At 43.7% G+C, this 144,179-nt stretch overlaps 3 protein-coding genes across 6 annotated transcripts; 2 read left to right on the top strand and 1 right to left on the bottom strand.

The window, feature by feature from the left end:
• The first annotated feature begins 61,984 nt into the window (after positions 1-61,984).
• LOC120048548 (sodium/potassium-transporting ATPase subunit gamma-like) lies at positions 61,985-77,261 on the top strand. 4 transcript variants are annotated; one of them, XM_038994622.1, is made up of 10 exons: positions 61,985-62,263; positions 67,323-67,449; positions 70,974-71,030; positions 71,198-71,224; positions 73,621-73,641; positions 74,127-74,150; positions 74,758-74,832; positions 76,420-76,456; positions 76,747-76,787; positions 76,910-77,261. In XM_038994622.1, exons 3-10 carry the CDS (start codon positions 70,979-70,981, stop codon positions 76,918-76,920), a joined length of 288 nt encoding a protein of 95 aa, XP_038850550.1. In that variant the 5' UTR covers positions 61,985-62,263; positions 67,323-67,449; positions 70,974-70,978; the 3' UTR covers positions 76,921-77,261. The 4 variants fall into 4 exon arrangements, with proteins under 4 accessions (XP_038850550.1, XP_038850551.1, XP_038850552.1 ...); XM_038994623.1 differs by lacking the exon at positions 67,323-67,449; XM_038994624.1 differs by lacking the exon at positions 71,198-71,224.
• Positions 77,262-83,459: 6,198 nt separating this feature from the next.
• Positions 83,460-90,422, bottom strand: LOC120047218 (NF-kappa-B inhibitor delta-like). The gene is made up of 11 exons (XM_038992747.1): positions 90,309-90,422; positions 87,074-87,235; positions 86,703-86,944; positions 86,348-86,565; positions 86,062-86,167; positions 85,753-85,899; positions 85,588-85,639; positions 85,295-85,461; positions 84,881-84,997; positions 84,481-84,645; positions 83,460-84,379 (listed from the first exon to the last, which is right to left on the bottom strand). The coding sequence occupies exons 1-11, from the start codon at positions 90,322-90,324 to the stop codon at positions 84,308-84,310; spliced, it is 1,464 nt and encodes a 487-aa protein (XP_038848675.1). The 5' UTR covers positions 90,325-90,422; the 3' UTR covers positions 83,460-84,307.
• Positions 90,423-108,172: 17,750 nt separating this feature from the next.
• LOC120047694 (TYRO protein tyrosine kinase-binding protein-like) lies at positions 108,173-111,659 on the top strand. Its single transcript, XM_038993246.1, has 4 exons — positions 108,173-108,218; positions 110,928-111,095; positions 111,259-111,323; positions 111,468-111,659. Exons 1-4 carry the CDS (start codon positions 108,173-108,175, stop codon positions 111,522-111,524), a joined length of 336 nt encoding a protein of 111 aa, XP_038849174.1. The 3' UTR covers positions 111,525-111,659.
• The last annotated feature ends 32,520 nt before the right edge of the window (positions 111,660-144,179 follow it).

Below are 144,179 nucleotides of genomic sequence, written 5' to 3'. Positions count from 1 at the left end.
AATTAGCCTTATATGGTTCTCAATCAGGGACAGGTGTTTGACGTTTCCTCTGATTGAGAACCATGTAAAGGTAGGCTGTTCACACTGTTTGTTGGTGGGTGACTGTCTTCTGTGTCTGTGTATGTTGCACCACACGGGACTGTTTCGGTTTGTTCGTTCGTTTGATGTAGTCTGTTCCTGTTCGTGAGTTCTTCGTGTATTTATGTAAGTTCCATGTTCAGGTCTGTCTACGTCGTTTTGTTATTTTGTAGTTTGTTGAAGTGTTTTCGGTTTTTCGTCTTTACTTTAATAAACTTCGTTATGTTAAACTATCACGCTGCACTTTGGTCCAATCCCTACTCCTCCTCTTCTTCCGAAGAGGAGGAGGACACCCGTTACATATACAGTGTGTGCAAATGGCATGAGGAGGTAAGGCAATAAATAGGCTATAGTAGCGAAGTAATTACAATTTAGCAAATTAACACTGGAGTGATAGATGTGCAGATAGAAATACTGGTGTGAAAAAGAGCAGAAAAGTAAATAAAAACAATATGGGGATGAGGTAGGTAGATTGGGTGGGCTATTTACAGATAGGCTATGTACAGCTGCAGCGATCGGTTAGCTGCTCAGATAGCTGATGTTTAAAGTTAGTGAGGGAAATATAAGTCTCCAGCTTCAGTGATTTTTGCAATTCGTTCCAGTCATTGGCAGCAGAGAACTGGAAGGAAAGGCGGCCAAAGAGGTGTTGGCTTTGGGGATGACCGGTGAGATATACCTGCTGGAGCGCGTGCTACGGGTGGGTGTTGTTATCGTGACCAGTGAGTTGAGATAAGGCAGAGATTTACAAAGCATAGACTTATAGATGACCTGGAGCCAGTGGGTCTGGCGACGAATATGTAGCGAGGGCCAGCCGACTAGAGCATACAGGTCGCAGTGGTGGTTGGTATATGGGGCTTTGGTGACAAAATGGATGGCACTGTGATAGACTGCATCCATTTTGTTGAGTAGAGTGTTGGAGGCTATTTTGTAAATGGCATCGCCGAAGTCGAGGATCTGTAGAATAGTCAGTTTTACGAGGGTATATTTGGCGGCGTGAGTGAAGGAGGTTTTGTTGCGAAATAGGAAGCCGATTGTAGATTTTATTTTGCATTGGAGACGTTTAATATGAGTCTGGAAGGAGAGTTTACAGTCTAGCCAGACACCTAGGTATTTGTAGTTGTCCACATATTCTAAGTCAGAACCACCCAGAGTAGTGATGCTGGGCGGGCGGGCGGGCGGGTGCGGGCAGCGAACGGTTGAAAAGCATGCATTTAGTTTTACTAGCGTTTAAGAGCAGTTGGAGGTCATGGAAGGAGTGTTGTATGGCAGTTAAGCTCGCCTGGAGGTTTGTTAACACAGTGTCCAAAGAAGGGCCAGATGTATACAGAATGGTGCATACAGGTGGATCAGGGAATCACCCGCAGCAAGAGCGACATCGTTGATATATACAGAGAAAAGAGTCGGCCCGAGAATTGAACCCTGTCGTACCCCCATAGAGACTGCCAGAGGTCCGGACCACAGGCCCTCCGATTTGACACACTGAACTCTGTCTGAGAAGTAGTTGGTAAACCAGGCGAGGCAGTCATTTGAGAAACCAAGGCTGATGTGTCTGCCGATAAGAAAACGGTGATTGACAGAGTCGAAAGCCTTGGCCAGGTCGATGAAGACGGCTCTACAGTACTGTCTTTTATCGATGGCGGTTATGATGTCGTTTAGTACCTTGAGCGTGGCTGAGGTGCACCCGTGACCAGCTCGGAAACCGGATTGCACAGCAGAGAAGGTACGGTGGGATTCGAAAGGGTCAGTGATCTGTTTACTAACTTGGCTTTCGAAGACTTTAGAAAGGTAGGGCAGGATGGATATAGGTCTATAACAGTTTGGGTCTAGAGTGTCACCCCCATTGAAGAGGGGGATGACGCTTTCCAATCTTTAGGTATCGCGGATGATAGGAAAGAGAGGTTGAACAGACTGGTAATAGGAGTTGCAACAATGGCGGCGGATAATTTTCGAAAGAGAGGGTCCAGATTGTCTAGTCCAGCTGATTTGTAGGGGTCCAGGTTTTGCAGCTCTTTCAGAACATCTGCTATCTGGATTTGGGTGAAGGATAAGCTGGGGAGTCTTGGGCAAGTAGCTGCGGGGGGGTGTGGAGCTGTTGGCCGGGGTTGGGGTAGCCAGGAGGAAAGCATGGCTAGCCGTAGAGAAATGCTTATTGAAATTCTCGATTATCGTGGATTTCTCGGTGGTGACAGTATTACCTAGCCTCAGTGCAGTGGGCAGCTGGGAGGAGGTGCTCTTATTCTCCATGGACTTTACAGTGTCACAAAACTTTTTGGAGTTAGAGCTACAGGATGCAAATTTCTGTTTAAAAAAGTTAGCCTTTGCTTGCCTGACTGAATGCGTGTTTTGATTCCTGACTTCCCTGAAAAGTTGTAGGTCGATTAGAAAGGCCTGCTCGCAGAAGTGTTTTAGGGAGCGTTTGACAGTGATCAGGGGTGGTCGTTTGACCGCGGACACATGAGGCAATGAGGCAGTGATCGCTGAGATCCTGATTGAAAACAGCAGAGGTGTATTTGGAGGGCAAGTTGGTCAGGATAATATCTATGAGGGTGCCCGTGTTTACAGATTTAGGGTTGTACCTGGTGGGTTCCTTGATAATTTGTGTGAGATTGAGGGCATCTAGCTTAGATTGTAGGACTGCCGGGTTGTTAAGCATATCCCAGTTTACGTCACCTAACAGAACGAACTCTGAAGATAAATGGGGGGCAATCAATTCACATATGGAGTCCAGAGCACAGCTGGGAGCTGAGGGGGGTCTATAACAGGTGGCAACAGTGAGCGACTTATTTCTGGAGAGATTCATTTTTTAAATTAGAAGCTCGAACTGTTTGGGCATAGACCTGGAAAGTATGACAGAACTTTGCAGGCTATCGTAAGTATCAGCCTAGGTTCTTCTAATGAGTTTTCCACTTAATATTCTGCTATCTCTGGAAGCTATAGGACTCAGAGAGAGACGGTGTATATTTCTCGTGTGGAACACATACAGGCATAAAAACAATAAAAAGGTGATCTGTGTGATTAGATCTTTATCAGTGTCTCAGTGTCTGCTGCCAGAGCATTGTGGGAAGGTGAGAGCATGCAATACGTACCAGCAGCTCCTCGCAGAGTCACAATCAGACACAGAAACAGCAATCGCAACATCTTCCAATGCTGGAGGGGAGAGAAGAGAAGAAACCAAGTTATAAGTACTGGTCATTAATATTCTGCTATTGATGTGTGTGAAAAACGAAAATCTTCCCGTTTGAAAAAGCGAAAGTGAGATGGCGTGAAAGAGTCATCTATAGTCTGATGTTGAGGCTGTCTGTTGTTTACTCAATCATTTAGGTTTACCTCAGAACCACAGGTAGTCAATGGAAAATTACAGGTATCGGGAACACTATCTTCTGCAATAACGACACGGACTACCATGATGACACAACTCCATACAGGTGGCACAAGCACTGCACTGATGTTAAAGGACGATGTATATCTTGTCTCAGGGGTAGGGGTGGATGTAAACTGTGTTTCCCAGTGCTCAGCAGAAAGTAACCCTGTCCCTCTCTGAACACTCAGTCACAGCCAGCTGGCATGAATTGCCTTTTCAACACTTTCCCCTCCCGTCTGGGTAACGGTGTGGGACTGTGTGTGACTCGGTGTACTTTTACATTTTGTATTGTGTGATTGTGTGTACTGTGTGTGTGTAACGGTTTGAATGGTGCGTAAGGCCACAGTGCTTTATTCTAACCAGCCATTATTAATCATTAGGATGTATGTCGTGTTAGCCATTAAACTCTGTCACCCTCTGTTTAGACACTAAAAAGTTATTTGTAACTAAACAAATATTTAAGTTTCTGTCAGCTCCACTTTGGAAGATGGCCCAACAGTCACATTCGTTTTGTCTGGCTGCAAGTGGGAGTTTTTTTTCCTGCCGCCTTCTTGAGAAACCTCACACTACTTCCTGGTGGCAGCGGGCCCTGAACAGAGTCTGTTCTCTTCCTCTATTCGCTCATCTCTCCAACACACAGATGTGGAACACAGCTGTTCCTAGCTAAACAAAGCCTCGGCAACCAGCTGGCCAGCCGCAGTACAATTGGCTGTATTTTTAAAACGGGCCCAGGCTTGGGAATGACCTCTTCCCTAGTCAATGTCCGACTGGACGGATGACGCCTCGGTGTTCAAATATAACACGGCTCCCTGGCACGGGCCCAGAAGCCTTTGCTCTACCAGGGAACCAGGGTTAGAGTGGTGGGAGAATTCCCCCTTAGAGAACTGGAGCAAATACTGCTGCAACTGCCCTCCCCCTCATTGTCAGCGATGCCCATTGTGTACAGGGACCCTGCTTCCTTTAGCTAATGACTACACTACTATGTGAGGGCTCTGGGAAGTGAACGGAGGTGAACTGCATTGTTGGGACATTGGACAGGCTGTACACCAGGAGTTTCCACCAACCTCCTACCCCCTATCCTCACTGCCCTCTACACCATTAATATGTTACGGAAGTCCAGTTGAACTTCCAGTTGGGACAGTGTTCCCGTACATTTGTTTACCATGGCATTGTGAAGACATCAAGAGTCAAGGCAACAGGTATAAATGAGATTATGACCCATAGACTCCCGAACCATAATGGTGAGGGGAAGTCAGTAAAAAGAAAGAGGGAGAGGTGGACTATAGTGGTGGTGGGGGAGGGAGTGGAGAGTAACTGAGTCTCCTCCATCTCAGTTCACTAGTTCAGCAGGGGATTTGACGCTTGAGAAAGACCTGAGGATCGGGAGTCTATGGGCTATAATCTAATTTGTACGTGTTGCCTTGGCTCCAGATGTCTTCACACTGCCATGGTAAACAAATCACCATCCTGGAGGGTCGCAGAGGGAGACGGGGAGAGATGCGTGGACAGGGCTTCTAAATTACCAGGCTTGAACAAGCGGGTCATGGAGGGAGACATATGTTCGTTTAAGGTGTTAATCAGATGAGAGGAGGGAGACTGATTTCAGAGGGAGACCAGTGTGCTGCAGTGTACTGTGTTCTGCTCAGGCCTCACAGAGAGCTGCAGTAAATCTCTCAACAACCTAAGCAGCAGCCCCAAATAAAATCCTCCTCTGTATCCAATTTAGTTTTGTCAGAGATGCTTTGGGTGAAATAATAAGCTGATCCAATTTGGAAACATTTATCAACACAGTCTATTGCCTCAGAATCAAAACGCCTCCTGCGAGATGGTTTTATTTCTCTAAATTGGATAATATATTCTTGTATATTTGAATGGCGATTGAATTTGCATTGGTATCAATGCAGGATTTTACTAGGCCCGAATTTGCACCCTATCATAAGCGGTGGCCTCCCAATGAAGGAGAGAGAAGAGGCCTGCCCAGAAGCCACAGAGCTACAAAGATCATAGACTATCATAAATCTATGCATCCTAAATCAAGAGTGCAGCACTAAGCGGAAGCTTCTTCTGCAACCTACACTTAGTGTACAGAACATTAGGAACACCTTCCTGATATTGACTTGCCCTCAGAACTGTCTCAATTCGTCAGGGCATGGATTCTAGAAGGAGTCGAAAGCATTCCACAGGGATGCTGGCCCATGTGGACTCCAATGCTTCCCTTTGCGTAGTGGACCCTTCTTGATACACACAGGAAACTGTTGAGCATGAAAAACCCAGTAGCACTGCAGTTCTTGACACACAAACCGGTGCGCCTGGCACCTACTACCATACCCGTTCAAAAACACTTAAATCTTAAATCTTGCCCATTCACCCTAGGAATGGCACACATACACAATCCATGTTTCAATTGTCTCAAAGCTTAAAACTTCTTGCGACTACAGGGGGTGCTGTTCCGAATTAGCATTTTGTCGTCTCCAAATTAAACTGCCTAGTACTCAATTCTTGCTCGTACAATATGCATATTATTAATTATATTGGATAGAAAACACCTTCTAGTTTCATACAACGTTGAAATGATGTCTGTGGGTGACCCAGAACTCTTTCTACAGCGAAATCCATGACAGACAGTGAAAGGTCTGAGAGCGAAGCTCTGGTTTCAGATCAGTTTTTAAGGTCTCTGTCTATCCTATGGAACGACACGAACTGCACCCGCCTTCCCCTGGATGTCAGTAACCAATGAGAAGTGGAATGGGCCTTCTCCGTAGCTCTCAGAGGTTATAAAAGACCAAGGAGTGAGAGTAGCCCCCCTTTCGACGCTCGCCCTTACGCAGGAAGGGACCTCCGGACGCCATTTTCACAGGCTCGGTTATCAACTTGAAATGTATCCGTCTGTAATTTAATTCGATATAGGACTTAGAAACATCATAAGGTAGTTAATTTAAACCGTTTTATAGCAATTTATATCCGTTTAGTGCGATTTTGAGGAATTTCTTTGTTGTGCACTCTGAAACTTTGGACACGTTTTGGGGTCCCGTTCGATCGTTAGTGGATATTTCGAAGGACAGAGGACATCTATCGACCAAAAGACGTTTATAACATAGAAAGGATACATTGCCCAAGAATATGATGGAAGAACAGCTCAAAGTAAGCAATATTTAATATGATAAATTGTTGTTCTGTCGAAATATTTTAAACGCATATTTCGCCATTTTGTTTGGTATAGCTTCACTTGGCGAACCCTGTATTGAAAAGTAAGGATAATTTTACAAATGTAAATCAGCGGTTGCATTAAGAACTAATTTGTCTTTCGATTCCTGTCAACCCTGTATTTTTTAGTCAAGTATATGATTAGCTTTCAATTAAACTAGATCACTCTGATAGATGACGTCAGACATATTGAGGCTTGATTTCCTAGTATTTTTATTGTGTAACCACGGTTTTGTATGGCTAAATATGCACCTTTTCGAACAAACTGTATATGTATGTTGTAAAATGATGTTACAGGAGTGTCATCGGAAGAATTCTGAGAAGGTTAGTGAAAAAATTAATATCTTTTGGCGGTGATTACGTTATAGCGCTCTTTGGCTGGAATCGATGCTCTGGTAACGTTTGCACATGTAGTATGCTAACTTATCGATTTATTGTGTTTTCGCTGAAAAACGCTTAGAAAATCTGAAATATGGTCTGAAATCACAAGAACTGGGTCTTTCCATTGCTATGCTTTGTCTATTTTTATGAAATGTTTTATGATGAGTAAATTGGTCATACACGTTGCTCTATCTAGTAATTCTAGTCGATTTGTGATGGTCGGTGCAATTGTAAACTGTGATTTCTACCTGAAATATGCACTTTTTTCTAACAAAAACTATCCTATACCATGAATATGTTATCAGACTGTCATCTGATGGTTTTTTTTATAGGTTATTGGCTATCAATATCTTAGTTGAGCCGAATTGGTGATAGCACCTGAAGGAGTAAGAAACTGATGGAGTTAGAATAGTGGTGTATTTTGCTAACGTGTTTAGCTAATAGATTTACATATTTTGTCTTCCCTGTAAAACATTTTAAAAATCTGAAATGGTGGCTTTATTCACAAGATCTGTATCTTTCATCTGGTGTCTTGGACTTGTGATTTAATGATATTTAGATGCTACTATCTACTTGTGAAGCTATGCTAGCTATGCTAATCAGTGTGTGGGGGGTGGGGGGTGATCCCGGATACGGGGTTGAGGTTCGGTAAAGGTTAAAAATCCTTATGTAACCTGTCTCCTCCCCTTCATTTATACGGATTGATGTCGATTTAACAAGGTACATCAATAAGGGATCATAGCTTTCACCTGGATTAATCTGGTCAGTCTGTCATGGAAAGGTGTTTTGTAAACTGGCCTTGTTTTTCTGCCATTTGTTTCCCTTACACGCACGTTGAGCAGAGCAGCATACCTCACTGGCTAAGCCCGTCCCAGAGAACATCTTGATCTTGTTTACAGGGTTTAATTCTGAATGATAACACTCCCCACCAACATCACTACCACATAATCCAACAAACACACAAATAAAAAGAATGCACACAGACATATACATACATTATTCCCATACAGGCAGCTAGATGAATAAATGCCACTATCTCTGTCTCTCACGAACACACACTGCTGTCATGACTGACGTGATTGGGAAAAAAACACTGATGTGGCAAGATAGCTGAGAAATTAGGGGAGAGAGAGACAGAGAAGCTAGATTAAACTTTTATCATACAGCACAGTAAGAACAAACAGACATAAATATAAAAAGAGAGCAAAAGAATAACAGATAGAACAAACCAAGTGAGCAAGAGAGGGGGAAAGGGAGAAGGAGAGAAAGAGTGAATGCTACCTGATGATTTGTTATTCAATGCCATTCAATTGCAAAATGTGGTAGCTCTGCTTTCTATTGTTCAGTGAAGGGAGAAAATATTCATATTGAAATGTTTACTCAACTGTCCCCTACACAGAAAACGTTTATCTAGGTGAGTTGAATGCAAATAGATTATTTCTAGAACCCATAAACAACAAATGTCCCTTACACTATGGCAACAGGCCACAAATAGCAATTATGGAGCAGGTAAATACGCACATAAACACAAACAGTACAGTCAGAGCACATTACCTGCTATTGAGAGCATGCACACAGGTTGCCATGAAGCAATTCAGCATCAGGCAACATAAGAGTGTGGCATTGGGCTGGCTGCGTGTGTGAACCAAATGAAGAAATTAAACCCACAGTAGCAAAGTACACAGAGAGGATGTGACCATCCCTTTGCAGACATGCTATCATCATCATCATCACAGAACCAAATGGAACATTTTTAAGAAGGCTCCAGATTCTGCTGTCTGTCTGCCTGAGTGTCTGTCTGAGCATCTGTCTGTCTGTCTGTCTGACCAACAAAAGGAACTACAGACAACAGAGACAGTCACAAGACTAAGGAAGTGATTCTGACATGATGATGACCACTGTGCTGACTGCCACTACCACCATTACTGAAGTACAGCACAATGTACATGTGATGTGGTTGGCCTATGGCACGCTGACTTGCGTAGCAGTGTTATACAGGATTATACTGTGTCTCTTTCAGGGAAACTTTAATGTTATTCAATTAGACAAAACATCTTTAACAGCCATCTGATGGAGAGATGCTGCTGCTGTTTTTTGTTTTGTTAATGCAACAGCAGACCAGTGTTTTCCCTACACCTGTAAAGCTGTGGCAGGCTCCTCAGCCTAGCTCTGTTCCCTAAGAAGTCTTCAAGTGATTTCAATTGAAACTATTAGAAGACTTGTATATTGATTTATGGGCCTTTGCATCCTGCCTGGAAAATAATCTAGTGTAAACACTGCCCTAGACAGTGAGCTTGAAATCCTTCAGTGAGCTTGAAACCTGAGGTTTCAAGCACACTGAAGGATTTCAGTATTCCATGTTCATCTAAGCCTCTCCATAATCTAGACCTTCACAGCTGGGTGTCACATGCCTCTCAGAAATACACTTGATTAAAACAATTGTTCAAAATCCTCTGCCTTGGCTGCTATGTGTACAGACTCTCCCACCAAGTTTAAACCATTTGATGTCAGTGTGGGCTTCCACCACTCTTTGGGGGGAAACTTGAGTTAGTATAGTAGAACTAAAGGTCTCTAAAAACAGAATTGTTTGATCTGAGAAAAAAATTAGGTCAGGCATACACACGTGTGTACAAGACAGGAAGTGAGAAAATGACTGCCTTGTCTGTGTTTCATGCTAAGTCATAAAGCCTGACTGTGTGATCGCTCCTTATCTGTCTGATGCAACAGCCCTTATCAACACAACTGGTTAAAGTCAAAAGTTCAGACCATAAACCTGCTTCCTTATGGGACTAGTCTTTACATTTGAATTGCAAATGTAGCTTACTGTAACTATTTGGAGTGCATCATATAAAGGGCAGTGAGGTAGCTAGCAGCCTATAGGTCCAATGTTAATGACTGCTAATAAACAAACATCACAAAACACTAGTATCACTTCAACTATGTGGTTGAGAATAAATATGCAAAAATGTTATAACTGCTTCAGAGTTTCAATCCAGACACTTTTTGAATGAGAAAACTTTCTGTGATTCATTATCATTACACAGTTAGGACAGCTTACAAACAGAACGTTTAGGTTCAGTAGCCTGCCTGGTGGTTGGAAAAAATATTCCCAATCTTAGTCATAAGTTGGCTGAGAAGATATTTATAAAGGCAAACTCGTTCTGCTTGGCAGCTGTGCAGAAGACAAGACAGTACACAGCAGTGCACATGCAGGGTGAATGGTTTCTGTTCCAACTGAGAGCAATATTGCCAAGACAACAAAACACATACCAATAAGACTATTTAGCCTAGGTAGAAATCCATAATACCCTTTCCTCCAACTTTCGCCAATGTTTTTGATCTCATATGAAAATGATCATAAAAGATGCAAAAAGATGTTCACCTTGTTCAGGTAGCCAACACATTACAGAATCTGTGCAAAAGTTTCCTGGTCGCCTATGTAGGCAAGACTGAGGCTACTGTAGACTAATTGATCATGTTTGTATTAATATATCAGCCCCAGACAACCAACAACAGAACATGAGCTGACATTTACTCAACTTGTGTCGAGGCATTGCAAGACCATTTAAACTAAATATTCCAATAACACCAAAATATTTTAAATAAAGCATTTTCATGTAGTCAACTTCCATACTCTCTTCTAAAATGTCATAGTCTATAAATTATAGGGTTGTCTTAAAATTATACATTTGGGTCTGTCTGCCGCCCACTCAAAAGGTACTCACCTACACTGACTTTCTGCACCGTGCGACTGGCTGTGTTTCACAATAGGCTATTATGAGACTAAAATGAACCTGCAAGATGTTCACGTGCCAGTGGCAGGAAGCACTGTGATGCTGCAAGGGCCAAGTTCAGAGGAACTTGTTAGAAACAAAAAGGGAATTCACTAGCGATTTGTCACATCGCTTAGTAGAAAGAAATACCCCAAATACGTCATTGACATGTTTGCGCAGATGTTTTACAGGGAAGATATGAAAAAAATCCCTTGTGTTACAGTACGCCTAGGCCTATACAAGACACAAACACATATGCGGCGCGGCAGTTGTCTGAAAGTTGGAATTTTCCTTTGCAATGTTCTGAATTGAAAGCGCTATCATTTGGTTGGAACATTGAAGTCAATTTGACAGCCCTTCATTGACAGAGAGAGGTATTACAGTGTGACACGTGGTCATGTTGTTCCCTCCATGAGCTCACTCTCATCTGTAAATCTGAACTAATTAGGGCCAGCTTTCAACACCTTACCGGTGTTCGAGAGCATCAAATACGTGATACATTGTGGGCAAAGTGTCACTGTCTGACTGATCTATAAATAATAATGAATAGTTATTTATAATGCAAGGTGATTTGTAGATCAGTTACCAACTGCAATTCAGTCCATGACTGCGTTTAGACAGGCAGATTTTTTTCCTTCTCACTAATTGTTATTTTGAAAGTGAAAAGATCTGATGTGATTGGTCAAAATACCAATTAGTGAAAGAACTATCAGAATTGGGCTACCTGTGCAAATGCTTCAATTATCATTAATGATGCGCATGTGTGTGAATTTGGGGTTAGCAGCGTATTTCTTCAGCAAATACGACCATTTAAATACAGTTGTTTTTCTGTTAATTTGATCCAACTAAACAACTGTTTTTGTTCAGAACAGTTACGTTTATGTTGCTGTTCCAGGTGTAAGTACTGCACCTCTCTTATGGTTTAGCAAGCCTTGGCCTGTTGTATATTTCCATACAATGTGTATGTGACTTCTGTGTGCAAGGTTATTGGAAAACTCTTGAAATAATAGATTGATGGAGCCCTTCAGGGTATTTCTGTGTTCCCTCGTGGGCCGGCCCTGGACATGTGACACAGGCGGTCGCCAAGGGCCCAGGCTGAGTTGTTTTTTTAAAGAACTCAGTCGGGGTCTCAACTTACTGTTGAGCGTTAGAGTAGTAGAATACACAAGGTGCAATTTCAAAACTTGGTTGGGCATCAGTAGTTTCCTATTGTTTGGAGTCACTGAATTAGCCCATTTCAGGTATAATTTTTTTTATATACAAATTTGTAAATTCGTTTACCCAGCTATCTAAACTTGTAATAATAATGGCTGAATTACTGACTGGGCATGTCAAGAGGGCATGAGGTATGGACCCCCAAAAGGCTACGCCTGGTTCCCTCATGCTGCCTTTACCTGTTAGGTGTGCCATTCCATGTCATTCCCATCATTGTGACTCAAGTGAAATATCACCCTGTTTGATCATGCAAGACAAAAGTCGTAGGTCTTGGCCCAAGCCTTGGATTGACATGCAGGCCAATTACTGTATGCCAATACTGAGTTGTAAACCTTCTCTTAATAAGTTATACCATAGCTACTTGAGCTGTTTTTGTTAGATGGAGCCCCTATGCTACAAGACTAACAATCAATTATTTAATTTAAAAAATATATTTTTTATTTAACTAGGTTAAGAACAAATTATTATATCAATATGCCTTATTTAAAGGTATCACTTGACTGGACTTAAAATGGGACTGCACAGAATCGGTAAAGGGCAGGTATGTGTGGCGTGAATCATCACTCAGGGTAAACTAACATGAAATATCTCATGTAATTCACACATGCAACATACTGTTATGTTGCCTCTCCCTTAAACCACTCAAGACTCAACAGAGTTACTATTTGTATAGTTTTGTGTTCTTAGTGAGGTGGGGCTACCTGTGTCTCAGTTCTTGAGATAATGAAGACATTGACCTCCCTGGATATCGTGCCAGCCTGCCCTGGCTAGTGGATATCATTTACATTTACATTTAAGTCATTTAGCAGACGCTCTTATCCAGAGCGACTTACAAAATATCCCTTAGCATAGTGCCATTTAATGTCATGGTAATGCTGGGGGCAACCTCGTAGACTCCTAATTAGGCCCTTCTCGCCCATTTGTTAATCAGGTGGTCATGGGTTCTCCAATGGAAGCTTGCAGCCATCTGACAAGCAAAGCTAGATTAGTGCATTGTCTGGCAGCTTATAATGGCTTTGACATGCATAATGTAAAGTGTTGAAGCTACAGTTTAGACAGTCACCTCTCTTCCCTCTCTGTCTTATTCACGTTGGTGTTGATTAAAACTAAGCTATTTAGGATTGTTGGCAGCGCAGTAACTGAGGTTTGGGCTTACATTTAACATACTTGTTAACAGAGCACCTTTGTCCGTAGGCTATGCTTTAGGGGATGTCCATATTAAAACAAAGCTTTTCTGTAGTGGTTATCCCTCTTTAGGCATTATAACCCCCTTGTTGACTGTCAATCATTAACTAGTCTTGCTCCGGACCTGTGTTCTTACAAAGAAAGTATTGCAGAATTGTATTTAATTGCTCATGCAAAAAATACTAAAGCCATTTCTTCATAGCCCCACCGCCTAAATTATACAAGACAGTGCTGAAAGTGGATAGTTTTAATGTAGTTAGCCTTACAGCTGACATCTCTTTATCAAGGCTCTTGCTATGTTCTAAGTTTATACTGGAAAGCATCACTCACCTCAAGTCGTGTTGACACTTCTAGCTGTGCTGAGTTGATTCTAGACCACTGCTATGTTTTGTTCCACTGTTGTTGTGATCCCTGGCAACATGGGAGCTTCCTGAGAATGTGCGCACAGGTGCACATCAGACAGAGGTCAGGAACTAGGAACTGTGCTCTGAATTCTCTCATTGGCTGCTGAGCCAGGTGCAATCTGACACCTGCCCTGATAGTGTTATCTGTTTTCCAGTACTTGCACACTGCTCAGTGCTCTTAGCTTGATGTGAAACATATACAGTAGGTTTTACTTACAGGTGATCAGTGTGAGCTGTGACAGTAATAATTTTTCTGCAAATGCAATGATCCAACATTTAGTTTCACACATTTTTTTATTTGCTGTCCTCGACTAGTGTTTGTACAATTTATAGCTTTTTCATACTGAAGAAATCTCATTAGCCCCATTTTAGTTTTAACATGGGAATGTCCTATATCCTGATCCTCCACATAGGCGCTGGAGAGTGTTCAGCTCCAAATCCCTGTAGGGGATTTGCTCTCAGAAGTCTGTAGGTGTCGCAACAGGTTACACATGCTCTAAACAGGACATTGACAACTTCACTTACGACCTTGCTGACCTGAAGCCAGTTTCTAACTTGGAGTCTGACTTTGTTTTCCCTCCCCTGACTAACGTTAACATGAACCATCTAGCCATGTGTGAAAAACAAGGTACTGTATGTACTACAACTAGAGATGAGCTCATGGCTCTATAGGTCATTTTACTTTTCAACCTTTTTAAGAAAATACAATAAAAAAATGTGGTTTCTTCAGGCAACATAACCACTGACTACTTTGTTTTTGTATCTGCAGATCCCTGTGAGGAGATGCACTGTGGACCTCACAAGCTGTGTGTAAAGAAGGACGGAAAGCCTGTCTTCGCTTCAGAGTCTAACATCTGCTCTGTATAGGGGGATTCTTATAGCCGCACCTTTGTCAGTAGTAACACTTTGCCGTGATTGTGGCTAGTACGTGTCCATACCGTCTCGTTGCTTTTGCAGATCAATAGTCAGAAGAGGAACCTGCCCCTAGCCCTGGCTCTCTGCCTTTATACCCTAGCAGCTCCAGCGTTGTCTTGGAAACAGACTTTGGCCTGATGCTGCGGTATGACTGGCATCACAACCTTGAATTGGAAGTGGCACCGGAGCTGTCTGGTTCACTGTGTGTTCTCTGTGGAAACTACAACCACAATGCAACTAATGACTTTGCCACCCCTGATGGAACTGTAGCGGCTGTGGACTTTGCGCTTCGCTGGAAAGTGGACTGCGGCGCTTCATGTCCTGTGTGCAGTACAGGCCAAGTGAACTCTAAACCTGCACTGGGTTCGGTTTCAGGCTGCTGCAGAGCCACGGCCATGTTGATCCTGACCCAGACGTCCGCAGCTGCAAGGCTGACCAATGTGCTGCTGATGGAGCTCCTTCTGCTGTCTGTAGGTCGATGCAGGCCTACTTGACATATGTCAGAGGCTGGGGCTCAGTCTTTCAAGGCCGGCTACCTCCCAGTGCAAGGCCGGCTACCTCCCAGTGCAAGGACGGCTATCTGCTCAGTGGCAGCCATTGTGTCCCAGACAGCAGGTGTGGCTGCAGCCATCAAGGTCTCTACTACCTCCCCAAGGAGATGTTCTGGATGGACCGCCAGTGTCGGAAGCAGTGCACCTGCACCAGTGTCAGGAGGACAAGATGCGCAAGATTCTGGCTGGGCTACCATAAGGAAGGGCTTAGGGTGTTTACAGCTCAAGGGGATCGGCATTACACCATTTTTGACGGGAACAGGTGTGACTTCCAAGGCACCTGTGTGTACCAGCTGGTGAGGCACTTCCCTAGCTCGGGAGACCTCCCTGGTTTCAGTGTGGTGATGCAGAACGAGAGGAGGACAACACCAACACTTCTTATTCCAGAAGGGTCAATATTTTGGTCCATGGTTACTCTATTGAGATCTCTCATTACTGGGATGAAGTAATTGTGGTGAGTTGGCCAGCTTTGGATACATATTGAATAGAGTTCCCTGTCTGCACTATTGTCTAAACTATCAGTGTCAGAAGATTTGTAATATCATCTGGTCTTGCACATGCCCTTTTGACTACTTCTCAATCTTGTTTCAGGTGAATGGGATTATTTTGAGCCTTCCCTCAGTGTTGAGCCAAGGTAAAGTGAAGAGCTACATGACTGGGCTCTCCACGTGTATTGAGACTGACTTCGGTGTCCTGGTCACATACAACTGGAACCTCCTGACTGTCCAAGTGCCCAGGGTCTTCTCTGGCTCACTCTGTGGCCTGTGTGGGAACTTCAACGCGGACCCAGAGGACTATCTAACAGACGACGGGGACATCTATGGCTGTGAGGCGCTGGAAAACTAGAAGCGTTGTTGAATGTGTGGATGTGACGACTGTGATCAAACCCCAGTGCCCCATCAGGAGCAGGCTCTCTATTTAGGCAGAGACTACTGAGGGAGAGTTCCAGAACTGCCACGGGATGGTCAACCCCAAACGCTGCCTATAACTGTCTACGACCTCTGCTACAACAATGACAAGCAGACTGCCCTGTGTCAGATTCTCTCAACTTACACCGCTGCTTGCCAGGAGAAAGGGGCAAACATAGATGAATGGAGGGCTTCAGATTTATTGTGGTAAGTAGTTTGAGTTGATAAATCTTTTTGCTCTGTATTGATGACTATTTCAACTAATCAGTTGATGTGAAGCTCTGCATGATCTATACATGGACATGTTTTGCTAAATTTCCCTTCCTATGTCCTGTACAGGTCTGTACTGTCCAGCCAACATTGAATACAACCTGTACTCCATCCCTGTGCCCAACAATTGTGTGGCGTCTCGTGTAAACCTGGGTTCTTCCATAGTGGTGGGAAGTGTGTCCCCAACACTGAGTGCGGCTGCCTCTGACGGTTTGTGCCACAAGACCAAGGCGGTGTTTTACCCACATGATCACTGCCAGGTTGCTGCACCAGTCGGTCACGGCTAGCTACCATGCACTGACACCACCTGTTCCAGTGGAACAGAGTGTAGGATCCAAAATGGCCCCCGTGACTGCTATCCAGCGCCAGTTTCAGGGAAGTGCAAAGTGGTGGGAGGCAGGCACTTGCGGACCTATGATGGGCATAGCTTTGATCTCCATATGGGCATATCAAGAAGCCCCTATTTCCTAAACCAGACATATGCCAAGAATGGAGCAGATACATTTTCATATATCCAGCAAGGTCGGCTACACCTGAGGTACAAGGGACTGAATGACAGTGGAGTTGCAGCAGAGGGGGATAGTTGAGGTGTGTTTTACAGTAGCGGCCTTTATCCTAATGATAGTATTTGTCTTGAGCTATAATAAAACTGTTTAAACGTTGATGTGATGTTTCAGATCTGACCTTTGTCTCAAGGTGAAAAGGGTTTCCTGGAACCTTCCGGTCCACCAGGAGAGTTTCAGTGCTGTGCTTTCTGGTCTGACAACACAGTTGGAATTGGACAATGGGGCAGTGATCACATACGGTGGTCCTGACTTCATACAGCTGTTATCTCCTCCTGCCGACGCTGGCAAGGCATGTGGTTGGTGTTTAAACTTCAACAGCGCTGCTACAGATGACACTCAGATGGTCAGTGACATTTTCCTGTCTGGAGTCATCTGCCCAGAGAGTAACTGGACCTTGGTGGCTGAGTTCAAGTTGGAGCATTTTTGTGGAGTCCTCTCAGCTCCTGCTGGCCTATTCAAAGACTGCCACGCCACGGTAGACCCACAACCTTTCTTGGACAACTGTGTAAAGGCCCCTGTGTGTGTCTTGAAGGGATATGGCAAAGTACTGCGCAGCCTGAAGGCTTATACGTTTGTATTTTAAGAAGCCGCAGCCAAGGTCCAGACATGGAGGGGAGACAAATGCTGTAAGTGGATGATGCAAGATCCTTTCTGGCTTAAAACTGAATTCAACATGTATTATGTTTACAAAGACTAAATGTCTTTCCCCTCCATACAGCCATCTCATGCCCAGTGAACTCTCACTACAAGGTGTGTACCAATGCCTGCCCTGAAACCTGTGCCAATACTTCTGGTTTGGTCACCAGTCCTTCGACTTGTGTGGACGGGTGCCAGTGTGAGGCTGGGTAATGTGCTCAGTCATGATCACTGCGTCAAGCCTGAGCAGTGTGGCTGATTCCAGACTGGATGCTACTATGAGGTGTGTGTGTGTGGAACTGGCAGTAGCAAAGGTTTAATGGTTCAGTCAGACTGGCCTTTGTATTGTACTCCCAAATTACTCTATATGTAGCTGGTTTGCCTCCAATCCCAAACTATACTGAACAAAAATATAAACGTAACATACAAGAATTTCAAAGATTTTACTGAGTTACAGTTCAATTGAAATAAAATTAAATAGGCCCTAATCTATGAATTTCACATGACTGGGAATACAGATATGCATCGGTTGGTCAAAGATACCTTAACATTTTTATATGGCCCTCAGGATCTCATCATGGTTTTTCTGTGCATTCAAATCAACAATCAATAAAATGAAATTGTATTTGTTGTCCGTAGCTTATGCCTTAGCTTATACCATAACCCCAATATGGGGCACTCTATTCACAACATGGACATCAGCAAACCGCTCGCTCACACAACGTCATACACGTGGTCTGCGGTTGTGAGGCTGGTTGGACTGCCAAATTCTCTAAAACAACATTGGAGGTGGCTTATGATAGAGAACATTAAATTATCTGGCGACTGCTCGTGGACATTCCTGCAGTCAAAATTCCAATTGCACACTTCCTAAACTTGAGACATCTGTGGCATTGTGTTATGTGACGAAACTGCACATTTTAGAGAGGCCTTTTATTGTACCCAACACAATGTAATGATCATACTTTTTAATCAGCTTCTTGATAATCCATCCACCTGACAGGTATGGCATATCTTGGCAAAGGGGAAATGCTCACTAACAGGGATGTAAACAAATGTCAAAAAATGTGTGTATGGAACATTTCTGGGAACTTTTATTTCAGTATCAGGAAACATGGAACCAACACTTTACATTTTTCTTCAGTGGTACAACACCACAACTCAAAAAAAACTCAGAGAGGTGGTTTAGTTCAACTAAACAACCAAGCCCTCCAAGTTTGGTAACTTTGGAGCTTCTGGGTGTGTCAGTGAATCCACCTGACCCAGCGGGGCAGTGATTACCTTTCTTAACACAGCCCAAGGAACCGTCAAGAAGGGTGCAGCTCGACCCTTAGGGCATAGGCAGCCTCTCAGCGCAGGGAGCCAGGGGCGGAACATGTGCACCCATCCAACCAGGAAACCTCCCCCTTCTGCAGAAACACAATGAGTCAGTGTGTGTTTGTTACACAACCCTCCCTCTAACTGACACCCCACAAAGGTTTTGGAATTAGTCAAGCCCTGTACACAGGCGTAGTGACGAACATACAGTTAAGACATTAATCATTGGGCTGTTTGTGACAGCCTGGGTTAAATGAAGCATGGCACATTTTGCTCTGTGGTGTAGTTGTGGCAACATGTCAGGGATTACAGCTGCACAAATTCAGGTTTGGGAATTGGTGATAAATAATGTGTCACAATAAAATGTGACAATGTATCATTACTGACTACACCCTCAGAGTAGTCAAACCTCTAGTCTTGGAACATGATAAAACAGTCAAATGTTCTGGTCATTTTGGAAAGGTGTGCACCAATGACTACAACCCAGAAAATGCAAATTGGACAAAAATACAAACGCAACATGTAAAGTGTTGGTCCCATGTTTCATGAGCTGAAATAAAAGATCCCAGAAATGTTCTATATGCACAAAAAGCTTGTTTCTCTCTGACTATGAATACATTTGTTTACATCCCTGTTAGTGAGCAGTTCTTCTTTGCCAAGATAAGCCATCCACCTGACAGGTGTGGCATATCAAGAAGCTGATTAAACAGCATGATTATTGCACAGGTTCACCTTGTGCTGGGGACAATAAAAGGCCACTCTAAAACGTGCAGTTTTTTCACAACACAATGCTACAGATGTTTGTGGAGGGAGTATGGAATTAGCATGCTGACTGTAGGAATGTCCACCAGAGCTGTTGCCAGAGAATGTAGTGTTAATTTCTCTACCATACCTGCCTCCAACTTCGTTTTAGAAAATGTGTCAGTACGTCCAAACGGCCTCACAACCGCAGACCACATGTAACCATGCCAGCCCAGGACCTCCACATCCATCTGAGACCAGCCACCCGGACAGCTGACTAAACTGAGGAGAATTTATTTCTGTAGTAAAGCACTTTTGTGAGTAAAAACTCATTCTGATTGGCTGGGCCTGGCTCCCAAATGGGTGGGCCTATGGCCCACTCATGGCTGCGCCCCTGCCCAGTCATGTGAAATTCATAGATTAGGGCCTAATGAATTTACTTAAATTGACTGATTTCCTCATAAGCTTTGTTTCATGTTGCGTTTATATTTTTGTTCCGTATACATTGGATGTATTCAGCCTATTTATAATATATTTATACGTATTTATAATATACCTATGATTCATACTTCCTCAATGCTTTCATTCTCCGAGTTGGCAATGACCTTATTTATTTTGCACACACTTTACACCAAATCTTGAATAATAGCCTACAGGGGCTAGTGGAATTGTTATTGTCAATCAGAAGCTTGTTCAGAATTAATTAACCTGTTAATTGTTCCGAAGCTAATGGAATGCATGTCAATGTCTGTCACACTGCTGGTTGAATATACATCAACTTTAGAAAGATTCCAACAGTGCAGCTTTTTCCTCTGTGCAGATTAGAATGCCTGTTCAGAACGTTTGATGCCACCCAAAGTCGACGCATTTATAATTCATCTAGTACAAATGAACAGACTGTAATAATCATAACAATAATGGACAATTTTGATATGCTTTGAAATTTGATACATTCAATTAGGAACACTGTCAACTGCAGTAGTCGTCAAATCTGTGTGAATTCTCTCAAGAGCCTAATTCTTGTCGCCTAATCTTTCCAGTCCAAGCCCTTAATCTGTTGACCTGGCCCAGAAAGCTGATTGCTGGGTGCTCAGAGGCCACCACTACTACACCATTGATGGCCTGGAGTTGAACTACCATGGAAACTACACTCTGGTCCAGAAATGCACCCACGCCAGTACTGCAGAACCCTTCTCGGTCATGGTGCAAAACGACCATGCTCAGAACCACTTTCCATCTATTAAGGCCCTACAGCTCACTTTGTACAAGGACCACACTGTTATCCAGAGAGGCAAGATAGGCTGTTGTTGGATACCTTACAAATACACACATGTACTTTACATTCAAAATAATGTTACAATCAAGTCGGTCAGGCTATAGACCATGCAGTGATTTTCCTCTGGGCATGTGTATTTGTCAACCGTTCTGTAATTGTTTTCCACCGAGTGATTGTTTAACATCCCTTTTGTAATAAGAGTTCACTGGGTCATTCTCTGGATGGCTGATGGACTGTGTTTGAATAGTAATTCATGTCAAGTTCAAGTGCTTGTCTTTATGGCATTTTAGCCAGACTGGGTGAAAAATAGAGAATATAGAATTGTACAAAGCCTTGAAGGGAGGTCATTTATAATAAGATAAAAAATAAGTTATGTTTCAGTGGAATGACTGAAGTGGAATATTTACTCGGGTTGATTGCACATAATTTGAGAGCTGCCAATCACATGTTCCGATGCCATTTTAGTTAATCATTGCCTATTGACACATTTGATTATATGAATTATTCCTTTCTCTCTTAAGGTGAATGGCCAGAGAAGGCTCGGTGAAGGTCCATCAGAGCAGTCTGTTCTCGATCGTTGACACCAGCTTCGGCCTCCATGTCAAATACGACTGGTTCCACTACATCCTGGTAAGCCTGCCCAAGAGCCGCTCTGACGTGTGTTGTTACAACCATGGCAACAAGGACGATGATCTCCGCACACCAAAGGGTGCTACTGCTGTGGATGAGGCGGCCTTCGGCTGGAGCTGGAGGGAGGGTCCTGGACCAGGAGGGTCAGTTCTGCCATGCGTACTGTGGAGGCCCCTTCTCCGACATGGATCTACAGTACAACAAGGAAAGTTACAGGACGTCTGGGATCTGGTCGCATAGAAAAACCCTCTCAGTTGGTGCCATGATGTGGTGGATCCTAGGGTCTAATGTCATCAGTAAGGGCAAGAACCAGGAAGTCCTGTGCCAGGCTCTGCAGGCCTAAACCGCTGCCTGTCAGTTCTCCCAGGTCCCCATCAAGCCATGGAGTAGCAGCACCTTCTGCCGTAAGCATTCAGACTGGTGTTACATTCAGGCATGTAAATGTATTTTACATGGCTCTGCAGTGTTGTGTGAAATGCCTTTCTTGCAAGCTCCAAACCCAACAATGCAGTAATTAATGTAGCACAGAAAAAAACTTTAGGTCAGTGGTGGAAAAAGTACCCTATTGTCATACTTCAGTAATAGTAAAGATCATGTTCTATTCATTTACAGTATCAGAGTAAAAGTGAGTCATCCAGTAAAGGTCTAAAAGTATTTGGTTTAAAATATACCTAAGTATCAAAATTATAAATCATGTCACATTCCTTATTAAGCAAACCAGACTGCACAATTTACTATTTTATTTTATGTTTATGGCTAGCCAGGGGCACACTCCAACACTTAGGCAATCCTTTACAAACAAAACATTTGTGTTTAGTGAGTCTGCCAGATCAGAGGCAATATGAATGACCATGGCTGTTCTCTTGATAGGTGCATGAATCTGTCCATTTTCCTGTCTTGCTAAGCATTCAAAATGTATCGAGTACTTTTGGGTGTCAGGGAAAATGTATGGAGTATTATGTACATCATTTTATTAAGGAATGTAGTGAAGTAAAAGTTGTCATATAAATAGTAAAGTACAGATACCCCAAAATAGTACTTAAGTAAAACATATTTTACAGTACTACTTAAGTACCTTACACCACTGCGTAATGTAGAACAAAAACACACAATAAATAAGATCCAATACCGTATTTACAATGTGCAGGGATACTGGAGTGATAGAGGTTGATAATGTAGGTAAGGTGACTAGGCCTCAGGATGTATGATAAAGAGAGTAGCAGCAGCATAAATTAGTGTGTGTAGGTAGAGTCAGTATAAATGTGTGCCTGTTATGTTTTTGAGTGTGCATAGAGACAGTGCAGAAATAAAATACCAAGGTCAACTTATAGCCATTCTACAACGTAGCCATTGTAGCCATTCTGTTAACTATTTAGCAGTCTACTGGCTTGGGGATAGAAGCTGTTCAGGAGCCTGATGGTGTCAGACTTACCGCTTGCATTAGTACCGCTTGCCGTGACGAAGCAGAGAGAACAGTCTATGGCTTGGGTGGCTGGAGTCTTTTAAGATTTTTGTACCTTCCTTTCACACCGCCTGATATAGAGGTCCTGAATGGAAGGGAAGTCGGCCTCAGTGACGTACTGGGCTGTCCGCACCACCCTCTGTAGCGCCAAGCGATCGAAGGCAGTGCTGTTGCCATATCAAGCAGTGACGCAGCCAGTCAAGATGCTCTAATGGTGCAGCTGTAGAACTTTGAGGATTTGAGGGACCATGCCAAAACTGGTGCCTCTGGCAGTTTAAAAAAAAATATTTGTATGTATGTATACAGTGCATTAGGAAAGTATTCCTACCCCTTCCTTTTCCCACATTTTCTTACCTTACATGCTTGTTCTAAAATTAAAATAAATAAAAATGTCATCAGTATACACACAATACCCCATAATGACAAAGTGAAAAACGTTTTTTGAAATGTTTGCACATTTGTAAAAAACAGAAATACTGTCACGCCCTGACCTTAGAGATCCTTTTTATGTCTCTATTTGGTTTGGTCAGGGTGTGATTTGGGGTGGGTATTCTATGTTCTTTCGTTCTATTATTTTGTATTTCTATGTTTTGGCCGGGTAGGGTTCTCAATCAGGGACAGCTGTCTATCGTTGTCTCTGATTGAGTACCATACTTAGGTAGCCCTTTTTCCCACCTGTCTTTGTGGGAAGTTGTCTTTGTTTGTTGGCACTATAGCCTTTAGCTTCACATTTTTTTGTCGGCGTCATATAAATAAAGTAATATGTACGCTCACCACGCTGCACCTTGGTCCTCTTCATTCAACGGCCGTGACAGAACTTCCCGCCACCAAGGGACCAAGCAGCGTGGTAAGGGGGAGCAGCGCTATCTGAAGAAATGGATATGGGAGGAGATACTGGACGGTAAGGGACCCTGGAGGCAGGCTGGGGAGTATCGCCTTCCACGGGAGGAACTGGAGGCAGCGAAAGCAGAGCGGCAGCGTTACGAGGGAATACGGCTAGCAATGGAGCCCGAGAGGCAGCCCCCAAAATATGTTTGGGGGGGGGGGCACACGGGGAGTTTGGCTAAGTCAGGTTGGAGACCTGAGCCAACTCCCCATGCTTACCGTGGCGAGCGCCGTACTGGTCAGGCACCGTGTTATGCGGTGGAGCGCACGGTGTCTCCAGTACGCGTTCTTAGCCCGGTCCGCTACATTCCAGCTCCCCGCATCTGCCGGGCTAGGTTGAGCATCCAACCAGGACGGGTTGTGCCAGCCCTGTTCTCCAGACCTCTAGTGCGCCTCCTCGGCCCAGTATATCCTGCACCGGCTCTGCGCACTGTGTCTCCGGTACATCTGCACAGCCCAGTGCGTCCTGTGCCAGCGCCCCGCATTTGCAGGGTGAAGATAACCACCCAGCCAGGACGGGTTGTGCAGGCTCTAAGCTCGAGACCTCCAGTGCGCCTCCACGGCCCAGTGTATCCGGTGCCTGTGCCAAGGACAAGGCCTGCTGTATGTCTCTCCAGCCTGGTGAGTCCTGTGCCTGCGCCCAGAACTAATCCTCCTGTATGTCTCCCCAGCCTGGTGAGCCCTGTGGCAGCTCCACGTACCAGACTGCCCATACGTCTCCTCACTCCAGTGATGATCCATGGCACGAATCCTCCAGTGATGATCCATGGCAAGAAGCCTCCAGTGATGATCCATGGCACGAAGCCTCTCAGGAAACTAAAAAGATTTGGCATGGGTCCTGAGATCCTCAAAAGGTTCTACAGCTGCAACATCGAGAGCATCCTGACCGGTTGCATCACTGCCTGGTACGGCAATTGCTCGGCCTCCGACCGCAAGGCACTACAGAGGGTAGTGCGTACGGCCCATGGCCATCCAGGACCTCTACACCAGGCGGTGTCAGAGGAAGGCCCTAAAAATTGTCAAAGACCCCAGCCACCCCAGTCATAGACTGTTCTCTCTACTACCGCATGGCAAGCGGTACCGGAGTGCCAAGTCTAGGACAAAATGCTTCTCAACAGTTTTTACCCCCAAGCCATAAGACTCCTGAACAGGTAACCAAATGTTTACCTGGACTATTTGCATTGTGTGCCCCCCCCCAACCCCTCTTTTACGCTGCTGCTACTCTCTGTTTATCTTATATGCATAGTCACTTTAACTATTCATTCATGTACATACTACCTCAATTGACCCGACCAACCAGTGCTCCCGCACATTGGCTAAACGGGCTATCTGCATTGTGTCCCTCCACCTGCGAACCCCGCTTTTTACGCTACTGCTACTCTCTGTTCATCATATATGCATAGTCACTTTAACCATACCTACATGTACATACTACCTCAATAAGCCTGACTGACCGGTGTCTGTATATAGCCTTGCTACTCTTATTTTCAAATGTATTTTTACTGTTGTTTTATTTCTTTACTTACCTACACACACACACACACACACACCTTTTTTTTCGCACTATTGGTTAGAGCCTGTAAGTAAGCATTTCACTGTAAGGTCTACACCTGTTGTATTCCGCGCACGTGACAAATAAACTTTGATTTGATTTGAGGTGCATCCTGTTTCCATTGATCATCCTTGAGATGATTGGAGCCCAATTGTGGAACATTCAATTGATTGGACATTATTTAGAAAGGCACAGACCTGTCTGTTTAAGGTCCCACAGCTGACAGTGCATGCCAGAGCAAATACCAAGCCATGAGGTTGAAGGAATTGACAGGATTGTGTTGAGGCATAGATCTGGGGAAGGGTACCAAAAAATATCTACAGCATTGAAGGTCCCCAAGAACACAGTGGCCTCTATTCTTAAATGGAAGACGTTTGGAACTACCAAGACTCTTCCTAGAGCTGGCTGCCCAGCCAAACTGAGGAATCGGGGGAGAAGGGCCTTGGTCAGGGAGGTGACCAAGACCCCGATGGTCACTCTGACAGAGTTCCACTGTGGAGATGGGAGAACCTTCCAGAAGGACAACCATCTCTGCAGCTCTCCACCAATCAGGCTTTTATGGTAGAGTGGCCAGACAGAAGCCACTCCTCAGTAAAAGGCACATGACAGCACCCTTGGAGTTTGCCTAAAGGCACAAAAGGGACTCTCAGACCATGAGAAACAAGATTCTCTGGTCTGATGAAACCAATATTGAACTATTTGGCCTGAATGCCTAGCGTCACATCTGGAGGAAACCTGGCACCATCCCTACGGTGAAGCATGGTGGTGGCAGTATCATGCTGTGGGGATGTTTTTCAGTGGCAGGGACAGGGAGAATAGTCAGGATCGAAGGTAAGATGAACGGAGCAAAGTACAGAGATCCTTGATGAAAACCTGCTCTAGAGCGCTCAGGACCTCAGACTGGGGCAAAAATTCACCTTCCAACAAGATAAAGACCATAAGCACATAGCCACTCCTGCGTTGTCTTGGCTTCGGGACAAGTGTCTGAATGTCCTTGAGTTGCCCAGCCAGAGCCCGGACTTGAACCTGAACGAACATCTCCGGAGAGACCTGAAAATAGCTGTGCAGCGACGCTCCCCATCCAACCTGACAGAGCATGAGAGGATCTGCAGAGAAGCTTGTAGTGTCAAACCCAAGAAGACTTGAGGCTGTAATAGTTGCCAAAGGTGCTTCAACAAGTAAAGGTAGCGGTCATGCTGCTGGGTTGTTGCCCTCCTACGGCCTCCTCCACGTCTCCTGATGTACTGGCCTGTCTCCTGGTAGCGCCTCCATGCTCTGGACACTACGCTGACAGACACAGCAAACCTTCTTGCCACAGCTCGCATTGATGTGCCATCCTGGATGAGCTGCACTACCTGAGCCACTTGTGTGGGTTGTAGACTCCGTCTCATGCTACCACTAGAGTGAAAGCACCGCCAGCATTCAAAAGTGACCAAAACATCAGCCAGGAAGCATAGGAACTGAGAAGTGGTCTGTGGTCACCACCTGCAGAATCACTCCTTTATTGGGGGTGTCTTGCTAATTTCCTATAATTTCCACCTTTTGTCTATTCCATTTGCACAACAGCATGTGAAATTTATTGTCAATCAGTGTTGCTTCCTAAGTGGACAGTTTGATTTCACAGAAGTGTGATTGGAGTTACATTGTGTTGTTTAAGTGTTCCCTTTATTTTTTTGAGCAGTGTATATATATATATATACACACACAGTGCAATTTCAAAATTGGGTAGTGCATCAGTTCCTCTTGTCATGTTAGTCACTGCGTACCTAACATTTTTTTTTTTTTTTTTTTAGCCCATAGATATGGTTGTAAATTGTCACTCAAATATTACATGAATACACATTAGACATGGCAAGATGTAAAGAATTGCAAGACATTTTTCTTTAAAACACAACATTTTAAATTTTACCCCATTACAAAATGTTATAGAACTGCAGGAAACGAGCTTTAAATCTACTAAATTACAAGAGGCGAGTTCCCCAATGTTGGAAGGGGGGCCCCGAGTGAAAAACTTTGAGAACCTCTGGTCTAGATGGTGTCATGGCGGCAGTTTGTGCTCATGTAGTTCTCTCTCTCCCCTCCATCAGAATTGTCCAGTACACAGCCACTATGAGCTGTGTGGCTCAGCCTGCACTGCCACCTGTGAGGACCCCCTAAGCTCCAGCCCATGTTCCCTGGCTTGTGTGTGTAGACATGCCAGTGTGACCAGGTCTTTGTTCTAGAGGGGGACGCCTATGTTCCTGTGTCCCAGTGGGCTGCACACACAATGGCTTCCTTTACCATGCCAATGACCCCATCTGGTCCCATGACAACTGTGCTGAGCACTGTGTCTGTATGCCATACACCCACCGGGTCCTGTGCTATCCGGCCTCCTGTGGCAATGAGAACTGTGGTATAAGTGAGGATGGGGTCAGGGGCTGCGTGGCTTACCTCTGGCAGATGTGCTGGCAGAGCAGCAACCACCTGTCCAACTTTGACCAGGTTGTGTATGACTTCCAGGGGATCTGTAGGTACCAGCTGATGGGAATGTGTGGGGACAGGGATAGCCTGACTCCAATTGAAGTGCATGTCCAGACTGACGGGCATCAAGACTCTCCTATGAATTTACTGGTCAAGGTGAACAGCACCATCGTGGAGATTACCATAAGAAAATTATGAAACTGTACAGGCAGATTTTCACATTGCTAATAGTTAAATTAAACATTGCCTGTATAGCCTACATCTATTCAAAGCACGCTGACAACAGGCTGATTTATTTGTGGCGTCTTTGACCAAACAGTTTTTCAGTCATCGTGTGTTTATACACTGCTCAAAAAAATAAAGGGAACACTTAAACAACACAATGTAACTCCAAGTCAATCACACTTCTGTGAAATCAAACTGTACACTTAGGAAGCAACACTGATTGACAATAAATTTCACATGCTGTTGTGCAAATGGAATAGACAAAAGGTGGAAATTATAGGCAATTAGCAAGACACCCCCAAAAAAGGAGTGATTCTGCAGGTGGTGACCACAGACCACTTCTCAGTTCCTATGCTTCCTGGCTGATGTTTTGGTCACTTTTGAATGCTGGCGGTGCTCTCACTCTAGTGGTAGCATGAGACGGAGTCTACAACCCACACAAGTGGCTCAGGTAGTGCAGTTCATCCAGGATGGCACATCAATGCGAGCTGTGGCAAAAAGGTTTGCTGTGTCTGTCAGCGTAGTGTCCAGAGCATGGATGCGCTACCAGGAGACAGGCCAGTACATCAGGAGACGTGGAGGAGGCCGTAGGAGGGCAACAACCCAGCAGCAGGACCGCTACCTCCGCCTTTGTGCAAGGAGGTGCACTGCCAGAGCCCTGCAAAATGACCTCCAGCAGGCCACAAATGTGCACCTCTACTCCAGCTCAGGGATGTGTGGGAAGATTTTAAATGTCAGCGTAACTTTCCGAGACTGTCACGTCAAAGTGGACCCAACTGGATTCTTCAACTGCTGGATTGGACACTGCTCTGTGTCATCACAAAGACCACCAGCTTGCTCTATGTAGGTGGCTGGCTGAATATGCTGAAACCTGTAAGATGGACGGTGCTGAGGTTCAAGCCCGGAGGAGCCCCAATTTCTGCTGTTATTATGCACCTCTATCAGCTTGTTCCACGAGCAAAAACAAATAAAAATTCTCTGGAATTGCAACACTGTGCTGTTTGGCGTTGAGCATTGCTGTGTACCAAATGAAATATGGACGGCTTGTAGATTCTTCTGAAAGTGCGGTATTAACATTGCATTGTGTTTGGTTAGTTGATATTGATCACACATCATTGGGACACACATCGTAGGGAAATAACTGAGCAGTGGTATTATTTGCATTCACATTGATACTTACCTTGTAGTTTTGCACCATGGATTTTTTATATGCAGTTTATTCTCCAGCTAAGATGTTGATGGGTTTTATAAGGCTGAAAATGAATAGCAGGTGCTTGTTTAGTAAATGGTTACTATTATTCAGGCCGGTGCCTCTGCTGCCTCTTTACCACTAGATGGGAGTAACACAATTTGATTTTCCCAGTGGAGCCAAAATCACTCATGCCTATTCACTGTATAACAACTAAACAACGTCATTCTCCCTTCACAGACAGGTGTAGCTTGTGCCTTTTGGATAGGCTCTAACACTCCTCTGGTCCTACTCTCATCTGCGACGGTTTGCTCAACAAAACTGTGGTGCTGCCTGCAGACCACTTGGAGAACTGCTTCTGTGAACCAGGCCTGATGCTCAGTGGCTCCCTCGGTGTCCAACCCAAGGACTGCGGCCACTTCCACCATGGAGAGTACCTGATGTTGTCCTGTGAGAAGAGATGTATGACGTGCAGGTGGACACATGTCCTGCCATATAAGGCTGCTGCTACCCAAGGCCCAGAGAGGCACACTGTTTGATGGGCAGGCATTTGAGTTCCATGGGACATGTGACAACAAGCTGCTCAGTACCTGCCAGCTGCACTCTAAAACTGTGGAGGAGTTTGTGGTGGATGTAAGTCATGGCAGTGAGAATACATCCTGGGAAATACACATGGTCATCAATAAGAGGAAGATGGTTCTCTGACCATCTTAGAGATGTTCAGGTAAAGGATGGGTTTCACCATCAGTATTAATGTTTTATGTAGTTTGGTGCAGATACTGCCTTTTTTTATTGTATTATTTTACAATGAGCTTTACATAGCTAGGACTTACTGTACAATATGTAATCAATAGTGATCAACTTTCTCTTTTCCCCCAGGTCAATGGAGTCCTTGAGAACCTGCCCTTCTCCCACAGTGATGTGAGTCTGCATCAGAATGGTAATCTGGTAACCATCCAGGCCCTGGGGTCAGTCCAGATCATCTCCAATCTACACAACCTGCTCCTGGTAAAGATCTCTGACTCATCCTACAAGAGCATGACCTGTGGCCCGTGTGGGAACTACAACAATGTCCCCATGACCTACAGCTGCCCAACGGAACCCTGATCTTTGACCCCGATGGGTTTTGTGTCGTCGTTGAGATTGGTCATGCGCAGGCCTGCATCCCACTGCAGTGATGGGTTTGGGGCTAACTGCCCCCTCTGTCAGTGCCCCTGCATGACTGTGAGCTCTACTGTGGCCTACTCACACTGCCTGGCGGCCCCTTCTCCTCCTGTCACTTTGTAGTCCAGCCACAGACCCACTACTCCCACTGCATGGCTGACCTGTGTGTGGCAGGGAACCAGACCCAGCAGCCGCTGTGTGAGCAGCTGCAGGCTTATCATGTGGAGTGTCAGGAGGCAGAGGTCAAGGTGGGCCCATGGAGGAACCATGCTGGCTGTGGTAAGTTTCCCCTCTGACAGAAAATGGCATCATATTGCCCAAATGTGGCCCTCACAATGCATTCAATCTATAAAACTCTGTTGATTGCCCTTTAATAATTAGAATACGGAAATTTAAGCTAAATGCTAAATGTATATTCTCACTAATGAAGGCGAACAAGATGCCATAAATGTCTAATTAGTCATCTAGGTCTTCACTGGAGATCTGTTTAACATTAATCTCGTCCTATTTACAAATGCATGTATTAATCATGAATATTCTATTCCTCAGCTCATTGCCCCCAGTTCAGCCACTACAGCCTGTGTGCCAACGCCTGTTCCTCGCTGTGCCCTGGAGCGGCGGCGTCTGTGCCGTGCCCAGATGGCTGTGAGGAGGGGTGCCAATGTGACCAATGGTCAGGCCTGCATGCCAGCAGGGCAGTGTGGCTGCTGTCAGGACAGGAGGGAGTTTAGGTATGTTTATAGAAAAGCCAATTGATAGAATAAGCAGAGCTGATTTTTCAAATATTGAAATGTCAATCTCAATATACTTCCCTGTTTAAGTATAAAATAAAAACTCACTCAAACAGCACATCATGCATATCAAAGTCATAAGTATATGCTGTGGTTGAACTGGTAATGTTTAATTACTGGGTATAGTTTGTTTATTTAAACCTGTGTCTTTATTCCTGACCTCAGTGCAATTCTGGAGAAGATCTCTATGATCTGCACCTGTGGGGCTTCCCTGGTCTGTGAACCATTTGCTTGCCCTGACCAGCATGTCTGCACAGTCTCAAATGAAGTCCTCAGCTGCCACAGCCACAGGTACAGTAGGTAACATTATCTACATTATCTAACACTATCTATCTACTGTAGTCAGCAATATGGACTGTTAGGCTAAGTTAATATGGAGACGATTGGAAATATGGACAACCCTGTACTACATTCACTTCCTTTGTTGGAGTACATATACTAGGATGTCTTTCTTATTTACAGAATAAAACATCTCAAATTGATTTCTCTCCCCAGATGTGATCTGTCCAGTGATCAGCTACTATGATGACTGTGGCTCAGCCTATCCACACACCTTTGAGTCCAACTCCAAAATGTACATCCAGATCTGTGTGCAGGGCTGCTTTTGTAATGCCGGCTTCGTCCAGAGGGGTGTGGGCGTCCAGAGCGTTGTGGCTGTACTGATCCAAGATGCAGTGCAGACGTGGTTTGTCATCCTCTCGTCTTTTTTGTATATATTCCAATTTATCTTTCTATCTCTTTTTCCATTTTTAAATTAAATATACCTTCCGGTAACCCGCCTCACTCAATGTGACACGGATCTGCTATTTTTTAGACCTTATAGCCAAAACTTGCATCAGAGGCTAGCCAGCTACTTAGCTACTAGCTATTTAGTCATTGTTAGCCACTGCAAGTGACCTTTACCCTTTGCTCAGGCACCAGCCGTTTTTTAGCCTGGATTTTACCTGCCAGCCTCGGACTGTTTTTCTCCACTACAACGCCTGACTCCTGCCGTAAACCCTGGACCATTGATCATCACAGCTAGCTAGCTGCCACTGAGTGACCCAGACCCGAAGCTAGCCCTGAGCCAGGTGCATCTCCTGGCTAGCAAACGTAATTACCACAACTACAATACCTCTTTCGCCATCTGGCCCGGTCCCTTCGTCAACACGGCGCACCGCCGTACCACCACGACTGGTCCGCAGACGTAATTCCATAGGCTGTGCCTTCAACCGGCCTTTGCCGGACGTCGGAGCAGACGCTTCTACTTACCCCGGACAGCTAACTTTAAACGCCATGTCTCCCGCGTGCTAGCGTAGCACCAACTACCCCGCGGCATCCCTGTTCCATCTATTGCTGTACACTGGACCCTATGATCACTTGGCTACATAGCTGATGCCTGCTGGACTGTTCATTTATCACGGTACTCCACTTTGTTTACCTTTGTTTATCTGTCGGCCCTAGCCCCGAACTCAGGCCCTGTGTGTAGTTAATAAACCCTCTCTGCCCATTCATCGCCATTTTACCTGATGTTGTTGTCTTAGCTGATTAGCTGTTGTTGTCTTACCCGTTGTTGTCTTAGCTAGCTCTCCCAATCAACACCTGTGATTGCTTTATGCCTCGCTTTATGTCTCTCTCAAATTACAATATGCCTTGTACACTGTTGTTTAGGATAATTATCTTTGTTTTAGTTTACTGCGGAGTCCCTAGTCCCACAGTACATGCCTTAGATACCTCCTTTGTCCCACCTCCCACACATGCGGTGACCTCACCCAGTATAACCAGCGTGTCCAGAGATGCAACCTCTTTTATCATCAGTGCCTGGGCTTACCTCCACTGTACCCGCACCCCACCATACCCGTCTGCACATTATGCCCTGAATCTATTCTACCGCGCACAGAAATCTGCTCCTTTTATTCTCTGTCCCCAGCGCACTAGACGACCAGTTTTGCTAGCCTTTAGCCGTACCCTCATCCTACTCTTCCTCTGTTCCTCGGGTGATGCAGAGGTTAACCCAGGCCCTGCGTGTCCCCAGGCACTCTCATTTATTGACTTCTGTAGTCGGAAAAGCCTTGGTTTCATGCATGTTAACAGCAGAAGCCTCCTCCCTAAGTTTGTTTTACTCACTGCTTTAGCACACTCCACCAACCCTGATGTCCTTGCCGTGTCTGAATCCTGGCTTAGGAAGGCCACCAAAAATTCTGAGATTTCCATACCCAACTACAACATTTTCCGTCAAGATAGAACTGCCAAAGGAGGAGAAGCTGCAATCTACTGCAGAGATAGCTTGCAAAGTTCTGTCATACTTTCCAGGTCTATGCCCAAACATTTCGAGCTTCTAATTTAAAAAATAATCTCTCCAGAAATAAGTCTCTCACTGTTGCCGCTTGTTATACACCCCCCTCAGCTCCCAGCTGTGCCCTGGACACCATATGTGAATTGATTGCCCCCCATCTATCTTCAGAGTTCGTTCTGTTAGGTGACGTAAACTGGGATATGCTTACACCCCAGCAGTACTACAATCTAAGATAGATGCCCTCAATCTCACACAAATTATCAAGGAAACCACCAGGTACAACCCTAAATCCGTAAACATGGGCACCCTCATAGATATTGTCCTGACCAACTTGCCCTCCAAATACACCTCTGCTGTTTTCAATCAGGATCTCAGCGATCTCTGCCTCATTGCTTGCATCCGCCATGGGTCCGCGGTCAAACGACCAACCCTCATCACTGTCAAACGCTCCCTAAAACACTTCTGCGAGCAGGCCTTTCTAATCGACCTGGCCCGGGTATCCTGGAAGGATATTGACTTCATCCCGTCAGTCGAGGATGCCTAATCGTTCTTTAAAAGTAATTTCCTCACCATCATAAATAAGCATGCCCCTTTCAAAAAATGTAGAACTAAGAACAGATAAAGCCCTTGGTTCACTCCAGACTTGAATGCCCTTGACCAGCACAAAAACATCCTGTGGCGGACTGCAATAGCATCGAATAGTCCCTGCGATATGCAACTGTTCAGGGAAGTAGAGAACCAATACACAGAGTCAGTCAGGAAAGCAAAGGCTAGCTTTTTCAAACAGAAATTTGCATCCTGTAGTTCTAACTCCAAAAAGTTTTGGGACACTGTAAAGTCTATGGAGAACAAGAGCACCTCTTCCCAGCTGCCCACTGCACTGAGGCTAGGCAACCACGGTCACCACTGATAAATCCATGAAAAAATTTCAATAAGCATTTCTCTGAAGCTGGCCATGCTTTCCTCCTGGCTACCCCAACCCTGGCCAACAGCTCCGCACCCCCCGCAGCTACTTGCCCAAGACTCCCCAGCTTCTCCTTCACCCAAATCCAGATCGCAGGTTCTGAAAGAGCTGCAAAACCTGGACCCATACAAATCAGCTGGGCCAGACAATCTGGACCCTCTCTTTCTAAAATTATCCGCCGCCATTGTTGCAATCCCATTATCAGTCTGTTCAACCTCTCTTTCGTATCGTCCGAGATCCCTAAAGATTGGAAAGCTGCCGCGTCATCCCCCTCTTCAAAGGGGGTGACAATCTAGACCCAAACTGTTATAGACCGATATCCATCCTGCCCTGCTTTTTCTAAAGTCTTTGAAAGCCAAGTTAATAAACAGATCACTGACCATTTCGAATCCCACCGTACCTTCTCCGCTGTGCAATCCGGTTTCTGAGCTGGTCACGGGTGCACCTCAGCCACGCTCAAGGTACTAAACGATATCATAACCGCCATCGATAAAAGACAGTACTGTGCAGCTGTCTTCATCGACCTGGCCAAGGCTTTCGACTCTGTCAATCACCGTTTTCTTATCGGCAGACTCAATAGCCTTGGTTTCTCAAGTGACTGCCTCGCCTAGTTCACCAACTACTTCGCAGACAGAGTTCAGTGTGTCAAATCGGAGGGCCTGTTGTCTGGATCTCTGACAGTCTCTATGGCGGTACCACAGGGTTCAATTCTCGGGCCGACTTTTTTCTGTATATATCAACGATGTCGCTCTTGCTGCGGGTGATTCCCTGATCCACCTCTACGCAGACGACACCATTCTGTACACATCTGGCCCTTCTTTGGACACTGTGTTAACTCACCTCCAAATGAGCTTCAATGCCATACAACAATCCTTTCGTGTCCTCCAAAGCTGTGAAGCTGTCGCCGGTCTGCCAGGGAGCTGTGCTGTCTCTGTGGAAACCACAACACACTGCTCTCTGAGTAAGACCAGGCCACTGTCCACAGACTTCCCTGGCTGGTACGGTTTAAGTCCATCTAGTACTCATCCCTCCAATCCTTATTTGGCAGTACAGCAAGTCAGTTTTAAGTTATAACTCTATCCAAGATGGCGTAGCAGTCGGATGTGTGTTTTGTCTTGTCCCGTGTAAATAATCGATTTCCTCGTATATATTTTAAACTCACTTTCCGTCTACAGCCTGAATATACTCTCCTGCAACCCCCCTCACCCAATGTGGTACCGATCTGCTATTTTTATACTTCAGAACTGGAACCCCCATCAGAGGCTAGCCAGATAACTAGCTACTAGCTAGTAGTCAATTAGCCACTGCTAGCGGTCTTCACCGTTAACTCGGACACCAGCCAGCCTGAGCTCGGTCAATACCTGCCATTCTGCACAGCGCAATATCAACCCAGAGCATATCGGACTGCTTTTTATCTACCACATCTCCAGATTCCTACCGTAAGCTCTGGACCTTTAAAACCGGATCATCGGTTTAAATCCGAGCTAGCTGCAATCCGAGTGGCTACTCCTGGCTAACGTCTCTGTCCCGACGCATGCACCAGTTAGCCTTGAGCTAGCCTCGAGAGAGGCCCATCTCCCGGCTAGCCAAAGAGGTCCACCAGCTAATTCTTGGGCTACAATACATCTTTTGCCAATTGGCCTGGACCCTTTATTGCTGACACGGAGCCCTGACGATCCATCACGACTGGTCTGACGACGTAATCGTCCAAGGTGGTTTCAACAGGCTTTTGCATTGCGACATTGCCGAAGATCCATCTGCTGGCCATGGCCCGCTAGCTTTCTGAGTTGCCGTGTCTCCAGCTCGCCTAGCATAGTAGTGACTACCGAACGGCCCCGTGACTCACCTATTGCTGCTCATTGGACCCTATGATCACTCGGCTACTCATGCCTCTCCCTAATGTCAATATGCCTTGTTTACTGCTGTTTAGGTTAGTTATTATTGTTTCATTTCACTATAGAGCCCCCAGCCCCACCCTAAATGCCTTGGATAGCTCTTTTGTCGCACCCTCCACACATGCGGAGACCTCACCTGGCTTAACTGGTGCCTCCAGAGACGCAACAGCTCTCATCGTCACTCAATGCCTAGGTTTACCTCCACTGTACTCACATCCTACCATACCCTTGTCAAATCGGAGGGCCTGTTGTCTGGACCTTTGGCAATCTCTATGGGGGTGCCACAGGGTTCAATTCTCGGGCTGACTCTTCTCTATATATATCAATTATGTCGCTCTCTCTGCTGGTGACTCTCTGATCCACCTCTATGCAGACGACGCCATTCTGTATACATCTGGCCCTTCTTTGGACACTGTGTTAACAAACCTCCAAACGAGCTTCAATGCCGTACAACACTCCTTCCGTGGCCTCCAACTGCTTATAAAATGCTAGTAAAACTAAAAGCATGCTCATCAACCGATTGTTGCCTGCACCCGCCCGCCCGACAAGCATCACTACTCTGGACGGTTCTGACTTAGAATATGTGGACAACTTCAAATACCTAGGTGTCTGGTTAGACTGTAAACTCTCCTTCCAGATTCACACTAAGCATCTCCAATCCAAAATGTAATCTAGAATCGGCTTCCTATTTTGCAACAAAGCCTCCTTCACTCATGTTGCCAAACATACCCTCATAAAACTGACTATCCTACTGATCCTTGACTTCGGCGATGTCATTTACAAAAATAACCTCCAAAACTCTACTCAGCAAATTGGATCGCAGTGCCATCCTTTGTGCCATCCTTTGTCACCAAAGCCCTAAATACTACCCAACACTGCAACCTGTATGCTCTCGTTGGCTGGCCCTCGCTACATATTCGTTGCCAAATCCACTGGCTCCAGGTCATCCAAGTCTTTGCTAGGTAAAGCCTTGCATTATATCAGCTCACTGGTCACCATAGCAACACCCACCCATAGCATGCGCTCCAGCAGGTATATTTCACTGGTCATCCCCAAAGCCAACTCCTGCTTTGGCCGCCTTTCCTTCCAGTTCTCTGCTGCCAATGACTGGAACGATTTTCAAAAATCACTGAAGCTAGAGTCTTAGATCTCCCTCCCTAACATTAAGCATCAGCTGTCAGAGCAGCTTACCGATCACTTTACCTGTACACAGTCCGTCTGCTCTTTTGCACCCCAGTATCTCTACTTGTACATTCAGGTACAAACTGAATTGGTCCACCCACACAGACAGCGTTGTGAAGAAGGCGCAGCAGCACCTCTTCAACCTCAGGAGGCTGAAGAAATTCGGCTTGTCACCAAAAGCACTCACAAACCTCTACAGATGCACAATCGAGAGCATCCTGTCGGGCTGTATCACCGCCTGGTACGGCAACTGCTCCGCCCACAACCGTAAGGCTCTCCAGAGGGTAGTGAGGTCTGCACAACGCATCACCGGGGGCAAACTACCTGCCCTCCAGGACACCTACACCACCCGATGTCACAGGAAGGCCATAAAGATCATCAAGGACAACAACCACCTGAGCCACTGCCTGTTCACCCCGCTATCATCCAGAAGGCGAGGTCAGTACAGGTGTATCAAAGCAGGGACCGAGAGACTGAAAAACAGCTTCTATCTCAAGGCCATCAGACTGTTAAACAGCCACCACTAACATTTAGTGGCCACTGCCAACATACTGACTCAACTCCAGCCACTTTAATAATGGGAATTGATGGAAATTATGTAAAAATGTATCACTAGCCACTTTAAACAATGCCACTTAATATAATGTTTACATACCCTACATTACTCATATGTATATGTATATACTGTACTCTATATCATCTACTGCATCTTGCTATCTTTATGTAATACATGTATCACTAGCCACTTTAAACTATGCCACTTTATATTTACATACCCTACATTACTCATCTCATATGTATAGACTGTACACTATACCATCTACTGCATCTTGCCTATGCCGTTCTTTACCATCACTCATTCATATCTTTATGTACATATTCTTTATCCCTTTACACTTGTGTGTATAAGGTAGTAGTTGTGGAATTGTTAGGTTAGATTACGTGTTGGTTATTACTGCATTGTCGGAACTAGAAGCACAAGCATTTCGCTACACTCGCATTAACATCTGCTAACCATGTGTATGTGACAAATACAATTTGATTTGATTTGCACATTATCATCATCATCCATCATCATCTGCACATCTATCACTCCAGTGTTAATGCTAAATTGTAATTATTTCACCTCTATGGCCTATTTATTGCCTTACCTCCCTAATCATACTACATTTGCACACACTGTACATAGACTATCTATTGTGTTATTGACTGTAAGTTTGTTTATCCCATGTGTAACTGTTGTTTTGTCACACTGCTTTGTTTTATCTTGGCCAGGTCGCAGTTGTAAATGAGAACTTGTTCTCAACTGGCCTACCTGGTTAAATAAAGGTAAAATAAAAAATAACTAAATACCGTTCTTTATCTATTGAAGCCACTGTGAGGAGAGAGCGGATGACGACTGACTAACGTCTGCAAATCTGTTGTAAAAACTCTGAAAACATATTTGTGTGTGGTTGTTCACTCATGAATACATACATAGAGTTGTAGACAGAAGTTTACATACACTTGGGTTGGAGTCATTAAAACTAGTTTTTCAACCACTCCACAAATGTCTTGTTAACAAACTATAGTTTTGGCAAGTCGGTTAGGACATCTACTTTGTTCATGACACAAGTAATTTTTCCAACAATTGTTTACAGACAGATTTTTTCACTTAAAATTCACTGTATCACAATTCCAGTAGTTCAGAAGCTTACATACACTAAGTTGACTGTGCTTTTAAACAGCTTGGAAAATTCCAGAAAATTATGTCATGGTTTTAGAAGCTTCTGTTAGGCTAATGGAGGTGTACCTGTGGATGTATTTCAAGGCCTACCTTCAAACTCAGTGCTTCAGTGCTTGACATCATGGGGAAATCAAAAGAAATCAGCCAAGACTTCAGAAAAAAATGTGTAGAACTCCACAAGTCTGGATCATCCTTGGGAGCAATTTCCAAACGCCTGAAGATACCACGTTCATCTGAACAAACAATAGTACTCAGGTATTAACACCATCCCAACCGTGAAGCTCGGGGGTGGCAGCATCATGTTGTGGAGGTGTTTTGCCGCAGGAGGGACTGCTGCACTTCACAAAATAGATGGCATCATGAGGCAGGAAAATTATGTGGATATATTGAAGCAACATCTCAAGACATCAGTCAGGAAGTTAAAGCTTGGTCGCAAATGGGTCTTCCAAATGGACAATGACCCCAAGCATACTTCCATAGTTGTGGCTTAAGGACAACAAAGTCAAGGTATTGGAGTGGCCATCACAAAGCCCAGACCTAAATCCTATAGAACATTTGTGGGCAGAACTGAAAAAGCGTGTGTGAGCAAGGAGGCCTACAAACCTGACTCCGTTACACCAGCTCTGTCAGGAGGAATGGGCCAAATTCACCCAATTTATTGTGGGAAGCTTGTGGAAGGCTACATGAAACGTTTCACCCAAGTTAAACAATTTAATGGCAATGCTACCAAATACTAATTGAGTGTATGTAAACCGCCAACCCACTGGGAATGTGATGAAAGAAATAAAAGCTGAATAAATAATTCTCTTAATTTCATAAAGTGGTGATCCTAACTGACCTAAAACAGGGAATTTTTACTCTGATTAAATGTCAGGAATTGTGAAAAACGGAGTTTAAATCTATTTGGCTAAGGTGTATGTAAACTTCCGACTTCAACTGTACCTTCAATGGGCACCGGTTTGGCTACCAGGGGACTTGTGTGTACCAGCTGGTGGCGCTGTGCACCCAGAAGCCGGGCCTGTTGCTGTTCAAGGTGACGGTGCAGAATGACCACCGCGGGAGCAAGATCGTGGCCTACGCTAAGATTGTCATCTTCACCATCAGCAGGGTCTACCCCCTTCAAGGTACTGGTGAGTGTTGCTGTATAGCAGCCTTAAAGTATGGGTCGCGGACCTGTTAATGGTGGGAATCGTGTCAGAGTAAATGTATAATTATTTAATGACTTAATTTGGCCAAGTGCAACTGCGGTCTCTGTTCGGTGCGCTCTCTGCTTAGCAGCGGTGTCTGCTCAGTTTGGCAGCTGCGCGAGAGGGAGATGCCCATGTGCTTTGCGGTTTACCAGATATTTTTTCTGGAGTTTTCTTTTAGACACTCCGCGACATAGTCCAATAATTCCTATAATAACTACAACCTAAAACTTCTTACCTGGGCATATTGAAGACTCATGTTAAAAGGAACCACCAGCTTTCATATGTTCTCATGTTCTGAGCAAGGAACTTAAACGTTAGCTTTCTTACATGGCACATATTGCACTTTTATTTTCTTCTCCAACACTTTGTTTTTGTATTATTTAAACCAAATTGAACATGTTTCATTATTTATTTGAGGCTAAATTGATTTTATTGATGTATTATATGAAGTTAAAATAAGGGTTCATTCAGTATTGTTGTAATTGTCATTATTACAAATACATTTTAAAAATCGGCCGATTAATTGGTATCGGCTTTTTTTGGTCCTCCAATAATCGGTATCGGCGTTGAAAAATCATAATCGGTTGACCTCTAGTCAAGGGTGCCAATTGAAGTCAAGGGGTGTGTCTGCCTTTTGGATTACTCTCTCTCTCTACAGAGAACCCCTGTGGTTCAAGTCAAGAGCTACCCTTCCCCTTTCAGTCTGCTCTGCACATGTCTGAAAGTGACAGAGCCAGCGGCCAAGAGAGTTTTTCACAGTATGTCATAAAACATTATTACACTTATAAATGTATGTAAAATGCTAATATGTATTAGATCCAGTACAATGGAATAACTAAGACCTGAATTTAAATGCAGCGTGTTCCGATTCCCCCTTCTGTCCAGCAGGGTCAACCAAAAACACTTGGCCTGATGGTTCATGCAGATACTGGGGAAGCAATATAGAAATGTTTTGATCCCTTAAATGATTTTACTATTAAATGATCCATATCACAACCATCATACCTCTTCACAAAAATGTACCTAAATCAATTTTGGAAAAAGGATTTTACTCACAAAAGTCGTAGGAATTTTCTTTTCCAGTTAGAAATAGTAGGCCATGCATCAAATAACTATTTTCATTAGAAAAACGAACCCTCAAATGCAATATAGCATTTTGTAAGTTGTCTGCAGGTGGCTTGTTGTATCAAGTATCAAGTCATTATCAGGTTCTGTAAACTGCGTTCTAATACTCAACGTAGAAGGATTTGTCTTAATGTACAGTATATGAAAGTGATGCTATGAAAAGGATTCTTTCACGTTTTCAAGCTGACTGACAAATCACTGCCTATTACTGTGATTAAAAAGAGCATATGAAACATTGTTTTTCATGAGGCCTACCTGTGCACCTTCCTTTAAGCACCTCTGAACACCTCTCCTGTCCTTGATCCATACCACATACAGCCATTTGCGGATCTTTTCAGTGTCCATGTGAAAGATGGTTATTGCGAGGATGGAACATTTGTTAACTTTAAAAAAAAGTAAAATGAAGGTCTGCAAGCTTACACTTATATTTAGAAAAATTTATGTAATATCATGTGAGATGAAAATGGACAAACTCAAGGGTGTGCAGTATGTAGGCCCACTGAGTGGACATTCTGAACCTTGTTTGAAGTCACTAGGTCACATGACCAAGGAGCTATTGACAATCTAAATTTGGAAAAATTAATGTAAAATCATGTGAGATGAAAATGGACAAACTGAAGGGTGTGCAATATAGAAGGGTAGTCAGTGGACATTCTGAACCTTGTTTGAAGTCATTAAGTCACATGACCAAGGAGCTATTGAAATTCTAAATTTAGAAGAATTAATGTAAAATCATGTGAGATGAAAATGGACAAACTGAAGGGTGTGCAATGTGTAGGCCCACTGAGTGGACATTCTGAACCTTGTTTGAAGTCATTAGGTCACATGACCAAGGCGCGATTGAAATTCTAAATTTAGAAGAATTAATGTAAAATCATGTGAGATGAAAATGGACAAACTGAAGGGTGTGCAATGTGTAAGTCCACTGAGTGGACATTCTGAACCTTGTTTGTCATTAAGTCATTAGGTCACATGACCAAGGAGCTATTGTCATTTTACATTTTGACAAATTCATGTAAAATCTTGTGAGATGAAAATGGACAAACTAAAGGGTGTGCAATGTGTAGGCCCACTGAGTGGACATTCTGAACCTTGTTTGAAGTCATTAGGTCACATGACCAAGGAGCTATTGTCATTTTACATTTTGACAAATTCATGTAAAATCTTGTGAGATGAAAATGGACATCCTGAAGGGTGTGCAATATAGAAGGGTAGTCAGTGGACATTCTGAACCTTGTTTGAGTCAAGTAGGTCACATGACCAAGGAGCTATTGAAATTAGAATGTAAAAAAAGTGTGTACTTTGTTCACGTTCCCTAACTAATTCAACTAGGAATACAAAATGCTGCTCACATTTCCACATGTTTATTACCTTTGGAAAGCGAATTAATGTCCAAATCGTGAAAATAATACCTGTGCAATGTTGTGTGCAATTTTTCCAACATCATGACACTTATTTGGAGTCTGTGGCTCGAGTGGTTTGAAAGCTATTGAGGTTTGAAAGCGCGAATATCTGTCGAATATCCAACTTGAAACTGTCTTTACCTCGGTTCATTAGGACTGTGTTTTTGTTTTCTGGTCTACATCCGTGTGTTTAAAAAATATATTTTTTTATTTTTTTAATTGAACCTTTTTTTAACTAGGCAAGTCAGTTAAGAACAAATCATTATTTACAATGACGGCCTACCCCGGCCAAACCTGGACGACGCTGGGATAGTTGTGCGCCGCCCTATGGGACTCCCAATCACGGCCGGATGTGATACAGCCTGGATCAGTCAGTTTATTCCAGTTCAGAAAAAAAGATGACTTCTATTTTAACATCAACAGCTCCAACTTAGACTTTCTTTTGACAATAATTTCTACAGTAGGCCTGATCATTTTTCATCATCTATACTGTTACTTAGGGTTGCACTATCAAAAAGCCTGCGTGTCTGTTCTGTTATGCGTCTGTGTGATGTGATCAATCCGTTTGTTCCAGTTCAGAATGAAAAATGATTTATTGAATTAACAGCAACAGTTCCAACCTAGACAGATGTAAGAGTTAATGGGGGAAATAAACATGACTAGCTATTTCATTATATATTGTTATCTATATTGCATATGTTTTAGGCATAAGGGCAATAAAATGTACCAATATGTACGTATAGTTGCATATGTTCCTAAGCTTGGGTCACAGGAAAACACAGAATTTCTCATTTGGGTCCCAAGCTGAAAAAGTTGAAGAACCCCGGCTATATAGGGACAGAATGTATGGGGGGAATGTATATTTACAGGAATTTATAATTATGTTAGTTAGTATTTTAAGACTCTTGGTATTTAATACTAAGTGGTGGTTTATTTTCCCCCACGTGTTAAATTCTACCACACATGGTGCTGTTACAGCTATTTAAGCGTTCAAGTCCTTAATCCTTGCGGATTTAATGAAATTAACATTTAATTGGGAATTACTCTGGATTAGTGAACAATGGAAAAATATTAAATCTATAGGCTCCCATATAATTCTCCTTTCTCTTTTGTCTCAGTTGGATGGACAGCTTGTGTCCCTGCCCCTGGGCCTGAACAGTCAGCTGATGGTGTTCTGCAGTGGCCAAAGGGCGGTGGTGGAGACTGCTGCAGGCATCACGCTGACCTTTGACTGGCACAGCACGGTGTACGTCAAACTCCCCAGCCCCTACCAGGGGGCAGTCTGCGGCCTGTGTGGCATGCCCCAGGACGACCTCACTATGCGGGACAGTCATCCCGCGCCCGACGCCACCTGGCTGGGTGAGATCTGGCAGGTGGCCCTTGTGCCTGGCTGCTCCTCTGGATTCCAGGGGACACAATGCCAGTCCTGCTCTGACACAGAGAATAATGCGTACAGCTCCCCCTGTGGCATCATAGCAGACAAGGCCGGCCCCTTCAAAGAGTGCCATGGCAACGTGGACCCTGCTCCGTACCTGGAGGACTGTTTTCGATGCCTGTTACAATCATGGTTACCAAGCGTTGGTGTGCGACGCGGAAGCAGCCTACGTCGCTGTCTGTCAGAGCAAAGGGGTGACTGTCCATTCCTGAAGGAGCGAGTGCTTCTGTCGTGAGTCGGAGTTACTTTGTTACCTTACATCATATATGACGTTTAGCGTACATTTTTATCCAAAGCCATGTCCCCCTCGCTAAAGAAGTTTCTAACCTTGGGTCTTTTTCTGGTTAAATAAAAATGACTTCGTCATGCATGCATACATTTTTTGTATGGCTGGTCCCATGAATCAAACCCACAATCCTGTTACAAGCGCCATACTCCCAACTGAGCCATGATGTAATAAAATTAACTGTTAACATATAATATTTTTTTTGGTGGGGGGGGGTGGATCAGCTTTAATATTCCAGATTGTGGCTTCTACAAATGTTTGCTTAATTTCCAATCCTCAACGAAACAAATTGTGTATATACTTTTTTTCACTCCTAATCGGAGTAAACTACAATTCAACCCTCTTCCTTGTCCCACAGCTCTCTCCTGTCCAGCCAACAGCCACTATAGCCTCTGTGCCCCAGGCTGCCTTGCCACTTGTGCAAACCTCTCCACATTGCCAGTCCTGTTCTGAGGGGTGCCAGTGTGACAAAGGCTACCTGCTGAGTGGTGACGCCTGCGTACCCGTGGCCCAGTGCGGCTGCTCTTACGGGGGGCACTACTACAGGAAGGGGGAGACCTTCTACCCCCAGGGTCTGGAACAGTGTACCTGTGGGGAGAACGGAGCAGTCTCCTGCCAGAAGGCCAAGTGTGGTGCCGAGGAGGCCTGTAAGGTGGTAAACGCGGTGTTGGGGTGCCACCCAATTGGGCAGGCCACGTGTTTGGCGTCAGGCGACCTCCACTACATGTCATTCGGACGCAGGTTCGACTTCCAGGGCACCTGCGTCTACACGCTGGCCAAAGTGTGTGAAGACGACAAAGGCAGACTGACCGGCTTCACCGTGACTCAAGGGATTGAAAAGTACGGCAATGGGAAGATGGCTGTCACTAACATGATCGCTGTGTCTGTCACAGCTATGCCATCAGCATTGTGCAGGGGATGAGCTGGAGAGTGATTGTAAGTGAGCATCTTTTTGAACAACTTTTAGATTATTATTTTATTTTTCCTATACTTAAAATAACCTGTAGTCCACGCCAGGGGTGGTGGCCCTGGGAATTGTCCTTTCTGTGATCCTGTTTGGCCTTGTCCTATCCAACACAGGTGGATGTGGAGCTGGTGAACCTTCCTCTCTCTCTGTGCTGGCTGGGTTATGGTGACCCAGTAGGGTTGTAACATTATCCTCCAGACAGACTTCGGCCTGCGGGTGCTCTATGACACCGTGTACTACATCAAAGTCATCGTTCCCTCCACCTACCAGAGCAAGATCTGTGGCAACTACAACACCAAGCCAGACGACGACTTCCGCCTACCAAATGGGCAGCGTGGATGAGTTTGGGCAGGTGTGGGTGCTGGACCTCCCTCGGGCAGTGTGTGGAGGCTGCGGCGGGCAGTGCCCAGTATGTGATCATGCCAAGGCATCCCAGTACGGCAGGCTAGACTCCTGCGGCATCATGGCAGCAGACAACGGGCCCTTCCAGGCCTGCCACAATAAGGTGAACCCGGCAGCATACGTGGCCCACTGTGTGTTTGACGTGTGTGCCATGGACGGGGACAGAGGGACTCTGTGAGCGCATCCAGGCTTACGCCATCGCTTGTCAGTATGCTGGGGCCCAGATACAGGCCTGGAGGAGCAGATCCTTCTGTGAGTCTGAACCATCAGATGAGATTACTGTAACCTGTTTACATGTTTAATTACTACTGTTAGTTTCTTATTTTTCAGAGTAAATAACTCACGGACACTAGAGAAGCTTAACCAAGTTTAATTCTTCCCAAAGGGTCGTTACAGCTGTATTCAGACAACAAAACATTTCTCACCATCACAGGTAGCCCCACTTTGGACACTCCTCCTTCTCTCCAATCCTTACATCTTATGGTTCCACTTGAAGAGGGTAACAGGATACTAAACCCTTTTTACTCCCTTCAGGGGATCTGACCTCCTGACCTCAACCCCTCCTTTGCCTAATCCACATATGTCCATCTGCTTCCCCTATAGCAATCCTGGGATCTCCTCCCGTCCACCCAGCACATTCCACAGCCACTCTGTCTTTCTACAGATCTCTCCTTAATATACTATGTGTCTGATCTATTATGTCTTTAAATATCTCAAATTTTAGAATCCAACACTACTTTAACCACCCTGCAGAAAAGAGTGATGGAGAAGTGATATACTGTATTAGTCTTGCATATTTAAATCCGCTGTCAACTCTCTCTCTCATGGTATTCCCCTGCAGCTGTCTCCTGCCCAGCTAACAGCCACTACGAGCTATGTGCCGACACCTGTGGTACTAGCTGTGCCAGCCTGGTGGACTCCTTCACCTGCTCTTCTAGCTGCTTTGAGGGCTGCCAGTGTGACGTGGGCTTCGTCTCTGACGGCGACAAGTTTGTCTCCATGGATATGTGCGTATGCGTCTACGACGGCCTGTATCTGATGGTGAGGCGAAAGATCACCCAACTATGTCTATTGTACATGAATAGCACTGTTCTATATTTCCAGATTGGCCAACTGGTGGTAACCAAAGGCTTTGACACTGTGTGTGCCAGGCCTCGGCTGGTGAGGTGTGAGAAGCTGATCTGTGCCAGCGGAGAGGTCTGTGGGGTGAAGGACGGGGTCAGAGGATGCCAACTCAAACAGGGACACTGCATGGTCCACCCTGGTGCCCACTTCACCACCTTCGATTGCATGAAGGGGGTTATGAGGTAGCCTCTGACCAGACCTCTGCCCAGTGGTTCAGGGTGGTGGTGGATGTCTGCAGTAACGGAGCCTATACCAATGTGGCTACAGTCTATGTCTTCTTCAAGTATGTCACTGTCAACAGCCAGCACAACACCTGGGTGAGTAAGGCTGAGGAACGAGGGATGAGACCTCCTCCACAGAGCACATTTACTGTAGCAGTTTGCGCAAAGAAATGTAGATATTTTTGGTAACCTCATTTTGTAATGGACATGACTGACTGTCTTCGTCCTCTTCCTGTATCTCCCAGGTGAATGGTCAGAATGTGTCCCTTCCCAGCACTCCAGCCAAACAGCTGTCTGTCAGCATCGCCAACAGGACAGTGGTCATCGAGAGTGATTCTGGTGTGCGTGTCACTTACTCCATCTCCCAGAAGCTATTCGTTACTGTCGACAACCACCTGGCTGGCAAGGTGTGCGGCGCTGCGGCAACTACCATGGTATTGTCAAGGATGACATGACAACAGCCAACGGGAAATCCTACACAGATGCGACTGTGATTGTTGGCTACTGGTGGGTTGGGGACTTCTCTAGCTGGTGAGTGGTTGGCCTGTAGAGTATAATGATCTGTAACTCTTCTTATAGAGCAGTAGTATAACGAGGTAATGTACATAGAACATCACTACAGTATTCCCTCAGTGTCCAGTTATAATATTTGCTTTAATCCTATGCCTAGTAGAAGTGATTTCTCTTTCTCTACAATACTGTAAATTACTTGCTGAGCCTCTACTTATCCTCGTTAAATTATTAATCTTGAACATCTTGCCCTTTATTAAGCTAAGCGCAGTTTGTAATTTGACCGTTGCAATAAGCATGAAGATATGGGTATGCAGCAACGCTAAGACCATTCAACCGCTTAGTCTCTTAAACAAGTACCAAACAAGGAGCCTGCCGAATCCTTTTAAGGGAATGAAAGTGTGGTTTTTAATTGCATTTCTTCCTATTTAATTAAACAACATAATTACTAAACAGGTTACACTGACAGGCTGGGCCGTCAAAACGCTCCCAAGATTGTCATGCCATCACTGCTCGGCATCCCAAGGCCACTTAAAAAACATACTAATTTGAGCCTTCCATCTTCAATGTTGTGTCACTTGGGTTGGTGGTGGGTGGGGGGCTTCTTGTAGCTTGCTACGGCTTAATGTTAGCCATTCCTCGCTGCTTCAATGTGATGTTGTCACGATCGTCTTGACAAGAGAGAGAGGACCAAGGCGCAGCGTGTGCAAAATACATCTTCTTTTATTATAGAAGAGAGAAAAAACAAGAAACGAACAACTATACAAAAACTAACAAAATAACAAACTGACGACCGTGAAGCTATACATATAAATAGTGCTGACACAAACACTACACATAGACAATTACCCACAACCAGCTAAAGCCTATGGCTCCCAATCAGAGACAACAATAACCAGCTGTCTCTAATTGAGAACCAATTCAGGCAACCATAGACTTTCCTAGACACCTACACTGAACACTAAACCATCTACTCTACTTAACCCCCTAAACCAAACAACACCCTAGACCAGGGGTGTCAAACTCATTCCACGGAGGGCCTAGTGTCTGCAGGTTTTTGGTTTTTCCTTTCAATAAAGCCCTAGACAACCAGGTGTGGGGAGTTCCTAACTAATTAGTGATGTTAATTCATCAATCAAGTACAAGGGAGGAGCGAAAACCCGCAGACACTCGGCCCCCCGTGGAATGAGTTTGACACCTGTGCCCTAGACAATACAAAAACACATACTTCACCATGTCACACCCTGACCTAACTAAAATAATAATGAAAACAAAGATAACTAAGGCCAGGGTGTGACATAACCCCCCCCTTAAGGTGCGAACTCCGGGCGCACCAGCATAAAGTCTAGGGGAGGGTCTGGGTGGGCGTCTGTCCACGGTGGCGGCTCTGGCACTGGTCGTGGTCCCCACCCCACCATAGTCACTACCCGCTTTCGTAGCCTCCTCCAAATGACCACCCTCCAACTTAACCCCACTGGATTAAGGGGCAGCACCGGACTAAGTGGCAGCACCGGACTAAGGGGCAGCACCGGACTAAGGGGCAGTACCGGACTAATGGGCAGCACCGGACTAAGGGGCAGCACCGGACTGAGGGGCAGCACCGGACTAAAGGGCAGCACCGGACTAAGGGGCAGCACCAGGATAAGGGGCAGCACCAGGATAAGGGGCAGCACCAGGATAAGGGGCAGCACCAGGATAAGGGGCAGCACCAGGATAAGGGGCAGCTCCGGACTGAGGGACGGCAGCTCCGGACTGAGGGACGGATCCTGGCTGGATGGCGGATCCTGGCTGGCTGGCTCTGGTGGACCCTGGCTGGCTGGCGGATCCTGGCTGGCTGGCTCTGGCGGATCCTGGCTGGATGACGGCTCTGGCGGATCCTGGCTGGATGACGGCTCTGGCGGATCCTGGCTGGACGGCTCATGGCTGGCTGACGGATCTGGCTGCTCATGGCTGGCTGACGGATCTGGCTGCTCATGGCTGGCTGACGGATCTGGCTGCTCATGGCTGGCTGACGGATCTGGCTGCTCATGGCTGGCTGACGGATCTGGCTGCTCATGGCTGGCTGACGGATCTGGCTGCTCATGGCTGGCTGACGGCTCTGGCTGCTCATGGCTGGCGGAAGGCTCTGGCTGATCCTGTCTGGCGGAAGGCTCTGGCTGATCCTGTCTGGCGGAAGGCTCTGGCTGATCCTGTCTGGCGGAAGGCTCTGGCTGATCCTGTCTGGCGGAAGGCTCTGGCTGATCCTGTCTGGCGGAAGGCTCTGGCTGATCCTGTCTGGCGGAAGGCTTTGGCTGCTCCTGTCTGGCGGAAGGCTTTGGCTGCTCCTGTCTGGCGGAAGGCTCTAGCGGCTCCTGTCTGGCGGAAGGCTCTGGTGGCTCCTGTCTGGCGGACGGCTCTGAAGGCTCATGGCAGACGGGCGGCTTTGCAGGCTCAGTACAGACGGGCGGCTTTGAAGACTCAGTACAGACGGGCAGTTCATTCGGCGCTTGGCAGACGGACAGTTCAGACAGCGTTGGGCAGACGGGCAGTTCAGGCGCTGTTGGGCAGACGGGCAGTTCAGGCGCCGTTGGGCAGACGGGTAGTTCAGGCGCCGTTGGGCAGACGGGCAGTTCAGGCGCCGTTGGGCAGACGGCAGACTCTGGCCGGCTGAGACGCACTGTAGGCCTGGTGCGTGGTGCCGGAACTGGAGGTACCGGGCTAAAGACACGTACCTTCAGGCTAGTGCGGGGAGAAGGAACAGGGCATGCTGGACCCTGGGAGCGCACATTAGGCCTAGTGCGTGGTGCCGGAACTGGTAGTACCGGACTGGAGACACGCATCTCAGGGCTAGTGCGGGGAGCAGCAACAGGACGCACAGGACTCTGGGGACACACAGGAGGCTTGGTGCGTGGTGTAGGCACTGGTGGTAAAGGGCTGGAGACACGCACCATAGGGCTAGTGCGTGGAGGAGGCACTGGTGGTACTGGGTTGGGGCGGGGAGGTGGCGCCGGAAATACCGGACCGTGCAGGCGTACTGGCTCCCTTGAGCACTGAGCCTGCCCAACCTTACCTGGTTGTATGCTCCCCGTCGCCCGACCAGTGCGGGGAGGTGGAATAACCCGCACCGGGCTATGTAGGCGAATCGGGGACACCATGCGTAAGGCTGGTGCCATGTAAGCCGGCCCGAGGAGACGCACTGGTGACCAGATGCGTTGGGCCGGCTTCATGACATCCGGCTCAACGCTCAATCTAGCCCGGCCGATACGTGGAGCTGGAATGTACCGAACCGGGCTATGCACGTGTACAGGAGACACCATGCGCTCTACTGCGTAACACGGTGTCTGCCCGTACTCTCGCTCTCCACGGTAAGTACAGGGAGTAGGCGCAGGTCTCCTACCTGACTTCGCCACACTCCCTTTAAGGCCCCCCCCAAGAAATTTTTGGGTTGTACTCACGGGCTTCCAGCCTTGCTTCCGTGCTGCCTCCTCATATCGCCTCCTCTCGGCTTTAGCTGCCTCCAGCTCTTCACGAGGGAGGCGATATTCTCCCGGTTGTGCCCAAGGTCCCTTTCCATCCAATATCTCCTCCCATGTCCATGAATCCTGTGTAGGTGGGTCCTGTTGCCGCTTGACACGCCGCTTGGTCCTAGATTGGTGGGTAATTCTGTCACGATCGTCTTGACAAGAGAGAGAGGACCAAGGCGCAGCGTGTGCAAAATACATCTTCTTTTATTATAGAAGAGAGAAAAAACAAGAAACGAACAACTATACAAAAACTAACAAAATAACAAACTGACGACCGTGAAGCTATACATATAAATAGTGCTGACACAAACACTACACATAGACAATTACCCACAACCAGCTAAAGCCTATGGCTGCCTTAAATATGGCTCCCAATCAGAGACAACAATAACCAGCTGTCTCTAATTGAGAACCAATTCAGGCAACCATAGACTTTCCTAGACACCTACACTGAACACTAAACCATCTACTCTACTTAACCCCCTAAACCAAACAACACCCTAGACCAGGGGTGTCAAACTCATTCCACGGAGGGCCTAGTGTCTGCAAGTTTTTGGTTTTTCCTTTCAATAAAGCCCTAGACAACCAGGTGTGGGGAGTTCCTAACTAATTAGTGATGTTAATTCATCAATCAAGTACAAGGGAGGAGCGAAAACCCGCAGACACTCGGCCCCCCGTGGAATGAGTTTGACACCTGTGCCCTAGACAATACAAAAACACATACTTCACCATGTCACACCCTGACCTAACTAAAATAATAATGAAAACAAAGATAACTAAGGCCAGGGTGTGACAGATGTTGTCTTTGTTCCTCTGTTTTGCTACTTTGTGTGCTGGCCCTGATGATAAAATGGCGCCGGAAGAAATGGCAACAGTTTTACGGGCGCCCAACCAATTGTGCTATTATGTGGGGTTTTTTGCGTTATTTGTAACTTATTTTGTACATAATGTTTCTGCAACCGTATCTTACGGCAGAAAAGAGCTTCTGGATATCAGGACAGCGATCACTACCTCGTATTAGACAAAGATTTTTTGCTACAACAAGCAGGACACACAGAACATTCTCCAAACACCCGACAGGGCCAACATTCCCGTTATTTGGAAGAGGAAGCGATGCAAGTGCAGAGGACAAAGAGCCGGATGCCTCGTGAGGACCCAGAGAAGGCGAGTGGGAAAGCTGCCATTACCGTCAATACTACTCGCCAACGTGCAATCATTGGACAATCAATTAGACGAGGTACGATCACGAATATCCTACCAACAGGACATCAAAAACTGTAATATCCTATGTTTCACGGAATCGTGGCTGAATGACGACATGGATATTCAGCTAGCGGGATATACGCTGCACCTGCAAGATAGAACAGCACACTCCGGTAAGACGAGGGGGGCGGTCTGTGCATACTTGTGAACAACAGCTGTTGCACGAAATCTATGGAAGTCTCTAGATTTTGCTCGCCTGAGGTAGAGTATATTGTGATAAATTGCAGGCCACACTACTTGCCTAGAGAGTTTTCAGCTATACTTTTCGTGGCTGTTTATTTACCTCCACAGACAGATGCTGGCACTAAGACCGCACTCAGTCAGCTGTATAAGGAAATAAGCAAACAGGAAACCACTCAACCAGAGGCGGCGCTCCTAGTGGCCGGAGACTTTAATGAAGGGAAACTTAAATCAGTTCTACCAAATTTCCATCAACATTTTAAATGTGCAACCAGAGGGGTAAAAATTCAAGATCACCTGTACTCCACACACAGAGACGCGTACAAAGCTCTCCCTCGCCCTCCATTTGGTAAATCCAACCACAACTCTATCCTCCTGATTCCTGCTTACAAGTAAAAATTAAAGCAGGAAGCACCAGTGACTCGGTCTATTAAAAAGTGGTCAGATGAAGCAGATGCTAAACTACAGGACTGTTTTGCTATCACAGACTGGAACATGTTCTGTGATTCCGATGGCATTGAGGAGTACACCACATCAGTCACTGGCTTTATCAATAAGTGCATACGTACATACCCCAACCAAAAGACATGGATTACAGTTAACATTCGCAGTGAGCTAAAGGGTAGAGCTGCCGCTTTCAAGGTGCAGGACTCTAACCCGGAAGCTTACAAGAAATCCTGCTATGCCCTGCGATGAACCATCAAACAGGCAAAGCGTAATACAGGGATAAAATTGAATCCTACTACACCGGCTCCGACTCTCGTCTTATGTGGCAGGGTTTGCAAACTATTACAGACTACAAAGAGAAGCACAGCCGTGAGCTGCCCAGTGACACGAGCCTACCAGACTAGCTAAATAACTTCTATGCTCGCTTCGAGGCAAGCAACACTGAGGCATGCATGAGAGCATCAGCTGTTCCGGACGATTGTGTGATCACGCTCTCAGTAGCCGACGTGAGTAAGACCTTTAAACAGGTCAACATACACAAGGCTGCGGGGCCAGACGGATTACCAGGACGTGTGCTCAGGGCATGTGCTGACCAACTGGCAGGTGTCTTCACTGTCATTTTCAACATGTCCCTGATTGAGTCTGTAATACCAACATGTTTCAAGCAGACCACCATAGTCCCTGTGCCCAAGAACACAAAGGCAACCTGCCTAAATGACTACAGACCCGTAGCACTCACATCCGTTGCCATGAACTGCTTTGAAAGGCTAGTAATGGCTCACATCAACACCATTATCCCAGAAACCCTAGACCCACACCAATTTGCATAGCGCCCAAACAGATCCACTGATGATGCAATCTCTATTGCACTCCAACACCATCATTAAGTTTGTAGTAGACACAACAGTGGTAGGTCTGATCAACGACGAGACAGCTTATAGGGAGGAGGTCAGAGACCTGGCCGGGTGGTGCCAGAATAACAACCTATCCCTCAACGTAAGAAAGACTGAGATGATTGTGGACTACAGGAAAAGGAGGACCGAGCACGCCCCCATTCTTGTCGACGGGGCTGTAGTGGAGCAGGTTGAGAGCTTCAAGTTCCTTGGTGTCCATATCAACAACAAACTAGAATGGTCCAAACACACCAAGACAGTCGTGAAGAGGGCACAACAAAGCCTATTCCCCCTCAGGAAACTAAAACATTTGGCATGGGTCCTGAGATCCTCAAAAGGTTCAACAGCTGCGAACTTCGAGAGCATCCTAACCGGTTGCATCACTGCCTGGTACGGCAATTGCTCGGCCTCTGACCGCAAGGCACTACAGAGGGTAGTGCGTACGGCCCAGTACATCACTGGGGCCAAGCTGCCTACATCCAGGACCTCTACACCAGGCGGTGTCAGAGGAAAGCCCTAAAAATGTTCAACGACTCCAGCCACCCCAGTCATAGACTGTTATTTCTACTACCTCATGGCAAGCGGTACCGGAATGCCAAGTCTAGCACAAAAAGGCTTCTCAACAGTTTTTACCCCCAAGCCATAAGACTCCTGAACATGTAATCAAATGGCTACCCGGACTTTTTTCTTTGTGTGCCCCCCCAACCCCTCTTTTATACTGCTGCTACTCTCTGTTTATCATATATGCATAGTCACTTTAACCATATCTACATGTACATACTACCTCAATCAGCCTGACTAACCGGTGTCTGTATGTAGCCTCGCTACTTTTATAGCCTCGCTACTGTATATAGCCGGTCTTTTTACTGTTGTTTTATTTCTTTACCTACCTATTGTTCACCTAATACCTTTTTTGCACTATTGGTTAGAGCCTGTAAGTAAGCATTTCACTGTAAGGTCTACACCTGTTGTATTCGGCGCACCTGACAAATAAACTTTGATTTGATTGCCCACTGCGGATTGCATCTCCATTATAAAAGACATTCTGCTGCGTAGCCTTAGGCATATTGTCCTGCGTTGTTTCTCTTGAGTGCCTGCATTAGGCTGACTCCTCTCTAAACTTCAGTCCCCTGTGTGTTCTCCTTATTACGTGTTTGTATTCAACACGATCGGTGGATGTTTGTCTTCTGGCTCGCTTCCAGTGGCCTGGAACTTGGAGTTATGTCTAATTGCCTTCTCTTTAATTGCAGTGGCCTGTAAGAATGCTGTTTCTCCATCTGTACTCAACTCTACAATGAAGGACTGATATTTCCTCCTGAATATTTGAATATTGCACTTTGAAGAAATCCTGCATTTCCACTTGCTTCGAGCAATAGTAACAATTGAGGTCACTCAACTTTGGTTTATCGTTTCTATGTACAGTGATTTGCAAAAATGAATTTGACTATAACCATTTAGAATTTGTAAAATCTTACCATGAAGTTAAACACTTTCACCTACATATGATCATGCAAATGTTGAAGTCTATTGTACAACTCAAATTGCTTATGCACAAATAAAGTACTACTTTCAAATACTTTCTACTTCATCAAATCTTTTGTTCACGTCTCAAGTAAATGTCCATTTCAGCTAATAAACAATACAAAATGCAAATGTTTTACTACTTTAAAGGTTCACCCATTATGATTTTTTTTTGTTCATCTGAATTTTTAAATGTTTTTCCTCTTATGAAATTACCCAGGGAATCCATATGTATCTCTATTGCTGTTCGAGCAGGCAGATACTCGGCCAGTATATGTAGCTTTGTGATAACGCCACTCACTACACTGGCATACTGTGCTTTCTCTACTTTAACACCAATAAACCATCCGTTTTAAAAATGAATTCAGTAAATTTCAACCTAGCAAGCCAGGCAACTAAATGCAATTTTCTGAATGTTTTAGTTCGTTGCTAGCTGGTTAGCCAGTTCTAATGACCCAGAGTACAGCTGACAACATTACTGTAGCAAGGTAATGGCGAGCTTATAGAACAGCTTACTGCCACAATGTGACAAAATAAAAGTAGCTCATTCTATCTGAGAATTTTCGAACTCCTGCATCTTATCACAGGAGGATTTGGTCTGTTTGCTGCGGCAGTCTGGTAACCACGACAATGGACAGTTGCAGAGACTTGAACTTGTTTTCATGTCTGCGACAAGGAAACTGACAGTCGCAGCAACAGTCTACAGACAGTCCGCCGGAGCAGTGGCAATTTTAGCATGTCAATCTTGGTGGGGCTAATTCACCAATTTTGTTAGCCGCATGCCTGCAAAGCCACTATACAATACATTAATTGCACTAGAACAGTGACAAACGGTGCCTATATAAAGCTGTCCCGACAGCGGAGCTTTCTTTTCAGCACCATGGAGTGAATCCTTACCACCGCTACACCTAGATATCAGCGGAGCCTCGTCTGGCAGCGAGATAGTTAATTCAGCTTCATTTACTGCCTTTTTAAAAACCTTTGCTGACTTGCTTAATTAAATATGTTTTTTTCTGACTCCTTGTGGATTTGTGTAACTCGACAAGAACCGCATTCTCCTTATATAACGAATGCCGACATGAGTTCTGACTTCTAAACCATACACAAACATTTACATTTTATGTTCAGTAAATTAATGTTTGCTCTTATCAACACTTACAGCTAAGTATACAGTACCAGTCAGGTTTGGACACCTACTCATTCAAGGGTTTTTCTCTACATTGTGGAATAATAGTGAAGACAACTATGAAATAACACAAGTATTAAATAAATGTTATATTTATGATTCTTCAAAGTAGCCACCCTTTACCTTGACAGCTTTGCACTCTTATCATTCTCTCAACCAGCTAAGTATATGCTTTTCGAACAGTCTTGAAGGAGTGTCCACATATACTGAGCACCTGTTGGCTGCTTTTCCTTCACTTTGCAGACCAACTCATCCCAAACCATCTCAATTGGGTTAAGGTTGAGTGATTGTGGAGGCCAGGTCATTTGATGCAACACTCCACTCTCCTTCTTGGTCAAATAGCCCTTACACAGCCTAGAGGCTTGTTGGATCATTGTCCTGTTGAAAAACAAATGATAGTCCCACTAAGCACAAATCAGATGGGATGGCTTATCGCTGCAGAATGCTGTGGTAGCCCTGCTGGTTAAGTGTGCCTTGAATTCTAAATAAATCAGTGTCACCAGTAAAGCACCATCACACCTAATTCATGGTGGGAACCACACATGCAGAGATCATCTGTTCACCTAATCTGCGTCTCACAAAGACACAACGGTTGGAACAAAAAATCTCAGATTTGCACTCATCAGACCAAAGGACAGATTTCCATGTCCATTGCTTGTCTTTCTTGGCCAAAGCAAGTTTCTTCTTATTGGTGTCCATTAGTATTGGTTTCTTTGCAGCTATTCAACCAAGAAGGCCTGATTCACGCAGTCTCTGAACAGTTCCAAATCAAATGTTATGTCACATGCGCATGTGAAATGCTTACTTACAAGCCCTTAACCAAAAGTTAAGATAAAAAAAATAATTTAAGTAACAAATAATTAAACAGCAGCAGTAAAATAACAAGCGAGGCTATATACAGGGGGTACTGGTACAGAGTCAATGTGCGTGCGCACTGGGTAATTGAGGTAAAATGTGCATGTTGGTAAAGTTAAAGTTACTATGCATAGGTTATAAACAGAGTAGCAGCAGCGTAAAAGAGGGGTCTGGGTAGCCCTTTGATTAGCTGTTCAGGAGTCTTATGGCTTGGGGATAGAAGCTGTTAAGAAGCCTTTTGGACCTTCATTTGACACTCCAGTACCACTTGCCATGCGGTAGCAGAGAGAACAGTGATGTACTGGGCCGTACGCACTACCCTCTGTAGTGCCTTGCGGTCAGAGGCCGAGCAGTTGCCATACCAGGCAGTGATGCAACCAGTCAGAAAGCTCTATGGTGCAGCTGTAGAACCTTTTGAGGATCTGAGGACCCATGCCAAATCTTTTCATTCTCCTGAGGGGGAATAGGCTTTGTCGTGCCCTCTTCACGACTGTCTTGGTGTGTTTGGACCATGATAGTTTGTTGGTGGACACAAAGGACACCAAGGAACTTGAAGCTCTCAACCTGTTCCACTACAGCCCCGTCGATGAGAATGGGGGTGTGCCCGGCCCTCCTTTTCCTGTAGTCCACGATCATCTCCTTTGTCTTCATCACGTTGAGGGAGAGGTTGTTTTCCTGGCACCACAAGACCAGGTCTCTGATCTCCTCCCTTAAGGCTGTCTCATCATTGTAGGTAATCAGGCCTACCACTGTTGTGTCATCAGCAAATTTGATGATGGTGTTGGAGTCGTGCCTGGCCATGCAGTCATGAGTGAACAGGGAGTGCAGGAGGGGACTGAGCATGCACCCCTGTAGGGCCCGCATGTTGAGGATCAGCGTGGCGGATGTGCTGTTCCCTACCCTTACCACCTGGGGGCGGCCCGTCAGGAAGTCCAGGATCCAGTTGCAGAGGGAGGTGTTTAGTCCCAGGGTCCTTAGTTTAGTGATGAGCTTTGAGGGCACTATGCTGTTGAACGCTGAGCTGTAGTCAATGAATAGTATTCTGACATACAGTTGAAGTCAGAAGTTTACCTACACTTAGATTGGAGAAATTAAAACTCGTTTTTCAACCACTGGCAAGTCGCTTAGGACATCTACTTTGTGCATGTCACAAGTAATTTTTCCAACAATTGTTTACAGACAGATTATTTCACTTATAATTCACTGTATCACAATTTCAGTGTGTCAGAAGTTTACATACACTAAGTTGACTGTGCCTTTAAACAGCTTGGAAATTTCCAGAAAAGGATGTCACGGCTTTAGAAGCTTCTGATAGGCTAATTCACATAATTTGAGTCAGTTGGAGGCCTACCTTCAAACTTGAAGATGCTGGAAGAAACAGGTACAAAAGTATCTATATCCACAGTAAAACGAGTCCTATATCGACATAACCTGAAAGGCCGCTCAGCAAGGAGATACCACTGCTCCAAAACCGCCATAAAAAAGCCAAACTTCGGTTTGCAACTGCACATGGGGAAAAATATCGTACTTTTTGGAGAAATGTCCTCTGGTCTGATGAAACAAAAATAGAACTGTTTGGCCATAATGACCATTGTTATGTTTGGAGGAAAAAGGGGGAGGCTTGCATGCCGAAGAACATCATCCCAACCGTGAAGCACGGGGGTGGCAACATCATGTTGTGGGGGTGCTTTGCTGCAGGAAGGACTGGTGCACTTCACAAAATAGATGACATCATGAGGAATGAAAATTATGTGGATATATTGAAGCAACATCTCAAGACATCAGTCAGGAAGTTAAAACTTGGTCGCAAATTACAACTTCCAAATGGACAATGACCCCAAGCATACTTCCAAAGTTGTGGCAAAATGGCTTAAGGCCATCACAAAGTCAAGGTATTGGAGTGGCCATCACAAAGCCCTGACGTCAATCCTATAGAACATTTGTGGGCAGAACTGAAAAGGCGTGTGCGAGCAAGGAGGCCTACAAACCTGACTCAGTTACACCAGCTCTGTCAGGAGGAATGGGCCAAAATTCTCCCAACTTATTGTGGGAAGCTTGTGGAAGGCTACCCAAAATGTTTGACCCAAGCTAAACAATTTAAAGGCAATGCTACCAAATACTAATTGAGTATATGTAAACTTCTGACACACTGGGAATGTGATGAAAGAAATAAAAGCTGAAATAAATCATTCTCTCTACTTTTATTCTGGCATTTCACAATCTTAAAATAAAGTGGTGATCCTAACTGACCTAAGACAGGGAATTTTTACTTGGATTAAATTTCAAGAATTGTGAAAAACAGAGTTTAAATGTATTTGGCTAAGGTGTATGTAAACTTCCGACTTTAACTGTAGGTGTTCCTTTTGTACAGGTGGGAAAGGGCAGTATTGAGTGCAATAGAGATTGCATCATCTGTGGATCTATCGGGGCGGTATGCAAATTGGAGTGGGTCTAGGGTTTCTGTGATAATGGTGTTGATGTGAGCCATGACCAGCCTTTCAAAGCACTTCATGGCTACAGACGTGAGTGCTACAGGTCAGTAGTCATTTAGGCAGGTTGCCTTAGTTCCTGTGCCCAAGAACACTTTTTTATTTTTATTTTACATTTATTTATACAGGTTTTTTCTCATTGAGATAACATCTCTTTTCCAAGAGAGACCTAATGACACAAACAGATCCCACCATGTCAAACCAACAAATGATGTGTCGGCATTTGTAAAATTGTACCAAAACTTCCTGTTTCCATGACAGCTGTCATGATTTCTTTTAAAAAGGTATGACTTTACTCCCATAAAAACTGGATGGAAATGTGGTTAGTGTCACCAAACTGCATTACACTCAAAATAATTCGAATTCAGATGCTAATCTGGTTGACGACACTAGTTAGCTAGGTAACCAAACCCATTATGATTGATAGCTAGCATGCTAGCTAGCTTTACTGTTACATACAAAATAATTGTTTGCAACAATAACAGTCAAGTTAATTCTTATTGAATGTCTTTAAAACAGTCCAAAACAACATATAAGCCTGTTAGAAAAAAATTATATTATGAAATGTACAGGCAAAATGCAAACCACCACAGAATCTGTCGAGATCTGGTTACACTTCCGCATCCAGTTGAGCAGTGGCTCTCCCTGACGGAGACATCCTTGAATCCCGCTCAACATCCACTCGAGGGCTCCAAGATAGACTGTATAGTGCACCTGGACAGAAGGCAAGGGGGAGCCCTCGAGTGGATGTTGAACTTTATGCAGAAGTTGAATGTATAGCTCACCTGGACAGCCCCGCCATGGTGAGCCCTTGAGTGTATGTTGAACTGGATGCGGGACTACCGCCTCTAGTTCAACATCCACTTGAGGCTATTACTCAATGACTCGAGGGCTAGGCAGGCTTCTCACAGTAGTAGGCCTACATGGAAAAGTCTTGATGTGTGGGATAGCATGTAGCTAACTTTGTAGGGCCCAAGCCAAGTTGGCATAACCTATAACCAAGCGTAGCCTTTTGTTTTCTTTCCAAGGTTTGTAATTTTCTTGTTTTGTTCTAGCCTAATTCCCACTAACCTGGAACTGACTCTGTTCTGTTGCCTCCATTCAAAACTGCTGGGCCAAACTTACAGCTGCTGGGCCAACCTTACAACTACTGGGCCAGCCTTAGAGATAGAAAAGACTATACCCCACTTTCTGCATGCTTAGGAAATAATTTTACTCCCACTGAATGTTACCTCACTCAGACCTAACATACAGTGCTAAACTTGTTTTGAACTGTGAAATAATTATATGGAAAATAGTCTCAAAATGCCAAATAACTGCACACATGTTTTATTTTATTAAACAGACTAAAACCGATTCAGGGTAGCCTACACAGTCGATAGTGGGCGCTATATCTGCACTATTGTCTAGGCTTGACGTGCCTTCCCGGTAATACACTCGTGTCCACCATGGACCAGCTCGTAGTTGTATATAAAGCATCATCCATTCAGCTGCAAAGGCATAATCAAAGATTTGTATAACCAACCCAAGCTAGACCACAAACTGTCGTTTCCAATGGGACCAAATTAATCGTAGTGGGCAGAACAAGCAAGCGTTATAGCATGTATTTTCGTTTTAGGATGGTGCACACCCTAAACTGAACGCGGTGTACAACAAATTGTCCGAAAATGTGAAAATGGTAGTGAAAAACAAACATCAAAATAGAGTTGGTGGTAAGGTTGTTTACCCCTCAGTAGCAGGGTAATTTTGGAGGGCAGATTGCATTTCTTCTCAGACCAACCCCTAACCCCCTCCCCCCGCTTTCCCTCGCCAGACGCTCAAAAATATACCAGACTACGAAAACTTTGCTGGATGTTTCAAGAGAAACATTTCAGGACCAGATTTTCATTAATTTCTGTACATTAAGTACGCTCATTAAATCGTGTTTTATCAGTTTTGTAAAGCGGACTTTTTGTGTCGATAAATTAGAACACTATAAACATTGTTTCTGAAGGAGCGGAGGCAAGGCAGCGACCTAAGCCTTTTTATTATTCATCTAATCTCCACAGTCACCTATTTTCCATTAATTGGACTTCTGACAGGTAATTTGTTTTCATTTGCCATTTACCATTTGCATAAATCTTTTACCAAAAGGCAATTCCCCCATCAAAACATGTGAACAACTAGGCTACAACAACGTGACTGCTCTGACAGGCTGTTATACATGTGCTTTGGGGATGAAAACTGTTATTGACCTGTGCGCATAGCTTTAAAGTTTGTATAATTTGCTATATTTATGTAAATAGCCTTGCAAGTAAGCCATGTTTTCCGTTGGTTTAAGAACATTTAGTCTATAGAATGTTCCCCATATCATTACATTTAAACGATTTCTAAATATCTTTGAGAGCACGTAACCATACATTTTGTATTTATTTATTTCACCTTTATTTTATCAGGGAGTCCTACTGAAACCAAGGTATATTTTACAGATGAGTCCTGAATTACATAAATTACAGAAAATACACACGTCAAAATATAAATACAAAATGCACAAAAACATGGTCATAAAAACAAACACATTCATCAGCAATAAGGTCCTCAATCATCTTTCAGGATTGCCCGAGAGACACCAAAATATCAAGTTTAAGAGCTTTTAAGCTTGTTCCACAAATAAGGTGCAAGAAAAGTACATCAACTTTTAGTTAACTCATCAAAATGCTTTTTAAAAGACAGCTTTTCTTCTATCCAGAAGCCCAGATATTTGTAAACAGGGACATGATCAATATGGACACCATCCAAAGTAAATATCATCAGTTATATTTATGCTCTCTAGAGAACAACATATGCTTAGTTTTACCTGCATTCAATACTAATTTCAGGTCAATAAGGTTTTTCTGTAATACAATGAAGGTAGACTGTATGTCAGATAGTGCCTGGTCAACCGTGGGGGCAATAGCATACACAACAGTATAATCATCCTACAAATGCAGGATAACATTATTTTACAGACATGTTAATATAAAAAGTGCAGGACCCAGAATCGACGCCTGCGGGACACCTTTCGTAATTTACAGGTAACCTGATTTAACACCATCAGTAGATACACATTGAGTTATATCGGCCAAGTGATTTTTAAAACAGTTACAAGCAGCTTGGACTCGGGCCAATTGAAGAAAGACTGAATTAGCAGTGAGTGATCAACAATATCAAAAGCCTTTGACAGGTCAATGAAGAGGGCAGCACAATGTTGCCTTTTATCCATACAGTAAACCACATAACTAGGGATGCAGCAGAGGTAATGGTCTTTTATCCATACAGTAAACCACATAACTAGGGATGCAGCAGAGGTAATGGTCTTTTATCCAGACAGTAAACCACATAACTAGGGATGCAGCAGAGGTAATGCTATGACCTGGTCTAAAACCTAATTAATGTACATTTAGAATACATTTAAAAGGTAAGAAAGATCTTAGCTGAGAATTAATCAAGGGTTCAAATATTTTAGCGAGGCAAGACCGTTTAGAAATAGCATACATGACATAAGCCACTGTATGGCAGCGATCATCAACTAGATTCAGCTGCGGGACGTATTTTACTTGAGCGTATGGTCAGTGGGCCGGAACATAATTACAAATAATTTGTAGACTGCAAGAAGCTCAAACAGATACACTAGATATACAAAAGTATGTGGACACCCCTTCAAATTAGTGGATTTGGCTAGATCAGCCACACCCATTGCTGACAGGTGTATAAAATTGACCACACAGCCATGCAATCTCCATAGTCAAACATTGGCTCAGTGACTTTCAACGTAGCACCGTCATAGAATGCCACCTTTCCAACAAGTCAGATCATCAGATTTCTGCCCTGCTAGAGCTGCCCCGGCCAACTGTAAGTGCTGTTATTGTGAAGTGGAAATGTCTAGGAGCAACAACGGCTCAGCTGCGAAGGGGTAGGCTACACAAGCTCACAGAATGGGATCGCCGAATGCTGAAGCGCGTAAAAATCATCTGTCATTGGTTGCAACACTCACTACTGAGTTATAAACGGCCTCTGGAAGCAACGTCAGCACAATAACTGTTCGTCGGGAGCTTTACAAGCCTAAGCTCACCATGCGCAAAGCCAAGCGTTTTCTAGAATGGTGTAAAGTTCACTGCCATTGGACTTTGGAGCAGTGGAACACGTTCAAATCAAATCAAACGTTATTTGTCTCATGCGCCGAATACAACAGGTACCTTATGGTGAAATACTTACTTACAAGCCCTTAACCAGCAGTGCAGTTCAAGAAAGAGTTAAAGTATTTACCAAATAATGTAAAAAAATAATACAAAATGTGCAGGGGTACAGGTTAGTCGAGGTCATTTGTACATGTATGTAGGGGTGAAGTGACTATGCATAGATAATTACAGCGAGTAGCAGCAGTGTAAAAACAAATGGAGGGGGGTGGGGGTGTCAATGTAAATAGTCCGGGTGGCCATTTGATTAATTGTTCAGCAGTCTTATGGCTTGGGGGTAGAAGCTGTTCAGGAGCCTTTTGGTCCTAGACTTGGTGCTCCGGTACCGCTTGCTATGCGGTAGCAGAGAGAAAAGTTTATGAATTGGGTCACTGGAGTCTTTGACAATTTTTGGGGCTTTCCTCTCACACCGCCTGGTATATAGGTCCTGGATGGCAGGAAGCTTTGCCTCTGTAGCGCCTTACGTTCAGATGCCGGGCAGTTGCCATACCAGGCGGTGATGCAACCGGTCAGGATGCTCTCGATGGTGCAGCTGTAGAACTTTTTGAGGATCTGGGGACCCATGCCAAATCTTTTCAGTCTCCTGAGGGGGAAAAGGTGTTGTCGTGCCCTCTTCACAACTGTCTTGGTATGTTTGTGGACACCAAGGAACTTGAAGCTCTCCACCCGCTCCACTACAGCCCCGTCAATGTTAATGGGGGCCTGTTCGGCCAGCCTTTTTCTGTAGTCCACAATCAGCTCCATGGTCTTGTTCGCAGTGAGGGAGAGGTTGTTGTCCTGGCACCACACAGCCAGGTTTCTGACCTCCTCCCTATAGGCTGTCTCGTCGTTGTCGGCGATCAGACCTACTAATGTTGTGTCGTCAGCAAACTTAGTACTGCTACTACCAGCAGTACTACACCTGCACCTGTCGATGACACAAGTTGTTCTGCTTCCACGAGCACATCCAATGATAACACCAGTAATTCTACAGTTGTTGTGAACCCAGCTACCATGGACAATGACAGCTGTGAATCTGATGCAGCCTGGGAAAGCACCGAACAACAGACAGGGACGTTGGACCATCGAGAACCGCAAATATTAAATATGATGAGAACTACATTGATTTGGGGTTCACTTATATTGGGAGTAGTGCCTTTTCTCAGCCACAGTGTGTTAAATGTGCAAAAGTACTATCTCACAACTCGATGAAACAGGCATTTAGAAACAAAACATGCCAATTTGAAAAATAAGCCAAGGGAGTTTTTTGAGCGAGAATAAAGATGACTTTCGATTAGTAAGACATGTATAAAAGCAACAGATACCATTAATATGAAGGGGCTAGAAGCGGCGTATATGGTGAGCTACCGAGTGGCTAGGACAGGCAAGCCCCATACTATTGTGGAGGACTTAATTCTTCCTGCTGCCACGGATATGGCTGGGACAATGCTGGGGGGAAAGGCCCAAAAAACTATACAGACAATTCCTTCATCAAACAACACTGTTTCACGACACATCAGTGACATAGCAGGAGATTTTTAAAACAATTACTGCTTCGCATACAAGCCATATCCACGGCAGTGTCCACGTTACTGCTGTATGAGTCAACAGACGTGGTGGGCCTGGCACAGCTTTTGGTATTTGTCCATTACGTTTATGGGGGGTAAATTAAGGAAGACATCCTCTTCTGCAAATCACTGGAAACCAGGACAACAGGAGAGGATATTTTTAAAGTACTGGACAGATTTGTGATGTCAAATGGTCTTTGGTGGTCAAGATGTGTTGGTATCTGTACTGATGGCACAAAAGCCATGACAGGGAGACATAGTGGAGTGGTAACGCGCATGCAAGCAGTTGCTCTCAATGCCACTTGGGTACACTGCAGCATCCACCGAGAGGCTCTTGCTGCCAAAGGAATGCCTGACAGCTTGAAATACGTTTTGCATACCACAGTGAAAATGGTTAACTTTGTTAAAGCAAGGCCCCTGAACTCTTGTGCATTATCTGCACTATGCAATGATATGGGCAGCGACCATGTAACACTTTTACAACATACAGAAGTGCGCTGGTTATCAAGGGGCAAAGTATTGACACAAGCTTAAAGTTCTCTTTACTGACCATAATTATCTCTTGTCTGACCGCTTGCATGATGACGGAGTTTCTCACACGACTGGCCTATCTGGGTGATGTTTTTTCTCGTCTGTATGATCTGAATCTAGGATTACAGGGAATCTCCACAACTATATTCAATATGCGGTACAAAATTGAGGCTATGATTAAGAAGTTGGAGCTCTTCTCTGTCTGCATTAACAAGGACAACACACAGGTCTTTCCATTCTGTGCTTCCTGTGTAGCAACAGTTTGGCGAAGGCCCTTTCCTGTTTCAGCATCACAATGCCCCCGTGCACAAAGCGAAGTCCATACAGAAATTGTTTGTCGAGATCAGTGTGAAAGAACTTGACTGGCCTGCACAGAGCCTGACCTCAACCCCATCGAACACCTTTGGGATGAATTGAAACTCTGACTGCGAGCCAGGCCTAATTGCCCAACATCAATGCCCGACCTCACTAATTCTTTTGTGGCTGAATGGAAGCAAGTCCCCGCAGCAATGTTCCAACATTTAGTGGAAAGCCTTCCCAGAAGAGTGGAGGCTGTTATAGCAGCATAGGGGGAACCAACTCCATATTAATGCCCAAGATTTTGGACTGAGATGTTCAACGAGCAGGTGTCCACATACCTTTGATCATGTAGTGTATAATATTTGAGTAAAACATAATCATTTCAAACCTTGCTTAAATTTGTATATGGTCACATATCTCTTCATTATGCGTGGGAATACTTTGGACGAGATTTACAAAATTAAAATCACTTGGAGCTGATTTGCTTTAGTTTTTACAGTCTTTTATGTCCAATAAACTCATTTTAAATACTTTTTTTTTTTGCTCAGAAAACTTGGGTGGTCAAATAAAATCACCCGCGAGCCACATTCGGTCGCAGGCCAGCAGTTGGCGTAGGCCTGCTGTACCATAACTTTTCACAACTGACTGGCTTTACAGTTTCAGTGCTTGTAGTAGGTAAGTCTACTTTTCTTACTTTTTATTTGTCCTTTTCAGTTCAGGCAAAATGCAATAACCTCAGCTACTTCTCATGCCTAGAGAGTTGTATCTGTAGCCTAATGGGCTAGATAAAAACCATGACTGAGGTTAAAAATATTATCTAAGAATAACTTAGTTTAAACTTTGTTTACTTGAAGGTGAGCCTAGTCTTCTTTAAAGTAGAATGCTGTAACAAACACGATTATTGGCCTTTGCTATAACTGTTGCAGCATTTGGCAGATTAAGATATTGATTGGCAGTCCTTTGTTGTTAGTCCTGTTCTTAAGCCCTGGTTTGAGTGTTTAAAACCCTGTATCTCTCTAAACCATGCCACACTGCTCCAACTCAGAGACCATAAGTATGAATAGTTATCGTCGCCTTATGGAACAGCTTCTCTATGCCTTGGGCTAGGGATGGAACAGATAGGGTCTGTGCCAAAGGATGAGCTCTGATCAGAGTCATTGGGGCTAATCGTTTTAATGGCTATGTCAAATTATTATGTTAACTACAGTGACGGCTATCTGATGCCCATCACAGTATGGTATTTCTCATACTAATGTATAGTATGAGTTCTGCCACCTCATCTGCTGCCAGAGTAGTTCTTAATGATCATATTTAAGTTGTACAGAAGTTGTACAGAAGTCCTGAGGACAGTGACTTAATATGACAAGTGATGCAATGAATACATAATTAGATATATAATATGGCTAATTTGTATGTTCACCGTTCAATTCTCACAAAATCCCACAATCATGTTCTGCACATGAATCAAATGTGCTCACAGTTCCCTAGAGATTAGTGTCAGGTGAGTACATTTTTCTGCAGCACTCCAACAAACAAGATTTTGTTTAAAGAAACATTTAGGCTTATTATGCTGTCTGTAACAAAACTCAGGACACTTTCTGCCTAGGGTGCCAATGCCTCCACAAAGAAAACTCCAGTGTGGGAGTTTGGTTTAAGAGCCACGGCCAGTTAACACTTGATGTGAAAATCTAGAAGGGCTTGGACGAACATCTGTAGAAAGAATGGCCTATGTGTGAAAAACAAACTGTAGCGGTATGCGGCATACCGTCGTGAGCAGTGACTGCACATTCCAGCTGAGAACAAAAAAACTGCTGAGTTACAGTGCCTTCAAAAAGTATTCACACCCCTTGACATTTTCCAAATGTTGTTGTTACAGCCTGCATTTCAAATGGATGAAACTTAGATTTAATGATATCTAGATATAATGTCAAAGTTGAATTATGTTTTCTATTTATTTTTTTACAAATTAATAAAAAATGAAGAGCGGAAATGTCTTGAGTCAATAATTATTCAACTGCTTTGTTATGGCAAGCCTAAATAAGTTCAGGAGTAAAACATGTGCTTAACAAGTTGCATGGACTCACTCTGTGTGTAATAATAGTGTTTAACATGATTTTTTTAATGACAACCTCATCTCTCTAACCCACACATACAATTATCTGTAAGGTCCCTCAGTCAAAGAGTGGATTTCAAACACAGATTCAAACACAAAGACCAGGGAAGTTTTCCAATGACTCGCAAAGGAGGGCACCTACTGGTAGATGGGTCAAAACATTTATACAATTTTTAAAAAGCAGACAATGAATATCCCTTTGAGCATGGTGAAGTTATTTATTACACTTTGGATGGTGTATCAATACACCCAGTCACTACAAAGATCTACGAAGTTCCTAACTCAGGAAGGAAACCGCTCAGGGATTTCACCAAGAGGCCAGTAGTGACTTTAAAACAGTTACAGAGTTTAATGGCTGTGATACAGTAAGAGAGAACTGGGGATGGATCAACATCATTGTGGTTATTCCACAATATTAACCTAATTGACAGTGAAAAGAAGGAAGCCTGTACAGAATAAATATATTCCAAACATAATCCTGTTTGCAACAAGGCACTAAAGTAATACTGCAAAAAATGTGTTATGTTTGGGGCAAATCCTATACAGCACATTACTGAGTACCACTCTCCATATTTTCAAGCATAGTGGTGGCTGTATCATGTTATGGGTATGCTTGTAATCGTTTAGGACTAGGGAGCTTTTCAGGATAAAAAATAAATGGAATGGAGCTAAGCTCAGGCAAAATTCTAGAGGAAAACCTGGTTGTCTGCTTTACACCAGACACTGGGAGATGAATTCAGCTTTCAGCAAGAAAGTAACCTAAAACACAAGGCCAAATCTACACTGGAGTTGCTTAACTAGAAGAAAGTGAATGTTCCTGAGTGGCCAAGTTACAGTTTTGACTTAAATCTACTTGAAAATGTATGGCAAGACCTGAAAATGGTTGTCTAGCCATAATCAACAACCAATTGGACAGAGCTTGAAGAATTTTGAAAAGAGTATTGGGCAAATGTTGTACAATCCAGGTGTGGAAAACGCTTAGATATTTACCCAGAAAGACACTCAGCTGTAATTCCTGCGAAAGGTGATTCTAACATTTCTTGAGTTAGGGGGTTGAATACTTACCTAATCAAGATATATTAGTAATTTATTTCACTATATTTTTTAAATATATATTTTTTTACAAATGTTAGAATTTGTCTTCCACTTTGACATTACATAGTATTTTGTGTAGATCGTTGACAACAAATTACAATTAAATAAATGTTATCCCCACTTTGTAACTAAACAAAATGTAGAAAAAGTAAAGGGGTGTGAATACTTTCTGAAGGCACTGTATGTCTTTAACCCCCTGACCAAATATCAAGTGCAACTCAACCCGGGTCTCTCCTCCCTGCACCCCAATACTGCCAGGACAGGACACCCGTGTTCTACGGTGCAGAGACTGAAATAGCCCCCTCTTCCCTTACCCCGAGTCAGGAGCTAATAACATAAAGAGATCATGGGAGAACTGTTTAAGTCTAGCAGCAACAGACCATGGCCTCCATAACAGGTCAGCTATAAGATCACAAGATGTTGGGGTTATTTGAAAGCGTCACCTCAATGTTTAATTCCTCCCCACGGTCATGGGCACCAACAAGGAATGTGAAGTCAAGAATAATTCTATAGATGTACCTTTTCCCTGTAGTTTCATTTCTTGAGAGAGATTGGTGTGATTTCAAGAACAGTCCTTTCTTTGATAGTGAAGTGTTAAAGTTGCAGGGTGTTGTGACTAGCTCTGCTGGTCCCCTCAGATACAAAGCTGTATGTGTTCAGCAACAAGGCTGATGTTAAACCACTGGGATCTGCACCTATTCCCCCCACAACCAGACCTGTCAGACACTGGTGGTGGGAGAACTTCAACACTCCTCTGGTCAGGACAACTGTAAGCCTGTTATGTTTCCTCATTATGAGCCCAGAAGTCTTTCCATTACGTTATGCTTGAAATATGTAATTGTCATGTATCAACTTGAGTCCCCCCAGGGGATTGAACTTGGTTCTCCAATAAAGTATTTGCTTTCTGTTTTGCCATTTTTCTCCTACACTTTCAGTCGATGTCTTTGGGAGGTCCTTCATGTTTCTGGTGGTTGTTTCCCTTTGTCTCCAGGTGACATGGATCTCTCTCTGTTGGTGGCTTTCTGCGCCTGTGTTCCTCCTGCTTTGGGTGAGCTTTTTCCTTTCACTCTTTTTTTTGTTTTAGCTTCTCTCTCAAATACTTGACCCCAGCACTTGAATGGTGACTGAGGGGCGTTCAGTGTGGTTGAGGGAAGTGTAATGTTTTATTCAGAGTGCCAGTGATTAAAGAATGAGCTGGTCTGTCTGTACTAACAGGGTCAGGATTTGGCAGGGAGATGCCAGGTAAGTTTGCAGTGCATTGGATGCCTCAGTTGTGTCAAAGGAATGAGAAATGCAGTCTGTCTGCCTTGGAATGGACACAGAATGCATGGCCGTCTTTGTTGTTGGCTTATCAGTTGCCCTAGAGCAGTGTTTCCCAGCTCCAGTCCTCGAATAACCCCTTGTTTTTTACAGTACACATTTTTATTGTAGCCCTGGACTAACAAACCTGATTCAACTTGTCAACTAATTTCACACTTTTGTTTTAACCCTAAATGGGCACACCTGATTCAATTAGTCAAAGGCTTGATGATTAGTTGACTAATTGAACCAGGTGTGTCCATTTAGGGTTAAAACAAAAGTGTGAAATGTCTGGGGGGTGGGGGGTTGGGAAACCCTGTCCTAGAGTATGGCTGTCTGTAGAGAAACTGGAAAGGTCATTCACAGGGTGGTGTTGTTCAGCAGTGGTGGCTGAGTTAGTGGGGGGTTGTTCCTGGGGCATATATCATTTATTATTTTACAGTGTTGGCCAATGCATGTAGGGGAGACACTGCAGTGTGATATTTTAGCAAACTTGTAGTGTCTTAAGAGTGCCAGTGATTTAAAGAATGAGCTGGTCTGTCTGTCTATACTAACAGGGTCATCTATAGGCAGGGACATGCCAGGTAAGTTTGTTTTATTGGATGCCTCAGTGTTGTCATAAAGGAATGAGAAACACGGTGTCTTTGGAATGGGCACTGAGAATGCACAGCCATATTTGTTATTGGCTGGTCAGTTGCCCTAGAGCAGGGTTTCATCAAACTCAGTCCTGGGGTCTCCCCTGGGTGCACATTTTGTTTTTTTCCCCTAGCACTACACAGCTGATTGAAATAACTCCTCGTCGGGGTTGCAGGACCGAGTTTGGGAAACTCTGCCATAGAGCACATGTGTCGAACTCATTTCATGGAGTGTCTGTGGGTTTTCACTCTGCCCTAATTAGTAAAGAACTCCCCTCGCCTGGTTGTCTAGGTCTTAATTGAAAGGTTAAAGCAAAGACCAGCAGACACTAGGCCCTCCATAGAATGAGTTTGATATCCCTGCCCTAGAGTATGGCTCTCTGTAGAGTAACTAGCTTTGTTCTGTCTGTACTTACATATTGCGCAACTATATTTATTTAAATACTATTGTGTAAGGATTTCAAGTTATGATTAAATCCAGTTCATTTGAAATGGGCTCATCTAGACTGGTGTAAGAAAGAGCCTTTGCTTTCCTGGCCAGGATTAGCCTTTTTCTCATGTGAGGGATTTTAGTAATCGGTCATTTGGTGTGCAGCCAAGCCTCCCATATTGTAGTAGCATGTGGTGCTAGGCAGTCCTACACTGCACTTTGGGTTGTGTTGTGCTGACTTGTTCCTGAGCAGATTGCCCTACATTAGTAGTTTTTCTCCACAGTCAACAGGGTGATTTGGGCAGGATATGAGTTCCCCTGGTAATGGAGAGGAATGACACCAAACGGAAGTGTTTGTCGGACATTAGGCTTATCTACTGCACCATAAAAAGCCCTGCTGGCTCGGGTTGTCGTTCTGACATCCTTTAGAAGAAAACAAAATGAAAATGTCAGCAGATATAAGATGAGACAATCAGAGGAGCATTTCATTGTTAGAGCTGAGCAGTGATTAATTGTACTACACCTTGGAATCTTCCAAGAAGTGGTTCTATTACCTCCGTACTCAACGAAGCAGGAGCCATTTATTTGTTATTTGGTGATCCAGATAACGTGATATCCATGTGATTTAGATTCTTAATGGTATTGTGAGGAAAGATGTGACATTTGGTTGATTCTCAAATGGTTTCTCGCTCTGCACAAGCCAACGTGCGTGTGCGCGCACACACACACACACAGTGAAGTCTGCTTTATTACAGCACCTACCTGAGCTGACATGGGTTACTGGCCTTGGGAAATGACTGCAGAGTGGGTATGGTTATTAATGCATCAGGACTCTGTGGTGTCTTGCATCATTGTAGCATTAGCATTTCCACTGCTTTCAACAGAGCTGCTTATTGTACACTGCGTTTTGCTGCTTCCCCTTTACTCTTCTGAGGAGAGAGCCACCTGAGTGTTGCCATATTGTATTTAAAAGCATGCACTGTGTATCGCATCACCCAGTGGTGTAATCTGTAAGTGCATGCCCCATTCCTAAACTTTCTGTACAAGTGGACCATTTTATTATTTTTTTCAAGCACAGAACACTGGTTGTAGTCTTTACAATCATGTGTACAGTAGTCACTATTTACATTCAATGTAAACCTCTGGAACACTTGACTACAGTTCTGAAAGTAAACAGAGCCTAAAACCAGTTATGAAAGCTTTGTAGTTCACACCAATCACAGTCAGAGCTAATGTCTGTCAATCACTAATGCTTTCTGTCTTTTGTTTTCCAGCATTGACGATGGATGAAAAAGGTAAAGGTTTCTTGTTTCAAATGAACATTATTGTAGCAATTGTATTTCACTTTTAAAGAGCATGTTGGCAAAGAGTTAAATCACAAACTTTTTGGTCACTCGCCTTTTTCACACCAGTTGCACTCAACTCAGTTGACGTTTGAATTAGTTTAGCTCCGAACATGGTGTGTAAGTTTCTATTGAAAGGGACCACTATGAATGCGTGTGATTTAAGGAGATGTAATTCCCACTAGGGACACAATGTTTTAGAAGTCTCCCAGTGGATCCTTTACAATGCATTCCATCTGGCCTCATGCGCAGCTCTGTCTTCAATCTGCTTTGGCTGGCGAGGGGACAAGTGGCCGAGGGGACAAGTGGTCTAATGTCCCTTTTTTTAATACTATAGCTGCAATTTCAGTGTAGATTGACTAACTGTGAATAATAACATTCTACAAAATGCGGTCACTCACTAAATGGATCTGGTTTTCATGTATTCCCCCTCCCAGACTATGATGCTGCGTTTCACTATGGTGAGTGGGGGATGGATCAACATGGACTAACTCCACTGGGGGCAAACGTGACACTTCTCAGGAAATATCTGGGAGGTCAAGACGGGCTCGCGTTTTCCCTCCATTTTTCCAGGAGCGTCGGAAAACATTGACCCTTCGGGCCACGCTTCCGGAGTTCAACTGGCAAACAGTCCCTCCCACTCTGCTGTAGTAGTCTCATTTCTAAACACATCACAACCATAATAGAGATTCTGTCATCAAACCCGTTCATTGCTCTATCCTGTCTTCAGTAGGTCTATGCATTCACAGACACATTATAGGGTATATTACAGTGAATATCCTTCCATGTTTGAGGCAGTAATATCAGTCAGAATATAGATATCTATAGATGTGAACCTGATGGATTCATCAATTGTGACATATACAGTAGGAGCGTATGTTTGAATTGTCTCAGGAATGTGATTGATTGTTGTCATAATTGCATAGCTTTGCTATGCTGTATACATCCTAAGAGGGTACAGTGCATACGTATGTACTGAATAAGATGTTTTAAGTTACACTGTGCCTTGCATACGTTCTGTAGTATTGGGCCTTAGTGTGTAGGGATAAAAATGTATTTCTGTTTCAGACTATGAATCTCTGAGGATCGGTGGACTGATCTTCGCTGTGGTACTGTTTGTCATGGGCATTGTCCTCATCGTCAGTAAGTCTGTCGGCCCAACTACGGTTATATTTAAAATACCATTTGAAGTATTACACTTCTATTGAAATTACCCATTGAAATAAAATTTGATTAGTCCCATAAGTTTATTTCTACTGTACCAATCTCATTCCATAATTATTGTAGTTCTGCGCTGTTCAACATGCTGATCCATTGGACAGCCCCTCTTTACCAGTCCAGTCCTTATAAACAAGCCTGGGATCAGTTACTTGCTGGGGGCTGGGATGCAGGCCAACATGCCTTGCACAACACCCAGACCCCCAGGACACCCAACACCTCTCTACCCTGTAGACATCTTCACATCTAGGGCACTGACTAAAACTGGCCTGGACACTATGCAGTCTTGTCCCCTCCCTCCTCATCTCCTGCCCTTGCCCTCATCCACCCCATCCCAGGCATAGCTGGAGACCTCCACCCACCCTAACTCTTACTCCAGGCATCCATTACATTAATCAGCCCATACACTAGTCATAGATATCACAGGGGACAGAGGGAGTGCCCCCTCTCCTGCTACTGCACATGTGCAAAGAGAAGGCTTTGGGTCTTTTAGTGTTCTGTACAAATAATCATTTAGAATAATCAGCAGTTAGTTTGGATATGTTTTACTTGATAGCATAGGGTCTTGTAATATTCCAACTTCTATACACATCAGTTGCTGAAGTATCTTCATTCTAGTGTTAGTTTAGCAGGCGGTATCTTCATTCTAGTGTTAGTTTAGCAGGCAGTATCTTCATTCTAGTGTTAGTTTAGCAGGCTGTATCTTCATTCTAGTGTTAGTTTAGCAGGCGGTATCTTCATTCTAGTGTTAGTTTAGCAGGCGGTATCTTCATTCTAGTGTTAGTTTAGCAGGCGGTATCTTCATTCTAGTGTTAGTTTAGCAGGCGGTATCTTCATTCTAGTGTTAGTTTAGCAGGCGGTATCTTCATTCTAGTGTTAGTTTAGCAGGCGGTATCTTCATTCTAGTGTTAGTTTAGCAGGCGGTATCTTCATTCTAGTGTTAGTTTAGCAGGCGGTATCTTCATTCTAGTGTTAGTTTAGCAGGCGGTATCTTCATTCTAGTGTTAGTTTAGCAGGCGGTATCTTCATTCTAGTGTTAGTTTAGCAGGCGGTATCTTCATTCTAGTGTTAGTTTAGCAGGCTGTATCTTCATTCTAGTGTTAGTTTAGCAGGCGGTATCTTCATTCTAGTGTTAGTTTAGCAGGCGGTATCTTCATTCTAGTGTTAGTTTAGCAGGCGGTATCTTCATTCTAGTGTTAGTTTAGCAGGCGGTATCTTCATTCTAGTGTTAGTTTAGCAGGCGGTATCTTCATTCTAGTGTTAGTTTAGCAGGCGGTATCTTCATTCTAGTGTTAGTTTAGCAGGCGGTATCTTCATTCTAGTGTTAGTTTAGCAGGCGGTATCTTCATTCTAGTGTTAGTTTAGCATGCATGTGTCTTTGACATCTAGGATGGAGAGAGTTCTGTCAACTCAGGCTATCCTCAGAGTATATCAGCTTTCCATCATAGTATTTATTTTTCACACTAATCTCTCTCTCTCTCTCTCTCTCTCTCTCTCTCTCTCTCTCTGCAGGCCGGAAATGCCCATGCAAATCAAGTCCGAAGTCACGGTAAGTTGGGCAAAGAAGAGATAGTGTTGATTAAACATGGCAGAGAAGACATTAACTGAGTTTATTGTAAGGCTATTAAAGTGTCATCTCTAGACTCTAAAGAGGAGCTATTAGAATATTCTTAACAGTTAGAAGCTTCAGTACTCAGTTTGATTTTTAATACATTTCCCCTCTATGTGTTAGGGTTTAGATGGCTTGGTTAGGTACTGTATACTTTTTAATCACTGTCCAAGTAGTGATTTTGCTCTAGTGGTTTACCTGTTAGTTTGTTTTCAATTTTCCTCTCTTAGGCCTGCTGGAGTACCTGAGGCAGAGGCAGGGGCTGTGACAAGTAAAAATCATCTATATCTTTGTTTTCATTGCCATATTGGTCTTTATCAAATGTCTGATTTGTATGTATCATTTCTATTTATGAAACCAATACATCTCATCATGACACCTATCTGGTCTCAGGTCCCAAGTGATGTGAAGTCTCGCCACCAGGCGGCAGCATCGGACAGTAGAGTGCTACTATGGCCGTCTCCCAGAGCACAAGGCTCCTTTTTTAAATTCCATCCTGCTGATATGTTCTCTTGACATCTTTTTTTGCTTTTCTCTTTTTTTCTATATGAATGAATCTACAGCGACAGTATTTTGAGGATATAATTGGTTGATGCAGTAGGGTTGTTTAATTGTAGGCTATATATTACACCTGTCATACGTGATAGACACACATTAACAAGCGATTTTTGTAAGTTATAACTTGAGTATGACTATTTTAAATTGTAATTTTTCCACACTGAAATAAAGTGATGTACATGGGTAATTATGTATTGTGTTTCAACTTTTCCCACTGTCAGTCACTGGCATAGACAGTCCCTGTCAATCACTGGCACGGTCTTGTCCCAGTAGCGCAGTTCTAATGGGTATGCAGCACACCCGTTTTGCTGATGTTGCACCTTTCTGCAGGCAATAGTAGATGAATTCATTCAACCTCCTAACAAGTGCAGCAACATCAAACATGCTGTAGCCTATTGTTTAGAAACATTGTTGCATGCTAATCTGTGGCCTATCATTTTATAATGAAAGTAACTCTGCTCGTGATATATTCTTGGCCAAAGGAGGTCTAGCTGCAGGATGGATGAGGCAGGGGACCTTTCAAAGACAGTTTTTCAATAGTGTCAGATTTATTTCCTTTATCTCGGAAAGTGGCCACATTCAAAAGAAGAGGGGGGTTGACTGCATAAGAGACCGTTTTATCATGCCATTAGAAAAATACTTTCATTCCTTGTGAAATAATGTAGCTTAGAGTCAAAATTATTGCATAAAATATCGCATGCATTTTCTGCCTACACCATCAGGGACTTGCAGATGTTTTGTTCTTTACTATACATTTACTCTGTATTTTCATATAGATGAGATGGGAATTCCTTTGTGCACAGCCTCTCCCTTGTTGCTCTGTTGCTAGGGATATCTTCCCTCCTCGTGCCGCATTACAGGAGGAGAGACCTGTTAGCGCATTCCTCCCCTCGCAGTTTCCCACGCCTCCTCGGGGCATAATGATAGTAGGCTACTCGAGTGCGGTAGAATACCATCGGCATTGGCAGGCACATTTTTCTTCACAGTCTTTGGGGGATACCTCAATAGACTGAGGCTGCAGCATTGAATAGCCTATAACCAAATGCAATGTCTGTGCATCACCACCAGAGGACCCTCGTGCGTTCTAAGTGTTTGTGCAATTTACTTTATTGAGCCGCAGTTTTCTTTCTTTTCTTCCTATCCTACTCCACACCTCAAAAGTGCGCGTCTTCCCATTTTCTGTCCGCTGACCTGAAAACCTGCATCGAGGCGCAAGAGAGACTCAGCAGACAAAGACACAGTATATCCACACTGCAGTCATGTCAACTGAAGGAGGTTTGTCTTTTTCTGAATGTAGCCTATGCTAAGGGATCTTTAAATTTAAAAAGAACAAAACAATTGAAACTACTAGTGAGTTTCATAATGTTTTGTTTGTTCTTCAGTTCAGTGTTTTATGTACAGGTTCTTTGCTCAGGCTGTTCTTGCACATCAATTATTTAGGCTAAGCTTGCTCCTAGACTCATCCCATCAATTTCTATTTCATGGAATTGATGAACAATTGGTGCATTGCTGCTAGAGCGCCATTACAGTCTAGGCTACTTTTCCCATGTTTTGGATCCCTTTCCATTTAATCTATGAACCTATTGCTTATTATTTTTCAAATTACGTAATACTCACTGTATTTTTTGTAAATGTATGGTTTTCTTATAATTTGTGGATGGTTGTGTTGGCCTGCCCATCAGGGTGCAAGAGGGGAGGGGTAGAGCGCTGGGGAGAAGTTGAAAGCGCCAACTAAGCCATTACATAAAGTGGGAGTTCAGCAACATAAAGCCGCATTGTCGACGCTCCGATCTTATACTCGTTAAAGCCAAGATTTAGCATATTTACTTGGACTATGGCTGGGAGCTCTCATCTGAAGATGTTGGAGCACAGTTCAACACCAGGGGTGTGGACAGCACTTTAGTGTATAAAATATTGAATTAACAATTATTAGGATTGTTCTATTTTTGAACACATCCGATATGGATAATCGGTATATGCAACTTGATTGATTGTCTTGTAAATCGCGTTGTATTGAACGCCTCTCGTGCGCTTCTAACCCACTTTCTGTGGGCGGTCTTTTCTGCTGAGCAAAGACTGCATTGATCAGCGCTCCGCAGTCAAGCAGCACGGAGACAGCTGTTGTCGTCTTTAAGATAACGCTTAGCAAACTGGAAGATTTACGTTTAAGATATTCCTGTTGGTGTAGCGCTTTGATTTGATTTACAGTTGGTCTATTCGTGTGATCACATGAAGCAAAATAACGCACTAACTCAAATTGCAATTGCTTTCATCGCTATCATGAGTATGCCAATTTAGAATCAGTGATAAATACGAGAGCAAAATCTGTCCACATTAGGCTACTCATATCCCGACGTTTTCCCAAAACCGTTCGCGTTCTGCTGTCCATGGTGCTGAACCGACTCCCATCCCAAAAAGGGCGTGCCCATGAGTTTGGACTCGGTCTATTGGCTGTTTACTTCTCCAGCACTGCAAGATTCTGTCATTTTTTATAACTTACATTACATAATGTTAGAACCTTGTTATTAGGCCTAATGTTGATAATACATGGTTGTTTGTTCTGATTAATAATTTGTGTTTTCTGTACAGAATCGATTTTTCATGATCAAAGTGACTTCGAATATGGTGAGTGAATTCATCCGAATGGATTAATTTGTTATTTGAGTCACACCATACATGGCATATGAGTTGTACCATGTAACTACTACTAATGTTCATGATTATAGATTTTCTTTGTGGTTTCAGATTATGAGACACTTCGAACTACAGGGGTCATCATTGGTGTTATCTTGTTTGTGTCGGGTATCCTAATAGCTCTTAGTAAGTATGCTTGCACACACCCCGCCTACTCTGTCACATGCTCACCCGTAACTCTCTGAAGATTACTGTAACTTTTTATCTCTTCAACAGGTAAAAAACTCACATGCTCAAAATCATCTTCCAAGTAAGAGTTTGTACATGGCTTGGCAGTTGCTCCGCCTGTGCATGTGGAATGCATCAGACTTTGGAAGAGGAGTCCCCACCAAATACAGGATGGCTTTACTAATACTATTTTACTGTTACCATGTCTGTCCTTTCCCCCTCTCTCCCCTCCGACAGTGGATCCTATGTCTGAATGCTGCCTATTGGTTAAGATATTACAGTCCCGCCCTCCCTCTCTAAATCCAACAATATTGCCCACCCATTCAACTAATTAAGCAGCCACCCTTATACGGAGCATCATATTACAGTCAAATATCTCAAGATAGTCTAGTAGTCTAACTCTGTGCCATCTTTGACATTTTTGAACATCAAGTGTTCTTGTCAAACAAACAATATTAAGGAAATGTCCTGCATTAGGGCTTTTTTGGGGCCCCTGGTTGAAAATGGGGGCCGTTGTTGCATGGGTTGGCAGTGTGGGTGGATGGCCTCAAAGAGTGTATGTTTACAGCCAATGGCATGCCGACCCAGTCTCTCCTTCTCGCCTACCCTTTGTGAGAGGACACTGATAGGGAAGATCCTGACAGATCACTGCATTTTGCCCCAAATTGAATCCTACGATTGTCAAAGCTTTGTGGCCACAACCCCTGTGCATGGATACAGTTGACCTAATTCATCGAAAATACCTTCTCTCACCTTCTGGTCAGAACACACATGGTCTTGGTTACATTGTGGTTGTTTCCACAAAGCTTTGAGGAGAACTGAACTGTCGGAACTATCCAGGATTGCTTCCTTTAATTCCCTTTCTCTCCTTGTGTCAGAGTGAATAACTGTCTTCTCTTGTCTTCTCGTTTTCAGCTCTAATACAGCAGGCACCCAAATACCAAAGACAGATGGTGAGAGTGAGAGTGAGAGAGAGAGAGAGAGAGTGAGAGTGAGAGTGAGAGAGCGAGAGAGAGAGAAATAATAATAACACACTGTCCTCTATCTTGTGTTGCAGTGCCACCTCCAACAGTATAGACAAAGTGTGCATGGAAGCGAGGGAGAGTCATCATGGGAGGTGCCGCAGAGAGGCCAACACACACAATAACACACACTCACTTGTTTATGGCTGACACACACCAGCGCCCATTGGAACATCAAGTAATGGTGCACACCCAGCCTAAGCTGACCAGAAGAATGACGGAATTGTCATTCTTGATTTAAATAAAATGTATATCAAGCCAAAATGAAGATGTGACTCTTAACCGTCTTTGTTACTTGTGTATTAGGTGCTATCAATCTACCTTGCCTAGGAGAGAAAGTAAAGTAGCCTTCAGTGCTGATTTGGGGTTTATCCCAAATCTGCAACTAAAAGCAAAAAAACATACCTGGCCCAAGATCAGCTTTCAGGTGCACTGTAAATGTATATCATGATGTGGGTAGTGTTGAAACAGAACTGAATGCTGTGCTCTCTCTGTTCCTTGCTTTTGACTTCATGCACACCCAAGAAAGTTGATTGCATGTCTCATTTTACTTCATAGTACTCTCAATGCACTTTAGAAATCTACAACTTTATTATCCAGTCGTGTGAGAGAGGTCTTTTACATTTAGGATTTCACATTGGACCTGTATTAATAACCTCAAGCATGAATTAAGATATCAACCCAACCCCATTATCCCACTGTGTTTTACTGATGGTTGGCTCAGGATCTATCTGCTGTCATTTCTGATGACATTAAGTGGATTGTCGTGGGTGGTTGTGTTCTAGGTGGCAATGAGAAGAATGTCACCCCCATGTCAGATGTTCATTTTACAGCAATTTGAAACAGAAGCAGGAATGAAGTCTCCTATCATTCTCTGGGTTCTGTAAGAGGGTGCCACCAGTACAGTATGTCAATGGCCTTTTTCTTTCTCCTATTGCATTTTAAATTATATTGCACGAGTAGAATCATTCAAAGCACTAAAAAGGTATTACTTGGGTTGAAGGAATGGGCATTTTAAAAGTGTATGAGTTTAAGCTTAATGAAAAGGTCAATACATTAAGATAAGAAGGTACAGTAACTACCTGCAAATAAAATGTATGTATTATCATTATTTAGAGCAGTTTATTACTTGCTGAAAGTACAATGTCTGTTATCTTCAGCTATTTTTATTTACTGGTATGTAGCACTAGTAATCCCTGATACTGAGCCAATGGCGTAACAGTTAACCAAAAGCAAATGAGTGATTCTCACCAGTGCTAACCATTAAGGCAGCTGCTGCAATAAAAATCACCCTGTATACAATGGTCTTATTGATGTATTGTTTACAGTTATTTCCCATATTTTTTTATATGAACCTTTATCAATACATACATGTGATGTAAAATGGAGTATAAAATAGATGACAAATAGAGATATTTGAAGAACAGATTTAATGCCAGCGTTAAGTTCAGTAAATCAGGCAATTCAGTAAATCAGAAGGATACATTCAGTGAAAAGTAACAGCAGTATTACACTGTTACAAACTGTCCAAGTAGTATATAGTCCAGAAACGGTGAACAAAATGGAACCAAGCAGCCAAAATCAACAGATTCTCTAGTACCATCTTTAAATGATAACATTAGTTATTCTCCCTCATGTTAACTCACCTATGATTTAGACCTAGGAACATACAAAGAACATCTCTGTATGTGCCTAGACTAAGACTGCTCAAGTGCCAAAACTAGGGGAAATCACATTTGAAAATCATTTCTTCTATACGTTTGGGGAAATGTTGTGTCATATCTCCAATGAGATGTTTTTTTAATGAAATGTTTTATGCCACTGACAGTGATGAAGTGGTATATTCACTACAACAATATTTCAAAGGGCACATGCATGCTACCTCATTGGAGATTAAAAAGAAGAAAAAAACAGTCATAAAAGGTAGATGAGTAAGTGATGGATGTTTTCTTGTCACCACAAAACATGTGGTATTTTCAATCATGAGTCATGTTTGAAAATACCTGATTGGTTGAAGGTGAAACGAGTCATAACTGAAATACTCCACCTATAATGCCCTTTAAGAAATAAATACTACTGGTACTACATTGTATACACTGTTGATATGTTATATAATTTTATATAGCATGTGTTGTCAATATCAACATATTCCCTTTACACAGTAAATATAAAATGTTCTTTCCATAAGTCATAGTATGAATGAGACAATATACAGTGGTGTAAAGTAATTAAGTAAAAATACGTTAAAGTACTGCTTAAGTCGTTTTTGGGGTTATCTGTACTTTACTATTTATATTTTTGACTACTTTTACTTTTACTTCACTATATTCCTAAAGAAAATAATGTACTTTTTACTCCATACTTTTTTCTGACAACCAAACGAACTCGTTACATTTTGACAGGGAAATGGTCCAATTCGCGCACTTATCAAGAGAACATCCCTGGTCATCCCTACTGCCTCTGATCTGGCGGACTCACTAAACACAATAGCTTTGTTTGTAAATTACTGTCAGAGTGCTGTAGTGTGCCCCTGGCTATCGGTAAATTCAAAAAAAGTTAATTTTAGCAATTCAATTTACTTTTGATACTTAAGTATATTTACTTTTACTCAAGTAATATTTTACTGGGTGACTTTCACTTTTATTTGAGTCATTTTCTATTAAGGTATCTTTACTTTTATTCAAGTATGACTTTTGAGTACTTTTTCCACCACTGACAAAATATTAGCTATTCAATGAGCGCTGTGAGTATATCAAATATAAAAAGAAAAGACCTAGTTAAGTTATAAAAGACATTGAAAGCATGCGCACAATGGTACACTGTGTCACATGCTTAGTGAAACAACAACCACCTTTCAACAAACCAATATGATTTCTGACCATGGTGGGAAGTTTTGACAAGAGAATGAGTGGGGGTGGTAGCCCAGAAACCCTCCTCAGATATACCTCTAAAGAGGGCTTCCCGGCTGGGTGGTACTCACACAATGAGTCTTTGCAGCGTTGAATATAATGTAAACGATTTCATAGAAATCAAGGTTGTACTGAGTGACAGTAATATCAGGGCGGACTGGAATACCACCTGTTACCATTGCTCATTACTAGCTAGCCATTAAATTCAGAACTGAATTCAGATAGTGACCAAAATCATGTCAATCAAACATATAGTTTCAAAGTAAATGCCCTAGTATATATTAGAGATTTGCGGTGTTTGAAAATCCTCACATGAAGATACGCTAGAATCCCTCCCTGTTGGAAGTACAGATGTCTGGATTCAACCTACAGTACAGACCTTCAGTACTTCCTCTGAAAAGAGGTGGAGGGATACACAGGGACATAAAAACTAGTCCGGGTCACTCTTGGTCCTGTAAGGACATTACACGTCGACGAGAGGAAGCACTTCGCTTCTTCAGGATGAGCTTGAGCTGAAAACAGATGGGACAGGGATAGGTGAGCTGAGATTATATGAATGAAACAAAATGGCCATTTGCTGTCTGTCTGTCTGTCTGTCTGTCTGACTGCTCACCTGTTCCCCGTGGGGTCCACTCTGCAGCAGGTGTGCAGGCTGGTCGTTCTCCAGGTTGCGGATGCTGGGGTCGGCCCCTCGGCCCAGCAGCAGCCTCAGCATCTCCTCTTGGTGTGGGCTGCCATGGAGACCAGCAGCCATGTGCAGCGCAGTATGACCATGGGCCTGTCGGTGAGGAGTTAAAGGGAATCATGAAGCTGTGAGTGTAGACCAACACTATGGCAATAAGATATGCACACACTGTCGATGAGTCTCCCTTTCTTTTCACTCTTTTCCTTTCACCTTTTCACACACTGCTGAAGATGTTCTACCTCTCCTTTCTCTTTTCATGGAGTCTCTCAGGACACAGGTCAGTTTCTCTACACCTTTGAAGAGCGGACAATCTCACAGCAGCACTGACCTTCATGTTGACAAAGTCCCTCATGTTGTCTAGGGGGGTCTTCAGCAGATGGCGAACCAGCTGGATGTTCCCCTCCTTCACAGCCAGGTGAAGAACAGTCTTGTTACTTTTGATTTCCTGGAATTCAGAGGAAAACACTGTATGAAGCCTCCAAATGAAACCGCAACGTGCCGAAAGTGAGGAAAATATTCAAAACCCATTCAAGATTTTTGCAGGTGTGAGGTTGGGTAGACAAAAAGCTGACTAATAGCTCCAGATTTGATTTATTTTCTACCAAAATGAACCATGCCATTCCCTTGGGAGGACGGAGGTATAGATGGTGTTTTCTACTTATTGAGTACTGGCACCACTTGTAGAACACTGGCTCTAAAATACTAACACTTGTACGTTACATTTAAGTAGTGCATTCAGTACCTGGCTGGTCAGGGAGGCTCCGGTGTTGAGTAGCATCTGCAGCCAGGAGAGCTTCTCCTCTGCCAGGGCATGGAGGCTGGCATCACCCAGCCCGGTGGAGGAGAGGGAGGAGAGAGTCTTCATGGTGCCACTGTGGGAGATGGCTGCACAGTGCAGAGGAGTCAGACCTGAGACAGGAGTGGGAAAATAGTTTATTCTATTGTTATTACTTATTCTGTTGTCTTATTATATTGTTTGTCATGTCTTTTGAGTAATGGTTGTGTTGTTCTCATTTGACATAAGCTGGATGTTACCTTCAAAATTGCGAGCCTCCAGGTTCACTTCAGGCCCAATGGAGAGAATAACCTACAAATACAGATCCAAAGATTGAAATTGGTTATTTCTCATAATTCAGTTTTTTATCTAGATTGAGCCCTAACAGATGATAACTTTGGTTGAAGGCAGTGCTGCTGGTTTACCTGCATAACCCTGGGGAAGCCATAGGTGGCAGCAAGATGAAGTGCTGTTTGACCTTTGACATCACAGGCATTTATATCCGCTCCTAAAGACAACAGATCCTGGACGATTTCCGGATGGTTAGCAGTCACCGCCACCAGCAAAGCAGTCTGGGATACAGGAGAGAGGGCGGGAGGAGGGGGGGGGGTTAATGCTATTAAACTAAGTCTCAGTATGTGTGGCATCCACAAATTTATTTTGGAGGAAGCATCTCATTTGTGTTGAACTCAATCCTGTGTTCTCTAAAGGAGAAGTGTCTTCTTGGTGCATACCTTCCCCTTGTGTTCCTTGGAGTCTAGCCTTCCCAGCTCAGCAAGCCTCTCTGCTGCAGCGAATGCATACTCCCTCAGGCCCTTGGCTGTGTAGATATGCAGAATCCTGACAAGACAATACAACGTGACAAATTGGTTGCAGGTGACACCTACAGTCGAAAATGTAAAGTGTCATGAGACATAAGACATTTGCCAAGTTTCTCTTAACATTTTCTTAAACTTAGACATGTCTACTTTCTCAACATCAGGTCACAAGCTGATGTCACACACACACACACACACTTACGTGTCTCCGTCGTCATCCTGCCAGGTGGTTCTGCTGTAGTCCATCCCTCTGAGGAACATCCTGGCTTCCTCCAGCTTAATGACATCCATCTGGCCACTAAACACCTGCTGGACAGGCTCTGTGGGGCCCAGGGCCCCCGATGACCAGGAGAAGACAGCGGTCTGCAGGGGCCCTGAAGGAAGCAAACTAGACACAGCCTCGGTCACTGGACACTCCGTCTGTAAAGGTAAAATTGGTATCATCATAAATGCTATAGCACATACTGTTCATGTACTTAATAGCAAGTGAACATCAAGTAGTCAAAAGGATGATGTAATGTCAAATTGCTTCTGTTTGAGAAACCAGTCCTCCTTACATAATGCTGAGGCATCCTGGTGTCTGGGTAGTCCTGAATCTGCTGTGTGTTGTAGCTGGAGGCCATCTGAGTGCTGTAGGCCGGAGTTTGGCTGTAGTCCATTGAGGAGGATGGGCTGGAGAAGTAATTGTTCCCCATAGGGGAGAATGGACCTTCATGTATGGCCGAGAGGGCTTGGTGCTCATCCATAGGACCCCATCTCTCATACCCCACTGCCATGTCTGAGTAGCTGCTGGCTACACCTGGGAGGGTCATAAGTTAATCCATCTGTCAATGTCAATGGAAAAGTATTTGAATGATTTGACAATGTACTTGACCCAGGTCTGGTTGGGTTGCAAAGGGCTTACATGGGTGCTTAAAGCAGTACTCACCTGTTGAGGTAGACTTCTCTGGTGTTGACACCTGTTGGGAGAGGACAGTGGCAGTGGGGACACCGGTACTGGCTGTTGCCGTCGAGGAGGTCTCTCTCTTCCTCTTCTGCTCCAGGAGTTTCTTCACTGTGGGAAGAGTGTAACACGGCTTCTCCTTCGGTGCTGTGGAGACAAAGGTGATGTTGCAATGAAAGATCTTTGGTGGATAGTCATGAAGTCGACCATGACATTTGTTCTCTATTGGGGTGCATTTCTACAATGGTCTACTATTCTTATCAGACATGTATTACTACAGAGCGACACAGCTAAGGCTGTTGGTATAGTGTTATGACATAATATGAAGTAATGTGGTAATTTTGGATAACGCTTCATTCTTTAGTTTTTGGATTGAAAGGATTGGCAAAAAGAGGCCATTCTCCTCCAGCTCTGTGATTTCCCATGATTCATCAATGATATCATGTTTACTCTTTTTCCCCATCACTTTCTGTTCCATTCAGCAGCCAGAGGAAAGAGAGATAGTGGTGAAAAATATAGGTATCTGAGGTTTCCAGCTTGATATTGCTTGTGTGCGGCAAAGCAGGGTAGTTTTTCCTCGAAGTCATCACCCCGCACGTGAAAGACAAAGCGACATTTCCACCGAGGAGCATAAACAGGTAGAGAGAGAGCTCTGAGGAACCTATTCCATTAGGAAAACAGGCTGTGAGGTCAGAACTAACAGATAGATTCAATAGAACCACTACCATGTGGAGGCTTGCCACTGCACATTTTCTGTGACTCTTTCCTGTCTAGCTCCGTTACGCTGGCTGTGGTAAACCACAACACCTTCCTGTCGCTGCTGTGTGTGCCGAGAGCACGTTATACAGCCAGATGTGAAGAGTGAACATATAAACGTGGGCCATGTCTGCTCTGCTGTGTGACTGGGCTGGCAGCCATAACATAGTGTCTGACTATTAGCATGATGATTCACAAATGTGGTCATGGAGTAGATTGTTTCTCACAGATATCTCACATCACCTGTCCTTTTCTTAGAAGACAATAAGCCACAGAAAGGGGGCTTTTTGGGGTGTGAGCCTGAGTTTTTGGTCTAGTTGCAATAACACATTTGAATGCTACAGGAGTCTCGTCTATTCCCCAAGGGGGTTCGGTGAACATAGGAAGGAGTGATAAAAACACACCATCAACACCGTTTCAGTGGAACGTCAAAATCTCTGACTCGAGAGCGAGAGTAAAGTGAATGCCTGGGTGAGGGGTGTGTTGCGTTTTCACTTTAAGTATCCTTCTCACAACGAGCAAAATTTGGTATCACTTGAAGCCACTCAAATGGATACAAAGGAGGAACTGCCTTTCTATTCTGCAATTGTGGAAACTCCAGAAGTTATTAACGTTCTGTTCCTTGTCTCTCTCTTCTCTTGGACCTGAGTTTTACTTGTCTCTCAATTTTTTCTCTCATTTATTTTCTCTTTCCTCAGTTTACTGTCTTGCTGAGTAAGGAATAAAAAGACTACTGGCACTTGCAAAACTAAAAATATGACAGGAGATGCCAAGGAATTTTAGCTAAGCTAAAATTACACATTACATTAATTACATGTGCAATTTTCATACCTTATAACAATCATTAGAAACATTAGTCAGAGACTCCTATTGTATTATATTATTATTAAAAATGTATTGCTACTACTGTTATAGGCCAAATAAGAATCAATTTGCCAAACTATGACATATTGGTAAAATGAAACTGAAAATGGGTTGTGACCATCTCAAGACTTTATTCCAATGTATCTAATGAGTTCATCTTCATACAATACATCATCAGATACTGTAAAGTCATTAGTGAATCCCCCTACGTCATTTCTCAACTTTCCCCACAGTGTAGGAGGGATGAATACTAATAGAGGGGATGCCTCACAGGGGTGAGAGAGAAAGGGTGATCTACACACGGAAGGGCAGCTCTGGCCACTGGTGCATACTGTAGACAACAGGTGTGCCTACCCAAAAATAATCTCATGCAAATATTTGACTAGTAGTGCATGTTGGGGGATAGAATAACCCCCCTACAGATACAGGATAGGCTACAGTCGGGTATTAACCCTTAAAGGCAGTCTACTGTCCATGTCCAAAATCAGTATTTCTTTTAAAACACCCACAGAGAGGGAGAACTGTCCTCAATAGATGTTCTTTGTTACCAAGCAAGCAATAAAGGTCCTAGCTGTATTTTGTAATATCACCTACATAGTGATGTAGTGCTCTATAAAGCATATTGCTACTTGAGTTTGGGTGTAGAATAATGCACGTAGTACTCTACAAGTCCATTTGAACCTAGAGTTACAGTACATCATTAGGCAGACAAATAATTATATCAGTGCAGAAAGTTATTTACATCAGCCTATTGCACTAAACATGTTCAAAGGTCGATTTTTATAGTTGTCAAAGTTGGGACGTTAGTTAAACGATCCATGACAAGGAGACAGGGCTGCTGGGATACCCTGTCTGAACGTTGTTGCAATGTAATATTTAAATCGCGGAAACCCCTGGCCATTTAGTCATGCGCGTGGGCGGCGGGGATTCCGACGACCTTTCTGTTTGCTAGCTCGATATGCTGCGGTGCCGAGCAGAGAAAACGAAGTGAACTTCCTCAATGACTGTGGTACTATGTAGACTAACATATTGCATAGAGTTGACTGCTACACTATGCCCGTCGCCGGCAGTGGCAAATCACGTTCATTATTGCGTGTGTAAAATAGCCTATCCGGGTTCCCCCTTCACACCCAGCATTAAAAGGGGAACTGAGATGTAGCGAACATGGGCGAGGGTTGAGAGGATTTCCCCGCTGTCTGTTTTCAATACGCAAAAGTAGGCTATTGTTTTCATCATTGCCTGTAAATGTTGACTTAACTTCTTAGTATTAACGTTTTAATAATCTCACATTAGTTTGATGCACTCAATTGTATGATATGATATAGGCCTACCCACTTTATAACAACCCTCATTTATTTTTGAATGTTAGTCCTGACTTGTAGGCTATTGTCTAAGCCTACTTGCCACTTATTCATCAAAACAATGATGTAACTTAGACATTAGGAATGGATGTTCAAAACTGAGCAGCAAGAGAATGTAAAAAATAGCATTTGATTGTCAATGTCACAACATCCGCTATATGATCACAATATTCGTATCTAGGCTTATTAGTAGCCTGCGAGTCAATGTCATATTCATCATCAACATAATAAACACTCACATTTCTGCCAGTGCATGTCAGAATCCCTTTCTTTGTAACACCTTGTCAGCTCCTCTGGTCTCTTCTTCAGGGTTTGAATTCGCAGCGGTTCCTGGTCCTTTCTCTAAGTGTCAGACTTGTATGATCTGACTCGTGTGTCTCTTCTGTCAAAGGCTCGTTGTTGTCTTGCTACTATGTACACACAGAACACGTTGCCGGTGACGCCATCCCCATTGCCAACAGCACGCCCACTATAGTCTGTGAAAATTGGGGGCGCAAGAGCACCACGTCAATGCGCAGCGATGGAGGGTGAGGGAGGGAAGAGGAGGGTGTAGACAGAGATAATATTTGTTATGTTAGACAACTAACTTTCCTGAATTAACAATGCATGTTCTGATTCAAAGAGTGGAGATGATTTTGGCGACCAGGTTACATTCGTATTTGTTTGTATGTGTTTTGTGTGTGTCAGTGGCGATTTCAAGCATGGTGGGGCAAACACTAAAAAGTGGGATGCATGCCAGCAAAGCCACTACGCAACATAACACTAAACAATACATTAATTGCACTATAACGGTGACAAACTGTGATCACAAACGGCCTACATAAAGCTGTCCAACAGCAGTCCCATCTTACCACTGCTACACCTGGCTATCAACAGAGCCTTGTTTGGCAGCGAAACAGTCCGTTCAGCCTCTTTTACTGCCTTTAAAAAACACACAGCTGATATGGCTGACTTACTTAAACAATAAGAGCGGATAAGAGCCAATCCGTAATTTCGATTAGGATATTAAAGAGCGAGCTAGGACAGACGTAGTCAGTTCTATCTTGTATGGCTCCCTGTGCGACCTCCCCCCCCCCCCCCCCCCCAAAAGGCACCATTCTGCACTAACTGTAATTTTTATTCACCCCAAAAGACTCTATATATCTCACTAAAGATTAAAAGAAATATCAGCATAATATGGACTTCTTTTAATTTAGCCTACAGCATTGGAAATTCCCCTTACTGAGTTCAGGACCTAGTCAATACAATCACAGAAAACCTTTATGATGTCACCTGAAAGTTAACCAAATCAATAATGTTATGTAAGCTAGTTGGACAGAAAACGAAATATTGTCCCCCTATGTATAATAGCATAGCAAGTAACATAGCAACATACAGTATGCTAACAAACAGAACACTAGCCTATTTCATGACATGCATAATAGTATACTCATAAAGAGAGGACATAGCTGCATACATTTATCTTTTGTGTGTTTCTCCTCTTCTTCTTTCCTCTTTTTCCTAAACTGGGCATCTGAGCCTTAGACCTTTTCTTATCCATGTGTGTTGATTTGGCACTGGAGCATCAATACATTACCCATCCCCCAACACTGTCAACCAAGAGTCAAGACTAAACCAAATCCCCTTGGTGGTGTGCAGACTGGTTTTATATTATTCTGAACGATTTCGCACAAACCAGTAAAAAATGCAACAATATGTCTGTGAAACTAAAGTTGAAGTCGGAAGTTTACATACATCTTAGCCAAATACATTTAAACTCAGTTTTTCACAATTCCTGACATTTAATCCTAGTAACAATTCCCTGTTTTAGGTCAGTTACGATCACCACTTTATTTTAAGAATGTGAAATGTCAGAATAATACTAGAGAGAATGATTTATTTCAGCTTTTATTTCTTTCATCACAGTCCCAGTGGGTCAGAAGTTTACATACACTCAATTAGTATTTGGTAGCATTGCCTTTAAAATGTTTAACTTGGGTCAAATGTTTCGGGTAGCCTTCCACAAGCTTCCTACAATAAGTTGGGTGAATTTTGGCTCATTCCTCCGGACAGAGCCTGTGTAACTGAGTCAGGTTTGTAGGCCTCCTTGCTCGAAAAACACTTTTTCAGTTCTGCTCACAAATTTTCTATAGGATTGAGGTCAGGGCTTTGTGATGACCACTCCAATACCCAATACCTTGACGTTGTTGTCCTTAAGCCATTTTGCTACAACTTTGGAAGTATGCTTGGGGTCATTGTCCATTTGGAAGACCCATTTGCGACCAAGCTTTAACTTCCTGACTGATGTCTTGAGATGTTGCTTCAATATATCCACATAATTTTCCTTCCTCGTGATGCCATCTATTTTGTGAATTGCACCAGTCCCACCTGCAGCAAAGCACCCCCACAACACGATGCTGCCACCCCTGTGCTTCACGGTTGGGATGGTGTTCTTCGGCTTGCAAGCCTCCCCCTTTTTCACCCAAACATAATGATGGTCATTATGGCCAAACAGTTCTATTTTTGTTTCATCAGACCAGAGGACATTTCTCCAAAAAGTACAATCCTTGTCCCCATGTGCAGTTGCAAACCGTAGTCTGTCTGGCTTTTTTATGGTGGTTTTGGAGCAGTGGCTTCTTCCTTGCTGAGCGGCATTTCAGGTAATGTCGATCTAGGACTCGTTTTACTGTGGATATAGATACTTTTGTACCTGTTTCCTCCAGCATCTTCACAAGGTCCTTTGCTGTTGCTCTGGGATTGATTTGCACTTTTCGCACCAAAGTACGTTCATCTCTAGGAAACAGAACGCTTCTCCTTCCTGAGCGGTATGACGGCTGCGTGATCCCATGGTGTTTATACTTTTGTATTATTGTTTGTACAGATGAACGTGGTACCTTCCGGCATTTGGAAATTGCTCCCAAGGATGAACCAGACTTGTGGAGGTCTACAATTTTTTTTCTGAGGTCTTGGCTGATTTCTTTTGATTTTCCCTTGATGTCAAGCAAAGAGACACTGAGTTTGAAGGTAGGCCTTGAACTACATCCACAGGTAAACCTCCAATTGACTCAAATTATGTCAATTAGCCTATCAGAATCTTCTAAAGCCATGACATAATTTTCTGGAATTTTCCAAGATGTTTAAAGGCACAGTCAACTTAGTGTATGTAAACTTCTGACCCACTGGAATTGTGATACATTGAATAGTAAGTGAAATAATCTGTCTTTTAACAATTGTTGGAAAAATTACTTGTGTCATGCACAAAGGAGATGTCCTAACCGACTTGCCAAAACTATAGTTTGTCAACAAGAAATTTGTGGAGTGGTTGAAAAATGAGTTTTAATGACTCCAACCTAAGTGTATGTAGACTTCCGACTTCAACTGTATATATTCACAGTATTATGAATGAATTGTTGTTTATTTGGTAGCATTTCGTAGTGTGACTAATTTTACTAATTGCATTAGTACTGTACAAAGTTAGAGTTGTGCTATTCCCCATACCTCCTGCTTCCAATGGGGAGACCTGAGGTCAACCTACCCCCACCCCCCTCCCCATCTTGTACTTCTGATTGGGTAGACCTTCCCAGTAGCCTGCCTAGCTCACAAACTAGAACTATGGTGCCCACTCCGCCAAGGTTAATTGACCCACAGTCCCACACGGTGACATGATATCATTAACGTGACGTGCAAATGAGCGAAAGAAAACCGATCACGCAAATGTCACCATTCCACATTTTTTTGTGAGGGCAAGATGCCGCCTGGGCGGCTGTCCATGTCGCTTGTACCTAAATCCGCCACTGGACGTAGTCAATATAACTATTTGTTTAGCACTTTTGAAATTTACAGCGACAGAAATCAGAACATGGGTCGTTCTTACAGTGTTCTTCCTGTACACCAAGTCAGAACCGTAAGATAAATAAAGTGGGCATATAAGCAGACAATGGAAGCTCTTACAATATTCAATGTTATCATTTCTCTAAAACAGCTTATAGGCTACATGTGCACCACCAAGTCAGAACAGTAGGCAAAATTAAGAGAGGTAAATAGACTAAATGATTAGAGTGAGGCACATGGGCTACTAACATCTTACTACACAACATACACTTAGTATTACTTTCTTAGATACAGTATACATATCTCCCTGGCATATTACATAATTTATACAGCAGCATACAATACATATTTAGACTCACCTTGTTTTGCTGTGCTCACTTGAACAGGAAGGTGGCGCGGCGGTCCTTCATGTACACATTTTGTCATCAAAGTCTGGCATTCTCTGAATTTATGGTGCTTTCAAAACAACTGGGAACTCAGAAAAAAACAAGGTTTAATCATTATGATGTCTTTGATCTTAAGGTCATAGCTCTAAGAGGCCAGATTTACAATTCCGAGTTGGATGACCATTCAAAAGGTGTTTTCCCAGTCGGAGCTCGTCTATTCATGAATTCCCAGTTGTCTTGAACTCACTGAAGTCAAGTTTTCGCAGTTCCAAGTTAACAGTTGTTTTGAGCATGGCACAAATCATGCTTCATTGACAGCATGTTCAATGTTGAATGTTTATCATTTTAAACTTGGAAAAGAGCTCCTTAATCCCAGACTTGGGACCAGACAGCCACTCCCCTGAATAGCAGGCTAGTGATTGCAATGATTGCAGTTAGCCACTGTCACTGATTCCTTCCAAACCACTCATTGTTGAATTTGTGAATTACGATAAGTTTTATCTATAATTTCTCTTCATTATTTCTCTTCATATGACAAGGATTAAAAATAACTTGACAGTAGATTGTCGACTTGATTCATGATGATTGAGAGAGAGTGAGAGAGAGAGAAAGAGAGGGAGAATAAGAAAGAGATTTCCTTGATGTAGTAGGAATCTTCCTATATGCCATCATCACGGACTACTGTATTATTTAGAAACCTTTAGTTCCTCTTCCTCTCCACTGCAGCGGTTGGTATCTGCATGAGGAGGAAATCTAACTGAACAGTCTCATTGGCTGCTTTGGTCTCAAACCAATGAGAGGAGGGGAATCCAGCATCAAAGCATACACCCACTATTCCTTATCAAACTGATAAGCGTCTACATGCATGCTAGGAAAGACATGAATCTGGCTTGTCTTATTTTAGCACTAAGTGTTTATATTGACATGTTTAGCATTTCTCATTCATGGCTGAGATCAAGTCCATTGGAAAATAATTAAGTCAGTCATTTATTTGAACAATCTGCATATATTCTTTATTTTAATGGCATTTTATCCTAGATTGACTAAATCAAAGGGTAATTCAACCCAGACCTTGTAGCCTACTAGCAGCTCTTGTTAGCTTTTCAGGACAGGACAGAGCCTCCAGCATAGGATTTGAGAATTTTTTATACAGCTGATTCAGTGTTTCTTTGTCCGCATGGAAAGGCTATGAAGCCCTCTAGCGTCTGTTTGATACACTTTGATACACTTGCCCCATCTAGTGTAATGCAAGCTCAACTACCACGTTCCTCTGTGTTAGGAGGGCTGAGGAGCGGTCTTGACAAGGACAGCCCATGGAGTCTTTTTAACTTCATGAATTGAATTGAAGTCTTAATTAAGACACATGATAATTATTATTGGAAGGTTTGAACTGTATGATTTGAAAATAAGGTGGCATCTGTGTAGCCTATCCCAACTTAGACTTTTTAAAGAATATACAACTTTTTATCAGCAAGTTACCTATGTTCACAATGGCAAATACACTTTCTTTAAATTAACACCCACAACCTCCTGTGAATGATTATTTTATAGGTGACCTTTTTCACTAAATAGTCTGAAGGGAAATGTTTCCAATCAAGCAGCTCCATTTATGCACTACTGTAATGTCAGTCAGATGTGTATACCTGCTGTTTGTAGACAAGGTGGACACAATGATGAGTTATCATTGTTTGACTGATGAGAGTGTTACAGCAGGTGAAGGGCATCGGTGAGTGTTACTGACTCATTCAACATGCTAATCCCTAATTCAGACGGAGGCTGTATCCACTGTTACAGGGACTGATAACACCTTCAGAGGATGGAAAATGCAGTGATTCCTGATGTATGGAAAGACTCTCTCAGTGAAAGTGTTTGTGAATGTGTATATATGTGTGTTATTATCTGGGTCAGAGAATGACAGCTTTCCTCTGTACCAGTCCAGCTGCACTCTGACCCTCTTGGGTTTCTGTCTCACGGTTAGGCGATCGAGTCTGTGAACACGTGGCACCATTAGAACATATGTTAAATACCTATCCTTTAAAAACCACACACTCCAGGATCCTCTACACATGCCGAAGTCTCCCTTCCTCCGGCAAGACTCTGTGATCACACCCACGATCCGTCCTGTACTGTCCTCAACCTCATCGTGTGTTCCTGAGTTAAAGCCCTCAGAGGCCAGGGCCATTGTATAGTCATCAAATCTCTCTGGGTTGTCAGGAAGTTGCAGTATATCACTGTGCTTAGATCATCAGACAAGATAGATGTGAGTTTGCAGTGTTGGGGTCAAGAGTCACTGGAACTGACAACACACACATACCATGATTAAATAAAAATTGAGGTAGGGACATAATCTTATTATTAAGTAAATTTCATTCACTAAGCATATTTCTTGATTTCTGTGTTGGAACCTTTTAATGGCGTTAAAGTTTTACCCCAATTGTATCTAATATTCACTGTATTGAATTCTTGCCTGCATCTTCTCCCAGACCCTATAGTGCAGGGTTCTCATGTGCTTTGCCACATCAATCAGTCCTCCTGAAACCCTCTCACGGTCTGGCAGTGTGCACTAGGTTCTGGAAGAACAGTCAGGAGTCAGTGGGGTTGGATACAGAACCACTGAGAAGAGAGAGACCGGAGGTAGATCACTTACCTTTCCAAGATGGCCCTGTAGTGCTGCAGAGAAACAAAATACATTTTTATCCTCTTCTATGGTTCTGATTGTGTCTGAAAGTGATGATCGCTCTCTGCTCATCTCCTCAATCTTCTCCTTCATCTTCTGACTCTTCTGCTTCTCTTCCTCCCTTAGTGCAACTATCCTGACCTCTTCCTCTTGTAGGTACAGATGAAGCTTCTCAAACTCCTCCTTGATCTGCCTCTCTGTGTGCTGAGCCTGGCTCTGGAGATAGCAAATAAGAATGTGTCGATAGTAACATCAGTCACCAGTTTATCATCCATAATTCCACAGGGTAGAAATGTGGCTGTGATCATTCTGCATTCTTACATTAATGTGCTCTGCTGTTTGATCACAGGTCAGTTTAACGTCATTAAAGACATTCAGCTTATCCTGAAATGAAAAAACATAGAAGTTGGGTGTAAAACACTGAATTATCAAAGACATAAAATGTCACAATTTTGATGTATTGACCGTGTTGTCCCCTTGGTCTTCAATTGTTGCTTGGAATCTTGATTATTTTCAAAGTCCATGAATAAGTCATACAATGTAAGTTAGTTGAATGGTGAATAGATGAATGTCACAGTGCTGTTCTGTTCTTTAATCCATTTTACTTGGATCTCTCTTGCTCAGGTGAGTCAGGGGTGGAGCTATAAAAAATAGCAATACAAGGGTCATAGATTTCTGCAGTTATACTCTTCTCTGAATACTTATAATTAGTGTGCTTGGTTCACCATGAAAAATACTGTGCTCTTGCATGCTTATTGGTTGCTTTGTGACTATAAACATCAAACCAACTTCAAAATGTGCAGGCTGGCAAAACTACAATATAACTTTCAGAATTGTAAAGGCCTACAAACAGGCAATGGAGTGCATCAGACATATAAAGGAAACAGGGGAGGAGGAGTGGGAGGAGCAGAGAAACCTGTTATTATTCAAAAGGGAAAACTCCTAGCAAGCCCTAGTGAAAGACAGTAACTGATCATCGTAGAAGGTCCTGTAGATAAGTTTACAATGAGGTAAGATCATTCTGTTTACAATGTATTATTTTGTTTATTCTGGTTAACTTTTTTAAAACTTAGTGTTGTTTCCATTGCACTCCACTAAAAGACATAAGATGAAATGTTTGTCTCAATTCAGATAATTTGATTGATATGTGTTAGATTTTAACTCGGTAAATTCAGATTTTTTAATTTAATGTTTATTTTTTTTGTTCAACTACATTATAAAAAATAATTTGGCATCTGTGTAGCATATCCAACTCTTATTTTTTTTTATATACAACTTCTTATTAGCCAGTCCTATCTTCACAATTGCAAATTCGCCCACAACCATGTGACTCATTCTTATGTCGGTGAACTTTTCAAGTACATTTTCTGTGGAAAAAGTCAAGCTGTTCTACTTCTGTTCCACTGAAATGGCAATCAGATGTGTACAGTGCATTCGGAAAGTATTCAGACCCCTTGACTTTTTTCACATTTAGTTATGTTACAAACTTCTTCAAAAATCGATTCAATAAAAAAAATCATCATCTATCTACAAACAATACCCCATAACGACAAAGCGAAAACATGCTTTTAATTTTTTTGCAAATGTATAAAAGCACTAACAGAAATACCTTATTTACATAACTATTCAGACCCTTTGCTATGAGACTTGAATTTGAGCTCAGGTGCATCCTGTTTCCATTGATCATCCTTGAGATGTTTCTACAACTTGATTGGAGTCCACCTGTGGGAAATTCAATTGATTGGACATGATTTGGAAAGGCACACACCTGCCTATATAAGCTCCCACAGTTGACAGTGCATGTCAGAGCAAAAACCAAGCCATGAGGTCATATGAATTGTCCGTAGAGCTCCAAGACAGGATTGTGTCGAGGCACAGATCTAGGGAAGGGTACCAAAAAATGTCTGCAGCATTGAAGGTCCCCAAGAACACAGTGGCTTCCATCATTCTTAAATGGAAGAAGTTTGGAGCCACCAAGACTCTTCCTAGAGCTGGCCGCCTGGCCAAACTGAGGAATCGGGGGAGAAGGGCCTTGGTCAGGGAGGTGACCAAGACCCCGATGGCCACTCTGACAGAGCTCCAGAGCTCCTCTGTGGAGATGAGAGAAACTTCCAGAAGGACAACCATCTCTGCAGCACTCCACCAATCAGGCCTTTATGGTAGAGTGGCCAGACGGAAGCCACTCCTCAGTTAAAGACACATGACAGCCCGCTTGGAGTTTGCCAAAAGGCACCTAAAGACTCTCAGACCATGAGAAACAAGATGCTCTGGTCTGATTGAGGAAACCTGGCACCATTGCTACAATGAAGCATGGTGGTGGGCAGCATCATGCTGTGGGGATGTTTTCAGTGGCAGGGACTGGGAGACTAGTCAGGATCGAGGGAAAGATGAAAGAAGCAAAGTACAGAGAGATTCTTGATGAAAACCTGCTCCAGAGCGCTCAGGACCTCAGACTGGGGCGTAGGTTCACCTTCTAACAGAAAAATTACCCTAAGCACACAGCTAAGACAATGCAGGAGTGGCTTCGGGACAAGTGTCTGAATGTTCTTGAGTGGACCAGCCAGAGCCCGGACTTGAACCCGATCTAACATCTCTGGAGATACCTGAAAATAGCGACGCTCCCCATCCAACCTGACAGATCTTCAGAGGATCTGCAGAGAAGAATGGGAGAAACTCCCCAAATACAGGTGTGCCAAGCTTGTAGTGTCATACCCAAGAAGTCTTGAGGCTGTAATTGCTGCCAAATGTGCTTCAACAAAGTACTGATTTAAGGGTCTGAATACTTATATAAATGTGATTTTTCAGTTTTTTATTTGTAATAATTTTGTAATAATTTCTAAAAAACTGTTGTTGCTTTGTCGTTATGGGTTATTGTGTGTAGATTGATACGTTTGGACATTTTTTATCTATTTTAGAATATGACTGTAAAGTAGCAACATGGAAAAAGGGGTCTGAATACTTTCCAAATGCACCGTATGCCTTCTGTTTATAGACAAGGTGGACGCAAGGAAACCAATACAACAACCAGGGATTCAGAGTAGTTTGTGTTCCCATGTGAAACCCATTCAGCTCATATAATGTTGGTGTAAACATTGATGCTTCAATAAACCAAAGGTCTTCTTGAGTAGTGACCTTAAATTTCTCCATAGGGATATTGTATTGTGTTTGTAAATGCAGACACAAATTATGTTAATAGATTGTGTTCTGTTCCAGTAGATTGTATGGTGATAATCAAAGAAAATGTCAGACAACGCAGCATTGCTAATGATTCTCTTATTTTGCCTCTGTGGTAAGTGATGTGATGAACTTCCACACCTACAGTATATTCACACCCCTATCTGAATTGATTTGTGTGTATGTATGTATGTATGTGTGTGTGTGTGTGTGTGTGTGTGTGTGTGTGTGTGTGTGTGTGTGTATGCACGCTTGTGCCTACACCCTTGCACACATACAAGGTGGTCCCAAGAGGAAAATAAGACAACAAAACAGTTTGGGTAAACAGAAACTCAACTGCAGCCTCTATTGGTACATGTAGGCTTCTCACCCTCAAACATTATAGTGAAATACAGTTGAAGTCGGAAGTTTACATACACCTTAGCCAAATACATTTAAACTCAGTTTTTCACAATTCTTGACATTTAATCCTAGTAAGAGTTCCCTGTCTTAGGTCAGTTAGGATCACCACTTTATTTTAAGAATGTGAATTGTCAGAATAATAGTAGAGAGAATAATTTATTTCAGCTTTTATTTCTTTCATCACATTCCCAGTGGGTCAGAAGTTTACATACACTCAATTAGTATTTGGTAGCACTGCCTTTAAATTGTTTAACTTGAGTCAAACATTTCGGGTAGCCTTCCACAAGTTTCCCAAAATAAGTTCAATGAATTTTGGCCCATTCTTCCTGACAGAGCTGGTGTAATTGAGTCAGGTTTGTAGGCCTCTTTGCTCTCACACGCCTTTTCAGTTCTGCCCACAAATTTTCTATAGGATTGAGATCAGGACTTTGTGAAGGCCACTCCAATACCTTGACTTTGTTGTCCTTAAGCCATTTTTGCCACAACTTTGGAAGTATGCTTGGGGTCATTGTCCATTTGGAAGACCCATTTGCGACCAAGCTTTAACTCCCTGACTGATGTCTTGAGATGTTGCTTCAATATATCCACATAATTTCCCTGCCTCATGATGCCATCTATTTTGTGAAGGGCACCAGTCCCTCCTGCAGCAAAGCACCCCCACAGCATGATGTTGCCCCCCCTGTGTTTCACAGTTGGGATGGTGTTCTTCGGCTTGCAAGCCTCCCCCTTTTTCCGGCATTTCAGGTTATGTCAATATAGGACTCGTTTTACTGTGGATATAGATACTTTTATACCTTTTCCTCCAGCATTTTCACAAGGTCCTTTGCTGTTGCTCTGGGATGGATTTGCACTTTTCGCACCAAAGTACGTTCATCTCTAGGAGACAGAACGCGTCTCCTTCCTGAGCAGTATGATGGCTGCGTGGTCCCATGGTGTTTATACTTGCCTACTATATATATATATATATATATATATATATGTTTAACTTTTTTTGGGACTAAGCAGTCTTTATAAATACTTACTTAAATACATTTTTTCAACTGGTACGGGGGGACTTTCATCCTCTTTGCCCGCTTTGAAGATAATACAGTGCCACCATCGCGGCCCGCTAACAAGGACTGCGTCCACCCCTCTTCCGACGTGAGTAAAACATTTAAACATATTAATCCTCGCAAGGCTGCTGGCCCAGATGGCATCCCTAGCCGCGTCCTTAGAGCATGCGCAGACCAGCTAGCTGGTGTGTTTATGGACATATTCAGTCGCTCCCAATCTGCTGTCCCCACATGCTTCACGATGGCCACCATTGTTCCTGTACTCAAGAATGCAAAGATAACTGAACTAAATGACTGCCGCCCCGTAGCACTCACTTCTGTCATCATGAAAAGCTTTGAGTGACTAGTCAAGGATCATATCACCTCCACCTTACCGGCCAGCCTAGACCCACTTCAGTTTGCATACCGCTCCAACAGGTCCACAGACGATGCAATCACCATCACACTGCACACTGCCCTATCCCATCTGAACAAGAGGAATACCTATGTAAGAATGCTGTTCATTGACTACAGCTCAGCATTCAACACCATAGTACCCTCCAAGCTCGTCATTAAGCTGAAGGCCCTGGGTCCAAACCCCGCCCTGTGCAATTGGGTTCAGGAAACAGCAGAGGGAGCACCCCCCTATCCACATCAAAGGGACAGCAGTTGATAAGGTGGAAAGTTTTAAGATCCTCAGCGTACACATCACAGACAAACTGAAATGGTCCACCCACACAGATAGTGTGGTGAAGAAGGCGCAACAGCGCCTCTTCAACCTCAGGAGGCTGAAAAAATTTGGCTTGTCACCCAAAACCCCGATAAACTTTTACAGATGCACAATCGAGAGCATCCTGTCGGGCTGTATCACAACCTGGTACGGCAACTGCACCGCCCTCAACCGCAAGACTCTCCAGAGGGTGGTGCGATCTGCACAACGCATCACCGGGGGCAAACTATCTGCCCTCCATGACACCTACTGAACCGGATGTCACAGGAAGGCCAAAAAGATCATCAAGGACAACAACCACCCGAGCCACTGCCTGTTCACACCACTACCATCCAGAAGGCGAGGTCAGTACAGGTGCATCAAAGCTGAGACCGAGAGACTGAAAAAAAGCTTCTATTTCAAGGACATCAGACTGCTAAACAGCAATCACTAACTCAGAGAGGCTGCTGCCTACATTGAGACCCAATCACTGGCCACTTTAATAAATGGATCATTATTCACTTTTAACAATGCTACTTTAAATAATGCCACTTTAATAATGTTTACATATCTTACATTACCCATATCATATGTATATACTGTATTTTATACCATCTATTGCACCTTGCCTATGCCGCTCGGCCATCGCTCATCCATATATTTATATGTACATATTCTCATTCACCCCTTTAGATGTGTGTATTAGGTAGTTGTTGGGAAATTAGATTACTTGTTAGATATTACTGCGCTGTCAGAACTAGAAGCCTAAGCATTTCGCTACACTCGCATTGACATCTGCTAACCATGTGTATGTGACCAATAAAATTTGATTTGGAATTTGATTTGGACATGAACGTGTTTATGAGAGTCTCCCCGTCATATTAATGTGTAGCCCAAACTGTTCGGACGCTACAGACAGAGGTTGGCAGATCAACTGTACCGACCTCAGACGAGTCCGCTTGTGGCGGTCCTAGAGCAAAACAGAGAACAGAGTCTCTTCTTTCAATAGAGGGTTCATAATAGTTTGTAGGCCAAACCGTTCGGACGCTACAGACGATTTTGTGAGAAGAACCATTTTCGGATGTCTCATGGTCTGACAAACACCGCTCCAGCTCTGTCACCTTTCACCGCAGATGCAGAAGTGTGACATAGGCAGATGCGATGGATTGAGATGCATCCAATGCAAAAAAAACTGATGTCTCCAGCTTAAACTGATGGAATATTATTGATTTTTTTGTATTATCCTAATAGATTTTCTGCGGGGCGCGGATATTGACCTTAGGGGTTCACCTGTCTCCTCCCCTTCATCTACACTGATTAAAATTGATTTAACAAGTGACATCAAGAAGGGATCATAGGTTTCACCTGGTCAGTCAGTCATGGAAAGAGCAGGTATTAATGTTCTTAATGTTTTGTATACTCAGTGTATATTATAATTACATTGACAATTATCTCTTTTTCATTTTTCTCCTCAAGAAAAGGTTGTGGCTGACCCAGGTACAAGTATGTATCATGATAAACACATATCATATTAAGCATAACATCAGGACTGAGAGACACAAATTCCATATTTTTCACACATTGGGGACCAAAATAATCATATTTCCTGTCACTCTTCACCCATCCCACTCTTGTCCTCCATCCCCTCTCATCTATCTCCTCTATTATTCACCCTCCTCTACCAGATACCCCGTCCTGCTACAGGATCGAACCTGGCACCATGGCTGGCATCATCGCTGCAGATGTGATCCTGACCATTGCCGGTGTCATTGTCACGTACCACTGTGCCAGCCGACGCAGACAGACGTCGAAAAGAGAGTTTTTTTTTTCATGAACATAATATTTCCCTACTGCTTCCATTGGATCAAGGACCACTGCCCTCCGCCCGCTATGAGCAATATTATATTTATGAAAGTTTAGCTTCCCCCTTTCATTGTCATGGTTCCTGCATCCCTGCGAAGATTCTATAGCTTCCCTTTTATCCTCATTCTAGAATTATAAGGAACTATGAACAGCTCTATACTATTCAAGTTAAACACATAGAGTCTGTAACACATGTACTGTTTATTAAGTGCTTAAGTGTAAACCATAACCTATTACCATCAGCCAACTGTAAATCACTAAATATCTCTAATATGTTGTATGTAAGAAAATGTTTGAGAACTCTAATGGTCTCTCTCTCTCTCCCTCTCTCTCTCCCTCTCTCTCTCTAGCTGATCAAGTCTACATGAATGTCAGGGCAAACTGCAAAACCTGAGAATCCTCAGCAAGCACCAGAATTGTTGTTAGATATATTTGTGTATACTGTGCAATCTGATTTTACATCATATTTGTCAATACATTCTTGTGATTTGATTTGAAGTGTCTCATGAACTGCTATTCACTGCCACCTCCTGGTGAAAACTCAACTCTACACCTTCAGAATTAAAAAATCACACTGAAAGTTGTAATTATTAAAAGATTTACTCAAATAAAAAGGTGATACACATACACATACATATTGTGTTGACCCAGTAGGTATAGAGATGTAGAGGAGGCTCCTAGCCACGATAAGCCTGTGTAGAGTAGTATGTATGTGTGGTTTAGATGGCTATCTGTCCTGTCCATGTCTCCCATGTTAAATGCTGACTAAGTCAAAGAGGCCCACACACTACGCTTGGTTCTCAGATACTTTGTATCTCTGAACCATCTGTCTGATCAGCGTCCTGTCTATTGATGTTTCTCTTTCTCTCTCATTTTTTCTCTTTCTCACACACTGTCCTTGTTGTTTCATCATGGGTTGAAGGAAACAGAGTAGAGATGATAACCCATCTGAGAACCACAATGGAAATAAGTCACAGACTTCTTTGCGTTTATCCTGTAGGATTCTTAATCAAGTGTATCATTTTGTAAATGTGGCTTGTTTTTAAAATATCAAATAAACTAACACAAAATGTAATGTCCAGTTCAATGACAATATAGTCTGGAGCTCTGTTAGAGTGACCGTTGGGTTCTTGGTCACCTTCCAGACCAAGGCCCTTCTCCCCCGATTGCTCAGTTTGGCCGGGCGGATAGCTCTAGGAAGAGTCTTGGGGATTCTAAACTTCTTCCATTTAAGAATGAAGGAGGCCACTGTGTTATTAGGGATCTTCAATGCTGCAGACATTTTTTGGTACCCTTCCCTAGATCTGTGCCTCGACATAATCCTGTCTCGACACGCTACTGACAATTCCTTTGACCTCATGGCTTGGTTTTTGCTGTGGGACATTATATAGATAGGTGTGTGCCTTTTCAAATCATGAATCATCAATTGAACTTACCACAGATGGACTCCAATCAAGTTGTAGAAACATCTCAAGGATGATCAAGGATGGAAATCTCGAGTGTTGCAGCGGTCTATGGCACTGCATCTCAGTGCTAGAGGCATCACTACAGACCCTCGTTCGATTCTAGACTGTATCACAACCGGCCGTGATTGGGAGTCCCATAGGACAGAGTACAATCGGCCCAGCGTCTTTAGGGTTTGGCTGGGGTAGGTAAGAATTTGTTCTAAAAAAAGACTTAAAAGAAATATATTTAAAAAATGGAAACGAGATGCACCTATGCTCAATTTCGAGTCTCAAAGTAAAGGGTCTGTGTACTTACAGTATGTAAACAAGGTACAACTGTTTTTTATTGTAAATAAATTTGCTAAAATTTCTAAAAACCTGTTTTTGCTTCGTCATTATGCGGTATTGTGTGTAGATTGTTGATGTTTTTTAAATATTTTTTTATACATTGTAGAATAAGGATGTAAATTAACAAAATGTGGAAAAGGTAAAGAGGTCTGAATACTCTCCGAAGGCACTGTATATGAATGGGTGTACATGGAATAACTCCCTACATCATTCATTCTAAAAAAGAAATGTTCTTGCCTGAGAACCTTTTTGACCAGTGCCATATAAATTGTTTTTATGAATGTAGGCCTACAGTAGTTTACCTACTCAACTCTGAGATGAAAGAACTTTGAACATAAAGTACCACGGTCATCCCTCTACCCTTGGTATGGTATTGTGTTATTTTTGTCTCTGTGGTACACTCTGAAATGTGAACTCTGAGTTGACTGTTGATTTCCATCCACTGTATCTTTTATAGATAGGCTACCTTATGTCCCTAATGTAGGGAGGTGTTCAATGTGCCGACAGGGTAAGCTATCATTTCAGATGAACTTGTGGTTGAGAGAATCAGGCTTGGCTAGAGCTGCTCTCGGGTGTTGGTAACCACAGCCTACAGAAAACCACAGGTCATGTTAGAAAGAAGAAAAGAACTGACAATCTGCAGGACGCTGAGCGGAAAAGGTCTAGTGTGGTGGCCATGGTAACAAGCAAGGCCTTTGTCAGAGACAAATAGCGGAGCTGACGTCCCTCATCCACAATTAGCAGAAGAAGACACTGTCTGCTGAGATCTGGGTTCTTGATCTGTCAGATAACACTGTAGAGTGACAAGTAAATGTCTATGATGAATGTCAATATTTGTTCCGTTGACCCATCACAGTAGTGTATGAGGTGTATAGTGTGTTGAGGCTCCTCCTCATGTTGATAGGCTAGGTCATTTCCTGAGCTGGTGTGAGTCTAACCACTAAAAGTCAGAAGTAAAACCCCTCACTGACTTCTCTGGTATTGGCCTGACCTACCAATCAGGGAAGTGAAGTTCTGTTTGTATTTTTAAGAAATGGGTTTAGACACACTCCTGCCCACTGGCCCCCAGAAATGGCAAACTATATCAGCATTGTATGAAGACAATATTGGTATACATTACAATACAGTAACAGTAGCTGCTACTAACTGAACACTGTTGTAACGGGTGTCTAGATCTTCCTCCTCCTCAGACGAGGAGAGGAGAGAAGGATCGGAGGACCAAAATGCAGCGGGTTGTGAATACATAATGAACTTTAATAACCAAAACGACGAAACACGAAATAACACTTAGAAATACAAAATAACAAACGAAGTAGACAGACCTGGACTACGAACTTATATACAACGAAGAACGAACGAACAAGTACTGATTACAAACAAAACGAACTCACGATACAGTCCCGTATGGTGCAACAAACACTGACACAGGAAACAATCACCCACAAACAAACAGTGTGAACAGCCAACCTATATATGGTTCTCAATCAGATGAAACGTCAAACACCTGTCTCTGATTGAGAACCATATAAGGCTGATTACAAGTGACCTAAACATAGAAACACAAAACATAGAATGCCCACCCCAACTCACGCCCTGACCAACTAAACACATACAAAAATAACATAAAACAGGTCAGGAACGTGACAACTGTATAGCCTCAACATGGTCAAAACTATAATGTGGATGTCATGACTGGTCAGTCCTTGCATCCATAGCAATGTCTATGAATTTGAGAATGGTTACATTCCTCCAGCCACATCCCTCAGCTTTTCCCTGAAACAGGGGCAGGGAAAAAACTTTGTTATTGTTTCAACTGCTGATTGCTGCTTTAAGTATGAATCTAAATTAATAGAAGTATTTCAGGAGGGTGAAAAAGTTATTCTGGGGGAGAAAGGTTTTTAACATTTGAGCCAATGACTATGTCTTGTCTTCTCAAAACGACATGTATGTTATCAATCTGTGTGAGCTGACGTGTGTAGAGTTCAACACTCATGTGGACATGACATCACAGGGGCAGAAACAGAAACCCACTCACTGGCTTCCTTGTCAGTCTGCTCCCCCTTCGCTCTCTCACACACAGGCACACAGTTACAGGACACACAGAACACTGTCTCTAGCACTCCTGCGGTTTACATAGTACCTTGTCTGTTTTGCTACCACAGAGTCATTGGGGACAGATTACCTTGGACAAAGCACCAGGGACCCGGAGCCTTAGACCTCTCCTCTCCTCTAGTCTCCTTAGTAGGACCAGGCTGAAAATGGGCAAGGCCCTCTGTATCGTGGCTCCCCTGAAAGGAATGTTTGGTAAGTGGCTCTACATGTGGTCATATTATCAAGAAACTATCTGTTGATAAGTAACTGCATGCTAAGGTTACGGTTAGGGTTAGAATAAGGTTTTGGCTAAGGGTTAGGGAAAGGGGTACGTTTAAGGTTAGGGTAAGGCTTAAGGTTAGTAAATAGTTAGTTGACATGTTACTGATCAAGTGTTAACCTTGACCGTTATGTTCGCAAGTAACTGAGTTGACCTGTTTTTAAATTGTGATCATACTGATAATAGAGTTTCTCTACGCAACATAATATGCATCATAGGAATAACACGACTGTGGTTGGGAAGTCAGAGTCTTTAAAGAGGCATCCCTAGTTGTAAAGGATGTGGTTTACTGTATGGATAAAAGTCAACATTGTGCTGCCCTCTTCATTGACCTGTCAAAGGCTTTTGATATTGTTGATCACTCACTGCTAATTCAGAGGCATTCCTCAATTGGCCTAGACCAGGCTGCATGTAACTGGTTTAAAAAATAATTGACAGAAAGAACGCAATGTATATCTACTGATGGTGTTAAATCAGGTTTCCTGGATATTATGAAAGGTGTCCCGCAGGGGTCTATTCTTTCTGGGTCCTGTACTTTTTACCATTTACATTAACAATATCTGCTTGTCTGTAAAAAAAAATTGTAACCTGCACTTGTAAGCCGATGATACTGTTGTGTATGCTATTGCCCCCACGGTTGACCAGGTTCTATCTGAACTGCAGTCTGCCTTCATCGTATAACAGAAAAACTTTATTGACCTGAAATTAGTACTGAATCCAGGTAAAACTAAAAATATGTTGTTCTCTAGAGTGCATAAAAGTAAGTCTGATGATTTAAGCATAATGTACTTTGGATGGTTTCCATATTGATCATGTCCCTGCTTGCAAAAATCTGGACATCTAATAGATTAAAATCTATCTTTTATAAAGCATATTGATGAGTTATACTGAACAAAAATATAAAAGCAACATGCAACAATTTCAACAATTTTACTGAGTTAGTTCATATAAGGAAATCAGTCATCTGAAATAAATTCATTAGGCTCTAATATATGGATTTCACATGCCTGGGCAGTGTTTCAGCCATGGGTGGGCCTGGGAGGGCATAAGCCCACCCACTTGTGAGCCAGCTCCATCCACTAGGGAGTCAGGCCCAGCCAATCAGAATGAGTTTTTCCCCACAAAAGGGCTTTATTACCAACCAAAATACTCCTCAGTTTCATCAGCTGTCCGGGTGTCTGGTCTCAGACGAACCCGTTGGTGAAGAAGCCAAATGTGGAGGTCCTGGGCTGGTGTGGTTACACATTGTCTTCGGTTGTGAGGCCGGTTGGACGTACGTCCAAATTCTATGAAATGACGTTGGAGGCGGCTTATGGTAGAGAAATGAACATACAATTATCTGGTAACAGCTCTGGTGGACATTCCTGCAGTCAGCATGCCAATTGCACGCTCCCTCAAAACTTGAGACATCTTTGACAAAACCGCACACTTTAGAGTGGCCTTTTATTATCCCCAGCACAAGGTGCACCTGTGTAATGATCATGTTGTTAATCAGCTTCTTGATATGCCACACCTGTCAGGTGGATTGATTATCTTGGCTCGGAGAAATGCTCACTCACAGGGACGTAAACACATTTGTGGACCAAATTTGAGAAAAATAAGCTTGTCTGTGCATATGGAACATTTCTGGGATCTTCTATTTCAGCTCATGAAACATGGGACCAACACTTTACATGTTGCGTATACATTTTTGTTCTGTATAGTTAAGAAGCTGAGGATAGAAATAGGCTTCTTCTATAGAAATAGGTCCTGCCTCTCGCTAAATAGTAGAAAGCAGATTGTTCAGTCGACGTTGCTATCGGTCCTAGACTATGGCGACTATACGAACGCAGCTACCACTTCGTTATAGCCATTAGATGCAGTTTGTCATAATGTGCTTTATTACTGGTGACAATTTTAGTACAAATCACGGCATTCTCTACTGAAAAGTTGGTTGGCCCTCTTTGATGTCACGTAGGTTGAAACATTGCTATGGTTTCATTTATAAAGCCCTTCGACAAAAAGTCCCACTGTAACAAACATAATTACTCAACTTTAGACATAGAAGTTACCACAGGATGGCTAATTCTGGAAATTCATTTGGTCTGTACTGAGTTAGGTAAATCAGCTTTTAGTTTTTTTGCACGTTATTTGTGGAACAATCTTCAAAATGTTCTTAAATGTGATGTTTTGGTGACTCTTGGGCAATTCAGAAAGCTGATTGAGGACCTTATTACTGATTGTGTTTGTTTTTTGTAACTGCTTGTGTTTTGTGTTTATATTTTGATGTATTTTTTGTAATTTATGTAATTCATGGCTCATCTGTAAAAGAGAACTTTGGTTTCAGTATGACTCTCTGATCAAATAAAGGTTAAGTAAATAAGTCAGCATTAAATATTTTCTAAAGGACATGTATCTAATGTTAGAATTCGTTTTACTAAACAAATTAAAATGATAGTTGAAATAAAGTCTGTGTTGACTTTTTGAAGTGTTTGTTTGTGCGAGTTGGTGTACAAGAAATGTACCCAAAAAGAAGAAGTGTCCTTATTACAGAGTTTTTCACCTGCATCAGAGTCATTCATGACATATTATACAGTACATGTTCTGTTATCTGCTTTAGTAAGTGAATTACCAAAACCCACGTTTTGACTATGGTCAGTAAGCAGAATGCTCTCTCTCTCCAGACTGTGGCTACTGCTATCAGATAGATATGGGGGCATTGGTGGGCATCATCGCCTGTGACATCATCCTGACCCTCCTCATCGCTCTCGCCATGTTCTGTTTTGCTTCATTACGGAAGAAGAGGAGTCAACAGGAATCCAGACTGGAGGGTGAGGGGTGTGTGTGTGTGTGTGTGTGTGTGTGTGTGTGTGTGTGTGTGTGTGTGCGTGTGTGTGTGTGTGTGTGTGTGTGTGTGTGTGACTGTGTTTGTGTGTGTGCTTGCATGCATCCTCCACTCATCCCTAACCCCTCCTGTTTGCCATCTCTCCTCAGGTAAAGGGAAAACACTCACAGCATCAAAAAGGAAGACAGTAGAAATCACAGAGTCTCCCTACCAGGTACAGAGGCACTAACCATAGAATAGCACAGTCCTCAAAGCATACAGAATTTACATTCATACGGAGTAACTGTTCATGTCTGGTGTGATACACTTATGATTCTTTCCCTGTTGAATTGTTTTATTTTTGCCTTTACTGTTGTAGGAGCTGCATGGAATTCAGTCAGACGTGTACAGTGATCTCCAACAGTTTCAGAAATGAGACGGACTGCATGTATCTTGCTGCCTGGTGCTTAAATCTGACAAGGACTGAAATTTGCACATCTGGGATTTATATTTATACTCATCTCCTTACTGTTATCTTTCAACTTTTGTGTGTCTTTCTAATTGTACAGTTAATAGAATAGCATTAGACACAAGAGATATTGTATATATTTTACATAAATAGACCTGTTTATGTTTGTTTAATAGGATACCTTTTATAGTGTTTTTAAAAAAATCATTTACATGCACTTTTATTGCATTATACATCTGTAATTTCTGTTGATTAACGGGGTTATTTTATTATATATTTCACATCTTTTGTATATTGCCAGAAACAGTTCATGGAAGCCTCATTAATATTGCCCACAGGATGTTGGTGGCACCTTAATTGGGGAGGACTGGCTCATGGTAAAGGCTGAAGCCGGGTAGGTGGAATTGTATCAAACACATGGTTTCTATGGGTTTGATGACATTCCATTCGCTCCTTTCCAGCCATTATTATGAGCCGTCCTCCCCTCAGCAGCCTCCACTGATATTGCCTATTATTAATATTAGTCATATGATCTGAAAAACTATTAGTCAACTGGGATGAAAAACTTCCAGAAGACATTTTAAGTTGAGTTTCTCTCTGCTCCTTGTTAGTCATAAAATGTAGTGCCTTACTCACTATAAACACCATGGTTGTGGTCAATTCATAATAATGTGAAGAAAAAAATACTCTACATCCTCTTTGAAGAGGTGTGGGGACTTAGGTGTTAAATAAATAAAATCAAACGATTTTGGAGCCCAGTGCTGTTTATTGTATTGGTGAGGTTGTTACATATCAAATAGATTGTTCATTGCTTTTATTCAACACTAAAGTATGTCTCCATTTCTAAAATAAACATTAACAAAACTTTTTTTACACCTACTTCAGATGTGTTTATATTTTGAATGAATTGCATCTTTCTAATACTGACATATTGAGGTAGGTTGTATAATCAAGAAACATATCCAATCAAAACAAAGACACCGCTGTTAGTCACATGTTTGCCCTTTCTGTAGGGTTGGTGAGTTGTAAACAATGGATCGCATGTCAGCAGTGGGAAATTGATTGCGCTGCCACATTTGACTGAGCAGTCACTGGAAAGGGAGTAAAATATCACTTAATAGATTAATAGACCAGGCTGGTCTGATAGACTAGACACCACATAGTAAACAAAAATCTGGGACACTGAAATTAGTATGTTAAGTTTGGTATGGTTACAAAAGTATAACACAAATGTCTAGCAACCCACAGACAACTTTAGCATTTCAGCTAATTAGCAACTTTACGACTACTTACTACCTTTTATCTACTTTGCAACTATTTAACATGTTAGCTAACCCTTCCCCTAACATTAACCCATTAAGCTAAACCTCCCCTAACCCTAACCCTAACCCTAACCTTAACCCTTAAACCTAAATAATAACCCTAATCTTAACCAGTGGTGTAGTGCTATTTTGTTAGGTTAGGGAGCGCAAAAATAACGTGTTTTCTTCAATCAAAGTTTGTACTGACAAATGTAGCCAATTTAATATGTTTAAAATGCATCCTCCAATTGCAACATCTGGCTATGCCCACACATTTTGGTTCACGAACATTTTCTATTTTTAATACCATCAAACAAGCATAGGCTACCTAATTTTAAAATAGGCCATCATCCCTGTCAATCGTGAATGATAATTCTTCATGTTTTACCGGTGAAACGTCAAAGCTGCTTCTCCATGCCAATCATTTGATTGATCTCAATCGGTTTCATGGGAGTATGCATTTATATCTTCCTGAATTACTGTTTCTAAGTGAATTAGAGCAGATGGTGCTAACAAACTATTAGCCTTTCTTGTATTTTGTTTCAATCAAAGTATATATCCTGCCTAGTGACGAACTATGTTGAGTTTTGACACATGATCATTTTTTGGGGACTATTCAGCTTCAGCTAACCATCCTAATATCTCATTAGTGTAACAGTGACATTATAGGCCTACCATGCTACAGTATTATATTCTCTTCTGTTATGTAAAATGCAAATGTATAATTAAGTGATCTTGCTAGACATTGATTCAGCATTGATCTAACTACTAAACGAGCACCATTTGAGAAGTAATAATCTTCTATTTGTAATAATAATAATAATAATAAGTGATGAGTATGACCATTAGGCGTAGGCAACAGATCTTGATGAGATGTCATTTTAAGCGATTGGAGCACCCTTCGTGGTGTTGAAAGGACAGCGCCAGGATTGTACAATTATGTTAAAGAAGTTTAACCAACTTGTGGTGCTGGAGGATAGCTGAAGGACAGCTCAGCCATTTGGCCAGTTCAGGAACAAACAACAATAATCCTTCAGTAGGCCTGTAGCCTAATAGGCCTGTGACTATGTGGTATAGCTATTTGTAGGCTATAGCCTAATGTATATACAAATACATAGTGGTCACATATTGTTCTGGGTTCCACTGAGCAAGAGGGGGTCTGTTGAGTTTCATGAACATCGAGGCAGACACACTTTTTTCAATATTCTGATTGGCCAAAGTGCTCAAGCATCCGACAGGCCTCTGCAGTGCACACACGTAGCCTACTGTTGGTCAAAATTCTTGACTACGCCAGAGAGAATACATGGAAGAATTGACCATTTACCTACCTCTAAGCAGTTAAACAGTATCAGTCAAAAGTTTGGACACATCTACTTATTCAAGGGTTTTTATTTATTTTTACTATTTTCTACATTCTGAAATAACACATTCTTCAAAGAAGCCACCCTTTGCCTTGATGACAGCTTTGCACCCTCTTGGCATTCTCTCAACCGGCTTCATGGAGAATGCTTTTTCAACAGTCTTGAAGGAGTTCCCACATATGCTGAGCACTTGTTGGCTGCTTTTCCTTCACTTTTCCTTCAAAAACATCTCAGTTGGGATGAGGTTGGGTGATTGTGGAGGCCAGGTCATCTGATGCAGTACTCCATTACTCTCCTTTGTCAAATAGCCCTTACACAGCCTGAAGGTGTGTTTTGGGTCATTGTCCTGTTGAAAAACAAATGATTGTCCCACTATGCGCAAACCACATGGGATGGCGTATCGCTGCAGAATGCTGTGATAGCCATGCTGGTTACGTGTGCCTTGAATTCTAAATAAATCACTGACAGTGTCACCAGCAAAGCACCCCCACACCATCACACCTCTTCCTCCATGCGTCACAATAGGAACCACACATGCGGAGATCATCTGTTCACCTGCACTGCGTCTCACAAAGACACAGCGTTTGGAACCAAAAATCTCTTCTTATTATTGGTGTCCTTTAGTAAGGGTTTCTTTGAAGAAATTTGACCATAAAGGCCTGATTCACTCAGTCTCTTCTGAACAGTTGATGTTGTGATGTTTCTGTTACTTGACCTCTGTGAAGCATTTATTCGGGCTTCAATCTGAGGTGCAGTTAACTCTAATGAACTTATCCTCTGCAACAGAGGTAACTCTGGGTCTTCCTTTCCTATGGCGGTCCTCATGAGAGCCAGTTTCATCATAGCGCTTGATGGTTTTTGCAACTGCACTTGAAGAAAATGTCGAAGTTCTTGAAATGTTCCATATTGACTGACCTTCATGTCTTAGAGTAATGATGGACTGTCGTTTCTCTTCGCTTTTTTATCTGTTCTTGCCATAATATGGACTTGGTCTTTTACCAAATAGGGCTATCTCTGCAGGCACACCTGTTAATTGAAATGCATTCCAGGTTGACTACCTCTTTGAAGCCGGTTGAGAGAATGCCAAGAGTGTGCAAAGCTGTCATCAAGGCAAAGGGTGTATCAAATATATTTTGACTAGTTTAACATTGTTTTTGGTTACTACATGATTCTATATATGTCATTTCATAGTGTTGATGTCTTCACTATTATTCTACAATGTAGAAAATTGTAAAAATAAAGAAAAATACTTGAATGAGTAGTTGTGTCCAAACTTTTGACTGGTACTGTACATATTTATTTGGTTTGTAATGGAATTTTATCAGGAATTAAATCAAGTTAATTTAGAATTTATCAGAACACATTTTCCAGAAATACTTTTCCCAGCTCCAAGTATTCTCAAATTGCAAAAAAAAGCGAGGGAGCACCTCTCCTTTGCACTCTGGCAACACTACATCCCTAACCTTAACCCTTAACCCTAACCCCTAGCCTGGCTTATGTTAGCCACCTAGCTAACTTTATCTACACCAAATAGGAATTCGTAACATAAGTATTGCAAATTCGTAGCATATTGTACAAAAATGCAATTTGTAACATATGACACTGTTAGGAATTTTGTTAATAATAATTAAAACAATTTCTAGATTTAGATAAAACTATAACTAATTGAACTCTGCACGCCTAGTGAAAAGAGATTTGTACTGTGGGTTATAAAGTAAGCAGAAAGGGTCGTTAAACTATGGTTGAACTGACCCAACTTAGCCCTGAGATGTTTAGATAAGGCTGTGAGTAACTTTTTAGGTCTTCCATTATCTTGAGTTGTCTGCTAAAGTGGTAATAAATTATAGTGAGCCTTCAGGAGAATAGAATTATATTGTATGTCATGTGTGTGCGCTGGGAAGTTGGAATGAACTTTTGAACCTGTTTTATAAAGGTCAGGAGGAGGAGATTTATTCTGTAACCTATGACGTCATATCTTGTATATAAACTGTTGTTTATGGTCAAATGGGAGCGTGCTCCGAGAATAAATACTATTATCTAATTTTAATAAGACTGTATCCTGTCTATTTTATGTTAATAAGTATCTTACAAATTCTTATAAATAGACAGATTGATTTTAATTAATGAGTACATTAGAGGAATTATTTAATTCCCTCAACAGACACCAATTGTAATTTGCAACATATCATACGAAATGGATGATGGACAACCACAAACCAATACATACTATACCAAACCTAATTTACTAATTTGAGTTTCCCAAATGTTCATTTACTTTGTTACGTCTACCCCTGAGTCCAGGTTGCATAGTCGGAGCAAAGGCGGGTTGTTGAGTAGAGCATGATTCGACAGGGTTAGAGGTGATGGCCAGAGACTCAAGACTCCCGCCTTGTCTTCTATCTTTCCTAGGTTGGGTCAGCCTCACAAACAAATTCTGCGACCTGCGTATTCATAATAAAAGACCGATTGCACGGCGTGCCGACTGACTTGCCTGGCTGCTCTGTGAGAAGAGGAAAAGGGCACCTGGCGAGGTGGGTCTTCGGTGATCAATTGGTCATGATGATGTTGATGCTGATCGTTGCTTTCAACCCTTCTGTTCACTCGTATCCATTTTCACTCTCTGGTTGAATTTGACTTTGTAGGGCTTGTGCTGATACATGTTAGCAGTTGCATTTGCATTGAGAGTCATCCTCACCGCTTTACCAGATAACTGCATACCACAACTTATTGCATCTATGTTACTGGCATTTTATTAAATTGCACTTCAGTAGCATATAGCCTGTGTTCTAAAATCATTATGTTCTGTGCTTATACTTCTAAAGTTACCCAGGTGTCCTTACATTGCACACAGGTTATTTATATGGTATTGATCTGTGAGACAGGCAGTCAGCAGCAGGCAGTACATGAGGACTCCTGGCACACATTATTGGCTTCATCAGTAATGTTTGTGGTTTCTTCCAGGCTCTGGGGGTAGCAAGTCGACCGTGTCCTTCACCCGGAGAGAGATTTGTGTTTGGGCTGGTGCCATTGTCACTATCCCCTGTTGGTATGACTACCCATAAGGACACACTGTTAGGAGGGTGATGTGGTTCAGGGTCTCTGGCTGGAGGGAGTTTGCCCACCACTCTGACTCCAGCTTGGTTAGCATGTCTTATAGAGGAAGGACAAAGTATACAGGCAGCCATAAAAGCTGTGGGATCCAGATCACCAACGTGAAGCTTGGCGATGCTGTACAGTACCACTTCAGGTTTGAGACAGACCACCCACAGGGATGATGGACCTCCCCGGACACCGTCTCGCTCTCTGTCACAGGTCAGTCATCTAACCTGCAACCTGCACATCATAACAAAATTTGGTTAAATTGATTTTGTCTCTATAAGTCCCATGTTAATCTGTGCTTGAAATGCATTCCTTGTAGCATGTTGTGGAGCATTTCCGTTGACATTTACCGCGTTCACTGTGATACATGTTTCTCCGAACCACGATTATTCCAGGACATGCACATACAATAACTGTCTCTACACACAGATGTTCAGGCTATATCAATGCTTTACATCAAAGCATAGAGGAATATAATGTTAGGTAAATAAAGCAGAGTCATATTCGTTGAATGCTGTCCCAGAATCCTCTATATCTGTGTTGTTCCCAGGTTCAGGTCCATCCTGCGAGGACAGCCAACATGTTTGGGTCAGGAGAGACAGTGTACCTGGGCTGTATGGCCAGAGGCTGTGCTGCAGAAGGGAGGAGTCTTGCTCTCTACAGGAACGGCATCAACCTGGAATCACCTGAGAAGTGGCTGACCATCTACAACTTTGACAGGCAGCACGCTGGTACCTACACTTGTCACCAAATCTCCCCACAGAATGTCCAGTCTCCGCCGCTGGCCTTGGCTCTGGGACGTGAGTAGGGTTTATGTTACTCAGTAACTACTGAATTTTAATTTGACATTTGAATTTTCATAACCTTAAGAAAAGGTTAACCTTAACCATAACCTTCAGTTAGTATTTACTTTATATCCCTCTCTCTCTCTCTCCTCTCCTCTCCAACTTCCTATTTCCTTTTCATATTTCCATTCTCTTCCCCTCTCTCTCTCTCCCCCTTCGCTCTCCCCAACTCTCCTTATCTCCCCCTAGATGCTCCTCGTTCCACAGTGATTGAGGTGAGTCCCATGGGTGTGGTAGTGGAGGGGGTCTCTGTGACTATGACCTGCAGCGGCAGTGGAGAGCTATGCCTGGTTTGAGGACAGGGAGAGTGGCAGCATTCCAGACAGCTTCAGACCCCAGCTCCACCTGAAGAGGGTGTCTCACACAGACCGAGTACTTTTGTGTGGCACTTGGTACAGAGAGACCAAAACCTGTCCTGCTCAACATCACTGTTGGCCAGAGTAGGGGTAGCCAGGTGGAAAGCATGGCCAGCCATAGAAAAATGCTTATTGAAATGATTAATTATCGTAGATTTATTGGTGGTGACACTGTTTCCTAGCCTCAGTGAGGTGGGAAGCTGGGAGGAGGTGCTCTTATTCTCCATGGACGTTACAGTGTCCCAAAACATTTTGGAGGTAGTGCTACAGGATGCAAATTTTTGTTTGAAAAAGCTAGCCTTTGATTTCCAAAATGACTGTGTGCATTGGTTCCTGACTTCCCTGAAAAGTTGTATATCGCGGGGACTATTCGATGCTAATGCAGTAAGCCACAGGATGTTTTTGTGCTGGTAAGGGAAGTCAAGTCTAGGGTGATCCAAGGGCTATATCTGTTCTTAGTTCAAGAGCAACCAGGCATCCTCTACTGACGGGATGAGGTCAATATCCTTCCAGGATACCCGGGCCAGGTTGATAGGAAAGGCCTGCTCGCTGAAGTGTTTTAGGGAGCGTTTGACAGTGATGAGGGGTGGTCGTTTGACCGCGGACCTATTACGGACGCAGGCAATGAGGCAGTGATCGCTGAGATCCTGGTTGAAGACAGCGTAGGTGTATTTAGAGGGCAAGTTGGTCAGGATGATATCTATGAGGGTGCCCATGGCTACGGATTTAGGGTTGTACCTGGTAGGTTCCTTGATAGTTTGTATGAGATTGAGGGAGTCTAGCTTAAATTGTAGGAAGGCCAGGGTGTTAAGCATATCCCAGTTTAGGTCATCTAACAGTAAAAACTCTGAAGATAGATGGGTGGCAATCAATTCACATATGGTGTCCAGGGCACAGCTGGGGGTGAGGGGGGTCTATAACAAGCGGCAACGGTGAGAGACTTATTTCTGGAAAGGTGGATTTTCAAAAGTAGAAGCTGAAATTGTTTGGGCACAGACCTGGATAGTATGACAGAACTCTGCAAGCTATCTCTGCAGTAGATTGCAACTCCACCCCCTTTGGCAGTTCTATCTTGTCGGAAAATGTTGTAGTTGGGGATTGAAATTTCAGAATTTTTGGTGGCCTTCTTAAGCCAGGATTCAGACACGGCTAGGACATCAGGGTTGGCAGAGTGTGCTAAAGCAGTGAATAAAACAAACTTAGGGAGGAGGCTTCTGATGTTAACATGCATGAAACCAAGTCTTTTACGGTTACAGAAGTCAACAAATGAGAGTGCCTGGGCCTGGGAATATGTGTGGTGCTGGGGGCTACAGGGCCTGGGTTAACCTCTACATCACCAGAGGAACAAAGGAGGAGTGGGATAGGGGTACTGCTAAAGGCTATAAGAACAGGTTGTCTAGTGCATTGGGAACAGAGAATAAAAGGAGCAAATTTCTGGGCATGGTGGAATAGATTCAGGGCATAATGTACAGACAAGGGTATGGTGGATGTGAGTACAGTGGAGGTAAACCTAGGCATTGAGTTACGATGAGAGCAGTAGTGTCTCTGGAGGCCCCAGTTAAGCCAGGTGAGGTCTCCGCATGTGTGGGGGGAGTGACAAAAGAGCAGTAGCTGATAATGTTATGAAACTGTCTGAGGAAATCTGATAATGGTTCCTGACCGCACACTGTAAATTGATGAAAATACTGTGGTCATTTTGCAAGCTCTTCTATTCCAAGAGAGAGATATAGTGTACACTGAGTGTACAAAACATTAGGAACACCTTCCCTTAGAACAGACTCAATTTGTCGGGCCATAGACTCTACAAGGTGTCAAAACCATTCCATAGGGATGCTAGCCTATGTTGACTCCAGTGCTTCCCACTTGTGTCAAGTTGGCTGGATGTCCTTTGGGTGGTGAACCATGCTTGATACACACGGGAAACTGTTGAGCGTGAAAAACCTAGCAGTGCTGCAGTTCTTGACACACTCAAACCAGTGCGCCTGGCACCATACCCTGTTCAAAGGCACTTAAATTTTTTGTCTTGACCATTCACCCTCTGAGTGGCACACATACACAATCCATGTATCAATTGTCTCAAGCCTTAAAAATCCTTATTTAACCTGTTTCCTCCCCTTCATCTACACTGATTTAAGTGGATTTAACAGGTGACATCAATAAGTGATCATAGGATTCATCTGTATTCACCTGGTCAGTCAATGTCATGTTTTGTCCACTCAGTGCATGTCCAACCTCGGGAGTGTGTTATTAAGGTGAGCAGGAATGTGTGTGAATCCAGTGTGCTGCTCAGGTTCCTCTGTCTGCAAAATGACACCTACCCTCCTTTCTGCCCTGTAGAGGAACAAATCAATCTACCTCTTGTCTCTGTCAGTACCTCCCCTCTATCTCCCTCCTCTATCTCTCTCCCTCACTCTCTCCTCCTCCTCCTCGCATTCTCCTCTCTCCCACTCCCCTCTCTCTATCTCCCTCTCTTGCCCTCTCTGTTTTGTAATTTCTCAAAAATCTTTCTGTCTCTCTAAATATTTGTTTAACTTTCCTTGTTTCTCTCCCTTCCTCTCTCTCCTCCATCACCTTCACCTTGGCTCCCAGGTTGGTCTACTCCCCCCTTACCCCCTTCCCTCCTTCTCCTCTCTCTCTCACTCCTCTCTCTGCGCTTGGCTGTCTGTCTGTCTATCCTATTATCCTTTCTCTCTTTCACTCCCCGTCTGTGCCCCCTCCATGCCACCATATGTTTTATCCTCTCCCCTATCCCTCTCTCTCTGCATGCCCCCCCCACCTCTCTTCTTCTCCCCTCTCTCCCAGATGCCCCTACGTCTGTGTTTGCGCAGCCCTCCAGTGTGATCGACGCGGGCCGTCCTCTGACTCTGACCTGCAGCAGCCAGGCCAACCCGGCGGTGGACAACTACACGTGGTTCAGGATCAATGCGGCTGAAGCCTGGGTAACGCGATTGGGCCCTAGCTACACCTTCGCTGAGGTCAGCCCCGGGGAGAGCGGCCAGTACTACTGCAAGGCACGCAACCGCATCGGCGTCCACAGCTCGCCTGTCCTCACTGTCAGGGTCAGAGGTCAGTGGACTGGGCAGGATGGAGGGAGGGTAGATTAGGAGGTGGGGAGTCTAAACTCAGTGACCCACATGGCTTCTGTCTGTGTGTTTCTTATTTAATCACTACTGTAAATGTAATGTCTGTCTCAAAAACATGTTTGGCAAGATACCCTATCTAAATGTGTCACTGTATGCCCCTCAGTCCGACCACTCACGATCCCTGAGTCTTTCTGCTTTCGAATCTCTGACCTGTGAGTCATATATGGATAACTTTCAATAACTGTAATAGGTGAAGAAGAGCTGAACTTTGATATCAGATAAAACAGAAGTCTAGAGATTTGATAATTGATTCATGGAGCTGACAAAAGCTGGATCTTTTACTCTGTCTGTCTTCCTGTCTATGTCTGTCAATCTTTCTGTCCCTCTTTCCTTCTCATCCTTCTTGGCCTTCTCTTTCCTCTCCTTCACTCTCACTGTCATTGCCCAAAACATCCCCATTCTCCCCTCTATGATGGTGACTACTGTTAGATTTACTCCGACTGAACCTGTTGTTGCTCTCTGATTGGCAGGCAGACTGAAGGTTATCGCCCTGGCCTCAGCTGTGGGCGTGTCTGCTGGTCTCATCACTCTCACTGTGGCCATAATGATCAGGGGACGCACTACACCTTTTGACACTATGATGGTCAATGGAAGGCAGGGGACCTCAGGAACATTGGCCAGAATCAGTGTTACTAGACACTTCATTTGATTGTGGGAATCAATATGTTGTATCTATCTGCCTTCTTCACAGCAAAAACATGCACAGAGTAGACATGTAATATCCAGAGGAAAACAAGAAGGTACTTGACTCTTCCTCTTCCAAGCATTGACATCAATATAGCCTAGCCATTATGTGATAAAATAATATATAGAAAAATAATTAACAAAGAATTGTCATTCGTTGTATTTATATGGAATAACAGAGGATATTGGTGACAGCTGACACCCTGTTCTACGAGTCAGTCCAGCAGACCCTTCAGCTGAGGACTGGTAAGATGTCCGACATCCCGGTAGGTTAAACAACAACTCCCACTCTGCACCACTAGAGGGAAACACCATGGTCCACTTGCAATAATCAGGTCATGCCATTAGAATTCCTCATGATTAGATTCCCATCTTCTTTTGAAAGATCAAAGGTAACAATATGTACCTACACTTTAATGGCACTGCACCTACCATGTAAATACATCAGCACCTACCATCATTCGGCCAAATTTTAAACCCAGATTTGTGTTCTCTCTATTGAAGTGACATCAACCCATCTTCAGTCCTCTAATAGGAATCCCCCTATTTTCTCTGTGTTTAATAGGAGGAGACAGAGGAGGTGTATGAGAGTGCCCATCCCTCCATCGTACCCATGAAGGATGCTCCACCCTGCACAGAGGCAGACAGCATCCTCAACTATATCACCGTGCATTACTCCAGGATCCCCAGGTAACCAGCCATCCTCCATCTCTCACTTCCTCATTGTCCTCATCCTCTTTCTCCTCCTACCCTCTCCCCTTGATCTTCCTCTCTTCTCTTCTTCTTTCCCCCTCTCTCTCCTTTCTACTCACCATTCTCCTCCTCCCCTCTCCCTTGTATACTTTCTCCTCCCTCTTCTTCTTTCTCCTCCTGCCCTCTCCCTTCCTCCTCATGCTTATCCTCTCTCAGTCTTATTCTTCTCTCTTCCTCTTTCTGACATACAGACCAGTGGCATTACCTGTCCCTCCCTCTTTTCTTTCCCAGTCTGGACCAAGGAGGGTCTGGATCCAGTCTAGATTCAAGTTACAAATGTACCACTGGATGGTGATAAAGAGCCAAAAGATGCTGCCAATGTTGTTTATACAGTCCTGGCCAGACCACACCAGTAGTGGTGCAGGTAAATTAGGGCATCTTTTGATGTCACTAATTTATCTTGGCTAATTTATGAACAGAGAGTTATATACACCTCACAATCGAATGAAATAATTTGCAATAAGTTCAAGTTTGACCATAGAGACAAACATATTCTAAATGTGAATTCAGTGACACACCTCCATTAACTTCCTATTTTTTTCCGCATATCTCCCAGATGAGAACTGTAGTGTCCTTTGCTCAGTTTATCAGTTGAGTGACATCACCAGAAGGATCTCTACCATCTACCCCTGCACTGCTTCTGAGCTGGACTGCTCACTCTAAGCCAATTTACTGTTTATCTAATTTACTACCAAGTCTAATTTACTAGGAATAGTTAAAGTAGGTACTTGTAATTCATTTGGCATTATAAGTGGCATTATAACTAATTTATTAGCATTTAACATTTTACTAGTAGTGGCCAGATTATGAAATATTCCGATAGCAGAATCATCTTAAAAATTCTTATTTTTCACCCTCAGAAGGAAGTCATTTTAATGCTGTATAATTCCCTCAACCTGTGGTGTTGCAGTTGTTGGTGTTGCAGTTTGATGCAATGTGGCCCTTTGAAACAACCAGTGTGATTACTCTCAAGTTGCCAGGTGAATAGAATAAATATTTTTTGTTTGATACTCTATCTTTCTGTGGATGCCAGTATTCTGTTATGAATAAATTAATGATATAAAATGTATATTGTATATGGCTCATTAGAGATGAACAAGGAACTGATCAGAGGGGATATTTGATATTGGTCTAATGTTATTGTTGTGTTACCTTGATGGTGGAATTTATCAAATGATTAACCTCAAAGGAAAGTCATATATTATCTGAGATTACAGAGTAACGCACTCTTTACATCAACAAAAATACAGAAGTGACTGATAGCCTGTTTGTGCACCAGCATGAGTAGAGTATGATCTTTCAAATTAACATATCTGAAAGGAGGGCACACATAGGAATGCTATATTATATTTTCTTACCTTTAAATGGCAAATGGGTACTGTACGTATAAGTGTTGCAGATAAGTGTGATAACTGTTTTTTGTTTTGTTGTTTGTGGCTGTAATTGGAAGATGACATTCAACGATACAACACCATAGCTCCATGTGCCTTAAGAGGGTCATCAGTGGTGTTTGGATGCACTTACGCCTAACCTCAGACCAGACTATTACAAATACCTTCTTGAAGTTCTGGAGTCAAGAGTGGGACAACTATCTCTGTCTGGCCCAGGAATACAGAGGGTGTGTAGAATACCTTGGAAATAGAAAGCACAACTGCACCTTGAATGAATAACCTAATTAGTAGTGATGCAACACAATGCTACTTCAGATATGAGACGGTTAATGAAAAAAAAGACAACTGCATGGAACAGTACAACATCAGTTTTACTAACTCTGACAGGTCATTTTCATACCAGAAGTAAAGCCCACTCTCATAACACTACTTTTTTATTTTATTGATGACTGTTTTTCTGTCTCCTCTCTACAAGGGCTGACAGCTGAAGTAAACCCTGCCACTGTGAGAGAGGGAGAGAAGGTGACACTAACATGTGACACAACCTGTACACTGAGTGACCATCCCACTATTGTCTGGTTCAGAGATGGACACTCAGTACACAACACAGAGTTCCTGGCCAACATTGAGGATTCTGGTAGATACCAATGTGCTGTTCAAGGTCTTCTCTCCTCTGCTACAGTGTCTATTGATGTCCAATGTGAGTTAATACCTGATCTAATTAACATGAGAGTATCATATTATTTGACTCATATTGGAGCAGCTATCTAGGTTCAAAACTCAGCACCAAGGATGTGCTGCTTCTGAAATATGTTAACTTAAATGCATTATATTCCAAAGAAAGGTCAATAAAAGGTCTGTTATTATTTTCTGTAAAGATAGTAGGATTTTGAAAGAATCAAACTTGTAACGGCAGCCTTCCTCCTCTTCACGAGAAGAGAGGGTGTAACAGGGATCGGACCAACACGCAGCGTAGCCAGTGCTCAACATGTTTAATAAAACGAAACTGTGAACACTTACAACGATACAAAATAACCAAATGTGGCAAACCGATACAGCCCTATCTGGTGCAGAGAAAACACAAAAACAGGAAACAACCACCCACAAACCCCAACACAAAACAAGCCACCTATATATGATTCCCAATCAGCGACAACACAAAACACCTGCCTCTGATTGAGAACCATATTAGGCCAAACATAGAAACAGACAACCTAGACACACAACATAGAATGCCCACCCAGCGCACGTCCTGACCAACACTAAAACAAGCAAAACACACAAGAACTATGGTCAGAACGTGACAGTACCCCCCTCCTGAGGTGCGGACTCCGAACGCACCCCCTAAAACTCTAGGGGAGGGTCTGGGTGGGCATCTGTCCGCGGTGGCGGCTCCGGCGCTGGACGAGGACACCACTCCACCATTGTCTTTGTCCCCCTCCTTAGCATCCTTTGAGTGGCGACCCTCGCCGCCGACCTTGGCCTAGGAACCCTCACAAAGGGCCCCATCAGACTGAGGAGACAGCTCCGAACCGAGAGGTAGCTTAGGACAGAGAGGTAGCTCAGGACAGAGAGGTAGCTCCGGACGAATGGCAGCTCCGGACTGAATGGCAGCTCCGGACTGAGTGGCAGCTCCGGACTGAGTGGCAGCTCCGGACTGAGTGGCAGCTCCGGACTGAATGGCAGCTCCGGACTGGATGGCAGCTCATGACTGGATGGCAGCTCATGACTGGATGGCAGCTCATGACTGGAGGGCAGCTCATGACTGGAGGGCAGCTCATGACTGGAAGGCAGCTCATGACTGGAGGGCAGCTCATGACTGGAGGGCAGCTCATGACTGGAGGGTAGCTCATGACTGAAGGGCAGCTCATGACTGGAGGGCAGCTCATGACTGGAAGGCAGCTCCTGACTGACTGGCGGCTCTGGCAGCTCCTGACTGACTGGCGGCTCTGGCAGCTCCTGACTGGCTGGCGGCTCTGGCAGCTCCTGACTGGCTAGCGGCTCTGGCAGCTCCTGACTGGCTGGCGGCTCTGGCAGCTCCTGACTGGCTGGCGGCTCTGGCAGCTCCTGACTGGCTGGCGGCTCTGGCAGCTCCTGACTGGCTAGCGGCTCTGGCAGCTCCTGACTGGCTAGCGGCTCTGGCAGCTCCTGACTGGCTAGCGGCTCTGGCGGCTCCTGACTGGCTGGCGGCTCTGGCGGCTCCTGACTGGCTGGCGGCTCTGGCGGCTCCTGACTGACGGACGGCTCTAGCGGCTCCTGACTGACGGACGGCTCTAGCGGCTCCTGACTGACGGACGGCTCTAGCGGCTCCTGACTGACGGACGGCTCTAATGGCTCGGGACAGACGGGCGGCTCTGACGGCTCGGGACAGACGGGCGGCTCAGACGGCGCTGGACAGATGGATGGCTCAGATGGCGCTGGGCAGACGGATGGCTCAGATGGCGCTGGGCAGACGGATGGCTCAGATGGCGCTGGGCAGGCAGGTAGCTCAGACGGCGCTGGGCAGGCAGGCAGCTCAGACGGCGCTGGGTAGGCAGGCAGCTCAGACGGCGCTGGGCAGGCAGGCAGCTCAGACCTGCTGAGGCGCACAGTAGGCCTAGTGCGTGTTGCCAGAACTGGTGGTACCGGTTTGTAGACACGCACCTCAAGGCTAGTGCGGGGAGCAGGAACAGGGCACACTGGACTCTCGAGGCGCACTATACACCTGGTGCGTGGTACCGGCACTGGTGGTACCGGGCTGAGGGCACGCACCTCAGGACGAGTGCGGGGAGAAGGAACAGTGCGTACAGGGCTCTGGATACGCACAGTAAACTTGGTGCGTGGTGCCGGAACTGGTGGTACCGGGCTGGAGACACGCACCACAGGGAGAGTGCGTGGAGGAGGAACAGAGTTCTGGAGACGCACAGGAAGCCTGGTGCGTGGTGTAGGCACTGGTGTTACTGGGCTGGGGCGAGGAGGTGGCGCCGGATATACCGGACCGTGAAGGCGTACAGGAGCTCTTAAGCACCGAGCCTGCCCAACCTTACCTGGTTTAATGTTCCCCGTAGCCAGGCCAGTGCGGCGAGGTTGAATAGCCCTCACTGGGCTGTGCTGGCGAACCGGGGACACCATGCGTAAGGCTGGTGCCATGTACACCGGCCCGAGGAGACGTACTGGAGACCAGATATGTTGAGCCGGCTTCATGGCACCTGGCTCGATGCCCACTCTAGCCCGGCCGATACGTGGAGCTGGGATGTACCGCACCGGGCTATACACACGTACAGGAGACACCGTGCGCCTTTCCTGCACAACACGGTGTCTGCCCGTACTCTCGCTCTCCAAGGCAAGCCCGGGAAGTTGGCGCAGGTCTCCTACCTGACTTCGCCACACCCCCCTTTAGCCCCCGCCCCCAAGACATTTTTGGGGTTTCTTCTCGGGCTTCCTGGCCAGCCGTGTTCCCTCATAACACCGGTTCCCCTTCGCGGCTGCTTCCGCTCTCCTAGCTGCCTCCACCTGTTCCCATGGAAGGCAATCCTTACCAGCCAGGATCTCCTCCCATGTGTAGCAACCCTTTCCGTCCAACACCTCTTCCCAAGTCCATTCCTCCTGGTACCGCTGCTGCTGCTGTTGCCACTGCTGCCCGTTGCTACGCTGCTTGGTCCGAGATTGGTGGGTGGTTCTGTAACGGCAGCCTTCCTCCTCTTCACGAGAAGAGAGGGTGTAACAGGGATCGGACCAACACGCAGCGTAGCCAGTGCTCAACATGTTTAATAAAACGAAACTGTGAACACTTACAACGATACAAAATAACCAAATGTGGCAAACCGATACAGCCCTATCTGGTGCAGAGAAAACACAAAGACAGGAAACAACCACCCACAAACCCCAACACAAAAAAAGCCACCTATATATGATTCCCAATCAGAGACAACACAAAACACCAGCCTCTGATTGAGAACCATATTAGGCCAAACATAGAAACAGACAAACTAGACACACAACATAGAATGCCCACCCAGCTCACGTCCTGACCAACACTAAAACAAGCAAAACACACAAGAACTATGGTCAGAACGTGACAAAACTAAACTGGAAAATGGCAACCTAAATAGGATCCCCCAATAAACAGCTGCCTCTGATTGGGAACCAATCGAGGCCACCATAGACCTACGTATGCCTAGACTACACACACAACCTAGACATACAAAACCCCTAGACCAGACAAAAACACACATACCACCCTCGACGGAGAGACAGCCTGGTGCGTGGGGATTCCACAGGGCCCACCAGGCTGGAGAGACCTACAGGAGGCTTGGTACGTGGAGGATGCACCGGATAGACCGGGCTGTGGGGGAGCACTGGAGCTCTGGTGCGCAGCCTTGGCACCACTCCTCCAGGCTGGATGACCACTTTAGCCCGGACCCTCCAGAGTACAGGCACAGGTCGAACCGGGCTGTGGGGGAGCACTGGAGATCTGGTGCATACCACACGCACCTCTCCCTTAGGCTCAATGCCCACATTCGCCCGGCACGGGCGGAGGGCAGGCATAGGGCGAACTGCACCCTCCCAACGCCCTGGAGACACAGTACGCAACGCCGGCACAGGATACCCTGGACCGAAACGGCGCACCGGAGACCAAACGCGCTGCGCAGGCACAATCCGCCCTGGCTGGATGCCCACTCTGCGGGGGGCTGGCATATAGCACTCCGGGCTATGAGCGCGCACTGGCGACACCGTGCGCTTCATCGCATAACACGGTGTCTGACCAGTGCCATGCCGCTTCCGGTAAGCACGGGGAGTTGGCTCAGGTCTCTCGCCTGACTCCGCCAACCTCCCCGTGTGCCCCCCCTCCCAAATCTTTTGGGGGGCTGCCTCTCGTGTCTGTTGCGCTAACTCCTCATAGTGTCTTCGCTCAGCCTTCGCTGTCTCCAATTCCTCCTGCGGACGGCGATACTCCCCAGCCTGTGCCCAGGGTCCCTTGCCGTCCAAAATCTCCTCCCATGTCCATAAGTCCAGATAACGCTGCTGCTCCTCACCACGCTGCTTGGTCCGTTTGTGGTGGGTGATTCTGTCACGATCGTCGTAGTGAGGAGACCAAAGCGCAGCGTGATGTGAATACATCTTATTTAATGACAACGAAAGAACACCGAAACAAACTATTACAAACTATACAAAATAACAAACGAACGTGACGCTAATAATAACGAGTGCAGACATGCAACATCAACATAGACAATCACCCACAAACTAAACTGGAAAATGGCAACCTAAATAGTATCCCCAATCAGAGACAACGATAAACAGCTGCTTCTGATTGGGAACCAATCCAGACCACCATAGACCTACGTATGCCTAGACTACACACACAACCTTGACATACAAAAACCCTAGACCAGACAAAAACACACATACCACCCTCGTCACACCCTGACCTAACCAAAATAATAAAGAAAACAAAGATGACTAAGGTCAGGGCGTGACAGTATGTAGATAACATAGTGTTCTCACATATAACAGCCCTTGTCTGTTTGTTGTGAATGTCAATGTGCTTGAAAACAAATTTGAATTTGCCATGACACACGGCAGTGTCTATTTGTTGAGCGTGACTGTGTGTTTGCATTGTGGTTACTTTTAGGGGAAGTTAAGCATTTTGGGTTAGACTATTGTTAGACTAACTGACCTGCCTAGTTAAAGAAAGGTTAAGTAAAATAAATAAAACATGTTACTGTAACCCCCTTAAATACAATATAATATATCAAGTGTATGGTAACAGGAAGGGAAATAGCACCAAAAGGCTCCACAGACAAGACATTCTCAGCCCAACTTCTGCATTGTGGTTGTGACATGGTGATTATCACATCTCTCCATGGTATTTATTTGCATGGTCATTTGCTGATCAGTCTCTCTGGACGCGTTCTGCAGGAGGGTGAGTAGTGTTGTTTCTCTCTGTAGAGTTTCATGTTTTCTTTCCTTTAATTGGTGCAACATTGGTGCATAGTGATGTTCAATCTATCTGTTTAGTGAGAATTTAAAGACAGAATGACTACATGATGTAGAGTTGTGAGAAAACTCTTCAGAGACAGATAAATATTACACCTGCTTTAAGTGAAAACGCTGTTGGAGCTTGTTTCATGATTGACTTTGCTATTAAGTTAAGCAATTCCCTCCTCAATAGAAACCCGTGGTGTTTTTTTATTGAAGTGTTGCAGTTGCTGCAATGTGGCTCTTTGAAACAACCAGTGTGATAATGGTGATTACTCTCACGTTGCCAGGTAACCATATTTTTCCTTTGATGCTCTATCATAATGTGGATGTCAACACTGACTTATGATTAATAATTGAGATATGGAATATGTACTACTACTGTGTATTGCTCATAGGAGATGAACAGGGAAATACTGCAGAGGGAAGAGGGGATATGTTATATTGTCATTATTGTGTTACCTTGATGGTGAAATGTACAGTACAAGTCAAAAGTTTGGACACACCTACTCATTCAAGGGTTTTTCTTTATTTTTACTATAACACATATGGAATCATGTAGTAACCAAAAAGTGTTAAACAAATCAAAATATATTTTATATTTGAGATTCTTCAAAGTAGCCACCCTTTGCCTTGATGACAGCTTTGCACACTCTTGGCATTCTCTCAAACAGCTTCATGAAGTAGTCACCTGGAATGCATTTTAATGAACAGGTGTGCCTTGTTAAAGGTTAATTTGTAGAATTTCTTTCCGTCTTAATGCGTTTGATTCAATCAGTTGTGTTGTGACAAGGTAGGGTGTATACAGACAATATCCCTATTTGGTAAAATATCAAGTCCATATTATGGCGAGAACAAATCAAATAAGCAAAGAGAAACGACAGTCCATCATTACGGACAAAAATTAAATAGTCAATATGGACCATTTCAAGAACTTTGAAAGTTTCTTCAAGTGCAGTTGCAAAAATCATCAAGCACTATGACGAAACTGGCTCTCATGAGGACCGCCACAGGAGAGGATAACCCAGTGTTACCTCTGCTGCAGAGGATAAGTTTATTAGAGTTAACTGCACCTCAGATTGAAGCCCGAATAAATGCTTCACAGAGTTCAAGTAACAGACAAATCTCAACATCAACTGTTCAGAGGAGACTACGTGAATCAGGCCTTCATGGTCGAATTGCTCCAAAGAAACCACTACTAAAGGACACCAATAAGAAGAGACTTGCTTGGGCCAAGAAACACAAGCAATGGACATCAGACCGGTGGAAATCTGTCCTTTTGTCTGATGAGTCCAAATTTGGAAATTTTGGTTCCAAATAATCTCTGCATGTGTGGTTCCCATTGTGAAGCATGGAGGAGGAGGTGTGAGGGGTGCTTTGCTGGTGACACTGTCAGTGATTTATTTAGAATTCAAGGCACACTTAACCAGCAGGGCTAACACAACATTCTGCAGCGATACGCCATCCCATCTGGTTCGCACTTAGTCGGTCTATCATTTGTTTTTCAACAGGACAATGACCAAAACAGGCTGTGTAAGGGCTATTTGACGAAGGAGAGTGACGGAGTGCTGCATTAGATGACCTGGCTGCCACAATCACCCGACCTCAACCCAATTGAGATGGTTTGGGATGAGTTGGACCGCAGAGTGAAGGAAAAGCAGACAACAAGTGCTCAGCATGTGGGAACTCCTACAGGACTCCATTCCTCATAAAGCTTGTTGACGGAATGCCAAGAGTGTGCAAAGCTGTCATCAAGGCAAAGGGTGGCTACTTTGAAGAATATCAAATATATTTGTTTAAAAACTTTTTGGGTTACTACAGGATTCCATATGTGTTTTTTCATAGTTTTGATGTCTTCACTATTATTCTACAATGTAGAAAATAGTACAAATAAAGAGAAACCCTTGAATGAGTAAGTGTGTCCAAACTTTTGACTGGTACTGTATATTTCTCAAATGACAGGGTTGGGGGGTAACTGACAATGATCACATTTAATCAGTTACATGTAATCTCATTTTTTTTAAAGTTTGTAATCAGTTACGTTACCAGCTAAAATATAGTAATAAGATTACAGATAGTTTTGAAAAAATAATTGATTACTTTTAAATTCATAAAGGATTTTTGCAGAAAAAACAACATTGTGACACCTTTCTGTTTTCTAATGACATTCAATTCAGCATGGAAATAACGCACAAGTTTAAGTTTGTTCCACCTGAACGAGTCTGACCACAAGTCAGGGACCACTATGGTGACACACCAAATGCGCTTGAAGAATTATTTTTGCCTCTGCTAATGCCTTTTAAAGGGAAAGTAATTCAAATGTAGTCAGATTATGTTACTGAGTTTGGGTAATCCAAAGGTTATGTCACTGATAACATTTTGGGACAGGTAACTAGTAACTGTACCGGATTCTATTTAGAAAGTAACCTACCCAACCATGTCAAATTATAAACCTCAAAGGGAAGGAAAATCTTATCTGAGATTACAGAGCAACTCACTCTTCTAATGAACAAAATACAGAAGTGACTGATTAATATATCTGAAGGTAGGCCACACACAGGAATGCTCTATTTTCCTATACCTTTAAATGGCAAATTGGCACTGTATCTATCAGTGTTGTAGATAAATTTGACAACATTAACTCTTTTTTTGTTTTGTTGTTGTTTTTTAAAGGTGATTGTGAGAGTAATTGGGAGGTGACTTTCAACGATACAGCTCCATGTGCCTTAAAAGGGTCATCAGTGGTGTTTGGATGCAGTTATGACTACCCCTCAGACCAGACTATAGCAAATACCTTCTGGAAGTTCCAGACTCAAAATGATGATACAAATTTCTTTGAGGCCCAGCAATACGGACAACGTGTAGAATACCTTGGAAATAATAAACACAACTGCACCTTGAGAATGAATTACCTAAATAGTAGTGATGCAAATTCCTATCTCTTCAGATTTAAGACAGTTAATAAGTATGGCAAACTGAATGCATGGAGCAGTACAACATCAGTTTCACTAACTCTGACAGGTAATTTTGATACCGGAAGTAAAGCCCACTCTCATGACTCTACAAAACATTTTCAGTAATGATTGTTTTTCTCCTCTCTACAAGGGCTGAAAGCTGAAGTAAACCCTGCCACTGTGAGAGAGGGAGAGAAGGTGACACTAACATGTAGCACAACCTGTACACTGAGTAACCATCCAACTTTTGTCTGGTTCAGGGATGGACAATCAGTATCAAAAACAGAGTTTCAGGCAAATAGTGAGGATTCTGGTAGATACCGATGTGCTGTTCAAGGTCAAGATCTTCTCTCGTCTGCTCCAGTGTCTCTTGATGTCCAATGTGAGTTAATACCTGATCTAATTAACATGAGCACATTATATCATTGTATGCATTTTAGAATAAGTCTGTAACATAACAACATGTGGAAAAAGTCAAGGTGTAACGGCTGTCGTCGGGAGAAGGAGAAGACCAAGGTGCAGCGTGGTAAGTATTCATAATCCTTTTAATAAATACGAATACTAGAACAAAAACAACAAAACGACAAACGAACAGTTCTGCAAGGTGCAAATACACAAACCAGAGTGGCGCCTCTTGAGTGGCACCTCTGGAGCGGGGACCCTTACCGCCGACCCCGGACTGGGGACCCTCGCAGCGGGCCCCGAACAGGAGGGCGACTCTGGCTGCTCCGGACAGGAGGGCGACTCTGGCTGCTCCGGACAGGAGGGAGACTCTGGCTGCTCCGCACAGGAGGGAGACTCTGGCTGCTCCGCACAGGAGGGAGACTCTGGCTGCTCCGCACAGGAGGGAGACTCTGGCTGCTCCGCACAGGAGGGAGACTCTGGCTGCTCCGCACAGGAGGGAGACTCTGGCTGCTCCGCACAGGAGGGAGACTCTGGCTGCTCCGGACAGGAGGGAGACTCTGGCTGCTCCGGACAGGAGGGAGACTCTGGCTGCTCCGGACAGGAGGGAGACTCTGGCTGCTCCGGACAGGAGGGAGACTCTGGCTGCTCCGGACAGGAGCCCGTCGCTGGAGGCTCCGGACTAGAGCACATTGCTGGCGGCTCCGGACTGACGGCCTTCGTTGGAGGCCTCGTGCCATAACTCCTCACTGGAGGTTTCTTGCCATGGATCCTCACTGGAGGCTTCGTGCCATGGATCCTCACTGGAGGCTTCGTGCCATGGATCCTCACTGGAGGCTTCGTGCCATGGATCATCACTGGAGGCTTCGTGCCATGGATCATCTTCTTGCCATGGATCATCACTGGAGGCTTCGTACCATGGATCATCACTGGGGGCTTCGTACCATGGATCATCACTGGGGGCTTCTTGCCATGGATCATCACTGGAGGGTTCGTGCCATGGATCATCACTGGAGGCTTCTTGCCATGGATCATCACTGGAGGCATCGTGCCATGGATCATCACTGGAGGCTTCGTGCCATGGATCATCACTGGAGGCTTCGTGCCATGGATCATCACTGGAGGCTTCGTGCCATGGATCATCACTGGAGGCTTCTTGCCATGTATCATCACTGGAGTGGAGAGACACACAGGAGGCCTGGCTCTGGGAGAAGGCACATGACTCACCAGGCTGGGGAGACATGCAGGAGGGTTAGGGCTTAGCACAGGCACAGAACTCACCAGCATGGGGAGACGTGCAGGAGGCCTTGTCCTTGGCCGAGGCACCGGATGCACTGGGCCGTGGAGGTGCACTGGAGGTCTCGAGTAACGAACCTGCACAACTCGTCCTGTCTGGATACCCCCTGTAGCCCGTCAAGTGCGGGGAGTTGGAACAATCCGCACTGGGCTGTGCTGGCGAACCGGGGACACCGTGCGTAGGGCTGGTGCAGTATACCCCGGGCCGAGGAGACGCACTGGAGACCAGATGCGCTGAGCCGGCATCATCCCTCCTGGCTCGATGCCCACTCTAGCCTGGCCGATTCGAGGAGCTGCGATGTAGCGCACCGGGCTATGCGTGCGCACTGGGGACACCATGCGCTTCACCGCATAACACGGTGCCTGCCCAGTCACTCTCTCGCCACGGTAAGCACGGGGAGTTGGCTCAGGTCTCCTACCTGACTCCGCCAATCTCCCTGTGTCCCCCCCCAAAGAAATCTGGGGCTGTCTCTCGTGCGCGTTACCTCGAGCCAATTACTCATAGTGTCTCCGCGCCGCTCTAGCTGCCTCCAGCTCCTCTTTCGGACGGCGATACTCTCCTGGCTGTGCCCAGGGTCCCTTGCCGTCCAATATTTCCTCCCATGTCCAGAAGTCCATTCCACGCTGCTCCCTGTTACCCCGCTGCTTGGTCCGTTTGTGGTGGGTAGTTCTGTAACGGCTGTCGTCGGGAGAAGGAGAAGACCAAGGTGCAGCGTGGTAAGTATTCATAATCCTTTTAATAAAGACGAATACTAGAACTAAAACAACAAAACGACAAACGAACAGTTCTGCAAGGTGCAAATACACAAAACAGAAAACAACTACCCACAAACACAGGTGGGAACAGGCTACCTAAGTATGGTTCTCAATCAGAGACAATGATAGACAGCTGCCTCTGATTGGGAACCATACCAGGCCAAACACATAGAAATACAAAACATAGAACACCAGACATAGAATGCCCACCCAAACTCACGCCCTGACCAACCAAAATAGAGACATAAAAAAGATCTCCAAGGTCAGGGCGTGACAGTACCCCCTCAAAGGTGCGGACTCCGGCCTTAAAACCTGAACCTATAGGGGAGGGTCTGGGTGGGCATTTCACCGCGGTGGCGGCTCTGGTGCGGGACGTGGACCCCCGGTAAGGGGACCCTCGCAGCGGGCCCCGAACAGGAGGGCGACCCTGGCTGCTCCGGACAGGAGGGAGACTCTGGCTGCTCCGGACAGGAGGGAGACTCTGGCTGCTCCGGACAGGAGGGAGACTCTGGCTGCTCCGGACAGGAGGGAGACTCTGGCTGCTCCGGACAGGAGGGCGTGACACAAGGGGTCTGAGTACTTTCCGAATGCACTGTACATTCAAAGCTCTGCACCAAGGATGCCTCTGAATGGTGTTCATTTAATTGCATTATATTCCTAAGAAAGCTAAAAGACAAGGTTTATTTCTGATAAAATAATAGGATGCATTTTGAAAGACGTATGTACAGTTGAAGTCGGAAGTTTACATACACCTTAACCAAACTCAGTTTCACAATTCTTGACATTTAATCCTAGTAAAAATTCCCTGTCGTAGGTCAGTTAGGATCACCACTTTATATTAAGAATGTGAAATGTCAGAATAATAGTAGAGAGAATGATTTATTTCAGCTTTTATTTCTTTCATCACATTCCCAATGGGTCAGAAGTTTACATACACTCAATTAGTATTTGGTAGCATGGCCTTTAAATTGTTTAACTTGGGTCAAACGTTTCGGGTAGCCTTCCACAAGCTTCCCACAATAAGTTGGGTGAATTTTGGCCCATTCCTCCTGACAGAGCTGATGTAACTGAGTCAGGTTTGTAGGCCTCCTTGCTCTCACACGCTTTTTCAGTTCTGCCCACAAATTTTCTCGAGAATTGAGATCAGGGATTTGTGATGGCCACTCCAATACCTTGACTTTGTTGTCCTTAAGCCATTTTGCCACAACTTTAGAAGTATGCTTGGGGTCATTGTCCATTTGGAAGATCCATTTGCAACTAAGCTTTACCTTCCTGACTGATGTCTTGAGATGTTGCTTCAATACATCCACATAATTTTCCTGCCTCATGATGCCATCTATTTTGTGAAGGGCACCAGTCCCTCCTGCAGCAAAGCACCCCCACAGCATGATGCTGCCACCCCCGTGCTTCACGGTTGGGATGGTATTCTTCGGCTGGCAAGCTTCCCCCTTTTTCCTCCAAACATAATGATGGTCATTATGGCCAAACAGTTCCATTTTTGTTTCATCAGACCAGAGGGCATTTCTCCAAAAAGTATGATTTTTGTCCACATGTGCAGTTGCAAACCGTAGTCTGGCTTTATTATGGCGGTTTTGGAGCAGTGGCTTCTTCCTTGCTAAGCGGCCTCTCAGGTTATGTTGATATATGACCCGTTTTACTGTGGATATAGATACTTTTGTGCCTGTTTCCTGCAGCGTCTTCACAAGGTCCTTTGCTCTTGTTCTGGGATTGATTTGCACTTTCCGCACCAAAGTACGCTCATCTCTAGGAGACAGAACGTGTCTCCTTCTTGAGCGGTATGACGGCTGCGTAGTCCCATGGTGTTAATACTTGCATACTATTGTTTGTACAGATGAATGTGGTATCTTCAGGCATTTGGAAATTGCTCCCAAGGATGAACCAGACTTGTGGAGGTCTACAATCTTTTTTCTGAGGTCTTGCCTGATTTCTTTTGATTTTCCCATTATGTCAAGCAAAGAGGCACTGAGTTTGAAGGTAGGCCTTGAAATAAATCCACAGTTACACCTCCAATTGACTCAACTAATGTCATATAGCCTATCAGAAGCTTCTAAAGCCATGACATCTGTTTAAAGGCACAGTCAACTTAGTGTATGTAAACTTCTGAGCCACTGGAATTGTGATACAGTGAATTATAAATGAAGTAATCTGTCTGTTAACAATTGTTGGGAACATTTCTTGTGTCATGCACAAAGTAGATGTCCTAACCGACTTGCCAAAACTATAGTTTGTTAAAACCTCTTAGCGCGCAATTTCGACAACATCTGGTGAAATCGGAGTGCGCCAAATTCAAAGTACAAAATCGTAATATTAAACATTCATGAAAATACAAGTGTTGGTAATCAAACCGCGCTGTTCGATTTACACTAGGCTTTACAGCGAAAGCATAGCATTCGATTATCTAAGGACAGCGCCCCACAACAACATATGTTTTCAGCCAGCACAGGAGTCACAAAATCATAAATAGCGATAAAATAAATAACTTACCTTTGAAGATCTTCCCCTGTTTGCAATCCCAAGGATCCCAGCTACACAATGAATGGTCACTTTGTTCGATAAAGTCCTTCTTTATATCCCAAAAAGTATGTTTAGTAGGCGTCATTGAGTTCAGTGATCCACCCGTTCAACATGCAGACAAAGAAGTCCCAAAAGTTACTGGTAAAGTTTGTCCAAACAAGTCAAACGACGTTTCTAATTAATCCTCAGGTATTCTAATATCTAAATAAATGATAATATTTCATATGGAGACTAGTATGTTCAATAGGGAAGGAAAATAACGAAGAGCGCGCCCTCATTCAAGCGCACAAAGAGACTACTTTTGCCTTACCTCTCCCCATGGATAAACAACTATTACTCATTGGTTTTTCAAAAAACAAGCCTGAAACCATGTATAAAGACTGTTGACATCTAGTGGAAGCCATAGGAACTGCAATCTGGGAGGCTGAAGTCATAGTTTTCAATAGCTTCACATTTGAAGTTGATGGGAGCTCAACAAAAATAATTCTGGTTGGATTTGCCTCGGGTTTTTGCTTGCCATATCAGTTCTGTTATACTCACAGATATTATTTTAACAGTTTTAGAAACTTCTGGATGTTTTTTCATCCAATTCTACCAATTAGGTGCATATCCTAGCTTCTGGGTGTCACGATCGTCTATGGGTGAGAGAGAGGACCAAGGCGCAGCGTGTGCAAAATACATCTTCTTTTATTTAGAAGAGAGAAAAACACGAAACGAACACTATACACAAACTAACAAAATAACAAACTGACGACCGTGAAGCTATAATGACAAATAGTGCTGACACAAACACTACACATAGACAACTACCCACAAAAGCCTACTGCCTATGGCTGCCTTAAATATGGCTCCCAATCAGAGACAATGAATGACAGCTGTCTCTGATTGAGAACCAATCTAGGCAGCCATAGACATAACTAGACAACTACACTCTTCTCTGCCCCATACACATACAACACCCCTAGACACTACAAAACACATACATTCCCCATGTCACACCCTGACCTAACTAAAAAACATAAAGAAAACAAAGAATACTAAGGCCAGGGCGTGACACTGGGCCTGAGTAACAGGCAGTTTACTTTGGGCTCGTCAGACAGGCGGAAATTCAGGATATTTCCCCCGACCCTAGAAAGGTTAACAAGAAATTTGTGGAGTGGTTGAAAAACGAGTTTTAATGACTCCAACCTAAGTGCAGGTAAACTTCTGACTTCAACTGTAGATAGCATAATGTTTTCACATACAACATCCCTTGATCTTTTGGTGTGAATGTCAATGTGCTTGATAACAAATTTGCCGTGATGCAAGGCAATGTCTATTTCCTGACCGTGGCTGTGTGTTTGCATTGTGATTACTTGAAGAGGATGTTGAGCAGTTTGAGGATGCTGTTCAGGTTGATAGGTTATGGTGAGAGCAAATAACACAATGATGGCTACTAACGAAATGCAAAACTGTTCTGAGAACGTTAATAAATATATTCTGACCCATTATATTTACTGGAACCACTATAAGGGATGAAAGTTCAGTCTTTTGGTTTTGTGAAGTGCACAGACAACCAAATGTGTGGTGAGAGGTACTGTAGTAGTGTTGTGGTTCGATACAGAGAAATATGTTCAACATCATATAAACACTTGTAACCTTACTCCCTCTCCTACAGATGCTCCAAAGAATGTCACATTGTCAGTCAGTCCATCTGGAGATGTTACTAAGGGTAACTCAGTCACTCTCACATGCAGCTGCAGTGCAAACCCCCATGTGTTGGCCTACATCCTGTATAAGGAGAGTGGGCAGTCCCTTGCAACTCTGACACCATCGCAGAGTCACACCATTCGTAGCATCAAGCTCACAGACAGTGGAGGGTACTACTGCCAGGCACAAAATGAAGTCAGTAATGTCAAGTCTAATGTAACTTCACTCAACGTTCAGTGTGAGTATTCACGGTTTAATTGACCATCAACACTAATGAACTGAATAACTGTAGGCCAACATGAGTTACTTTGTGTGGTCAGTAGGCTATTTTAAAGAACAGGACCACTCTTCAACTAATGTACTTGAGCTTGTTGTAACTTTCAGACCCTCCTGAGGACACCTCTGTGTCAGTCAGTCCCTCTGGTCCAGTGGTAGAGGGCATCTTTGTGAATCTGACCTGTAGCAGCCATGCTAACTCAGCAGTGAGCTACACCTGGTACAGAGTCAATGGGAGCAGCCCTATCCAGTCAGGGACTCAGTTGATACTTGAGAAGGTTTCTCCTGCTAACTCAGGGAGGTATTACTGTGAGGCAAGGAACAAACATGGAGCCCTCAACTCATCACTCCTGTTTCTTGATGTTCTGTGTAAGTTAACTGTACATGCTATGTGAGGATGTCAGTTTTATGTGCAAAGTTGTGTTTGCTTTCTTTATAGGGAAGCAGGTTGTTAAAACTGTGTTGTTGCAGTATCTTGGAGTGTAATATCCAAGATATTGCAACAGTTTTTCACTACAATGTAAGCATAACAGGTCTACAGAATTGGGGTAAATCACAATTAAATTCCTTTCAGTTGAATTGGACATGGAATGTATCCATAGGAAAGCAATGCAATCTCAGTCTCACCTGGCATGAATGTAGATGAACTTGACACCAACCCTGTTGGCCAGGACTGTTTGTGTTTGGATTCATCGTTACTAAATATTGAGCAGATATCAAAAGTTAAATTGTTCAATTTTTTTCTGCTTACTTTAGATCCCCCAAGGAACACCTTGGTATCAGTCAGTCTCTTTGTCCCACTGTTAGAGGGAAGTTCTGTGAACCTGACCTGCAGCAGTCATGCCAACCCAGCAGTGGAGAACTACACCTGGTTTAAGAAGGTTGGAACAGACACCTCACAGACAGGTTCAGGAGAGGTGTTGAGATTGACCTCTCTAAACTCCTCTGACAGTGGACAGTACTTCTGTGAGGCCAGGAACAGAGAAGGGGCTCACAAGTCTACTGTGGTGTCTCTGACCATACAGGGTGCCAATCATGGTGAGTGTAGAGGGAAATGTTCTGTTCTCCTGAATCATTATGTTCTAAATGGGAATTCCCTTGAATGTATTTTTTCATGTACTGTACACTGCGTCATTTTCAGCTACAAAGACTGTCCAAATGTCAGTTTACATTGGTTCCGCGGCCGCAGGTTTCATGGTGATCATACTTCTTGTGTTCTTATGGATGTGGTAAGTCTAGAAACATCATAATGCAGAGTATGATGGCCTTGTGGTACCTATTTGTCCCACCAAAGAAATGTGGTTTCTTTGACAGGAAGATCCCGTTCAAATTATGTCAAAGGACTGCTGTGGACAAAGAGGTGAGTGGAACAGAGCATATACACTCTAATTCACAATACCAATAGCATGTCAGTGCAATAGTGTTATATGAAGTTTTGAACGCAGTAAGTGTTCATGGTATTTGAACAACATTCAAGAACAAGCTTCCATTCTTCCCCAGTAACATGATACTTAGTTTAACCAATAGACGAAGGTATGTTGAGGAGTCAAAATATCAAACATTTTGTATTTTTTTGGCTTTCCAACCTTTAGTACTATCAAGACCCAGTCTTATCCAGTAGAAGGACCAGTAATGACCCAGCATCACAGGAAACTAGAACGGAGGAACAGGAAAATGCCCTCTATGCCAACGTTCAACTGCCTCCCTCTCACACCCACCACCAAGACAGTTCTCTGTACTCTGTGGTCGAGCCACCAGCTCTGCAGAACCCTCCTGACCCTCATTACGCTACCTTTGACTTCCAGCAGTTCCAAAGCTCCATTGACGGGGCCCAACTCTCCAGACCCCATGGTGGGGATGATGTTGTATACTCCACAGTGAAAGCCATAAAGGCCAACGTGACAGACAACCTCCAGTACGCCAGCATCCCGTTCCCCCTCCCCAGTCCTACTGCCAGGTAAGAGTGCACTCACTATCAGTTCAGTCCTTTTCCATATAACCTATTTCTGGAAGTCTGTTTATTTGAAATGTTTGAATATACTCATATAAAAACTCTATTTGCTTTTTGTAGACTGGAAGAAAGTTTAGAGGTGGACCATTCTGTTATCTACTCCACTATTGCCAAACCTGAAGCCTGAACATTTCCTTAGATATTGGTGAATAAACTAAGCAGCATTGGAACACATGTTAAGATATGTAAAGTATGGAATTAATAAGTAGTTATGGTAATAGATGTATATGTGTTGTACTGTACTTGTAATGTGTGTGCCTCACGTGTGATGATGAGCTTCCATTGCTTGTGTATGCTTCTGTCTTGATAATTGAATGATCAACCCTGACATTTTATTGGCTGACTGTTTCTTTTTTTGTTTGAGGTGCAACCACCCAGGGGAAGGTGCTGGTAAAAGGGAAGTGGCCATCTGGCTGGTTTAGTTTATAAATATCTGACTAAGTTTGAGAGAATATTGTTTATTTATCTTGAATTGAAGTTGAATTAATGTTTTGTTAGATCTTCCCTCGACTGCACCAGAACCTGTATTTTTGGTTGTTTAGTTTGTTTGTTTGATTAATTGTGTACTGTTATGACCTCCTTTTTGACCAGGCTGAGAGGGTCTCAGTAATCCAGTTTAATTCATAAACGTGTGAACTTGCAACCTGTTGTTGACTTCTTTATTTTGCCACTCAACCCAAACTTGAAGAACCTGTGTATAATATGTGATTGGCAGAGCTCGACCTGGGCTGGCGTGGTATGGCATTGTGACATATGTCATGGTTATGTTATACATACAGTATGTTGATTATTACATGGATTTGTTATGGTAAACTATGATGTTGAATAATTTTTATTTATTGGAAATACTGTGTATATTTACAAATATGAAAACTTACTTCTGGTTGTCCTTTCACTTTTAGTCATCCAATGTTCAACAACTCGTCATCATAAAGGAAGTAAATTACAGTAGGCCTAGTACAGTAAAATTACTTATTTAAAGTTAGAGAGCCAGAATGAGGTGTACATACAACTGAAGAGCTACAGATATTACTGTACATGTTGTGAAGAAAATGAGATGTAGGGCTGGATTCCATCCGTATCGCCAAAGTTCAGTGGTATAGAGCGATTGAAATTGAAAGGCAATTTCCGATTGTGCCGACATACTGTATGCAGTGTTTGCAATAAATGCAGTCTCCACAAACGCAGAAACATTGCCTTTAAGTTTAAATCACGCTGTAACGGTGATAAACAGCACTACAGATTGAATTGAGACAGTAAAGCAGGAGCATTCCATTGAGGGCCTAGTTCTTCTTCTTCTTCTAGGATACAATGGTGGTCCGCAAACTAACGTTAAAGGTGCATGCTGCCACCTACTATGCTGGAGTGTGTGGTCGATCACGGTTTACAACATTAGCTCCACATTTCGAAATCCTCCTACCTAACTCAGTACTTCTGGGAAAATAAAAAAGAGCCCTGCTAACTTCTAATAGACTGTCCCCCATTCCCAAAATCACTTCCAAACCCACTCATCCCCGTCCACCCTCAATGACCCTACACTTCAATCTTTCCCTCTCTTCATCATACTTACAACAATATAACAACACATGCTCCACCGTTTCATCGACCATACACTCCAGGCACCAACCATTCACATGCTTGCCAACCAGATGTAATGACTAGTTCAATGTATAATGTCATAGGCGCAATCGAGCAAACACCACCTCTTCCTTCCTAATCTGACCTTTGAATCTTGGTCCAACGACCTTTCTTTGGAAGGCATATAAATGCCGTCCCTGGGATCAGAGACGCATCTCTTCAGACACACAT

This window comes from Salvelinus namaycush, chromosome 5, assembly GCF_016432855.1.
Source record: "Salvelinus namaycush isolate Seneca chromosome 5, SaNama_1.0, whole genome shotgun sequence".
NCBI lineage: Eukaryota > Metazoa > Chordata > Actinopteri > Salmoniformes > Salmonidae > Salvelinus > Salvelinus namaycush.
Note: the sequence above shows the minus strand (reverse complement) of the source record. Positions and strands in the feature narration are given on the sequence as shown.

Bases quoted from the DNA above. Each gene is read 5' to 3' on its own strand.
- LOC120048548 (XM_038994623.1), top strand. From the start codon at position 70,979: ATGGATCTCTCTCTGTTGGTGGCTTTCTGCGCCTGTGTTCCTCCTGCT. The intron at 73,642-74,126 runs GTAAAGGTTTCT...TCCCCCTCCCAG, and splicing joins ATTGACGATGGATGAAAAAG to ACTATGATGCTGCGTTTCAC. The intron at 74,151-74,757 runs GTGAGTGGGGGA...TTTCTGTTTCAG, and splicing joins TGATGCTGCGTTTCACTATG to ACTATGAATCTCTGAGGATC.
- LOC120047218 (XM_038992747.1), bottom strand. The intron at 86,168-86,347 runs GTAAGTGTGTGT...TTGTCTTGTCAG, and splicing joins CAGGATGACGACGGAGACAC to GATTCTGCATATCTACACAG. The intron at 84,646-84,880 runs GTCAGTGCTGCT...CCTCACCGACAG, and splicing joins GGGACTTTGTCAACATGAAG to GCCCATGGTCATACTGCGCT.
- LOC120047694 (XM_038993246.1), top strand. From the start codon at position 108,173: ATGGGCAAGGCCCTCTGTATCGTGGCTCCCCTGAAAGGAATGTTTG. The intron at 108,219-110,927 runs GTAAGTGGCTCT...ATGGTCAGTAAG, and splicing joins TCCCCTGAAAGGAATGTTTG to CAGAATGCTCTCTCTCTCCA. The intron at 111,096-111,258 runs GTGAGGGGTGTG...ATCTCTCCTCAG, and splicing joins ACAGGAATCCAGACTGGAGG to GTAAAGGGAAAACACTCACA.